Consider the following 144,179-nt stretch of genomic DNA (forward strand, 5'->3'; position numbering starts at 1 on the left):
TCGAAAAATGAGCAACGAACAAGAGAAAATCACCGAAAACGAAGACTCTATTCCGAAAAGAAAAGCAACTTCAGTTATCTGGAATTATTTCAGCTACAAGACGGATGATACTGAAACATGTGTTCTGTGTCAACCCTTTCATGCACAAATTATTATTATTAGTCAAGATTTTTTTTATTGAATGTTTTTATTCCTTCTTAGACATGAAAAAAAAGTTTTTTTTCCTCATGGAAATACAAAAATGTCCATGCATTTAATTTTTGAAGTAAAGAAACATAAACCAAATATCAGAAAATGAGATGAAAACAAATAAATAAAAACATTTTAATGCTGCTAATCTGATGTTTTCTCACATTTTAACGTATTCTAATACTAGTTATAACTCACATCATGGAGATAAGATGCAAAAGAAAAAAAAAAAAAGTCTAACAAATAACAATTGATTTACACTAAAACATGTTACTCCAGATCAGGTTTATCAAGAACAGCAAAGTTACAGTAATGGTGTGAATTGCAGTGTATGGGATGATGCATAAGTGTCCACTGTGTTGGCTGATATGGAACTAAAACAACAAAAGCCATGAATATACAAGAGAACAGCTGGAGAATAACTGTCCACTGGAGTGACCAGTATGCATGAAAGGGTTAATGCACCAGAGGAAACACAACTAATTTTTTTGACCCTTTACGTCGGCACCACACAGCTATTATATCTTCCTGAGTATTTTTTCATATCGCAATGTATATCGCAGGGTTAAAAAAACAAAAACAAAAAACAATCGCAATGTCAGTTTTTTCCAATATCATGCAGCCCTAAAGTAATGATTGCTTTGGGGTAGAAATTGCTCACGTTAATCCAATTTTTAAGGAAACTTTGTAGATGTAAACATTGTCATTCGAGCTGCAACCGATCAATCGATTACGTGCTTGAGGCGAATGCAAAAATTCACAATTCGATTAATCGACTCGAATTGATTGAAGGGAAATATTCTATTGCAGTTTTCCTGAATTGAAGCTTCTCTGTGCGTCACAATAAGCGTCGGTGTGAAACGCAACAGTGGAACCAATGTTTAACGGCAGAGAAATGAAGGAAACAAAGCTTTGATTCCAGAGAATTTTTTTTTTTTTTATATTCTTTTTTTTATTATTCATTTTCTTTTTTAATGGGCTCAGCTGGCTGCCAGGCAGCTGTCTGTACCAATAAGGCAGCAGCCGACACCAACTGTACTCCCAGTCATCATTGCCCATCTTTCTAACACCTTTGCTTGTGTATCCTCTTTTATTTGGACATTTTACCAGGGAGTATCTCACATTACTTTTTTTTTTTTTTTTCCCTGCTTGTCTTGTCCAGCGTTCTAACAGCAGAATGGTAGTCTGGTTCCTTTTGGTGCTGAACAAATTTGCTTTGCCAAGGGTAACTTCATAAAGTATATGAAGCGCCCTTTGATATTCTACTGTGTTTATTATGAGTTTTGTTGAACTACATTTCGATGCCGGACCTGACATGGGGATGGGGGTGGGGGGGTAGAAGATGGGGAGAGAACAAGAGAGAAGAAGGTGGCGAAGACCCTCACAAGATTCCAGAGAATTATGGTTGAATTATTACCTCCGCCAAGGAGGTTATGTTTTTGCCAGGGTTTGTTTGTCTGTCTGTTTGTCTGTCCGTTAGTGTGCAACATAACTCAAAAAGTTATGGACAGATTTTGATGAAATTTTCAGGGTTTGTTGGAAATGGGATAAGGAAGAAATGATTAACTTTTGGGGGTGATCCGGAAGAAATCCTGGATTCTGGATCACTTTGAAATTTTCGTTAACATTGTGGTAAATGGGGCCAAAATTTTCGTTTCCCAATATCTCGCTTAATTATTGACCAAAACTCATGAAATTTAAGTCAGGAATTGACAATGGGGTCCTCTATCACATTTCAAAGGCTGATCTGGATCTGATCCAGAAGGCGGATTTTATCTCAATTTATATAAAAAATGGGGGTGCCCTTACTTTTTGGCCTACTGTGCCTTTAATATTAAAGGTAGAAATTTCTGACAAGCGCCATCGTGTAGCTCAGTCAGTTCCGCATCGGGAGTATGCCACCGGATTTCATGTAGCTTTAATACTTAAGGAGCTAGATCCAGAAGAAAACCGCCATTACGAGAAATGTGATTTTCGTGAATAACTACTGAACTAATAAGGATATAATTATGAATCCAGTTGCTAATGGTATGTTTTCATGGTCAAGGAATCTTAAAATATAGGTCAAATAAATATGGGACTAATATTTATGGTGGAAATCACAATATGGGGGAATTGTGCAAATCTCATGCAATTTGACTCAGGGATTTACAATGGGGTGTTCTATCAAATGGCAAAGACTGATCCGGATCTTTCAAAAAGTTATGGACAGATTCGGATGAAAATTTCAGGAAATATTGATACTGGCACAAGGAACAAATGATTAAATTTTGGTGGTGATTGGGGCAGGGGGGGGCACTGATCTGCCTTGGCGGAGATCTGCGCTCTCAGAGTGCTTTTCTAGTTTGTCTGTCCGTTAGTGTGCAACATAACTCAAAAATTTATGGACAGATTTTGATGAAATTTTCAGGGTTTGTTGGAAATGGGATAAGGAAGAAATTATTAACTTTTGGGGGTGATCCGGAAGAAATCCTGGATTCTGGATCACTTTGAAATTTTCGTTAACATTGTGGTAAATGGGGCCAAAATTTTTGTTTCCCAATATCTCGCTTAATTATTGACCAAAACTCACCAAATTTAACTCAGGAATTGACAATGGGGTCCTCTATCACATTTCAAAGGCTGATCCGGATCTGATCCAGAAGGCGGATTTTATTTTAAAAAATAAATGTAGGATTTGTATCACCAATTATGTGGGGAATTTTTGCGCTTGGCGGAGGTCTGCGCTCTCCGAGTGCTTCTAGTAGGGTGAATGTGGCCCCAGTTGGACACCTCTGCATCAGACAGTGGAAACACTAAATCGGTTAATCCAGACAGTAATCCTGATCTGCAGCCTTTACCATACACATAGTGTCACTCTCCAAATTACTTGTCCGATACTTATTAAACTGCACTTTTCACACATCCAGAAGTCTGATCTAGATGCTCGACACAGCTCAAGAATTTTCTACAAAGCAAAATCTCCTGCTGCGGCTGCCTCTGCCGCTCCACAAATTTTATTAACATCTGACAGCACTTACAGGAGCGCTTACTGGGCAGGGCTGAGTCTAACTACGCCTCACCTCGGTCCGGGTAACACTGCTTTTGTTTAGCGTTTGGACACACATCTGAGCACCCGACAGTGGTACCAGAGAGATCATATTGTTGTAATTCTTGCTAATTAATGTTACAGGCGGTTTCTAAATGAGCTCTGATGTTTGGCAGCGTTGGTTTTCTATAACACTGTTTAACAAGAGTGGGCTGGGAACACACACCGGAGTACACACTTTCCCCCCAAAGCATGCTGACACCATCTGGTGAACTGCTGATAGATGCATGATAGTGGGTGTGGGATTATGGAGAGTTTCATGGAGACAGCTTTATATGGAGTGAGTGTGTGTGTGTGTGTGTGTGTGTGTTTATGTCCTCTAGATGGCAGTAGTGTCCTCTGGATTCACTTCACACAAACACAACATGAATTGAAATGTCAGTATTTTAACCCATAAAAACCCAAACAGCCACTGATCTAAAATGTTTAATAACTTCTGAACATCTAAACCTATGAACACAAGTAAATAATTGGTGTAAAATACAGTTTGTCATCTTTTCATGGTCATCAGATATGACCCATTCGGACGTTCAGAGGCTCCGTAGTTACCGTGAAAACACCGTCATCTTCTACAACATTGATTCACCAGTAAAACCCACGGAGTTGGATCAATGACAGTGGATGGAAACACTTATTTTATGATATACTTTATTGAAAAAGTCACTTTTTCTTCAGTTTTCTCTGTTTCTGATATAATAACCCCCCAATTTTAACCCATAAAGACCCAGCGCTACATTTATATCAGTTCCCAAATGACATTTTTTTTCTATATCTAACCTGTCTTAAGTGAATTATCACTATTTATTTATAATATTATCCTCTGTATTTTGTCTTTTATCAGTATAAATCAGATATTTCCAGTATTAAATTCACTGATCATGTAGATGTTCATAAAAGCTCACAGTAAAGTTGATAATTATTATATCAGAAACACAGAAAACTGAGGAAAAAGTGACTTTTTCAGTGAAATATATCATAAAATAAGTGTTTCCATCCACTCTCATTGATCCAACTCCACGGGTTTTACTGGAGAATCAATGTTGTAGAAGATGACAGTGTTTTCACGGTAACTACGGAGCCTCTGAACGTCCGAATGGGTCATATCTGATGACCATGAAAAGATGACAAACTATATTTTACACCAATTATTTACTCGTGTTCATAGGTTTAGATGTTCAGAAGTTATTCCGTTTTCTCTGTATCTGATATAATAACCCCCCAATTTTAACCCATAAAGACCCAGCGCTACATTTATGTCAGTTCCCAAATGACTTTTTTTTTCTATATCTAACCTGTCTTAAGTGAATTATCACCATTTATTTATAATATTATCTTCTGTATTTTGTCTTTTATCAGTATAAATCAGATATTTCCAGTATTAAATTCACTGACCATGTAGATCAGGGGTGTCAAACTCATTTTCTTCCAGGGGCCACATTTTGCCCAATTTAATCTTAAGTGGGCTGGACCAGTAAAATAATAGCATGATAGCCAATAAATAATGACAACTCCAAATTGTTTTAGCGCTAAAAATAACATTCAATTATGCCAATATTTACATTTACAAACTATCCAAACAAAAAGGATTGAATAACCTAAAAAAAAAAAAAAAAAGAAATTTGTTAAGAAATATAAGTGCAATTTTCTCAATATTCTGCCTCGACTTATCATTTCTACATTGGCACTCCAGATCAGATCTACAAAGGCACAAAACATTTAGTAACAGGCAAAATATTGTTAAAATTGCACTTATTTTTCTTTAGACATTTCAGGTTGTTCATATTTGTTCAGGTTATTCACATTTTATTGTAAAAAGATAGTTTGTTAATGTAAACATTTTCATAATTTAATGTTTTTTGCACAAAATCAAAGAGAAAAAATTGGTGTTGTCATTATTTATAGGTTATTATGATATTATTTTTGAGTTTGATGCCCTAACTTGCACTTTGCAAATTCATCACACGGGCCAGATTGGAACCTTTGGCGGGCCGGTTTTGGCCCCCGGGCCGCATGTTTGACGCCTGTGATGTAGATGTTCATAAAAGCTCACAGTAACGTTGATATTTATTATATCAGAAACAGAGAAAACTGAAGAAAAAGTGACTTTTTCAGTGAAATATATCATTAACTGAACATAAACCCAGTGTGTCCATTCACTGTCATTGATCCAGCTCCATGGGTTTTACTGGTGAATCAATGTTGTTGAGGATGACGGTGTTTCCATGGTAACTACGAAGCCTCTGAACGTCCAAATGGTTCATATCTGATGACCATGAAAAGATGACAAACTTCATTTTTCACCAATTATTTACATGTATCGATAGAATTAGTGGATCAACAGTTACTTAACACTTTAGATCAGTAGATGGTGTTGTTGGCGATGGCTGTTTGGGTCTTTATGGGTTAATCTGAGCTAATCTGTGAATTAAATATAGGAAAATACAGGATTTACACCGAAAAATGCAAAATACAGACAATAATATTACAATAAATGGTGATAAATCGCTTAAGAAAGGTTAAATATAGAGAAAAGTATATTTGGGAACTGGCACAAAAGTAGCACTGGGTCTTGAACGGGTTAATGCAGTACAACTTTAAAGGTTCAATATGTAAACTTTAGGATGATTTAACTGCATATATTAAATATGATATACAGCTGCACGATATATTGTTCGTGTATATGTACGTGTGCACAATAGTAACATTGCAGGTTCTGCAATGTTGGAGGCAAATGAACTCAACATGTTCGCATGTAATTTCAAGGGTATCTGAGACACACTGCGCACAGCAACCAATCCACCAATCATATTCACTCCTAATCAATTTGCTGCAGCAGTGCACAACCTGGAGGGGGCGGGGCATGAAGTGGCTCATGTGCATTTAAAGGGCCAGCGCTCCAAACCACCTTTCTGGTGTCATTACTCAGAAATAGGGTAGAAGATGGACCTGTGGAGTTGAATTAATGAAGAATTCAGACCCAAGCAGAGCATTTACAGTTTATGATAGAGCACAGGGAAATGTTTGAAAATGCATAATTCCATTTTTAAAAAAGCAAAATATCACTCCTTTAAGTTCCAGGGTTGTTTCACTGAATATGCTCACATGTGCTTTCACAGGAATGCGCTACATTGTGGTTTTGGGATCAGGCATCCAAAACCATCCTACACATGAGGTTTTTTAACCAGACTCACCTCATGCTGTGGTTTATGTGGATTTAATTGCGTTTTATTAACATCTGATAACACTTGACTTTCTGAGTCACTCTGACAGTAATATTACATACAGGGTGGGGAAGCAAAATTTACAATATTTTGAGGCAGGGATTGAAAGACAGTGTATGACCAATTAGTTTATTGAAAGTCATGAGAATTTATTTGCCACAAGAAAATGTACATAATAGAAAATGTTTTTATTCTATGTGTCCTCCTTCTTTCTCAATAACTGCCTTCACACGCTTCCTGAAACTTGCGCAAGTGTTCCTCAAATATTCGGGTGACGACTTCTCCCATTCTTCTTTAATAGTATCTTCCAGACTTCCTCGTAATAGTTTTGCTCATAGTCATTCTCTTCTTTACATTATAAACAGTCTTTATGGACACTCCAACTATTTTTGAAATCTCCTTTGGTGTGACGAGTGCATTCAGGAAATCACACACTCTTTGACGTTTGCTTTCCTGATTACTCATATGGGCAAAAGTTTCTGAAAAGGTATGGATAATAGTGTTAGGTATGATTACAACATCAATATATGTTTGGTTTCAAAACAATTGACAAAGTGCCTGCTGAGAAAAAACAACTAAATGTTCATTGTAAATTTTGCTTCCCCACCCTGTACATTTAATACACTGAATGAAAACATGTAGGCAACTTCCTTCATGCAATAATTAGATTGAATGTGCAATAACTGGATACCACAGTGCTGTACTTTAGTGTTCATATTTCCAATACACTCCAGAAATTTTTTTTTGTTTTTATATTCTATTTATTTTTGTATTTATGTTGTTTTATTCTCACTTGTGTGTTATTCTGTAAATGGTTTTTGTGATGTACCAGTTGGAGCAGCTCTAATTTCGTTGTATGACAGTAAAGGCTTTTGACTTTGACTTTCTGACTTAACCCATCAAGACCCAGTGTTACTTTTGTGGCAATTCCAAAATATTTTTCCTCTATGTTTAAGTTTTCTTAAGTGATTTATCACAATTTATTATGACATAAACCTCTGTATTTTTTTTTTTTTTTTTCAGTGAATATCAAGTATTTTCCTGTATTTAATTCTGTGATCATAGATGTTCATTAAAGCTCAGATTAAAGTTGAGGGTTATTATATCAGAAACAGAGAAAACTGAACAAAAATGGACTTTTTCTGTAAAATTTCTCATTAATTGAACATAAACCCAGTGTGTCCATCCACTGTCATTGATCCAACTCCATGGGTTTTACTGGTGAATCAGTGTTGAAGAAGATGACAGTGTTTCCACGGTAACTACAAAGCCTCTGAACGTCCAAATAGGTCATATGTGATGACCACGAAAAGATGTCAAACTGTATTTTACACCAATTATTGACATGGATTGATAGAATTAGTGGATCAGAAGTTATTAAATAACAATATTAACCCATACAGACCCAGTGCTACTTTTGTGTCAGTTCCCAAATGATTTTTTTTCTCTCTATTTAAAATTTCTAAAGTGATTTATCACCATTTATCATAAAATAATCCTCCACATTTGGCCTTTTTCCAGTGAAAATCTGATATTTTCCTGTATTTAATTCACTGATCATGGAGGTGTTCATAAAAGCTCAGATTAAAGTTGAGAGTTATTATATCAGAAATCGAGAAAACTCAAGAAAAAGTGACTTTTTCAGCAAATCTATCATAAAACAAGTGTCTCCATCCATTGTCATTGATACAACTCCATGGGTTTTACTGGTGAATCAATGTTGTAGAAGAGGACGGTGTTTCCATGGTAACTACAGAGCCTCTGAATATCCAAATGGGTCATATCTGATGACCATGAAAAGACGACAAACTGTATTTTAGAACAATTATTTACATGTATTGATAGAATTAGTGGATCAACAGGTATTAAATATTTTAAATCAGTAGATGCTTTGGGTTGATGTTTAGGGTTTTAGGGGTTAAACCAACAACAATGCTATTAAATTTGCAAGAGGTACAGTTGCTTCTGTACAAATATATATATTAAAAAAAAAAATCAACTGTTTATATGGAAGAAAGGTGTGATTTAATATTGAAAGAATCTGCAAAAGCCACTAAACTACTTTTCTAAGAAACATTTAATCAGATTATGGCTTCACTTCAAACTCGACTATATGCAAATCACAAAAAAGCTAAATATTGATACACATATTGATAGAATTAGTGGTTCAGAAGTGATCAGTGTTGTAGAAGATGACTGTTTCCATGTTCACTATGGAGTCTTTGAACGTCCAAATAGGTCATATCTGATGACAATGAAAAGATGAATAACTGTATTTTACACCAATTATTGACATGGATTGATAGAATTAGTGGATCAGAAGTTATTAAATAACAATATTAACCCATACAGACCCAGTGCTGCTTTTGTGTCAGTTCCCAAATGATTTTTTTTCTCTCTATTTAAAATTTCTAAAGTGATTTATCACCATTTATCATAAAATAATCCTCCACATTTGGCATTTTTCCAGTGAAAATCTGATATTTTCCTGTATTTAATTCACTGATCATGGAGGTGTTCATAAAAGCTCAGATTAAAGTTGAGAGTTATTATATCAGAAATCGAGAAAACTCAAGAAAAAGTGACTTTTTCAGCAAATCTATCATAAAACAAGTGTCTCCATCCATTGTCATTGATGCAACTCCATGGGTTTTACTGGTGAATCAATGTTGTAGAAGATGACGGTGTTTCCATGGTAACTACAGAGCCTCTGAATATCCAAATGGGTCATATCTGATGACCATGAAAAGACGACAAACTGTATTTTAGAACAATTATTTACATGTATTGATAGAATTAGTGGATCAACAGGTATTAAATATTTTAAATCAGTAGATGCTTTGGGTTGATGTTTAGGGTTTTAGGGGTTAAACCAACAACAATGCTATTAAATTTGCAAGAGGTACAGTTGCTTCTGTACAAATATATATATTAAACAAAAAAAATCAACTGTTTATATGGAAGAAAGGTGTGATTTAATATTGAAAGAATCTGCAAAAGCCACTAAACTACTTTTCTAAGAAACATTTAATCAGATTATGGCTTCACTTCAAACTCGACTATATGCAAATCACAAAAAAGCTAAATATTGATACACATATTGATAGAATTAGTGGTTCAGAAGTGATCAATGTTGTAGAAGATGACTGTTTCCATGTTCAATATGGAGCCTTTGAACGTCCAAATAGGTCATATCTGATGACAATGAAAAGATGAATAACTGTATTTTACACCAATTATTGACATGGATTGATAGAATTAGTGGATCAAAAGTTATTAAATAACAATATTAACCCATACAGACCCAGTGCTACTTTTGTGTCAGTTCCCAAATGATTTTTTTTCTCTCTATTTAAAATTTCTAAAGTGATTTATCACCATTTATCATAAAATAATCCTCCACATTTGGCATTTTTCCAGTGAAAATCTGATATTTTCCTGTATTTAATTCACTGATCATGGAGGTGTTCATAAAAGCTCAGATTAAAGTTGAGAGTTATTATATCAGAAATCGAGAAAACTCAAGAAAAAGTGACTTTTTCAGCAAATCTATCATAAAACAAGTGTCTCCATCCATTGTCATTGATGCAACTCCATGGGTTTTACTGGTGAATCAATGTTGTAGAAGATGACGGTGTTTCCATGGTAACTACAGAGCCTCTGAATATCCAAATGGGTCATATCTGATGACCATGAAAAGACGACAAACTGTATTTTAGAACAATTATTTACATGTATTGATAGAATTAGTGGATCAACAGGTATTAAATATTTTAAATCAGTAGATGCTTTGGGTTGATGTTTAGGGTTTTAGGGGTTAAACCAACAACAATGCTATTAAATTTGCAAGAGGTACAGTTGCTTCTGTACAAATATATATATAAAAAAAAAAAAATCAACTGTTTATATGGAAGAAAGGTGTGATTTAATATTGAAAGAATCTGCAAAAGCCACTAAACTACTTTTCTAAGAAACATTTAATCAGATTATGGCTTCACTTCAAACTCGACTATATGCAAATCACAAAAAAGCTAAATATTGATACACATATTGATAGAATTAGTGGTTCAGAAGTGATCAATGTTGTAGAAGATGACTGTTTCCATGTTCACTATGGAGTCTTTGAACGTCCAAATAGGTCATATCTGATGACAATGAAAAGATGAATAACTGTATTTTACACCAATTATTGACATTGATTGATTGAATTAGTGGATCAGAAGTTATTAAATGACAATATTAACCCATACAGACCCAGTGCTACTTTTGTGTCAGTTCCCAAATGATTTTTTTTCTCTCTATTTAAAATTTCTAAAGTGATTTATCACCATTTATCATAAAATAATCCTCCACATTTGGCCTTTTTCCAGTGAAAATCTGATATTTTCCTGTATTTAATTCACTGATCATGGAGGTGTTCATAAAAGCTCAGATTAAAGTTGAGAGTTATTATATCAGAAATCGAGAAAACTCAAGAAAAAGTGACTTTTTCAGCAAATCTATCATAAAACAAGTGTCTCCATCCATTGTCATTGATGCAACTCCATGGGTTTTACTGGTGAATCAATGTTGTAGAAGATGACGGTGTTTCCATGGTAACTACAGAGCCTCTGAATATCCAAATGGGTCATATCTGATGACCATGAAAAGACGACAAACTGTATTTTAGAACAATTATTTACATGTATTGATAGAATTAGTGGATCAACAGGTATTAAATATTTTAAATCAGTAGATGCTTTGGGTTGATGTTTAGGGTTTTAGGGGTTAAACCAACAACAATGCTATTAAATTTGCAAGAGGTACAGTTGCTTCTGTACAAATATATATATAAAAAAAAAAAAATCAACTGTTTATATGGAAGAAAGGTGTGATTTAATATTGAAAGAATCTGCAAAAGCCACTAAACTACTTTTCTAAGAAACATTTAATCAGATTATGGCTTCACTTCAAACTCGACTATATGCAAATCACAAAAAAGCTAAATATTGATACACATATTGATAGAATTAGTGGTTCAGAAGTGATCAATGTTGTAGAAGATGACTGTTTCCATGTTCAATATGGAGCCTTTGAACGTCCAAATGGGTCATATCTGATGACAATGAAAAGATGAATAACTGTATTTTACACCAATTATTGACATGGATTGATAGAATTAGTGGATCAGAAGTTATTAAATAACAATATTAACCCATAAAGACCCAGTGCTACTTTTGTGTCAGTTCCCAAATGATTTTTTTTCTCTCTATTTAAAATTTCTAAAGTGATTTATCACCATTTATCATAAAATAATCCTCCACATTTGGCATTTTTCCAGTGAAAATCTGATATTTTCCTGTATTTAATTCACTGATCATGGAGGTGTTCATAAAAGCTCAGATTAAAGTTGAGAGTTATTATATCAGAAATCGAGAAAACTCAAGAAAAAGTGACTTTTTCAGCAAATCTATCATAAAACAAGTGTCTCCATCCATTGTCATTGATACAACTCCATGGGTTTTACTGGTGTATCAATGTTTTTTTTTTGTTTTTTTTTTGGGTGAATCAGTGTTGTAGAAGATGACTGTTTCCATGTTCACTATGGAGCCTTTGAACATCCAAATAGGTCATATCTGACGACAATGAAAAGATGAATAACCGTATTTTACACCAATTATTGACATGGATTGATAGAATTAGTGGATCAGAAGTTATTAACCCTTTCATGCACGAATTATGAGAACCTTAATGAAAATTTTTTCCTGAGTGGCTTTATTCCTCTTTAGGCATGAAAAAAACAATGCGATTGAAAATTTTCCTCTGAAAAATAAATAAAAATAAATAAATACAATTAAAATAATAATAAAAAAAAAAAAAAAAAAAAATGCATAAAAAACAATAATGAAAAAAAAAAAAAATTCTTATGAACCTATTTTTCATGAAGTTGCAAAAATGTCCACTCAGCTGGACACCATGTTTTTAATTTTTGACGCACAGAAACATGTATTTACTGATAAATTGTGTGAAAAACTATGGGGAGGGCTTATGATTCTGGGGGTTTATGCTCAGGAGAGATCTACATAATGTTACCAATTCATGTCAGAAAAGATATGTAGTGTCTTAAAACTTAACCCTTTCATGCATATTGGTCACTATAGTGGACTATGTGGCTATTCTCCAGCTGTTCTTTTGTATTTTCATGGGTTTTGCTGTTTTAGTTCCATATCAGCCAACACAGTGAACGCTTTTGCACCATCCCATATACTGACATTCATACCATTACAATAACTTTGCTGTTCTTGATAAACCTGATCTGCAGTGACATGTTTGAGTGTAAATCAATTGCTAATAAAAATTGGGAATATGGTAAAAACATCAGACTAGCTGCATTAAAAATGTTTTGATATTGTATATCACTTTCTGATATTCAAAAATTACACACATGGTGTCCAGCGGAGTGGACATTTTTGGAACTCCACAAAAAAATTATGAAGGTAGATTTGTTTCTTTATTGCTTTAATTAAAAAAAAAAAAAATCATACAAATAAATAAATAAATATTTAAAAATTAACTTCAATCAAGGAAAAAAAGTGGTCAAATGCAATTTTTTGGATTGTAATTTTTTTTTCTTTCCAACACTTTTTTTTTTAATTTAAAAAAAATTTAAAAAAATTAATTAAAACAATAAAGAAACAAATCTACCTTCATAAACAAAACCGGCTTATTAAAAAAAAAAAAAAGAAAAAAAAAAAAGAAAAAATCAATTGCATTGTTTTTTCATGCCTAAAGAGGAATAAAAACACTCAGGAAAAAAATCTTGACTAAGGTTCTCATATTTCATGCATGAAAGGGTTAATAAAGATACGTGTACAACAAAACAAAACAAAAAACAAAAATAAATAAATAAAAATACAAAAATAGAGGTATAATCTCAGATCTATATAAAGGGCTTGTTAACATGAAAACACATTCCACTTTATATATAAAAACAAAATGGGAAATAGAGGGAGGATTGGATCTGACAGAAGAAGAGTGGATAAGAGTCTGGGAATATCAATGGAAGTGTAGTAGTTCACAGAGCTGGAAAGAGTTTGGCTGGAAAAGCTTGATTAGATATTTCATTACACCACATCAAAAGTCCCACTATAGAGATAACTCCCCAATTTGCTGGAGAAAATGTGGTAATACAAATGCAAATCATTGTCATCTCTTCTGGAATTGTTCTGTTATCGAAAATTACTGGAAGGAAATACATAAGGAAACACAAGAAATTATCAGGAGCCACTTATCCTTTGAATGTAAATCTTTATTTTTTGGACTTATACCAGAAGGATGGCCAAAGAGAGACAAATATTTATTTAATATCCTGCTAATAGCAGCCAAAAAAGCCATCACAAGAAAATGGCTTTCATCGGAAAGCCCAACGCTGAGTATGTGGATGGACATTACAGTGGACATATATAAGATGGAGAGACTTACTGCAGAGGTGAACTATATAAGAAGAACTTGTTTGTTACGCGGTGGAAGAAATGGATGGAATACATCATGCCACGCAGACCAGACTTTGATACTTTTATTTTTGAATAGAAGATTAGATATAGTAAACGCAATAACTGCAATTCACTCCCTATTTGTTTATGTTCTTTTTGTTTGTTTCATTGTTAAAAAATGGGACATTCGGATTAACATAATGTTGATGACATTTTAAATTAATATCTTTGTCAACATTGATACAGAATGTCAATAAAAAGTGAATTAAAAAAAACAAAAACAAAAACGATCGATGGTTGTTTGGGTCTTTATGGGTTAAATATTTCACTTTATCTAACCAGACTTTTTCTTATCTACTGGACTATCCTAAACTTTTTGCATTTTACATTTTATCTGTTGTCATTTTTGTCATGGTGTTGTGATTTGGCTTGTCATTCTTACACTTTTCCATGTCGTGTCTCAGTTTGTTGGCTTCACCTGGATCCAGACTCGCTCCTCTGTGTCAGACTGCAACACAAACACACGGAGAACTCATGTGGCCTAAGGCTGCCCGGAGGAGTTTGACCAAAGACACTAAAAATGATGTTTATATCGAGTGTTACACACCGAAACACACACACACATACGGCTGCCGGGTATCCTTCACGTGTATCCAAACAGGATGTGCGCATGTTCCCTGTCCTATATTACGCATCCTGACGCATTAGCGCCACCAACTGTCAAAAAATAGAAGAGGCGAGACCCCTAAAATAATAATAAATAAATAAATTCAAGTAAATAAAAAAAAAAAAAAAAAAAAGTTGATATATTTATGTGGGAAATATTATCCTGTGCGTAAAACTGTGGCAACAAATTATGGTCCTGTGCGTAAAAGACGGCAAATGTGGCTAAATGATGATCTCGTGCGCACCAGAGAGAAAATAACACTGGGTTATTAAAAAAAAAAAAAAAAAAAAAATGTTTTTTGCAAGTTGTCTAGGTTTTTTCAACTGAATTAGGACCATTTTGCACTGCTAAATCCAAAAATGACATCTTTTTTTCTCAATCAGGTCAGTTGTTTTTTTTTGCTAATTTGATTTTTATTTTATTTTATTGAATTTTTATCTTGGTCACCAAGTTTAATACCAAAATAAGATTGGTAAGCACACTTTATGAAACTTGTGACTTAATTCCTGTTAGGTACAATGGTGTATTCACCGCAGATGTAGCAGAATACATCAGGCTTATTTTTGCAAGATCTTCTAGTCGAAGCCATTTCATTCACCTGTAATATTAAAAAAAAAAAAAAAAATCATAAATTGGCAAAAGTAAAATCTTCAGAACTCGTTTATTGCAAGAAATATGAAAGAATTTTGTATCATATGATGTGAAAATGCCCATAAATGTAAGCAAAAATGTTAAAAAGCCAATATAGTCCAGCCATAGTTCAGAAAACTGACCTGATTGAGCAAAATTAATGTGATTTTTGGATTCAGCACAGCAAAATGATCCTAAATCAGCTCAAAAAACTTAAAATAATCCTCCACATTTGGCATTTTTCCAGTGAAAATCTGATATTTTCCTGTATTTAATTCACTGATCATGGAGGTGTTCAGAAAAGCTCAGATTAAAGTTGAGAGTTATTATATCAAAAATTGAGAAAACTGAAGAAAAAGTGACTTTTTCAGCAAATATATCATAAAAGAAGTGTGTCCATCCACTGTCACTGATCCAACTCCATGGGTTTTACTGGTGAATCAATGTTTTTTTTGGGTGAATCAATGTTGTAGAAGATGACTGTTTCCATGTTCAATATGGAGCCTTTGAACGTCCAAATGGGTCATATCTGATGACAATGAAAAGATGAATAACTGTATTTTACACCAATTATTGACATGGATTGATAGAACTAGTGGATCAAAAGTTAAAATTTCTTAAGTGATTTATCACCATTTATCATAAAATAATCCTCCACATTTGGCATTTTTCCAGTGATGTAGATGTAGCAGAATACGTCAGGCTTATTTTTGCAAGATCTTCTAGTCGAAGCTGTTTCATTCACCTGTAATATTAAAAAAAAAAAAAAACATTAATCATAAATTGGCAAAAGTAAAATCTTCAGAACTCGTTTATTGCAAGAAATATGAAAGAATTTTGTATCATATGATGTGACAATGCCCATAAATGAAAGCAAGAATGTTAAAAAGCCAATATAGTTCAGCCATAGTTCAGAAAGTTGACCTGATTGAGCAAAATTAATGTGATTTTTGGATTCAGCACAGCAAAATGATCCTAAATCAGCTCAAAAAACTTAAACAATAAATTTGTTGTTGACCAGTGTAATGAATAAAAGTTGCGTTAGGTGCACGTGCAGTCCACTCTGACTGACAATAATCATAACCCATAAGGACCCAGTGTGACTTGTGACAATTCAGAAACGATTTTTTTCCTCTTTGTTTAATCTTTCTTAAATGATTTATCACAATTTATTACAGATTTATTTAATTTATTATTATTTTTCCAGTGAAAATCATCTATTTTCCTGTTTTTTATTGACTGATTATGTAGATGTCCATGTTATATTTATCTTTACTCATGTTTGCTGTGGTTTTATATTGTTTCTGAATGTGTGTCATGCTATCTATCTATCTATCTATCTATCTATCTATCTATCTATCTATCTATCTATCTATCTATCTATCTATCTATCTATCTATCTATCTATCTATCTATCTATCTATCTATCTATCTATCTATCTATCTATCTATCTATCTATCTATCTATCTATCTATCTATCTATCTATCTATCTATCTATCTCAAACATCCACCACAAACTAAAACCATCTGCTGATCCAAACTGTTTCATATCCGTTGATCCACTAATTCTATCAATCCATGTCAATAATTGGTATAAAATACAGTTTGTCGTCTTTTCATGGTCATCAGATATGACCCAGTTTGGACGTTCAGAGGCCCCGTAGTTACCATGGAAACACTGTCATCTTCTACAACATTGATTCACCAGTAAAACCCATGGAGTTGGATCAATGACAGTGGATGGACACACTTGTTTTATGATATATTTGCTGAAAAAAAGTCACTTTTTCTTGAGTTTTCTCGATTTCTGATAAAATAACCATCAACTTTAATCTGAGTTTTTATGAACATCTACATGATCAGTGAATTAAATACTGGAAAATACCTGGTTTTCACTGGAAAATTGCAAAATTTGGAGGATTATTTCATGATAAATGGTGAAAAATCACTTGAGAATTTTTAAATATAGAGGAAAAAATCATTTGGGAACTGACACAAAAGCAGCACCGGGTCTTTATGGGTTAATACTGTTATTTATTCATAATTGGTTGCTATTAGTTTTTTTGTTGTTGTTTTTTTACTATGGTTGCACCCCCAAATTATGTTGTACAACCTCATGCAATGACAATAAAAGACTATTCTATTCTATTCTATTCTATTCTATTCTATTCTATTCTATTCTATTCTATTTTATTGGAGGGGTGCCGTGGCTCAGAGGGCTGTAGAGTCAGCTTGTGATCAAAAGGTTGTCAGTTTGATTCCACGGACTGGCAGCAAAAGTTGTTGGCTGATGTGCCCTTGAGCAAGGCACGTCCGCTGCTCCTAGTTTGAAGACGTGTTCCTGCACGTTCTAGAGATGGGTTAAAAGCAGAGGTTGAATTTCAGCGAGTGGTAAAAAATGTTCTATATACTGACAATAAAGGAGAGAAGAAATGATTCATTCTATCCAAGTACATGTTGATTTCTATTAAAAATGTAAATAGATAAATAAATGAAAACAAAGAAATGTTCTCACAAGGTTTTGGTTTACTTATCTGTAAAGCTCAGGGTTTTTTTGGGGGTTTTTTTGCTTTTAACTTGATGGTCTCCAAAAGATGAGGCTGTGTTCGACTTGCAGAAACCAGACACTTGGCAGCAGTTTTCATTTAGCTGTTCTAACTCTCCTTAAAAACCTTTGTTTACTATTAAGAAAACTGCTTTATTACACTAGACTACTTCATTTTTCAGGTATCCCAGTAACCTTTAAAAGCAGCATTAGGATTATTATTTATTTACAGCATTAATGGGAACACAATAAAACATGCTCATGGTTGCGGAGAGAACTTTGAAGCAGAATTCCTAAAACCGCTGCACTAGTTGGCATTGGTAGCAATAAGGGGAATAGAAAACAAACCAAAATGGGGGTAATTGAGATTTACAATCATTTAATTAATGTCAAATGTAGTTTACAAACGGGAAAGACATGTATGTACCATTTCCAAGAATATACAAGACACAAATTAGTTCCGACACAATCCTCTTGTGCAATTTGTCATCTTTGGGGGAGGTTCGAATCACCGCAGGGTTTGAGGAATAACAACATGATCCGACAGCGATAGAGTCACATCCGTGTTTTTTTTTCTTTTCCGTCGTGTTTGTAACTTACATGGATGTATAACTACAAGACGAGTAAAAGCTAAAGGCGATAAAGGTTCATGAAAATAAGGGCGACTATAGCTGATCAACTCATGCTTTAATTCTTTCATAATGAGTCTGTATAAAGCAGGATCCCAGACCCCATTTATTCCTCCCTCGAAACAAAGTGTTTAACCCTTTATCGGGCAAATGGCCATTTTTGGTAATTTTCGCATATATTACAAGATAGTGACGGCAACAGTTACAGTGAGGGAACAATCTCAGGTCCAATGTGGTCTCCAGGGTCTGTAAGGTCCACCTCTGCATGAACAGTGAGTGTACCCGCTTTGTTAGGTACCATGAAGTAATGGTACTAATGTAAGGAATAATGTTCAAAGGGATAATGTGGGTGTTCTAAAATACATTTTCCTTTCACCTTACACACATTTTCCTTGTATTTTTTTAATACACTAGTCAACATTTGCTAGGGATCAGGACTATAACTTTGCTATATTTCGGGGTGTAATTCTGGAAACTTGACAGTTTATTTTCCCAGTGGAGTACAGCCTGCGGATGCGGATGGTGGCCATACACATTATTGACATCACACCGTATGTGTTTCAGAACATTCTGAGTGGTTTTAGTGAAAACAAAATTGGAAGAGTAATTGTTGTGAACTCTAATTTCTAGGGTTGTATCACCCTTTTGCCTGAAAGTGCAATAAAAATTTCTGTTTTTTTACCTTTTGGTCCATTTTTCTTTACATGACTAACCAAAGTACACACATAATATATGAAGTCACCCAAAATATTATACAACATCAATTATTGTGCAAATAAAAAAGTGATCCCTAGCAAATGTTGACTAGTATATTTACAGGAAGGAACCAAATATGGTAACTTCCCTGACTTTAATTTTCAACATAACAACGAAAATTTTTGCAAAGTTTCACAAAAATAATAAATTCTTACGTCCTCCAGTAACAAACTTGGGTTGAAATTTGGAATTTCAGAGTATTTCTATGTACCTTGGCCAACCATCCGTCTTTCTCAATAAGAAATCCGTCTAGAATCACGGGGCTTGAATCCAAATGAAGGCGGGACTAACAGGTACCGAGTAAACCAATCGCAGATGAGATGGATGTGATGCTTTTGTAAGAGAAATTTGAGAATAATGAGTGTAATGTGTAATTTAAATCAAGTAAAGAGATTTGCGGACTTGGAACTGACTTTAACTTGCGATAAAAAGAAGTCAGTGTGTTTGATGGATTGCGAAACATCCGCCCCCCAGACGTGTGATTGGTCGGTATAGAATAGATCGTGCATATTTCACAGTGTTCGGCCCAATTCCAGACTTCTTTCTCAGTATTGAATACACTGAGAAACCCGGATGGCTGGCTAGGCTAATTTTTATGACTGCCTTATAAAGGGTTAAACCGTGGGTCATGGACATTATTTCACAGTGGATGAAAATGAGAAACTTCAGATGCAAAAAAGTCCCTTTGAGAGAGCGAACATTACTGACACTGAAGTGTTACAATCTATTCAAAATGCACATGGACATAGGTGTGTCTTCTGCATTAAGGCCATCATCTTCCTCACCTTTTTTTCTTCACTATTGCCACGTTTCCACTATGAGGCACTGGCTCAACTTGACTTGGGTACCAGGTACTATTCCTGGAGACCGTTTCCATTAGAGCACAGGTGTCAAACATGCGGCCCGGGGGCCAAATCCGGCCCGCCAAAGGGTCCAGTCCGGCCCTTGGGATGAATTTGTGAAATACAAAAATTACACTAAGATATTAACAATCCTTTTAGTTCAGGTTCCACATTCAGACCAATTCAATCTCAAGTGGGTCAGACCAGTAAAATACCATCATAATAACCTAGAAATAATGACAACTCCAAACTTTCCTCTTTGTAAATGGAAATATTTTCATGTATTTACACTAAAAAAAACTGATAATTTCACAAAAAATGTGAATAACCTGAACAAATATGAACAACCTGAAATGTCTTAAGAGAAGTACGATATTATATAATATTCTGTCTGTTATTAAATGTTTTGTGTGTTTGTAGATCCACTGTGATTTGTAAGTTATAATGTACATGTGAAAATGATAAACTCAGGTATAATATTGTTAAAATTACACTTATTTTTTCAGTTTGTTCATGTTATTCACATCTTTTGAAAGGATAATTTGTAGATGTAAACCTTTTCATCATGTAAATTAACTTTTTTCGCTCTAAAACATAGAGAAAAGTTTGGAGTTGACCTTACTTTTATATTATTATATTATTATTTTACTGGTTCGGCCCACTTCAGATTAAATTTAGCAGAATATGGCCCCTGAACTAAAATGAGTTTGACACCCCTGCATTAGAGGATACAACCGACTATATATTGTACCTGGTCGTCATAGCGACACTTGGCATAACTTTCGTAACTCACTGATTGCGTGTTGCCCCATCAAGCTCACGCTGAATCGTTTTTGTTGGCTACCAAGGACAGAAATGTCTGAACCTCCTCGACCGACCACGGTGTCATTATGGATTACCCTACCGGTATATTTACTGTAAACTTCCGAATCCAGATTTTAAATGGCAGGTCATGCATTGATGATGCAATGACGCAGTAACAACTCTCTGACCAATCAGTGGTCTGCAGTGTTTACATGTCACATTTTAGTATCTCTTCACCCGTTTTGGAATCCCGGTCAAGCAAGTACTAAAAAACATAGTCCCGGGTACCAGATTCCAGGTTCTTTTATATAATGGAAACGCAAAAAGGCCAAGTCGAGTCGAGTCGGTACCATGTAATGGAAACGCGACATTAGTCTTTAGTTCTTTTTCAACACCCGGGTTTCGTGAACAGACCACTCGTGGTATTTGAGAAGTTTTATTTTTTCATTTTTTTTCAGCATTTCTTACAACAATACAGACGTCACAGAATACAATTTTACAAACACAAAGCACACCACCACCTTGGCTGCTGCTGCTGCTGTTGTCATAAGAGGAAAACTGGGGAAATTCTGCAGGTCTGGAGGTTGCCAGTTCAGCTTTGGCCATCCTTCTTTACCAGAGACTTCCCTCATCCATTTTTAGCTAGAAAGAAGCTGCCCTTCGGGTTGCCATTTTAGGACGATTTTGCAGCATTTGCAGTATAAGAACTATGGAGAAAGTTTTCTCTTGAGACATGTAGGGGTAAAACAAAAGCATCTAGACTATGATCTGATTCTCCAACAGAGAGGAAGCAGAAATGGAGGTTAAAAGAAAAGGCTCAGTTGGATTTTGTTGCAACTAATGAGCAGTTCCATCATTCTGCTTGTTTTGCGATAAATCTTGGGCGATAGGAATCTTTCTAGTCAACAAAAAAAGAATCAAAGACTTTTCCTTGCTTCATGTTCTGAACTACAGCTCTTTAGGATACTCGGCAGAAAAAGTACTCCACCTAAATCGTCACCATCTATTTGAGTAGGTCATTACTTTTTTTATATTCCTGTACAGTGAAATAAAACTTAGATGGATCTTCAAATTATCTTTTTTTTTTAAAAATACAGAAGGCTTCTTTTTTTTCTTATTATTCTTCCAGCCATTTTTTTCCCCCCAAACATCTTTCCCATACCCTTCCAACTCAAAACTGGACTCTGATATTATATACTTCTGTGTGTGTCTGATGATGGCGACATGTGCGTATGCATTTACGTCTGAATGTGTGTGTTTTTTGTGTGTGTGTGTGTGTGAACTCTATGTCATTTACACCCAACATTGTAAACATACATAGAACTATATTACATGTGCTTGCACTGCATTTCAGAGGGGAAAAAAATTTGGTTTACTTCACTAGAACACCACAAAATATGGGGGAAAAGAGGGGAGGAAAGGGGTTGTAGGAAGAAGAGGTGGATAGAAGGAGGAGTGTCAAACTCCTGTTCAAGGTTGTGAGGTTATCGTCAGTCTTTTTTCTTTTTCTTTAGAACGGGAAGGCCCTTTGTAAATTCTTTGAAGCAACAGAGGCGAAGATTTGAAGAGTTTCTCGAAAAAAAAAAAACAAACAAAAAGGCTTTCTGTCAAGTTACTAGTCCGCGGTCCAGCACCACTGACATATCGAAGAGGAGCTAGAGGCGAAGAAAAAGAGTTTTTTTTTAGATTCCAGATTAAGTTCCGTTAAGTCCAGCTCCAGCAGAGTGAAGCTATTTGGAAAAGCGAGAGATGACCGTGTGGAGGTTTCAGCCGGGGTTTGGGATCGTTAGGTATCAAGATCTCCATTCGCTATCAGTCTTTCAGCGGGTGATACCGTTCATGTAAATGGAGCCCAGAGGGAACAAGGCCCTCCACCAGTTGGATTGCACGTCTGAGAGTTGTCTTTTTTTTTTGTTGTTTTTTTAGTTGGTGGTGGTTGCCAGGCAGCGAGTCGGGCAGAGTCAGTAGCTACCACCAGTCAGTCATTCAAGCCGGTTTCAACGTCCTTAAAGAGCCGGCGGAGTCTCAAAGACGGCCGTCCTGTCTCTGTGTGCTCCTGAGGGGGTCTTCAGCAACCAACGCAGGCCGGGTAGAAGGGGGGTTGGGGGTGGAAGGTGGGAGGTGGGGGGGGGGGTCAAACAAATGAAGATCGACTGGAAGGGTGGTGAAATCCAAGATGGAAGGCGGAATGGATCAGAAGGACCGGAAGGCGGGGGTGTGCTCTTTACAAATAGACGCGCCTCAGGTCGCCAGGTGAGGTGATGGTGTTGCACTGTGGGCAGAGCTTCTTGTTCCCCTGAAAGGATGGAGAACACAAATACGATGAGTTAAGGTCAGAACACAGGAATAAATACAGCAAAATATTAAAGCTTTGGCATTATATGCAATCAGTATAAAATGCAATTACTACAATATAATGTGTAATAATCTGTTTACATGTCAGTCACTCCTCCCCTTCTATGTTGATTTATCTGTATGCATGTGTTCTCTGTTGGTTTCTATTTTCCGTTTTTTTTTTTTTTTTTTGTTTTTTTTCTATTTCGCATGTGTTTTTAAATGTTCATTTCACTATTGATTCTGTGGATTGTAATTTCATTCATCATACGACTTATTGAATGACAATAAAGGATTCTGAATCTTGAATTAACACATTGTGGTCTTCATTTAAGTCTCAGTTTCAATTTCACAAGTGCAACGGTTTATGTTTTTGCATGGATTGAAAGACTTAAAGTTAATTTTCACATAGTTTTAGTGGTATTTTCAGTTTCACGTGAATTATGAGAGAAGCCTTTAATGTATAGATGCTAAAATACGATGGAATGAAAGAGTTGGCTCCAGGATTTTTGCAACTATTTGAAGTTTGAGGTGCAGGATCCTCAGCCAAATTATGTTGTGCAGAGAATGAAAATGAACCAAGATGTTCTTTTTACAGAATTAATTATTGAATGATTGTCTTGGTTGAGGTGTTTAATAGTAAAAATGACCAAAAAGGATGCTATGTCACATATTTTTATTGAAAAAAGTAACATTTTCTTGTGAAAGGATCTACAGACTCTACAACCATGTCCATTAGTCTTCCACAAACTTAGCGAAAATGCAAAACCCTAATAAAACGTACACCCTCTGAAAACCCTGATCTTAAACATGATTCATATGACTGCATTAAAAGGTCTTGTATTGTGCAAAGCCAGTTTACTGTTGCACTGACTTTAAGGGGGGGGAAAAAAAAAAAGGTGATTTTACCAGAAAGCCGGGAAAACTGGCCAATTTATTTATTTCTCAGGAAACTGCCCTTTCACTTCTTGATGTGGAAACTTAGATTTACTTAAAAACTCAAACTTCTCATACAGCCATAGGTTTAACATGAGCCTAGAGACCAACATTACTGACAGGTGAGAGAAAACCTGCTCATAAATCTAGTCCTGCCTCCTCAAATCCTTAACCTGTCTGTCTGACTACCACCTCACAGAGTTCCCATCAGCCCTCTTCCTCTACGCGCCTTTGATAGCGTTCCATCTGCAGTAAAGCAGCAGGTGATAATATGCAACACACGGCAAACTGGGTGGTCCCTCCCACTGTCCTCCACCTCTGTCTCTTTTCCGTCTGTGTCTTAGTCAGCTTCTTGTGCTGGCTGCTAACGTCTAACTGTGGGTACGTCCTTTATGCCGCTTCTGCATTGGATGCAGATGTATGGCACGTATAAATGCCAAACAGCGCTACATCTGGAGTTCACAAAGAGAGGAAGATGGTGCAACTGGTTACAGCTGCAAGGAAAGAATACTTCAATGAGTCTTTTCCTTCCCGTATACATCTTGACAATACAGGGTGGGGAAGCAAAATTTACAATATTTTGAGGCAGGGATTGAAAGACAGTGTATGACCAGTTAGTTTATTGAAAGTCATGAGAATTTATTTGCCACAAGAAAATTGACAAAATAGAAAATGTTTTTATTCTATGTGTCCTCCTTCTTTCTCAATAACTGCCTTCACACGCTTCCTGAAACTTGCGCAAGTGTTCCTCAAATATTCGGGTGACGACTTCTCCCATTCTTCTTTAATAGTATCTTCCAGACTTTCTCGTAATAGTTTTGCTCATAGTCATTCTCTTCTTTCCATTATAAACAGTCTTTATGGACACTCCAACTATTTTTGAAATCTCCTTTGGTGTGACGAGTGCATTCAGCAAATCACACACTCTTTGACGTTTGTTTTCCTGATTACTCATATGGGCAAAAGTTTCTGAAAAGGTATGGATAATAGTGTTAGGTATGATTATGACATCAATATATGTTTGGTTTCAAAACAATTGACGTAGTGCCTGCTGAGAAAAAACAACTAAATGTTCATTGTAAATTTTGCTTCCCCGCCCTGTAGACGCTTCTCAATATCAAGTTCGCCAAGCTCGGACTTGGGGACTTAGCAAGTACCCCAGAGAACGGACTTCCTAAGAACACAAGCCTCTGTAACTGGAACAGTTGTGCACTTGTGATCTTTCCTCCCTGGCTCTGACATATTTCCACCATTGGCTCCTAACGTCCGACATTGGCTCCTAATGTATTTCCGCAATATGTACGAGACCACAATATGTCACTCATATTATGGTGGACATGTTAGAAGTTTTGGAGAAAAAGTCAGAGAGGCCAGACTGACATGGTTTGGACATGTGCAGAGGAGAGATAGTGAATATATTGTGTTGTGACTTTCTGGTCCTTTTAAAGTCACTAGAGAGGTACAGATTAGGTCCTGTATATTTGTGACACGCTACAACTCTTTCTAGGAAGCACGCTGAGTCCAGGTAAGTTTCATGTCATTTAATGCGAACAGACAGCTACTACAACGACCTCTGATTACACACGTACATAAGATGGTAAAGGTGCACTGTTTGTGAATGTGTAAAGGAAATTAAACTGAACAAAGGCGATCAACAAAAATTATGGCTACCTAAACTCGCCTCTCTCCGCTCCGTGTAGGTGATTTACCTACTTATATAACCTATGGGTGTCATCCCAGTGCCCAGGTGATCCAAACCCTGCACATCACCGTGGCAACCAGACCAAACAAATAAAAAAAAAACAAAAAAAACGAATAATCCACCAGTGACACAATATACAGCTCCTGCATATTGGTAGGAGGATGATGAGGTTGGAACCGCCAGGCAGGAGGTCTAGAGGAAGATCCAAGACCAGATATAAAGATGTACTGAAATGTGACATGAAGGTAGTTTGTGTAAGAGAAGAGGATGCAGAGGATAGGGTTAAATGGAGGAAGATGAGTCGTTGTGCTGACCCCTGAAAGGAACAGCCGAAAGAAAGAAGACCACAAAATGTCCCTTGATTTGATTTCAATACAGTACTACTATTTATATGTCATTTATATGTTTTATATGCTTTGTATATTCTTCAAAACTGGATAAACAAATGTCGTTGAATCCCGTATCATGATAATAAAGACGTATTTTCTCATTATTCTGCATCTCGTGCGTTCTAACTTTGTATCACACCATCTCATGACGGTCATCTACTCCATAAAACATGTCTGAATTAAGTTGTCACAGAAGCCGTTGTTACCACCAAGAGTAGCACGAAATGCATCTTGGGATATTTGCCAGCCAAGTCTACACTAGTGCATCCTTGGTTTAACCCATAAGGATCCAGTGTGACTTTTGTGTCAGTTCCCCAATGAATTTTTCTCTCTATTTAACCTTTCCTCGGTGATTTATCACCATTTATTATAATATTATCCTCTGCATCCTATTTCCTATGTTTAATTGACTAATCATGTAGATGTTCATAACAACTCAAAAAAAGTCAAAGGTTATTACATCAAAACAGAAAAAACTGACTTTTTCAGTAAAATACATCATTAACTAAACATAAAATAAGTGTTTCCATCCACTGTCATTGATCCAACTCCATGGGTTTTACTGGTGAATCAATGTTGTAGAAGATGACAATGTTTCCACTGTAACTACGGAGCCTCTAATGACAATGAAAAGAGGACAAACTGCATTTTACACCAATTATTTACATGTATCCCACTATATAATGCACGTTCTGTGTCCGTCCATCCAATTGATGTACCGATGTTGCAGCACAGGAGGGTGTTTGTATGGGTTTTTCTCAGCCTTCACAGGCCTGATCGCTGCCAAACTCGCCAAATCAATAGAAACATTACCTGACTATCTACTAGGCACAATTTTATGTCCGTATTCAAATGTTGTGAGGTATGCTAGGCGATTTTAACAGGGTCCCAGCTCGCCACAGACCAGGTCCCAGCTCACCTTGGATCAAGTCCGAGCTCACCACAGACCTTCACAGGCCCGATCGCAGCCAAACTCGCCAAATGAATATAAACATTACCTGACTATTTACTAGGCACAATTTTATGTCCTTATTCAAATGTTGTGAGGTATGCTGGACGATTTTAGCCTCTCATGTTATCGTACAATAGCACCAGGGGTACAATGCTGCTAGATAACAGAATTAGTGGATCAAAAGCTTAGATTAGTAGACAGTTTTGGCTGATGGCGGATGTTTAGGTTTTTATGGGTTAAGCTAGCAGACAAGACCAACATCCGAGATTTCCATCCGATCTTGGCTTGTGCAAACTTTTAAATGGAACAGTACTTGGGCCGTGGCTGATGACGTTTCATCAGACTGCGAGAACAGAAGAACAGACAAGAACGCCCAAGGTTTCGGGCTACGAAACTCACAATCATCCATCACAAGCATTTTGGCATGTGAGGAATTTCATTAGTTACCTGTAACATGTGTAGAACGTGTGTCAAACTTGCTGTGAGCGCCTGTTAAGTGTGATATTTAACACAGCTACAGCAGAATTCAGAGTGCTGTAGGGCCCGATGTTTCTTAATCCGCACTGACCGGTACGAATACACAGGCTCGTTCGACCCCTGAGAGATTTATGGGCTTCTTTTCCGGTAAAGACACTGAATAAAGTGTTTGGAGTGGGTGCATGGGCTACAGGCTCTACATGCACACATTAAACAGAAGTGAATGTGGTGGAAGAGTTTGACAGATCTCACATACACCTGCTAAGAGGATTTGTGGCTCCACCAGACGCAAAACCGTTTCTTCAGGTCTCAAAGGAGAGCAAGAAGATTGAATGAAAGGCGCAAAGAGGAGAAAGAGAGGGAAGAGGATGGGAGTGATTCTGCATGAACTGAAATAAATGCACAAAGTAGGGTTGGGAAAAGGCTCTGTTCTAGTGGGAATATGAAGGTAAAGAAGCTATAATCACAATATTGTACTCCTGTAATCTTAGGACGTTCCTTCAAAGAATCCCGAACCACCATAAAGAGAAAATAATCAGTTTGTTCTCTATTTTTTTAACCCATAAAGACCCAAATAACTACTGGCGACCAAAACCATCTACTGGTCTTAAATGTTTAATAACTGCTAATCCACTAATTCTATCAATACATGCAAATAATTGGGGTAAAATACAGTTTGTCATCTTTTCATGGTCATTATGACCCATTTGGACATTCAGAGGCTCCATAGTGAAAGCGGAAACACCCTCATCTTCTACAATTTATGGAGCTGGATCAATGACAGTGGATGGAGACACTTGGTTTATGTTCAGTTAAAGACATATTTTATTGAAGAAGTCAGTTTTTCTTCAGTTTTCTCTGTTTTTGATATAATAACCCTCAACTTTAATCTGAGCGTTTATAAACATTTACATGATCAAAAATTCTGGAAAATACCTGATTTTCAATGAAAAAATGCAAAATATGGAGCATTTTAAAATAAATGGTGATAAATCACTTGGGAAATGTCATATGGAGAAAAAATGTTATGAGCTGAAAATACAAAGTTCAGCAGCTACAGAAAGTGGAGAAGTGGCTGTAATTATCTGAAATATGAGCTTGCCATTACTCTATACATTTCCTTAATCCACAAATCTCTCAACTGTAATCTGAGTTTTTATGAACATCTATGTGACCAGTGAATTATATAATGGAAAATACCCGATTTTGACTGAAAAAAAGCAAAATATAGAAGATAATATTGTAATAAATCACTTCAGAAAGGTTCAATTTAGAAGAAAAATTCATTTGGGACCTGCCACAAAAGTAGCACTGGGTCTTTATGGGTTAATGAGTAAAACTCTTCCCGACAGGATTGGAGGCCTTTCATTTTCAGCCGTGAAAGTGAATGCGACTTCACGTGTTTTCAGTCGTTCGCTGTGTGTAGGAGCACTCCTGTTGTTTGTTTGCGCGCCTGTATGTGATCAAGTCTACGCTCTGCACTCCTGTTTGGTGTGGGTGTTAAGTGTGTGTGGGTGTGTGCCCGTCACGCTGCGCTCCAGCTGCCTCGCTCATTAAAGCGGTGAGGGGCTGGGCTGACGTTAACTAGATTCCCAGGCATTTACTTTGATCAGCCTGGCTCTCCTGCTTTAATAGCTGTCTCCAGGCTATGAGTTTAATGCCCCGTACATTAAATCGGTGACGGAAGCATGCGCTGTGCACACACACACAGACAAACACACAGCAATCAGAAGCAATATTTTATTACTGAGCTAATGCTATACTGTCTAATATCAAGTGAAGGTAATGATTATTTGGGTGTGTTTGTTACTGTTGTCAAATGATGGTGTTTAAGAAATTACCCCAAAGTGCACAGGCTGAGAGGGGAAGAAAAGGTAAGAATGGAGGGATGAGACGAAATAAAGAATAACAAAGGGCAAGTGCAAATAAGGTGATAAGAGCCACAAAAAGCCAACGAGGAGACTGTTTATCCTCCCAGCAGCAGAAACACAGTTTCCTCTGCGCTCCATTTACTACATTAGCACCAGCTAATTACACACCACTGAATGTATTAGACTAACTAATAACCAACAAGGTCCCTCGGTGTGTGTGCGTGTGTGTGTGTGTGTGTGTGCAGACCCGAGGCACTTTGCAGAACTCATTGGAGGTTAGAGTTGACCACTTTATTCCAACATTTTAACAAGCCTTTTGGGGACTATTTCATCTAAGCCTTTCCTCTATTGAGAAGTGGAAGTGTTTGCATTGCCTGGATTGTGTGTGAACTGTGTGTGTGTGTGCATTGAGGGAACAGGTCATTTGGGGAATATTGCATTTTAGTTCCTCCCTATGGGGCACAGCTACAGAGAGAAACTCACTGAGTATGAAATGAGGCTGCAATAACTGCATGTCATAAGGAGTTGCCCTGCAGCACAGAGGGATAGGTGTGTGTGTGTGTGTAGATGAAGAGTGTGTACATACCAGAGTCCTGAGCCAGCATTCTTCACAATGGACGTGCCAGCACTGGATGGAGGTGAGCGGCATCGTGTAGGAGTCCTGCAAAAGAGAGTGAAAAGAAGAGGGGGATTAAAAAAAAACAAATTACAACAAATGTGAGGGAAACACAAATACAAAACCACTAAGTGAACAACCACCATATCAACACTGTACACTCCCTGACCAAACACCAGCATCAAACACTAACCATGGAACAACACAGCCAGCAGCCACAGAATCACTGAGCAAGGCAGCATGAGGGGGGGGATTGAACCGGCAACCTGCAGGCTATATACACATACGCACACACACATAAGAACACAATATCTGGCAGGCAACGAGCACGAAGACGAAGGGAGGCAGGCAGAGGGGGGGTAGGGGTGGGGGGAGAGAGCGATGGCTGCACCCAAACCGATGGGCGCTCTTTTCTTTTCCTCTCGAAAAAGAACGGAGAGATGAGGGGAAGGTGGAAGGGAGGAGGAGGAGGAGCGGAGGAGGGAGTGCCTTACCCTCCGTAGGGGCTGTGGGAGGAGCCTCTTTATGCCGCTGCCGTAGCCACCAATCACAAGGCCCCTGTACAGGCAGTACAGGCCGAGGGGGAGGGACTTAGGCTGCCTCTCTCCGACCTCATTGGCCAGTGGCCGGGGCCCTGGCCACACCCCTAGGCTCTTGATCTCCGCACCTGACTGGATAGCAGGTTTTCTCTGCGGAAGGAGGGGTGAGGGTGGGAGAGGAGAGGGGGCTAAAGGTGGCAGCTAATCATAACGGCCGGCCTGTACCGATCGCGCACAAACAGAACCACAGAGCAATGTGAAGACACGTGGACACAAAGACACACAGACACAGATGGGAGGCCGTGCGGCAACAACAGCCAGGCAGCCAATGAGCAAACAGCTATGACAACGACTTCAGCACCAGCACGTTTATGACAAAGATGATGAACTCCACTAAGGACACCAAATGTTCCTGCATTTCAGGGCATTCATTAACAAATCACAAATATGCATCAGCTCCTTCGTACACAGTTAAATGAAGGCGCGAGTTACAGTTATTGTTGTCAGCGATGACTCCGATATCCATGATGACATGTTTCAGTAGAAAGAGTCTAACGTAAAAACTAAAAAGGCCCCTCCAAAGTTCTTGTTTTCAGCCCTTTCACTGACTCAGTTTGGGCAACAAAGGAGCAGTTTGTCTCATTTGAGGAGGAGCCAGCAAATGAAAACTACTGAAAATCGATCCATTATCCACTACTGCTGACGGATTTCTATCTTTCTCAGAGTTGTAAACTAAATGGAAACATTTTACTGTCAAAAAAAGAGACTACAGCACACACAACAAGGCTGCATTACCTCTGACTTCTGTTCTCCCATACTTAAATAACTCCCTTTTATTGTTTTTGTTGTTTTTTATATAATCTCCTCTCGAGACCCAGCAATAAATTTTTGTCCTTTGTGGGAGACAAGGGTTTCACAGCTTTACTCAAAACATGCTGTCAACCACAAAAGACATTCCAGAAAACAAACAAAAAACTGTTGCATAATGCTGTTTCCAAAAAGCCAAAACTTTTACTTTCCTGGGTCTCAGAAGGGCATTAAATGTACCTCTTTTGACAGTTAAGTGCTTTCATTTATTTTACGGCTTGGAAAAAGATAGAATCATGTCAAAAAATAAAAGGAAAAGGAAAATTCTTTCAGTATTTGAGAGGTCATACATCGATGTTGTGTTCACAATAGTATTTCATTGCTTTTACAAAGACTGTCTTCAGTACTGCTATTAATAAATGCAGTTTAAAAGATGAACTTTTAATTATATAAATCATAATAATTGAACGATCACATCTTCTGGAAATCTCATCTCCTAAACTGACCAGTAGATGGGGGTAAAAACCCACTTATGATTCATCATTTGGTCCGGCAGAGACTCAAGGACGACTTGATCCAACTTGGCTGCAGCAGTAAAACACTTGTTTTCCACTAACAAATAACTACCAGAGCTTTGGAAGGTTATGACCCATAAAAAAAATTTCTGAAATAAACTGGTGTACAGATGGGACGTCGGCAGAACACGTCCCAGGTGGTGATTCACACACAACTCTGCTAAAAACACTTCTTTGTCTTCTTCAAAGTGCTGATAGAAACGTCCAGCTTCTCTACAATGCATCACACCTGCCGAACAGCGAGAGTAGTCGGATTGGACACGAGGTGACGAGGTAACAACGCTGTCACCGTACGAGTTGTGTGTGCGTTCGCGAGATGAGGGACAGTGACGGATGAGCGGAGATGAGCTGTGTGTCCACGGGGCAGTGAGTGATCGATCGCTGTGCCTTGCCCTCCATGTCACCTCAGGAGCCTGGCGACCTTTAGGAAGCGCAGGCGTCGGTAATTACCCGCACACAAAAACGCACACACACAAGCAGAGGATGCCGACTCTGCACTCAGGAAGTTTGAAGGGTGATGGGATGGGTGCTTGACACAAAGTGTGGAACACAAACACTGGTGGGAGTGGAGATGAATCGGAACCATGTTGAAGTCCATGAATATTGACCGTGTCCCTCATCCTGTCTCATGTCAAGGATGAGCACGTGGCTTATATTATTGATCTGTATGTCCAATCAATCGTCAATACAAGCTGCGAGGCCTCGGTTTCACCTTCACATGTGCTGTGTGGTCGTGAACGTCCCGCCTGTTTAGCATCTTTCTGCATTCCTCACATGAAGCCGTTATTTTAGATTAACCAGTAAAACATAATGACAGTAGCCCTTAAGTTTTACTGCACAGTGGAGCCTCTAATGCCAGCAGACAACCCTGTTTAGTTTAGTTTTTTTTTTTTTTGCAAAGCCATGCAAAAGCAATAAGCACCACATCACAAAAGCAACACAGCAGCAGAACCACTGACACCGACATCCAGAACTGAAGAACGTGACAGATGCATTACAGTTCCTGGTGTACATGCAGTCTAAAAAGGATTCCCCAGCATACAACACAACACCATTAACATTTATGTGTCTGAAATCTGGCCTCGGTAACTGGATTCTATGTGTAACCAATGTGACTATGGGTGATTTGTGTCTCTGCTATAACTACATGACATCATAGTGGCAGTCCCTGGCTGGTGTACAGTATATACATCAGTTTGTCTCCTCCTCGCAGTACTGATGCTTCGATTTCATGTCTGGTTTCTCTCTAAATCACGGCAGTTATTAAGTACGAGATGGCTTCAAAAGGTTTGCGGAAAAAGGACGGTTGGAAAAAACGGTTCACAGGGTTCCTACAGGTTTCTACAAGTTAAATTTAAGACTTCTTAAGATGATGTTAAGACTATTTAGGGTGTGAAATGACCATTAAATTCTGTTCTATTTCAAAGCCATACTGGCAAAAACTCCAAGAATTTAGGAAAACGTGTTTATTTACACCAGCCGAAATTGATCATTTCTCACAGGGGGATGCAACGTTACCAATAATTGGTTCCTATTTTCAACATAAGTTGTCAAGTTGGAACAGGTGGAACTGACTGACGTTACATTCTTTGCAGCTTGGACATTTAATAGACACATTAAAAGCTGTGTATAACTTGCGTCACAAATTTTTCATCAAATCTGTAAAACCCAAGTCATTGCCTAAGTATCACGAATCCATTAGTCTTTCTGTGATTACGCACATAAATCTCTTCGCTCACAGTGAACAATTTCGAAGTGTACTCCACCATTAACAATTCATTTGTTTACAAACAGAGCCGATAGGTCCCTTGGGCATTTTTGGAAATTTGTCACGATGTGCACTGTAGTAGCAAGAGGCAAATAAGCCGTTTTCGTGTTTGGTACCACTGCGGCCATAATGCGGCTGTGGCTTCAAAACACTGTCTGCACATTACGATACATTCACTTTACAGGGCCTATCTAGTGGAAAACTTATAAATCTACTGTATAAACCTATATATATATATATATATATATATATATATATATATATATATATATATATATATATATATATGTGTGTGTGTGTGTGTGTGTGTGTGTGTGTGTAATAACACTATCATATACCTTGAAAACATCAGCGAACCAGCACTTTTGTCATTTGTTTTCCAATTAATCTTATTAAAATACGTCACATTTAGTACATTTAATCTCTGAGGCAGAACATTTCTAAAAAATTGTTGACCAGTGTAATCGGTTGACTTAAACTTAGCCTCAATTGTTTGTATTTTCTGTATTATGGATGATGACTAAATAAACCTGAATCTGAGTGGATATATCATAACTTGACCAGAAATATGACTTTTTACGCAATTACGCTATGAGGCTAATGATAAGCTCCATCTAGGTCAATAAACTTCTGCAATCGTTGATACCAGCCTTTAAGTCCATGTGTGTAAAACTGAGGCCATGTGATTAAAACCATGTCAAAGCTATGTTCTTTTTCCATTAACTTTTTGAAGCCTCCTCGTGGATGGTTTTGTCGGTCACAATAATCCCATCATATCCCATTGTTGGTTCTAGACCAGTAATGTGTTAGTGTCACTTTGGATTCTTGAAACAGTTTTCAGACACAAGGGGCCAGCTCTGAACAAATAACTATATAATAACTAAGTATTTTACAGTTTTACATATGAGCTGTGACAATGACATATCCATTTTGATAAAACTTGGCTAGCATGAGTGTGTTGAAATGCTACGTGAGGCTCTTTATGACAGAACTAAAATGATGGTGTTTGTCCAGAGATAACGGATAAGACTCTGTAGCACTTTTCATCCTCACCATGCAGATCAGACACTTGTATCTGTCTCCTCGCAGTATCTGCTTCTCCAGCTCTCGGATTCGAGCCTTCAGAGCCTCCATAGTGGTAGCCGTGGACTCCTCCTCTGTTACCCTGCAGGAGAAAATGAGATAAAAATAATAGTTGGCTAGTTTTGACATTGAGGTTCTTACTTCTTTTTCTCAGCTTACTTCAATAGATGTGGAAACTTCTCGATTTTAAGATGCATTGCGATGTGGACTTCTGCATTAATGGTTTTTGCTCTTCAGGTTCATGAATAAGTTGTAAAGGTAGGTCCTCTTGCACTGAATAGTCGCTAATTTCTACCACATTTCTGTGTTGCGATGTAGCGGAGGGTAGCTAGCATGCTGCAAATAAACATCTGGGCACATTATGGATTTTATGAACCTGCTGTGAAGTACGACCTGGACATGCACTGTTAGTAAAATCTGCTTCACAAAACTGCCATACCTTGGGAATCAGACGAAGTATATTAACAATTTTCACCCTAATGTCTGTAAAAACAAACACACTGAACCCAGCTAAGAAGTGAGGAGGTGTTGTTAACCTTTCCAACCAACTTCGAGAGGAAAAAGAAAAATCTCCCTATGCCCTGCGTCTGTGAAAGCCTTCATAGATGAGGATTTATGGCCTTATTCGGTCGTAGAAAAACCGGAGTTCCACCACCTGTTGAGCCACAGTATAAGCTCCCATCAAAAAGCCACTTTACAGAAATGGAAAGCATTAAATTTGCGCTCGATGATGAAACCAAAGCCCAGGTACTGCAATGTAACTTGAAATGTTTTATTTTAGGAAGCGATGTGCCTTTTCTCAGAGCTGCAATGAGAAAACAAACCGTATTTTTATTGTCAGCTCTATGTGTCATGTACTGTCTGCAGATGGATGTTGGTTTTGTTTTGTCACGGTTACAGACTGAGGTGGCTCACACAGATACTGTTAAGGGAAAATACAGCTTTTTAAGTCCCTTTCTGAATAAAACAGACTTAGTATTTACCCGTTTCACTCACATATATGCAGTACTATAAACAATCAAGGATGCGACCATTAGGATGCATCTTGAATCAATGAAAACTCCTATTGAATCTTGATGATGTCTGTAAGTTCTCATTTGCCCAGGTCATCGTTTTTCTTGGTAGTTCTTTTCGGTTCAACTGGACTGATTTAGTTCTTTTTTTTTTTCTTCCTTTTTTTTCAAACGTTTCATCTCTTATCCAAGAGACTTCTTCAGTTCTAATAACTGGTGGGGGATACATAATAACATTGGGCAAATAGGTTTGTTTCTTTAAATACAATTAATGTGTGGTTTGTCTCATAGTCCCGTGAAGTGCTATATAAACTGTTGCTCTAAAAATTTAATTAATTGGGTAACTTGATTGCCATTTCAGAACTGTAATCTAAATTATCATTACTATTAGACTGTAACTATTATATGTTGCCAATTGATGTTTGTTATGTTCTGTATGACAAAATGATAAATAATTAATAAAAACTAAGTGTCAGAAAAGAAAAAAAAAAAAGGTGGGGGAAACTGGAAACATCTTGAGGTTTCACATCCCTACCAATCATGTTTTAAATATTAATGTCAGTGCTTGAGTGACAGTATTTTTGTGTTTTGGGCTTAGTCAGAATTTAGTCTGATATGTGTAGGATTTTTGAGTTACTTATGGGATCTGACAGGAATTTAGGGTTGGTAGAAGGATGGGTTAAGGGGGCGAAAGATTATAATTCAAACTTCATCCTTTTCCTTTCTTTTTATATAAATCGTTTTGTTTGGTTTTAATGTTATATTCGAAATAAACAAACAAACATACAGTCGAGTTGGATGTGTGAAGACTTCGGAATACTGCTCATTTGTCTTGGACGTTGATGTCGACACTAAGAGTTGGACACTGGCAAATTATGATGTGAATGCAGTTTGCCTTTACCTTTTACCATTCTGCACTTTAATAGGCTGGTTTTCTTAAAGCTCCAACCCTGTGTCCAATGCATAATATGACTTTGTTCTGTTTAACACAGCTGTATTCTCAAAGGCACAATCTCCCATCAGATTTACAGCAGCCACCCTACCTTTAATTTCACCTGACTCCACCTTTCTATCCATTCCATCTTCCATTCTTGGAAGATGGCTTGTCTTTTTCTGCCCACTTGTGTTTACCTTTCATTTTCTGCACCTCTGTTGTTGTTATTTCCTATATTCATCTATCTCAGACTTATTTATTTCCCCGCCTCTCCACCTCTCCATCTCCCCTCAGCTTTTCTTCATCTCCCTCTCTCATTCTATTCTCCGTTCTCCTTTTCTTCCTGCCTCTAAGCAGCTTCTGATTAATGTGGAGCATGATAACAGAAAATGTGCGTTTAACACTGTCCGACAGCATATGAAGCAGCCATAACTAAATCAATACAGCCAGCGCGCAGGCCGCAACGCTGCTGCTGATGATTTGGCGCGGGGAGACGAGGCCTGACGAGCCAGCCAGTGTTTATTATGGCCATCCACTCGTTCTCTGGCAAGACGCAACAGCAGCGTCTGTGTGTGTGTGTGTGTAGAAAAGGGACTATGTGTGTATGTGTGTTTATGGTGATGTGGTCATTTTGCAGCCTGATAGCTAGCTGATCTATGGTATTGATCTGGATGGGGAAGGACAAGTGGAAAAAGGGGAGGGAGAGTGAGGGCAAAAGGAACGATAAGTGCCTGTGTATGGGTTTGTGGCCTAGGATGTGGCTTTATCTGCTGCATCCTTAAACAGCAGGAGCTAGAGGGGAAAGAAAACAAGGACGAACTTTCTCCATTTTTTGGCTCGATGCAATACTTCACTGCACTTCCAATGCTCCTGTGTTCAAACACCCTCATTAAAATAAATTGGAGATTGAGACGACATTAAAGATTAAAATTAAAATTAAACATTTCAGGGTTGCGTGAACAGTCCAGTGTTAAGTAGCAGAGCCTGGGGCCAAAGTGTTCTGTAGTACTGTATTATAATTCTGGTTTAAGTGGTTTTGGCAGCTCCGAGTCTTGAGGAACACCACTACAGAAGAAACTGATGACAACTGAAATCTACTAAAATCATCAAGATTTTTTCAGCTGCATGAAGAGTAATATATCAAATTAGTTCCATTAATTGTGGTTTTGCTTTCTGAAAATTATTTTAAAAAAGCCTAAAACTGACATTATTCCTCAGCATATTTGCTACTTGATATGAATACTTTGAATATACTCAGCAAATGGTTAAGTGTCTTTCATTGGATATTTACTGCAGTAAATAATGTTTCATCTGCAACACATTCTTTAAAGGTATTTTGCCTTTTTTTTTTTAAATGGAATTATGCATTTTCAAACATTTCCCTGTGGTCTACATAAACTGTAAATGCTATACTTGGGTCTGAATTCTTCATTAATTCAACTCCACAGGTCCATCTTCAACCCTATTTCTGAGTAACGACACCAAAAAGGTGGTTTTGAGTGCTGGCCCTTTAAATGCACATGAGCCACTTCAGGCCCCGCCCCCTCCAGGTTGTTGGCTGTGCTGCTCTGTCCCGTCCCAACAACTGAACATTTTACGGAATCGGCTCAAAGTTTGGGCATATTTTCAGTTTTTACTACAACCACTGCTGCTGATAAACAACTGTCATACTCTGAGAAATGTTTGTTGGAATTCTTGACTTTATATGCGCAAATGTTGTGACGTAACTAGTTATAGACGTAACAAATTAAGCAGGAATTAAAACGGGTTGTAGAAATCCACTCGATTTTTGCCAAAATGAATATAAAGATAGCTTTGCAGCACCTGGAGGGCTCAAATTCAAACTATTTGAACTATTAGGGTCCAAATACACAAATAAATGAACCAAAGACTAATAAAAGTGGGTTTAGATAAATATGACCCCTTTAACTCCAACTCATGGAGTGAGTGAAATCTCATTCATTAAATTACCATCAGTTTGATAGGGAAGAGGGAAGAGTCCAGACTGACCCTGTTCCAGAAAGATGGTCCATCAGGGTGAGAAGAGAGGTGGATTCAGTGATTACCCATCATGCCTAGTGCCTACAGTACAAGTGTGTGGGGGCAGGGTTATGATCTGGGGTTGCTTCAGTTGGTCAGGTTGAGGATTAGTAATGTTACGTGTCCACGAAATGATGGAAATAAAAAGTGTGATAGGTTGATTGGAACAATGCCACAGCGGATAAACGCAATAATCAAATCTAACGCTGATCCATCAAAATATTACAATGTGGGACTTTTTGTTGGTCAGACTGTCTATGTCTTTCCAATCACATTATGTCCTGAGGATGTCATGGGGATGGAAAAGATAAACTGATTAAAATCAATATTAACACTGAAAAAAGAAATAAAACAAAAACAAAAGATCAGCATTTATGTCGCACAATCCCACTCCTGCTCAAGGCATACGCAGAGATCTACCAAACCAAAAACCCAAGGCTGATGTCATTGGTCGTCTCCCTGGAGAACACTGGCACTTTCACAGGGTTTTAAGAGTCCTTTATTTGAAGGACAGCCCCCCTACCTCCACAAACTGCAGCGGGAGGTTCAGGTCTGTGGGAAAAGTCGCCCCGCTCTAGTTCCTCCCTGTAACCCCATCATCATCCCCTGTCTATAAAGACCTAGTTGGGACTCCTACCCTGACTCTATGCCCTATAAATGTCTTTACCCTCTCCTCTTATTAGTTCTGAGCTTGTAAAAAGCCATTTAGCCTTGATTAGCCTCCTAGCTTATAAAGCAGCACTGGACCCTGGGCTGGACAAAACTGGACGGGACTGTGACTCAACAAGGCTGTCTCTTTCTTTTAACAGGTCCAATAAATCCCTCTGTCGCTCACTTGACCACTAAACTCTGCAAACGGGTTCTCTTTCTTTGTCCGACGCCTTTTAAGGAAGGAGACAGAAAAAAGTTAAACACTTTGAGCGTGTTTTCAGCCAAGACATTCCCCCTTTTTCCCTGTACCAACCTTTTATTTCCTACAAATGAATATTCATTTATCATGGCTGATTTATATAAAATCACTTACAAAAAGTTGTCACTGCTATAAAAAATGACATCTTTATGTGGCTGTGTCCATCTGAAAACTATTTCGGGAGGAAGTAGAGATGATGTTGGAGGTGCTGAGATTTAATGGAGGAACAGGATCATCTCTCAAGGCCAAGGAAAACAAAAGAAACTATCTAGCGCTAAATGTGACACAGACCAAAAGTTTGTCATCTGGCAACAAACAAGAAAAATCCTTGAGTTTTCGCTACTTTAACCTGACTCATAGTTTTCGGGCCTTTTGAGTGGTGTGGTCAAATATAGCTCCATTTACAATATATCACTGTGGGACTCACAAAAACAAACTTACAGCTCCATTCTTGCTGCAACTTAAAATTTAAGGTATACCCGAGCCGGGAAGTGTACTTGTATATCTGACTTGGCTCCGGCTCAGTGTAGCAATATGTTTTCGTGAAGGTGGGTCCCTGGAGGAAGCTAAATGTCTCTACACTTTTAGGGGAAGCGGCTTTAAAATAAATATATACGAGTAAGTTTAGGCAGCGAGTGCTCGGTCTGATTTGTGAGGTTGTATGAATGTCGGCATTAGTCATGTTACAACTACAGTATATGGCTGTGATAAAAGTCGACTACCTAGAGTGAAAGTGGGTTTAAAAACAGCTGGTTATCAAATCTGATCCTGCACAATCTGAATATAATCAGCAGGGTTGACTTGATACAACATAATATAACGACCGTCATGCATCTGTGATCTCGCAAATGTCAGCACAGCTTTGTCCTACTTTGCTAGACATATCAGTATGGTTTGTTTTGCGGTTCTTCTCATGCAAAGGCCTCCAGTCAATTAGATATCAGTGTGTGTTTCTGTCTGTTTGTGAGCATACTGGGACGACACTTTGGCCTGATGGGTTACAGCACTAAAGTTGTGGCCTTGATCTGAATGCCTGGGATCATAAAAACCGAGGCAGCAACACGGAAATACACATCCATTCATATGCTGGGCTACTACTCCAACTTACTTACTGCCCCACAGGGCTTTTAGGATTGCGCGTTCATGTGTGTAAGTGAAAGCAAGCGAAATTGCAGTGCGTTTCCATCTCCAGTCATCCCTATGGCGAACGGCGAGTGAAGAAGCTAGACGGAGACAGATAGATGGCTCTGCCTCCCCCTCTATTTAGCGCCGTGTCCCCAATGTGTACGGGGCTATTTCTCATTTCATTAGTGTGTGTCTGTGTGTGTATACGTGGCTGAAGACCTCTGCCATCCATCTCAATCAGCCCTGTGTCTTAATCTACTGTCTACCTACATTTCTGCCTCGCTCTGCTTCTCTCTCAACACAAAATTACACATCAATTAATTTAAAAAAAACTCCTCTCGTGCTATTTCCTGCAAATGTTTCATCTACCGGCAAAGGTAATAAATCTCTGGCATGTATGTGCAAAAGAAAAAAAAAAAGTAGTGGTAAATCCCTTTAAAGCATCGTTCTGTGCTGCACCCTGTTAACCGAGGCCTTAACTACACTGACACACCATGATAAAACATTTAAGTCACTATTGATTTCCCCTGCCTCTCCTAGATGTGTGTGTGTGGAGGTCTCAGATGGCCAAAAAAAAAAAAAAAAAAAAGGAAGGGGAGGGGGGCATCTTGTAAGTGCCTGCGAAAAATTGAGACAGAGGACTTGGAAGAAACAAGCAAGAGGAATGGGAAAGAGAAAGAAGAGGGAAAAAGAGAGGAATGTGACTTAGGAACGCTGGAAGAGAAGGCTGATATACTGGACGGGGTGTGTGTGTGTTTGGGGTGGGGGGTGTTTGTGTGTGTGAGTGTGTGGTTGGGTAGAAATCTAGCTTCATCACTTCCAAATTGAGGACAGATTCAATTATTTGCAGAAACCACATGGAAATCTCTCTGCATTGTTCCAGCTGGAGCACCAAATTTGGCAGCAATCGCATTGGCGGCATTGGAGGGGCCATTTATCTTGGAGGGGAAAGAGCATCTCAGGCGTTGTACAAGCATATGTGTGTGTATGTGTGTGTGTGTGTGTGAGCTCATTTATCTTGCAGGGGAATGAGCAGGGGAACGAGGATGCCCCGGGAGGCGACCAGATCATTACCCATCTGGGATCAGAGACAGAGAGAGAGAAAGAGGGAGGGAGAGATTTCACTAAGGTTGCCTCGCGCAAAAGCCGCACACACACAATGTATCAATGTAACGAAAGGAGACAAATCTCATTTTCATTTGGGGACGGAGGGGCACAGAAGCTCCACAAATGCATGCATTTATCGCAAGCAGAGAGGAGTGAGGCAGGGAATTGTTGGAGCCAGCCGGGCCTGCTGACTGCTTGTTCCAATGCAATCATTCAGCTTCTTCTCGGCTGCCTTTAAATGGATGTTTAGAATAAGGTGTGTTCTGCTCAGGGTGGCCACTAAGACCTCATGTTCACACATCTACACTGAAATTCAACCCTATGACCTGCATAGATAAAAGCAACATGCTGATATCAACAACTTGCTCTGTCCAACACTTTCCACAATGCCTGTGTAATGTATAATGTAATATTTAGACTAAATGACAGACTCTGTCATCTCGTTCCAATCTATTTACCTACTCATGTACACGACACGAGAGAAAAACATCACATAAGGGGAAAGAAACGGAAACTGAAATGCTCAAGTCTTAGTTCAAGTGACAGTTAAAGGTCCACAGATTGGGAATGAGATTGAGAGCACCATAAAAGAGTCAGCATCCCTGTCCATATTTAAAAAGCAATTAAAACAAAAACTGCATCTCAAATATGTTTAATTTAAGTCTGTGCTATTGTATCTTTTTGCCTCATGTGCTTGATGTGCTGATACTGTCTAAATTCTACACTGTCTGTATCTATGGAATTACCTTAGGTCATTCTTAGAGCAAGGGTTAGGTTTTAGCTTAGGTAGAAATAGGGATTGTTTTCATAATAAATTGTACTGTTTTGCTTTTAATGTCTTGGGCCGTTTATAAGCTATGGATAGCTTCTGGGGTTACCCTTTTTACAAAATCATATCTTTCTGGAAATTACGGGGTGGGGAAGCAAAATTTACAATGAACATTTAGTTGTTTTTTCTCAGCAGGCACTACGTCAATTGTTTTGAAACCAAACATATATTGATGTCATAATCATACCTAACACTATTATCCATACCTTTTCAGAAGCTTTTGCCCATATGAGTAATCAGGAAAGCAAACGTCAAAGAGTGTGTGATTTGCTGAATGCACTCGTCACACCAAAGGAGATTTCAAAAATAGTTGGAGTGTCCATAAAGACTGTTTATAATGGAAAGAAGAGAATGACTATGAGCAAAACTATTACGAGAAAGTCTGGAAGATACTATTAAAGAAGAATGGGAGAAGTCGTCACCCGAATATTTGAGGAACACTTGTGCAAGTTTCAGGAAGTGTGTGAAGGCAGTTATTGAGAAAGAAGGAGGACACACAGAATAAAAACATTTTCTATTATGTACATTTTCTTTTGGCAAATAAATTCTCATGACTTTCAATAAACTAATTGGTCATACACTGTCTTTCAATCTCTGCCTCAAAATATTGTAAATTTTGCTTCCCCACCCTGTATGAATATAACTTGTATACGCACTTTAAATGATATGTAAATAAAATGTGAACTGAACTGATATATAGGCCAGACATTGATATCGGCCAGTATTTGCTGATATCGGCCAATATTGGTATCGCATATAAGATACCAAACCTTAAATATATGACAGAGTATCTGTGTTCATTCAAAGATAATGTGACTGAAAAACGACACTGTATGGACAAAAGTATTGGGACACATTGAATTCCAGGATACAAAACAATAATTACAAACGTCATAATATAGTTTTATATCGTGACACATAAGATTAGTTTGATTAAATTGTCAACTTTGCTTCCAAAATGCCTCAGACATGTTTTTTTTTACTGAATTTCTCTCAATATTGATTTAGTTTTGTCTTATCCATGACTATGATTTGAAATGTTCTACCTCTACATTTCTACAAATATTTTTTGTGCTCTGACTGTAAATAATAAGTTTCCACCACAGCTTATCATCTAGTTTCTTAGGAGGAAAAATCTCCAATTCAACAGAAATATTGATGTTTTTATCTCAAATCAGCATGAACTGCTGCAGCCATGATGTGTCCCAATATTTTTGTCCATATACTTTCTAAACATCAATACTGTATCGATATCAGCCAAGAATTTTGCAATCTGTGCGTCTGACAGCGGCGTCATTATTATTACCAACGATTCCTCAGTGGCGTGAACAATCTGCCAGTAATTCAAACCAGCTGTAGGAAATCAATCCCACTGTTGAGCTGCCACCTTTCTGACATAAATACATATGTACAAAGTAAAACTCACCACACACACAGCTTATTGAATGCATCCTCTCACTGCAAACATACAAACACAAACAGCTCTCACCTTGCACTGATGTTTCTGATCAATACACTTCAAACTGCCTGGCTTAGTCGCGTTATCTCTTGTGCAGAGATTTAATATGTGGAACACAAAACAGCTGGGGAATCCTTATTAAGATAAAATCAACACTATACTCACGTTATTTTAGTAGGAACATATGACTATGTATGTACAGTATATGCATTGTAGTAACCTCCTAATCTAATTCTAGTTTGAGCTGGCCACTCAGATAAATGCTGCAGTTCAATCAGGTACCCAATGAGGAAGAAAAGGTTCAAATCTCCAATCAATTCCCTGGATGTAACAGTCTTACAAAAGTTGGCAATAGAGATCGGTGATATTTACATTTTGAGTTTTGTAACATATTTTTTATATTGTGATATCTGTAACTTCTTTAGAGTTATTTTCAGCTAACATAAAATGTTTCAATCTTGTTTTCCTTAATATGACTGGGTTATACACTGCAAAAATCAAAATCTTACTGAGTGTATTTTTCTTATTTCTAGTCTAAATATCTCATCACACTCAAAATAAGACATAATCACCTAAAGATTAACTTTTCAGTGAGCTATAAGAACTTATTTTTAGACAATAGATATTGAAAATCTTTTTTCAAGAAATCTTACCAAGATAATTTTCACTTGTTCCATTGGAATTGCTTAATTCAAGATTTTTTTTGGTTTTTTTGCCGCCAATATTATATGCTTATTTTGACATTTTTTTTGCCTAATTTGTCCTGAACCTGTCTGTATTTTATTTGTCTAAAAATTGAACCTAGATGCTTTAACTGTTGTGGTCTGTTTTTTGTTTACTTGTTTGTTCTGTATACTGTACAATTTGTATATAGTATAGTAAGTATAAAAAAAGGAGGTATTGTAAACAGCTCTTTGGGCAGACAAAGAAAATCACTTTAAGAAACAGGGGCTGCAATGGAAGGCGGCTGACCCCAGATCAGTCTTTGTGTGTTTGTGAGTATGTGTGACTGCACGGGGCAAAAGGACATGACGATATGCCAGACATGCAGAAGCAACCAATCAACCAAATCCCTCTTTCTCTTTGCTCGCTTGCCCACAGATGTTCCTCTCGTGCAGTGAGCTGACCTCTATTACCCATGCAGCGGGACATGGTTTGTGTGTGTGTGTGTGTATGTGCATATGTGTGATTGTTTACTTGTGGCAGAATATGGATGAGGAAATGGAAATGAGGGAATTTCACAGAGCTGGCCTTTCACACACAGGGGTTCTAATGGATAGGGCAGCGTGTCTGACTGTGTATGTGTTAAACACAGCTAGGTGAGGGAAATGTGTCTAATCCAGCAGCCCTCCGATGTCATGCACAGGCCAATTCATCAAAAACTGTGTGCAATGAGGCGAACTTATTAATCAGGCAGGACAAATAAACACCAAAAGCTTTAAAAGTGCTAAAAATAGCAGCTAGTTCAGGCTCATCTGCCCAATGTAGAACAAATTTACTCTATAAATTAGCTATTTCCCATGCATCGTGTGTCATTAGATGAAAGCATGTGTTTAGTGTTGAGTATCTGCTGATGTCTCTGCACCCCCATTACTGATTCTAAGGTGGCTCTCTGCTGTGAGAAAACAGGACTGCACAAAAAAAAAAAAAAAAAAAATCAATACCTGAAAAGCCCCTTCCCTGTCTCACACACACACACACACACACACACACACACACACACACTGACAGCAAAAACTTAATCCACACAAAATGCATCATTTATGACCCTCCACCAGTCGAATCTCCCACAAGCAAGAAAACTCATCAGAAAGTCATACATTCACTATGAGAGCGCGTGTGATCCTTCCAATACTGCAGAGGGAAACACAGCAGAGTGATTTCTCTCTTTTTACAGCTAAATCATGATGTGTGAGAATGCGGGTGCATGTTTTTGCGTAACTTACTTTTCGATCTCGCTGTTTTTACAGGTACGAGGGACACAGGAGGAAGAGGAGGAGGAAGAGGGGGTACTGGGGTCTGTCTTGCTGCTCTCTCCGTTGCTTGTTGAAGGCATTTCTATACATACAGGCAACAAGATTTTTTTTTTACATATTCAAGATTAACTGGCTGTTGGCTGACTAAGACAGTTCAGTGAATCATTAACCCATAAAGACCCAAACCGACCACCAAAATCATTTACTGATCTAAAATGTTTAATATCTGTTGATCCACTACTCCAATCAAAATATGTAAATAATTGGTGTAAAATGTAGTTTGACATCTTTTCATGATTATCAGATATGACCCATTTGGATGTTCAGAGGCTCCGTAGTTACCATGGAAACACCGTCATCTTCTATAACATTGATTCACCTGTAAAACCCATGGAGTTGGATCAATGCCAGTGGATGGAGACACTGGGTTTATGTTCAGTTAATGATATATTTCGCTGAAAAGTCACTTTTTCTAAAGTTTTCTCTGTTCTGATACAATAATATCTGAATTACCTCTGAGCTTTTTTGAACATCTATATAATAATGAGAGGATAATATGATTGTAAATGCAAATAAGTCACTGAGGAAATGTTAAATATAGAGGAAAAATTCATTTGTAGGTCACCGCAAAAATAGTTGAAGGTCTTTAGGGATGAAGGAGCAGAACTGCTGACAGTAAATGACAGTGGATGGTAACACTTGGATTATGTTCAGTTAAGGATATACTGTGCTGAAAAAGTCACTACTTGGTGGATTTTCTCTGTTTTTGATATAACAACCTACAACTTTAATCTGTGCTTTTATGAACATTATGTGATAAATATATATTAAATATAATAAAATAGGTAATTTTCACTTAAAAATGCAAAATAGAGAGCATAATATTAGAATAAATGGTGATACATCACTTAAGGAAGGTTAAAAAAAGAGAAAAATTCACTTGGGAACTACCACAAAAGTAGCACTGGGTCTTTATGGGTTAAGATCTTAAAAACACTTTTTAACACATTAAACTTACCATCACTGGCCCATTTGGAGAACTCTGGTGTTATTCTATTGGAGGGCATTCCACCGCTGCAACACAGACATACAAACACACGGATGCATTAGTACAATAAAAGCAGTATTGTTAAGTATCCTGGTAGATTCACTGTCTGGTAATGAGGCTTCGTACTTGAGCACGGCTCCCCGTAGCGCCTCCCTCTCCCTGGCCTCTCCTTGGTCCTCTCCGGCGCCAGAGCAGGGGATGATGTCAGCCTCGGTGTACTGGGCCTTTCCATACTCTAAGGTGTCGTCTCCGTCCACGTCTAGGTCGGCGTCGCTGTCGGCTGCGCTCTCTTTGATACTACACGTGGCAAAGCCTGTTCCTGTGGAGATGAGACCGATTTCCATCAGCTTCGACACAACATAAAAAAAAGACATGGATGCACTCCTTCCACCTGTGTTTTTAAATAAAGGTTGAACACATTTTTATTCTCTGGTCTGTCATCATAACTATAAGCTTGTATTCATCCCTTGTTGTTTCCTGTTCTTCTTGTATTTTTTACTACTTGACACTGTGTTTTAATGTCTTCACACAGATTTTTTTTTAAACCTTTATCTAACCAGGTAGAGTCCTGTTGAGATCGAGACCTGTTTTACAAGGGTGACCTGGCCAAGAGGTCAGCAGCATATAGGCTACCATGAAAGAACTTCTCAGTTACACTGGAAGAAATCTAAATCTTACCAAGAGTATTTTTCTCATTTCTTGTCAAAATATCTCATCACACTTAAAATAAGACATAATCACCTAAAGAGTAACTTTTCAGTGAGATATAAAAACTTATTTTTAAACAATAGATCTGGAAAATCTTAATTATTACAAAGACAATTTTCCCTTGTTCCACTGGCAGATTTTTTTGCTTGAATTAAGCAAAAAATCTTGAATTAAGCCAAAAAAATCTGCCAATGGAACAAGTGAAAATGATCTTGGTAAGATTTCTTGAAATAAGATTTTCCAGATCTATTCTCTAAAAATCAGTTCTTATATCTCACTGAAAAGTTACTCTTTACGTGACTGTCTTATTTTAAGTGCGATGAGATATTTTGACTAGAAATGAGAAAAATACACTTGGTAAGATTTAGATTTTTTCCAGTGTAGTAATAACAGAAAAGTTTGACAGTTTTTAAACTGCAAATTTAGAGGTCACAGTACTTTCAAAACACAGGCACTGCCCAATTGACTCATACTGTCTTGTCCATAAGACGGAACAAAAAGCTTGGAATGAAACAAGTTCTGATATATTCAGCTCCACGTGAAGTGTACTTCAGACAGAGGGGGCAGAAAAGTTGTTCCCCTGTTCAGTCCAAACTCTTGGAATGTTCAAATAATACATTTCAGAAGACTGTAAAGAACATTGACTAGCAGTTCTTTGGAGGACAGGTATGACAGAACCATACCTGGAAGAGCTTTGTGGATTAAGGTCAACCAGTGGGTAAACCTTCTGAAGCTCAAAGACGTCCACTCAGCTTTAGCGTGTAGTTCACAGTGATGATTAAGGTGATTACAACCAGTAATAAAACGTAGTGCACAATAGTAAACACTGTTCAAGGCTTGTAAACATTTGGCTAAGACACTCATTGCCATAGTCTAACATTGGTAGATAGTAACGGTAGATAGTGAATAACTCTTAAATTTGAGCACAGATATGTAGAAATCAAAACTTTAACTCAGCTGAAGCCATCAACAATCCAGGACCAAATTAAAAATGCGCAGATAAGTTGAAGCGAGGCAAGAAACGCATTTGGTCAGAGACCGAATTTAGACTTGAGGTGAGCAGATGAAGACTGACATTTTACCCATCAATCTCCTAGTGGCAGAGAGAGAGAGAGCGAGCACGAGGGAGAGTGCAGAGAGTGTGGTGTGTGTGTGTGAGTGTGTGTGAGTGGCACTTCTATAAACCCAGTGATGAACGCTCAGACAAACCCTTACCGCAGCCTGACTGCTCCCTTCAGCTCCACTTAGCCGCCGAGCCGCCTGTGTGTGTGTCCGACACTTAGAGGCGTCTCTTCAGTGTTTGTTTGAGACTGTCTGTCCCTCTGTCACTTAGGCCCTGTCTCTCCAACCCCTTGAAGGTATGTGTGTGTGTGCGTGAGTGTGCGAGTCTGCCTACCTGTCACTTACACCATGTCTATCCAACCACGCAAAGGCAGGTAGGTGTGTGTGCGTGCATGACACTTAAAGGTGGATAGATATGTGTGTATGTGTTTCACTTAAGACTCTGAAGCTGTCTCTGTGTGTCTACCCGTGACAGGCCTGACAGCCATCTTATTTACACCTATCCCAATTTCTACAAGCTCTCAGCTGGACTAGTGTGCTCAGTGTGTGTGTGTGTGTGTGTGTGTGTGTGTGTGTGTGTGGGACCAGATGCAAGCCCGACAGAGCTGACAGCCATCTTATTTAACCCCCCTGTCCCAGTGTGTGTGTGAGTCTTCATACTAGACTTCCTATAACAGTAGGTCTCAGTGCACTACTCGCTGCACTATAGTGTCTGTGTCAAATTGCAAATCAGCTGCAAGGGCCCGTCTCCAAGGATCTTCTGGGATTTAAACATCCGCTGCTGCTGCTGCTGCTTCTCGTCCTACCTAACTCTGTAATTCATTTCACCCATACTCTGGGAAAAAATAAAAAAAATTATTGCAGAGAAGAGAGAATGCAAGCGTGGAAGGGCTAAAAGCTGCTGCGATAAAATGCACCACCAGTGCTAAGCCCTTTTACAGCGGGCCCATGGTTTTTAGTGATCAAATAAAAAGGACCTTTTAACTTTTATTTGGTCTCGGCAGCTGAGGGGAGCATATGGGCACAATGGCCATGCAGTGTAAATCTAGTAGCCCGCTGGCTCAACTCGACTACTGATGGTATAGATTTTCAGAGAATGGCAGAAGGAAAAAAAGAGCAAGTTATGCAGTGAAAAAGTATGATATTTTCATGCAACTTCATCGTGACTTAGATCGCTAGTGCTTCTTTTTCATACTTCTGACTAGGGATGTACCGATGCCGATACCAGTATCAGGTATTGGTCCGATACTGAGTGCGTGTACTTCTACTTGTACTCGTAAAAGTACTCCGATACAAACATACCAATACCACTTTACAGCAGTGTGACGTTCACAGTTAAGTAAAGCAGGTGCGCGGTGGAGGAGTAATGTCAGCAGTGTTGAGACAAAAGTAACGGTGACTGAAAGTTACGTTTAAGACACATACGGATACAGATGGAGCGTTCTATCCATCCTCTGCCTACACTCTGTACATAATTCTGTCCATTTTCCCGGTGCTCGCAGATATGTACCCAGATGGAGAAATCAGAGCGGTATCACCAGGAACTGTGGAGGTAGCGGATCTTTTCAAAGAGCGACTGTGTGAGTTGGTGAAAAACTACTGACATATTTATGACAACTACCCCCATCAGTATCAATATTAGTATCCACATTAACGTTATCTCCTGTCATCGCCACGTTTGCTATTATTGACCATCTTCTTTTTTGTCTCAAAAAACATTACTCTTCTTCATGATATTTGGCAAGTATGGTTAATTAAGAGCAGCGCCCCCTGGTGGATTAATTGAGAAATGCTCATTCCAACGTATTAAATGTCAGTAACAGCACTTTGTTCCAGTCAGACTAATGACAACAACAATAAAGAACATTTTCAAAAGGAACTAAGAACTGTAATGGAATTATTAAGTACTCATTTTGGTACTCGGTATTTTCAAGTACTCAAATGTAAGTACTTGTACTTGTACTCAGTCTGGAAAAAAGTGGTATCAGTGCATCCCTACTTCTTACCATATACCAACCACTGGACGCAAATGAAATAGCATTAACAAGTAGTGCTTAATAGATTTTTTTCTGGTTTTATTACCCTCTGCCCTCACTGCAGGGTATTGTCATCAGTTTGTCATCCGTCTGTCCATATATGCAAAAACTTTGGTGTGGACTAAAGGCAGAGGGTTTTCAAGTGTTCACATTATGTTTTTTTTAGTTCACTAAACTATTTATCAGGAAAAATTCTCAGCAAATTAATCAATAATGACCATAATCATTAGCTGCAGCCCCAGTGTTAAAGGTGACTTGTACCAAGTTTATACTTGGTTCAGAGTAAGTTGAATGTGAGGACCAGTATCACCATATTCTGATGAAAAAATGTCTGAAATTGAATAGATCTTTATTGTCGCTGTCACAAGAACAATGAAAATCTGTTAAGCGGCTCTCTTCTGTTGAGCAGCGAAAACAGTGCAAAAAAAGACAATAAAAATATTACAATGAATTCTAAAAAAATGTAGACAATGTTCAAAAGCTACAGGATAAAATATTAAAAATAGCTACATATACTACTAAAAGCTACTGAAATATATAAAAACCTAACTCTATACCAGTTAGCTTTTTGAGATCAGAATAAACGTACAAGTGTATCATATTCCCACATACCCTTAAAGGTGGATAGGATGAGGCACGTGTATCTGTGTTTACTTAAAAACTAGATTTCAGGTGGTTTGATGTGTGCGTGTCCACACTAAGAGTTTGTGCTGCGTTCATTGGGAATATACGTGTGGTGTGTTTGCTCTATGTGTGTGCATGTCTCTTCCCACTGCTTCTATCTGTCCCTCTAAGCAGTCTTGGCAGGCCAATCTAATCTGGCCAGGGAAAGGTCAGACCCACTCTAACTGCCTTTCACTCACATTATGCACCGACACCCCTCCCCCCCCCCTCCTTTTTTACCTTTTCTTCTTCTCACTCTTTCTCTGTATTATAACTCCATCTGTATTTTTTTTTGCCCTTCCCTGGGTTTTCCAAGCATACTACTACTCTTCTTGCCTTCATCACTCTTTTATTCCCTTTCATCCTCTGTCTTCTCTGTCCTTAGTCCTGCTCAGCAAACTGTTTCACCACCTTTCAGGTAGATAAGCAGTAGCAGTAGAGGATAAATACGCACATACCAACTCTCGCAGTGTATTCATCTTACACCTCCTGAATATTGTTGACTCTTACACAGTAATGACGACACATCTGCATACTGTACATGTGTTCGTGGCTGGGCTACGAGTACAGATCTGAAGAACCAGGCGACATCAGAAGGCTCATCGGCCTGACTGACAGCCCGGATCAACCAATCGACCGACCTTGGCGACATCCTGTTACCATAGCAATTATCGGGACTCCCTAAGAAGGAGAGAGGAGGGGTGTCAAAGGTCATCGCAATATCTTTCTGCCATTTACAGGTCAGATAGCGAGGGGGAGATGGGGAAAGGGACACAGACACAAAGACTTGAGACGCCATCTTTGAAGTCCGTTTACAAAGCAGAGATTTCTCCTCTTGCTCCTCTTCTCAATCCCCCCTGGGCCATCTCAACCTGCAATAATCCCCTCCTTTTGCTCCTCTGTCTCTGAGGACGGCCTGATATCAAACCTATGGATCTGTCTGCCTGCCTGTCTGTCTGTAGCAGCCTGATGGAGATGTACTAGTTTGCTGTAAACTCTGACTACATGGTGCATTTTGCAGCTAGGTGTAAAAAAAATGACCCAAAAATTGAAGGAAAAACAAAGAGGAAAGAATACGAGCAGCAATATTAACTCAGAAAACTTAAGTTTGCAACTACTGTCATTAAGTGCATCATTTTTGGTTAACTGACTTCAATTATTGTTTACTAGTCACTTTGATTGGTTTTGGAATGCTAAATGCTAGTTTGATGTGGGATCTTTTTATAATGCACTTCTGCAACTGAAATGAAGTCACAATATTGTGAGGAGCAACATAACTGAACAGCTTTTTGACATCTTGGTATGAAAATTGATCATAAAAAAACAAAAAACAAAACTAAGGTGCCTAAATGGTTAAAAAACAAACACTACAAAACCTGTAAAACATTTCAGACAGTTAGCCAGTAAAGCACTAGGCATAAAAATACATGCATAATAGTTAGAAATGCTACTAAATGTCACTAAAGTTAAAGAACGGGATGAATGTGGCAGAAAAAAAATTTGTGTCAGAATGCTGATCCACTGATGGAAGAAACATTGTCTAGTTAGTAAACTAATTGAAACTATGAATAAAAAATAAACAATGTGAGAAAAATGGAAAGTAAGAACTAAGTTGCAGTGACTTAGAGCCTCCTGCAAAGTTATGTATTAAAATCTACTAACTTTCCACTTCATGAAACAGACAGACGGACGGACAGACAGTCCACTTGACAGATAAAGAAAACTGTCTGTGCTATGAGGGTCCTTTCAACCTGGCTAAGCTGGTGCGAGACACAGGGAAGTCTTCCACACACAGAGTTGAATCATAAACTGATCTTGTTCGATTTTTTCCTCCCTGCCCCCTCCCCTCTCTCCCTTGAAAGAGTCCCCCCCCCCCCCCCCGCCTTTCTTCCTCACACTCTCAAAAGGGAGAGAAGGATGGTGGCACTTCACAGAGGGATAGGCCCTCTCTTCATCCCGCCAGCTGAGGAGACCCCCCTGCAACATCTCTATATCCGTCTAGCTGCTCGCCGGCTCTCGAAAGCCTGCTGGATTCAGCGGCGTCTGTTAGAACCACCGAGGAGCTTTCAAGGCAAAATCCACCTTCTGAGCCTTGTGTTGAGTGTGTGCAGCTTTGTCTCTGTATGTGTGTTTCATGTTGCTCTCCCCAGGCCACCTCAGTTATCTATGTCACATCACAAGGCGCCCTATTAGAGCGTGGCAGAAGGGTCCTATGTCTGCTCGTTTAACAACGTTAAAGAGAGATGGAAGGATGGGGGGAGGGGGGGGGGCAGCACTGGGGAGACGGACAGGTGGGGAAGCCACCTCCCACCAATGGTCTTTGGCTAGGTTTAGTTGAGATTTCAGCATTGATCTGTCTTGTCTCCTCTCTCCCTCGCTGGCTTGTAGAGAGGGAAGGAGGGAGGCCGGTGAGGCTCAGCGTGAGTGTTTTTAACAATGGATCGAACAGGAACGAAAAAAAGAAAGGAGGAAGAAGGAGACATGAAGGCGAAGGCAGAGCCAAGACAATCTGGAACCTTCTTACACTTCATTTACCAGAGTTTCTGCAGGATTTAACAGGTTGAAAAACCAGTATGACCACGTTATTAAACTGTTATGGATGTGATTTAGAAATCCTTGCAAAAATGTACAAGAAAAGGAGAGAAAATCTGTTTTTAGTGATGGTCACAAGGTGAAAGCAGAACAGCTGGGTGAAACCAGGTGTTTATTGAGTCTCTAATGTCTTTATCACCTTAGGTTTCTGTTACAGGTTTCACTCCAACAATGGACTATAATATTTAGAATGAAAGTTGTTTTATACTACAAGTGTTGCTGGAATTCTTAACCTGCAAGTTTTCTCCTTCTCCATACACCTTGGAAGTAGGTGAAGCTGTGCCAAAACCTTCTGCTTTGTACCTTTCTATCTTCTAGTTTCCACTACTGTCACATTTTGAACTCTTTCAGGACTCACTGAAACCCTTTTGTGCCTACATGTTCATGGAACTTAGAAAATTATGACATAGAAACTGCAAAACTTGTCGGCAATTTGCACTTACTTTGAAAATATGTTGATTTTAACAAAAACAGTTTGGGTCTAACTCAAGAAAACACATTTTTAAAAAGGAATGCAAATGGACCCAATGATGGATGAACATCAAATTACGAATCTTGGATATGCTCAGGGAAATGAGGTCACCTGAATGAAACTATAAGTTTGAAGAATTTCCGAGCTAAGACCTGAAACAGACAGTGACAGAGAGCTAAGTGGGAGCTCTGTAGGTGTGCTGTGTCAGAGCAGCCGCTGTGTTCCCCTGTGACCAGCTCCCCCATCCAGTTCTATAATTGCATTTCTGGGTGCACACACACATACACACACACACATATACACATAGTGGTGACCAGTGGGTCAATTGCCCAACTAAATGTGTTTTCCTTCCCCTTGCTAAGAGGGTTGTGGAGGGCCGAGCCAAAGCTGAGCTGGGCTGACCCCGGGCCAACCCACGCTGCCACCAGACCACTGGCACCATTACAGCTCCCTGGTTGCATTCAGTGGTGGTATCACACAGCTAACACTGCTCACACTGGACAGCAGGAGAGTGAAAGACAGATGAGCAGAGGGACAAAGGAAGGAGGGGAAGCGGCGCTGATGTGATCGACAACACAGCAAACTGTTTTACCTCAACGCAACCAAGGACGTGACAGGACAGGTGTGAAATACAACCAGTGTGGCATTGTGTGTTAGTACCTCTGAAGCCTCCCTCCAGTAAGGCTGTAGCTCTGATCCTCTTCTGCCCCGCCCACTCGTACTCTTCAAAGCCCCGCCCATTCTCGCCATCCATGTCTGCGGAGTCGTCATCGCCTAATGCGCCCTCACGCTGAGACACAAACAGTAACATGAGTTTATCAGAAGAAACTTGAGTACAGTTTATCAATTACGCTATGTAAAATATTGTATATATACAATACTGTGTACAAGGCTTAGGCCACAATTTATTTATGTTGTTTTAGCAGAGTCGAAATGAGCATACATATCTATTTCTCATTCTCTTTTCTTTAGATATGAGAAAAAACAAAAAATAGGTGCACAGCCATGAAAGACACATAAAAAAAAACTGAAGTAAATGTGTTGTAAAGGTTAAAGTCACTATTTAGTATGACCTTTGACCCTGTGGCTAGAAGGAGCACATACAATTAGGAAATTTTGATGTGTTTTAAATGAAACCTGATACAAAAAAAATCTGACAATTATATATTGCTTGAACAAAAGTGACAAAGACATGTTAAGTGCAAAGGGAAGTCACACTAAATATGACCACTTCGGTTTGACGTTTACTAAAACCAACAAACCTAATTTTGGCTCATTTGCACAGCCCTTTATTGGCATATATTAATTCATTTTCAGATTTTACACTAGATTGAAGTTTCTGGCTTACAAGACTATTTTAATATTTTCAGAAATGGTAAAAGATATGCCAGATTTATGCAACATGCTCTACTTGTGCCATACCATAAGTAGGATAAAAGTGTAGGTAACGCAGACACAAAGTCATTACTTTAAGCCCGGGTTTAAATTTTGGTCATTTACAAAACAAATACAGTTACATCTCACATTGCACAGTACAATCCTGCAACAACTAAATCATGCAACTACAAGAGAAGTACTAGTATCTCTACAACTAGTGATGGAAACAGAGGAGGAGTCATGATTAGTAGTGATGATTTTATTGTGCTTTTTTTCTACACTGCAAAAAAAGTGTGCGCATGTGTAAGAAAGAAGACCAATGGCAAACAGCGACAGGAGAGTCTGCCGCTGGGCTGGCCATCATCAAACTAAATCTACAACTGTTATGCTCATTATCGAGCTACATGCCAGTGAGTGGGGTGCAACCACTTCATATGGGATAAACTGTAGGTATGTGCGTTAAAATATCGTTTAGAGATGTTTTGCAGTCGCTAAATGCATTTGATCAGTAAACACAGGGTTAAAATAAAGAATACATGCAGTATTTCATTATTGGGCGAGGTCGAGGTTGTCACAGATGGACAGCCCACTACTTTCTGATTCATAACTTTTGGCCCAGAAAAATTAAAGACAAATATTACTCGTAATTGGAAAGGTCTAAATGCCATCTTAAACATACTCAAAGGGCAAACGTTAGTTTCAAAAATTTTTTAATGAAAAATATCAAACACTAAAATTAACGGCTATTTTTTGCAAGAACTACAAAGTTCTCAAAAGTGAAGTTCCTCTGACATTTTCATCCTAAAATGTACTCAGTGTATACCTTCAACCCTGTATTTTACTACCTAATAATTGGTTAGAGGAAAAAATATTTTATCATACCTAAGCAGCAAGAGTTTTGACAAATGGCAGCGTCACGGATAGATAACAAAAGTAAATGTCAAATTAAACATTTTTTTATTTCAACTATCAATATTGTATACATTTTTAATAATATTTACAACATACAAATAATATTAACATTACATTCAAATGTACTTTACATAGATATATCAAATATCAAATTATTTGGAATAAATTTAGTTTATTTATAAGAGTTTATAAAATGAACCCAGAATGACAACACAAAACTTTGTCACTTTCCAAACATTCACACTCATAAAATGCCTCCAATTTTTTTTCACACTTTTTTTCTCATTTCAAAATACATTCTCCTGAAAATATAAGTTTGGTATGGATTATTGTAATTAAATTTTTTTGACCAGATGTTAACCTTCCCTTGACCTCGCCCAATTAAAGATCTATAATATAGGCAAAAGCAGTGCTCTTTTCAATGCTGTACAGCACATGCAGGGTATGCGGTCATAAACACACTCAATGCTGTGTGTACAACTGAAAGTGGAACAAGTATCAAGGTTAAACCAGGTCCCACAAACGTCATAATGTCTACACTTAATTATCTATAACAAGTTGGAGCCTGGGAGTCCTTGAATCCCAGTGCTTTTTACAGTTTTCCCATATGCTGTGAAGGCATTCCTGCTATTTAAAAGAATCAGAGATGTGGTCAGTATCTACAGTCGCTACTGGTTGAAATCTGCACAGTTGTACAGAGGTGATGGTGTAGACAGCATCTACAGGAAGTAAAGAGCTGCCGGGTCAGTATCTACAAGAAGAAGAGGACTTAAGAGGCTGTCCGACTGGCAGTAGGCGGGGTCCAGGCCCAGATTGTACTACCTGGATCAGGCATTGTTCCACATGTCTACTCATCTCCTCCTCGCTCCCAGCCAATGGGGCGCTGCACAGCGGACATACCTGGCCCCCCTCCTCAGGCTTCCTCCTCTTCATCTTTCCTATACGGGCTGAGAGAGACAAACACATTCATGTAGTTTTGCTGTGATTTTAAGAGTTTCTATACCTAATATCACAAAATGTAACAAGACAAAGTACCCCACCCCCCCACTCCCTTGCAGACTACACCCAGGGTATAATCTGTAGCGAGGTTATGCTAGTCTTAGAACTTAAAGTTTCAGGATATTATAACTTTTATTATATTATGAACAATCAAATTAATTGAACATTAAGTTACAATAGCATTTTAATGTTTTGTATTTAATGTGTTTTTATTTTAATGTGTAAACACGAATGAGAAATGTGGTAATAATCTTTGATCTTTGAAGAAGTCTAATATTTTTACTGACTGAAGTTTTTCTAGTTGAAGCAATAAAAGTAATAATTGCTTACAGTTTTAGATTTCAGTGAGTTTGCTTTTTCATATCGTAGTTGACAAAGCAGTACCCCTAATAAAATGCTGAAAAATTAAGTAAATCTTGTGTATATCCCTCAACACTACTGATATCATGGGGGTATAATCTGGCCTAGGTCTCTTTAACTCTGGGTATAGTCTGGATGGGGGTATACTTTGGCCTGTTTCACCGAGGCACACTCTGAAGAAGACTTGACGGTTATTTAAGTCATATTAATGTTCGCAGATTTAGCCAAAATGCAGTGAAATGTGGCTCTGCCCCCTCAGCTAATGGCTCTAAAGTTGGCTCTTTCAAAAAGACGAAAACCCAACATGACACAACCATCTTTCCCTTCACTATTCTACCCATTCTCTGCATCCACGCCACGCCTCTCCCTCTGTTCCCTCCTTCCTGTCTCAGCCTCCCCCTCCAACACACACACACACATTTAATTAGAAATTTAACAGAGCAGAACAGCCGTCACTGCGCCCCGAGTCTCTGTCGTTTTTTCTTAACTGCAAATGGCGCATGGGGACATTAATTTTTAGCTGGCTGGAAAAGCATGGGAGGCCGTAAGGGACCATGGCGAAACATTTTAGAGGGGGGGGCACATGAGGCGATAAGCTATAACTGCAAAAGAAGAAGATGGAGGGAGTGAAGCTGGGAGAGTTAAAAAGAGAAGTGGCCTCTTCCTCCTTGCCAATTCTCCCCTGACGCTAATCGACGGGAGCGTTGTTAAATAGGGAAGAGAAAGGGCTGCTAATTAGCTCCGGCAGGGATTCCCCCCCACCCCCCCCTCAGCCATTATACACCACAAGAGGATGAGTCCTGGTTCCTCATGAGGGCAGGCAGAAAGTAATGGAGGGTCAAGTTTAAACTAAGGGCGGTTTCTCATCTCGTCTGGTGTAAACTTTAAGACATCTCAGTTTGATCCGATCCATATTTCCAAGTGCGAGCCCTCCTTTATAACACGCCATGAACCTATCAACTGGGTTTGGTTCCCCACAAAACAAGAGGCAGCCTCAATCGAGGTCCAACGGAACTACAGCTACACTCATTTATAGTGAGTTTGTTTAGACTTTCAGGCCAATTAGAGGAAGTTATGCAAGGTTATCATCCCAAATAAAGAAGATAAATAAATAAAAGACCATCAGACATGAATTATATTCACAATCCCAGCCTATGAACCAATCAGTGATAAGAACAGGGAGAAGATACTGATAGATGACAATAGCAGAACGTTCCTAAAGCAACTGGAGTATCTAATCATGAACCTTGGTTTAAAGCTGTATATGACTTTCATCACCAATTTTTCATCAAATCTGTAAAACCTGAAAGTCATAGCCTAACTATCACAAAACCGTAAGTCTTTCCGTAATTATGCACTTGAGTTTCTTCCGTCATGGTGAACAATTTCGAACTGTACTCCACCATAAACAATCCATTTGTTTACAAAGAGAGCCAGTACATCACACGGGCATTTTCAGAAATCTGTCGTGATGTGCATTGTGGGAAGCGGTGCCCCACACAGCCACATTATGGCCGCAGTGGCAACAAACACAGAAATGGCTTCATTGCCTCTTGTTACTGTAGCTGTGCGGAGCTCTGCTTCCCACAATGCACGTCGTGAAAAATTTCCGAAAATGCTCGAGCGACCTACCAGCTCTGTTTGTGCATTGTTTATGGTGATGTACACTACGAAATTGTTCACCGTAAAGAAAGAGATTCAGGTGCGTAATCACAGAAAGACTTATGGATTTGTGATACTTAGACTATGACTCAGGTTTTACAGATTTGATGAAAACTTGGTGATTAAAGTCATACGCAGCTTTAAGCTTTCAGGAGTGAAAAGGCCCCAAGTTACCAATATCTGCTTCATGGGCTCTGGCTCAAAAAGGTGAATTTAAAATTGTTTCAAGACTTATATGTTGATATATATATATATATATATATATATATATATGTTGATGTTTAATAAGGGATCAGTGCAATAACAGAATGTAAACTTGTGCGTAAGTGATGCGTTTCCGCTTGTTTTATATCAGCTTTTTTTTTGTTGCTGTTTTTATTTGTATGTTTTATATTGGATTTTATGTATGACGTACAGATTGGATGGTACTTTTAAATATCATTGTACTTATTACAACGACAATAAAGATATTCTATTCTATAGTACAAGTTGCCACTGTTACAAATTCCTTGAGACGGACATGACACTGATGTGAAATAGACAGGGGCCTAACTGTGACACTGGCTCTGATCTCAGAACTGTGGACCCTGGTTCATTAAATATTCAGTATCTTCCTTTAGGAACAATAACAGTACACTATGAGAGGCTATAAAAAAAACTCAGATATGACATTCTTACAATCACTGAGGGGGACAGGGACTGATGACGGCTGATACAAGACAATTAAAGGTACATGCTATATTTTATACACTTGTTTGAGCAGCTCATCATTAAATAGTGAGACATACAGCCGTTTTCACAGCAAATACTAATTTGTCACATGAGGACGTACTTTATTACCTATAGCGACAACATCATCAAAGCATCAGGCCCTGTGTAATGACTTTAATTTACATGTCAGAGAGCCTCGGACTTGTTTCTGCCTATTGTATTTATGCACATCTAACTGTCTGAACACTGGTGATTCATCCTTTTTGCTCTTTAATTCTTCATGCATCCCACTCCTGTCCTAGATGAGCACCTGATTCCTTCATACACACTTAAATTTAGTGTTTTTGGACCTAGTGAAGGAGCTACTGCAACTTTCTTTTCTTTGTGAATGTTTGATATTAACACCTGCGCCACAGATGGATGCCCATTGGTTCTCCAAATTTACTATACAGGGTGGGGAAGCAAAATTTACAATGAACATTTAGTTGTTTTTTCTCAGCAGGCACTATGTCAGTTGTTTTGAAACCAAACATATATTGATGTCATAATCATACCTAACACTATTATCCATACCTTTTCAGAAACTTTTGCCCATATGAGTAATCAGGAAAGCAAACATCAAAGAGTGTGTGATTTGCTGAATGCACTCGTCACACCAAAGGAGATTTTGCGATAAATCTGTCATTTCTGCAGTTCAGAACAGCATCGACAGTGAAGATCTTTTCATCTGAAAAGATCGTTACAAAGGAGGACTTTTTCTTGAACCATGTAGTAATTTTCTTGCACCTTTCCAATCTCTTTTCCTTCATAGCTGTTGTCAACAAGTGTTTTCGTGTTCTTGTGTAAGATTTTAACTTCAAGTCATATTTTACTGCATTTCTAACGGTCTTGTTGTCTACCTCAAGCTCAGTTGCCATTTTTCTCATGGATTTGGTTGGATCCTTTAGGATTTTGGATTTGAGAGCTTTAATAAAAGCTTTGGTACGTTTTTTGTTGCTTCCTCCACTTCCAGACTTTCTTGCAATAGTTTTGCTCATAGTCATTTTCTTCTTTACATTATAAACAGTCTTTATGGACACTCCAACTATTTTTGAAATCTCCTTTGGTGTGACGAGTGCATTCAGCAAATCACACACTCTTTGACGTTTGCTTTCCTGATTACTCATATGGGCAAAAGTTTCTGAAAAGGTATGGATAATAGTGTTAGGTATGATTATGACATCAATATATGTTTGGTTTCAAAACAATTGACGTAGTGCCTGCTGAGAAAAAACAACTAAATGTTCATTGTAAATTTTGCTTCCCCACCCTGTAATGTCTCAGGGAGCAGTCTTGTTGAGTTCATTTGTATTGTTCAATCAAAAATCTATGTTATTTTTAATTTGCACAACAAATTACTCAAGCAAAAAGTATTCTTATGATACTGATGTTTCTTTTAATAAAAGTAATAATTGCACCACAGGTACAATGTTGTTGGGGTTGAGGGGGGCTTGGAGATTTTTTGTGCTCCAAAGGGGGGCCCGACAGAAAAAGACTGAGAACCACTGGGATAAGCAAACATGATGTTGATGCATTTTTTTTTGTCACAACCTGTGATATTCAGGGCCTAAAACCCTCTTTCCCCAAAGAGTTTTCCAGAAGGAATTTTTTTTCAGTAACTTTTACTGAACTTTTCATGTGGATGAAAGACAAAGATACAGGAGAAAATATTCTTTTTTTTTTTTTTTTTTAAACAAATATCATACGACGCTATTCTTCACTGAGGGAAAATACTACATATAAGGTGACAAAAAAAAGTATATGTAGATAAGCAACTTTCACAAAATAGCAGATAAAAAGCTCCTAAATGAGCTCTATTTGCATAATTTACAATAAATGATAAGTATATACAACACATTATATAATATTACCAATAGCAATGTTGCTTTCTCTTATTTACCACCAGAACTTTTATTTTTTCATTCATGGCCAATTAAGAACCTGGACAATGCAATCATCACCTTTAACCATTTTAACCCTTTCATGCATGAATTATGAGAACCTTAATCAAGATTTTTTTTTTCCTGAGTGTTTTATTCCTCTTTAGGCATGAAAAAAAACAAAACAATGTGATTGAATTTTTTTTTGTTTTTAAATCAACCTGTTTTTCATGGAGTTACAAAAATGTCAACTCAGCTACACCATGAATTTTATTCTTGAAGCAAAGAAACATGTCTTTAAAACCCAATATCATAAAGTGATATAAAAACAGTGAAATGAAACCATGTTTAATGCAGCTAATCTGATGTTTTCTCACATTTTAACATATTCTAATACTAGTTATTACTCACTTCATGGAGATAATATGCAAAAAATAAATATTAACAATTGATTTCCACTCAAGAACAGCAAAGTTACAATAATGGTATGAATTGCAGTTTATGAAATGACGCATAAGTGTCCACTGTGCTGGTTGATATGGAACTAAAACAACAAAACTCATGAATATACAAGAGAACAGCTGTAGAGTAACTGTCCCCTGTAGTGACCACTATGTATGAAAGGGTTAAAATAATTTTCATAATATCATCCTCCTCTTATCGACATTATTTAACACGTAAAAGATAAAAATACCTGCGTACATACCATTCAATCTTGTTTGTCTGTTTGCCCGGACCCGTAAAAATGTCTGCAAGAACAAGGGGAAAAAACAAACAAGAAACATTCATTAGATTATAAATAATCATTATATTGTGCATACATGAAGGAAATTAATATATTAGGCTAAGATTACTTTGGATAGTGAAAGTCTGTGTGCACAGGCTGAAGCAATGTACAGAAAAAAAAACCCTACTTCTCTCTTGTTTTCGACTTCCTCCATAACACTTTGACTTTCACTCACTGCTGCTTCAACAGCAAAACTCTCTGCCGCACATTGAAATAATGCGCCTCCGGATATCGAACATAACTGCAAACACTAGCTTGTATCTACATTTTTGTATGGATGGAAAAGGATTGAAAGTGGCGCCCGTATCGGCAAAAACCACTCATGTCCGGCGCCATGTTGGCTTGTTTTGATCATGTGACCGCGCTGGAAACCGGAAGTGGGGCGACGTAAGATGCTGTTACGCACGTCGTCCACTAGGGGGAAGCAGCGAGTTTCAGTAGACTGTCTGCTCTTAGAAATGAGGGTACATAACAGGAAAAGTACTACAATGAAAACTTGTTTTATACTTTATCAACTAATGAATGAAATAGACTTAAAAAGAAGTCTGAAACTAATAAAATACAGCCTATTATTTATGATCAGTGGATTAATTATTAGTTTAATTGTAGTCTAGTGGTTGTAGTTTGAGACACACTGTCACCCATGAAGTTGGAATCAAATGTTTTTACCTCTTATTATGAAATGATTGTGACAATTTGATTAATTTTTGATAGATAAAATGTAACTAGACTCAGTCTGTAATCATTGCACCTGGTCAAAGGTGGTTACTGATGTGTATAAATAGGAATAAAGTAAATAGTTGATTTTATTATTACTATTGTTTCCCCTATTCTTATTTATTTTGAATGTGTTGTGTTTTTAGGGAGATGAACAGAATAAGAATTTCATTGCGTAGTATAACTACCTGTTTTGCTGTGCATATGACAGTAAAAAACTCTTGAACTCTTGAACTAAAAAATAGGAATGTGTCTGAAAACAAAATTATTCCAACTTTATGGGCAATAATGTAGTCTTTAGCTGGTTTAAAGTCAGCCTACATTCTGATGCAGCCTAGAATAGTATGTTTAATTTATACTGTATACGGTCACAAGATACGATAAAATAATCCTTTATTAGTCCCACAACTGGGGATTTTTGCAACGTTACAGCAGCAGAGGGATAATAATATTAAAAATGGGTCAAGTCATGCGCCCGTTGACTTTGAATCAAAAAATTTGAATTGAGATACTGATTTCAAACTTTTTGTAGTTCAGTAGTATAACATCTTAAGTTTCTAAATTCATTAAAATTTTTGCCAAAAAAGGATTTTCAAGAAAATTATGGAACTTTTTATACAAACTAAATTCAGTCCCTCGGAAAGTTCTCTAAGAATGAATAATAACATAACTTATCACTGCTATAATTTGAAATCTCAATCATATATTTCTGTTTTCAATATAGTTTTATGACCTTTTACACACCCTTTTATCATTGTAAAAATCATTTTGTCTGAAAAATTGGTGCAAGTTGCTTTTTTAAGTATTTTAATAGCGGATGGTGCTGGTTATGTAGGGAATTTCACTTTTCTCAAAAAACGTTTTTTTTTTTTAAATTACTCATTAATCAAATGAGCTAAACCAATGGAAATTTCTGAAAGAAAGCATTTAACCCTCTGCTTAAGCATGGCTTCACTGGAATTTAAGATTATTTTGTCACTAATCGAAAAAAAAAAGATTTATTTTTTTTCTCTACATAACCAAAAATCGGTCTCGACATGAAATAGCTAGCTTGTGAAGGATTTTTTTCTTTCACTTTCGATAGATTTAACTTTTCAAATCAATAATTATGATTTTCTATTGTCTTCATATGGATTTGGTATACATGAATATTACATTCTCTGGAAAATATTTCCTCTTAATAGAGATCAAAGGGTAGTTATCCATCTGTATTTATACAGATTGAAGTAAGAAATATCAGAAGTATAAAAAAATAGCCTCACAATAAACCTTAAAACCTTTTAAATCACTGTGTAATCAAACAATAAAAGTTTGGTAAAATGGAAAACTATGATACAGGCTATTTAGGTTTAAAGGATTCATAAATTATTCAAACGTAGAGCATATTACTAAATGTCTACATGGTCAGGTTTCTTTACTAAATTAAAAATTGTTTGACAAAATCAGCAGCTCAGGCCTCAGTAAATGGTAACTGCTGCAAGGTATGAAACCTCATTTGTCCAATCAGCCTTCACTGTTAACCCTCAAAGGCCTAAACAGCAGAACTGACCAGAACCATCTACTGATCTGTAATGTTTTACGACTTCTGAACCACAAATCCTATAATACATGTAAATAATTCAGGGAAAAATGCAGTTTGTCGTCTTTTCATGGTCATCAGAAATGACCCATTTGAACGTTCAGAGGCTCCGTAGTGAATGTGGAAACACCGCCATCTTCTACAACACTGATTCACCAGTAAAACCCATGGAGTTGGATCAATGGCCGTTGTTGTAGACACTTGTTTTTAGGTTCAGTTAATGAGATATTTTGCTAAAAAGTCAATTTTTCTTGAGCTTTCTCTGTTCTGATATAATAATATTTGAATTTACGCTGAGCTTTTTTGAACATCTACATATCTGTAAATCAAATATGGGAAAAGACCTGACTTTCACCTGAAAATGCAAAATACAGAGGATAATATTTCTGTAAAAAAAAGGCTAATAAATCACCTAGGAAATGTTAAATGTAAAGAAAAATTCATTTGTAGGGTGGCATTTTGGTGGCTTATAACATGGAAATGGTTTGAGATATCAATATAGTTACTTTTGAGCACTGATAGGAAATCATATATGGACTTTCTAGTGGGGCCGTGACCTTTGACCTTGACCATGAAGGGTCAAACTCAAGGTCACCAATGTTTAGATTTTAACAATCTTCTCCTTAGAAACTAGTGGTTGGATTCATTAAAAAAAAAAAAAAAGTAGCTTCCTTGGGACAATTTCAACGAAATTTGTTCACAGTTTTGTCAAATTTAGATTTTTTACAAATTTTTGACAAATTACAAATTCGTCTTTACTTATAACAGGCCATATTTTTATGGTTCATAACAAATAAAAGGTTAGAGATATCAATATAGTTAGGAAGTCATACAGTCACAAAAAATATTAGACTATCAAAAGTCATCAAAAACAATGGTTATGCAATCACGTACTAACTCCTGTGTGTATCATGTGACTAAAACAGACAGAAAAGAAAACATAGACTGCCTAAAAGCACTGTTTTTGTCAGTACAATGCCATAGATATTGATGTAAGAACTGAAGTGATTATGGTTATTATCAAGAAAACCATGGAAAATGGATAGATATCAGCTCTGAAATTAAACTACTATGAGCTATTTTTGTTGTTCTCATTATATTAGTCCAAACAAATGTACCTTTAGATGTACCAGGCATTAAAATGAACAAGAAATTGAAGAAAACAAGGGATGGTCTAATAATTTTTTCCCGTGACTCTATATGGACTTTCATTGAATTAGTTGATTTCTCCTCCAGTGAAAGTACCACCCACATCATTTGGGATAATGATCTCCTGCATCAAAACCACAGGACTCTTAACATAGCAACAGAACCTGACAACCTTGCAAATTCAACTTACTGAGTCTTAATAGAACATGTCGGTGAGATACACGGCCACTGGTCCCACTTCTATAGGTCAGGATGCCAGGGATAAAACAACGTTAGAGTTCCACATCTTCTCCACTTGTTTTGTGTTTTTTTAGAGGGAAACAAACCAAGAGTTGAGTACATATCCAGCCAGTTGCTGACTAAAGCACCCACACCACCACCACCACCACCCTTTGCTCTCTCTTTGACACAGTCGACATCAGTTGAGTCCTCTTTCCATGTAAGCCGTCGTCCATCAGGCCTCCCCCTCCTTCTATTTCCAGCCTTTCTTTCCTCTCCCCCTCCCTTTACTGTGTGCTCTTGAGTTATAGGCCCACTTCCCGTGCATCGCCACCGCTACCGTATCATTATGATACACTCACTGAGCGGCTACAGACAGGTCAGGTTTGTAGAAGATGTTGTAGAGAAGAAAAGAGCACCGACTGGCAAGGGACGACGGAGGCACGAGACAGCCTTTATGCTTCATTTTTCGGGTGGTAAAAAGAGTCACCATTGACTTAATCATTTGTATAATATAAGGTGATTTCAGCAGTTTCACTTAATGAGAAAATCTACTTTATTGCTATAAGGCTTTTATGAGCTGTGTCATCTTGAACGTATGGATGTAATGTCTGCATGGACTTAATAGTTCCTATTTTATGGTGTAAGGGGGGAAACCCACTTAACCCGGAGATACATCACAGCCAGAAGAATTACCCCGAACAAACTTTGATGAATATAGAAGATAAAAGCAGTCAGGGTTTCAGGAGATTGGTCGTTTGGTCAACTTAACTATAGACTTCAGGACATCCATCATCACTTTAAAGAAAAGCATTTGATGAATCTTCATTTTGTAACAATACAGCGCACAGGTCTTCTAGCTGAGATTTACCTTACGCCAGTGTTTTTCAACCTTGGGGTCGCCTAGAATTCAAATGGGGTCACCTGAAATTCCTAGTAATAGATAAAAGAATTTTTAAAAAGGCTGCAGCGACGTGTGCAGGCTCAGCTGTCCCATTAAATATGTTGAATTGAGAGACAATCCCAATACATAAAAGACTTTAACTTAAATTAAACTAACTTTATTACCTCTGCCAAGGAGGTTATGTTTTTGCCAGGGTTTGTTTGTTTGTTTGTCTGTCTGTTTGTTTGTTTGTCTGTCCGTTAGTGTGCAACATAACTCAAAAAGTTATGGACAGATTTGGATGAAATTTTCAGGGTTTGTTGGAAATGGGATAAGGAAGAAATGATTAAATTTTGGTGGTGATCGGGGGTGGGGGGGCCCACGGGGGGGGGGCACTGATCGTTAGTGTGCAACATAACTCAAAAAGTTATGGACAGATTTGGATGAAATTTTCAGGGTTTGTTGGAAATGGGATAAGGAAGAAATGATTAAATTTTGGTGGTGATCGGGGGTGGGGGGGCCCACAGGGGGGGGCCACTCATCAGCCTTGGCGGAGGTCTGCGCTCTCCGAGTGCTTCTAGTTCTCAATGATCACAATAGAAACACTGGATTTCTATGCAGTACATGTGATTATAAAGCTACACAGGCAGATTAAATCACTAAACTACTATATCTAAAGATAACATTTAATATATCGAGTGTACTTACTCTGTAGGGTGTTTCAAGCAACCTGACTATTAGTTTCACTATAGTGGTCTTTTGATTGAATATTTGGTGGTTTTAACCAAATAATTCATTGCATAATTAAAATTTTACTCAAAAAAACTGTTGACAATATAACTCAAAGTATGTATTTTTTTTTTAACCCTGCACTGAAGTTACATCCTGCAGCTTGTGTTGCTAGTGCAGTGTTTTTCAACCTTGGGGTCGCAACCCCACATGGGGTCGCCTGGAATGTTTAGTAATTGATAAAAAAAAAACAAAACAAAACATAAAAAAACCCCAAAAAAGTACTAATAAAAAATATATGGTGAGTTGACAGAGACAATCCCAGTACATGAAAGTCATGACAAACTGAAGCTGAAACTGAAGCACTGTGGTTCTGTTTATCTGTCAAATGTTCATTGTGGTCAGTTTCAGATGCTGCAGCTCCTTCATAATTCATAGTTTGAGTTCTTGTTTGTTCAGTATTAATTGTCAGCCTTGTAAATCCAAGCTGGACTGACTGTACATATCCTGACCAAGGAAAATAAAATTCTCACTTTGTGCAGTAATCTACACCTGGCTTTTCTGCCTCCGTCCATAATAATATACAGTATATAGACTAAATGTCATCTAAAATTGATATTTATTTGCAACATAGTATAGCAAACTATTACATGATCAAAGACAAATTAATTTTAGCAAAAAAATGTCTGGGGTCGCTAGAAATTTGTGATGTTAAAATGGCGTCACAAGCCAAAAAAGGTTGGGAAACACTGCCTTACGCGATTAAGCAAACACAAAAAAAAATCAAAATTTAAGGGTTTCCAGACTGACTATAATGCATTGTTTTTGTGTTTGTGTCCGTGTATATGACCTGGTATCTGTCGGAGTGGTGGGCGTCTTCAGAGGACAAAGGCGACACCACAGGAGACTCTCCTTCACGCTTGATATGCACCGACAACAGCATCGACTAAAGACAAAAGCAAAAGCAGAAAGCAGGTGAATAACATACTTTCTATACGCAGGTACGGATGTTATATTATCACCTGTAGGGAATGAATATGACATGGGGTTATCAAACAGCTGAATGACCAATAAAACACAGACAAGAACAGAGGATGGAATCCATTCAGATACCATTTCACTGTGGGCATCATCTACCTAGAGCAGGAAATTCAAGTATATTTTGTGAAATAATGAATTGTATTAAGGAATCCTAGTCAACATTTTGGTCCTTTTGACCTGTAGAGATCACAAAAGATTACAATAGATGAAGAATACCAGTCAAAAGTTGAGACACAACTTGTCATTCAGTGTTTTTTCTTCGTTTCTATCACTTTCTGTTTGTAGATTAATGCTCAAGACATCAAAACTAGTATGAAAAGGTAGCTACTCTAAGGAATCTAATACTTAAAACATATCTTGGGTTAACACTTTTTGTTAATACATGATTCTGTATGCAGGGTGTTTGCTCTTTATTCAAATACATATTCCAGACTTTTTCAAAACTGATATTTTTTCCCCAAGACTTTGACTTTAGGTACTTTTAAATACTTTTGCATGCCTACTTTTTTGGTTCATTTTAATAAATGTATGAATGAATGAATGCATAATTCACAGTAAATTATATTTTACTGATAGAAACGTTTTCAAAACATAATAAAAATCACAAAAGTGCATGGATATCACAAACAATAGAGTACTGACTGGTTAGAGTCAGTTTTTTTATATGCTTTTCTCATCTTACATTTTACAAGATTATGCGCATTTGAGCAGACTCTAAAATTCAACTATAAAAAAAGAAACTTTTTTCCGTACTTTATTAAGACTTTCACATCAAATTCCAGACTTTTCAAAGTCTGAAAACCAATGTTTCAATATTCCATAGTTTTTAAGACTTTCAAGACCTGCACAAGCACCCTGTATATGTGCTCTCCTAGTTTTATTTTCTGTAACATTAATCAACAACTTAGAAAATAATACATAAAAATAAGGAAAGACCAATGAATCAGACTTTCAACTATGAGCAGCTTTTCCAAAAACTCAAAAAATCAATCTTATGTGACATCATAGCATGTTTATCACAGTATCATCCAAGTATTCTAAAAGATAATACAAAATAAAACAAAGAAAATAAAAGGTGATACAAAAATTAATGATTATAATAGTAATAACAATGAACTGACAAGAAGAAATTAATAAATGAAGAAAAAAAAGTAAAAAAAAATTGACTTTTCCAAAAGAAAATATGGGGGAAAAAAAGTGACCAGCTGACTTAAAAAATTGTATATCTCCCCTAATACTCTCCAGTTTATTTCCATTTTACAGTAAACTTCGGACATAAACTGGACTGTTACCCTTGGAGGATTCCAACAGTGTTATTGCCACAGATGCAGAGAGCAACACGTCATTGATGATGACTGTAACCTGCCTGACTTTGTCTATAAAATCCCTTCCACTGATTAGAGTTAATGTTTATGGGACGTTAAGAGGAGTTAGGGATAGAAAAGAGAGGGAGAAGGAGAGGAAGGGTAAACATGTGAAACGGAGGAGAGTAAGTGTCTGACATTACGGGACACTGTCTGTCCATAAATCTGTCTTACAACGCTTGGCGCCTGCACACGCGTTCATAAGCAGCGTCCACGTATATAACAACATCCTCTTACAACCGTGTGACAAAGACAATTTAGGGGGATTTCTCAAGGGAACAAAAGGGGAAAAATAAGAAGAAAAACGCTGGATTATCACTTTTTTTTTTCTCATAAGGCTCAGTTTTGTTTAGTTGTGCTTCCGCTGCTGCTTTTTTTTTTTTTTTTTTACAAGGCAGCTATGAAATATTTGTATTTACAGTCGTCTCCTATTAATCAAGTGGAAAGGGGCAGAGCAGAGGCTTAAGTGCTCGACAGCAGTAATCTAATAATAATATGTGAGAAATGACCAACCTCCAGTGCTGCCACAGTAAATTGGACATTATGCATGGTGCTTTTATGCCCGTGTGTATGTGTGTAACTGTGTATGTAAGTGTCTGTGTGGTCTTTTTTTTTTTTTTTTTTTCTTTTTTCTTTCACCCAGGTTTTAAAAGGTCAGGAATCATTTACCTCGGGCGTTCTGGGAATATGCTTAAGTTTTATCATTAGAATTTGACATTTAACGGGTATTCTATTATACAGATTATGAATAAAGATCTTCTTTTGAAATTTTGTACTTTTAAACCAACCAATCAGGGCCAACACTGACCTGCATGTACACACTACTTTTACGCATTTGTTCCTTGAAGTTGTATTCAGTTACTAGCGTGTTGACCCTTGGGGTTCCGGTTCATTCCTTTACTTTCTTGGTAAATTCCACTGATATTTTCAGTTGAATAACCTCTCAGCTGGCATGTCTGTTTCTGCACGTGAAATTTGGCACCATAGTAACATGGCCCTGTTGTTTATCTGTTGCTAGATAACCCACTTCAATGATGATTCTATGATTCTGGACATAGCAACGTGATTGGCCATCGGGAGGCCATTGTATTAAAAAATGACTAATATCTCCTAAAATATTGGTCCTGTCAACTTGACGTTTTTGCTAGTCTGTTTCTCCAATGAATATATCAATACTGATATCTAGGGACTGAAGTTAGTAAACGCATCGTTTCTGTTTTTAACTTCATTTCCCGTCTTGCAGCGTGGTACTGCGCTTCCCGTCAACTGTCATGGGCATAGCAACCTGATTGTAAGGCTATTGGATTCCAAAATTACTAATATTTCCCAAAATATTGGTTCTATCAGCTTGCTGTTTTTGTTAGTCTGTTCCTTGACCAAAAATACATAAGTATGCCAAACTGCAGCAGTCAGGTCTTTCCAGATTTTGTGTGATACCCAAGACACACAAACACACACAAACAGTCTACTTCCCTATTTTAATATAGATAGTTATTGTTTTACTATTTTCTTGTAGTATTTTTTGTGTGAAGTTACTGACTTCTTCATGTGTTGAGCTGGACAATCGTGGGTTTGCTAGTATTCAGCCTAATGTATTCTGCGGTAATGGAGAATGTCGTGTTATTCAGAGGCAGCAAATGCGTTACTCTGAAGGGGGACGACAGGACAACTGAAAAAATTGGCAGGACCTTCCAGGTATTGTTGTTTTGTCTAATACAGTGCGTCCATGGTAGACAATCTAAGTAGACGCCACTTCGTGTAACACACGAAGAAGTCAGTAATTTCCAGGTCATACCAAATCGGATATCAAAAATGTCAACATGAAACCCGACTTCTGGTCCATTTGATTATTTCCAATTTTTAATTTGTGCGTATGATCGAAAGAATGAAAAACAACTTGTTTTTTTTATTTTTGATTTGTGCATGAATAATGAAATAAGTCAGTTTTTCGTTTTCCGATGGTGGATTCTCAGTTGAATATGAAAAGAAAGAATGATATGCAAATTCTATCACTGTAACTTATTATATCAACATACGAAAGGACCAATTTAGCTGTGTTTGACTACTCCAAATCAATCCTAAATTCAGCTTGCAGTGAGGAATCCTGCAGATATCACCTGTTTTTCCTCTTCCCCATTCATCTGAGCATAGTGGGGCATATGCAAAATGCCCCAGAGACTTTGTGAGGAGGTGCGTTGAGGTTAATCACCAGCTCTAACGGGGACTGCGCGGCGCAAACTGTGGTGGAGACAACGACAACAGGCCCGTGCACTTCACACTGGCCCTCTCCTTTCCCCATGGCCTGCCGCTGAATACTAAACAACAGCGCTAACATGCACAGTCACGGCCAGAGACGAAGGCCAGCGTTCACCCCCTAGACCCTGCCATGTCTGTCTCGCTCAAGTACAAGCCCACCCACAGAGCAATGAGTGCTGCTCTAAGCCCGGGTCAGCCCCCACAGGTGTCAGGGAATGAAAATTTATCCCCTGCACTATTCTAGAGCTCTTATGTTGCATTCATGTGCATGTCAAATGTACTTTATGCTGTGAAAGGGCATCTCACTTTCACATGCTCTTTGGTTAAAAATGAACAAATGTATATTGTGCAAACTTTAGTTCCCTAAAGTTCTCAACAGGAGTTTGCTTTCCTGATTTACAAAGCCCTAAAATACAATATAAGGAAGTAGATATTAACCCTGTAAAGCCTGAATTATTAAATAATTGAAAGAAAATTCCGGTTCTTTGAAACTGGAGCCTTTATTGCTCCTTCTGAACAATTGTCATGTATCATTTTCAGTTTTGCATCATATTTTTTAACTTTTTTTTTTTTTTTAAGTTTAGTTTAGTTTATTTCGAATATGCAACAAGACAACGTAATCTTACTTAGTCGTTACAAATAAAATAGGTATTAAGAAGTCATGGAAGAAAACAATAAAAACAAAAACAAAACTTAAACATGACTTAATTTGCACATTTGAAAAGGAGTGGAAGGAAGTAAAACTTATTTAATCCCACCCCTTCTACACACAACAGTCTATCCTTTAGCTTCCTATCAGCATAATAATTTGATCCATCAGGTCTCAATGCTCAACTATTATTATTTCTGAACGAACAAAAACATAATATAACACAAACATGTCTAACAAATTGGTAATTCCTTTTCAAAATTGGCAAAGTTCTTCCTCCTTCTTCATTAATGACAGTCTTATAGTGTCACTGGAAAGGCCTCTAGTGAACAAATTCCTCCCCCCTGGTGGATTATCTGTGTATTGCATGTATCTAATTGTATACATTAGGTTTTTCAAGACAAAAAATATCACACTGATCATGTAGAGGGCTTCAAAACTCATGTATCAAATATGATATGTTCAGCATTATAGGGTTAAAGCTTTAAATAGTTTAAAATTTTTGTCAGTTTTCTGCTCCTGCATTATGTTCTTTTAGATTTACTAGAACTCTCACGCTGAAAACTATAAGTGGAAGCAGATAATATTAAAAAAACAGATGAATCTGTATCCCTGAAATGTGACGGTATCTCTCTTTTCTGTTCTTTTTTTTTTCTTGCTTTTCTGTCCGTCTGCCTCTTTCTCTGTCTCTATAATTGGAACAAGCACAGTACAGTGCCTCTTGGCCTTGCTGGCTGTTGGACCACAGGAGACTGGTACATCTGTATATACGTGTCTATATAAAATGTATGACAGAGGCCGACAGAGCAGCTGATTTTCCCCTCAGTGCAGCAGAGAGGAACAGCTCTGATAGCTGGATAGAAAAAAACTGCACCACACATCACATAAAGTCCTCACTTCTCTTTCAGCCTGAAGAAAAAAAACAAACGGTAAAATCGCAAATATAATGTGGCTGTTATAATATAAATGGTGCTTTAGAAATTGGAATTTGTCTCACCTTAGGGGTTCCTGGAGTAGCACCACCATCCTTGGGTGAAGGGTTCTTACTGCAGTGGAGGAAGGAAGATAAAAGAGACATGTGAGAAACTACACCAGTGTGTTTTTGCTTCTTTTTGGAAAACACAGGAAGGGGTTGCAGTATTTACATACGATGAATACTCGACATCTTTGTCACACATTCAACTGGAGACGCACAATGTAAAGTTAACCCTAACTGCTCCTAACTTCTGCTTTAATGTGTTTGGTTTCTGTTTTCATCTGCTGTATGTAAAGTGTCTTTGAGTTCAATGAAAAACGCAATACGAATAAAATGTATTATTATTATTATTATTATTATTATTAACCCTTTATTTCCGCACACATTACAAGACAGTGACAGCAACAGTTACAGTGAGGAGAACGAGTCAACAATCTCAGGTCCAATGTGGTCTCCAGTGTCTGTAAGGTCCACCTCTGTATGAACAGTGAGTGTACCTGCTTTGTTAAGTACCATGAAGTAATGGTACTAATGTAAGGAATGATGTTCAAAGGGATCATGTGGATGTGGACAGGTGTATGGATCAGCACTTATGTCGGTCTAATGTTATAAAAGTCATGTTCTAATGTTCTAAAATACATGTTCCTTTCACCTTACGTGTGTTTTTGTTGATTTTTTTTATATTTACTTCATGTATTTTTATTTATTTTTTTGCCACTTGCGGATAGGAAACTAAATATAGTAATGTCATTGACCTTGATTTTCTACATAACAATTCGAGCTGCACAATATATCGTTTGAGCATCGTCAATGCAATGTATTTGTGTGCATTAGTCTCATTGCAGGTCCTGCAATGTAGGTGGCAAATGAACTTGATGTGTTCTCATGTAATTTCAACCTGGGTACCTGGCACACACTGCGCACAGTGATCCACCAATCACAATCGTTCTTAATCAGTTTGGAGTGAGTCGCTGGTAACGACATTGAAAAATGAGCAACGAACAAGAGAAAATCACTGAAAACGAAGACTTGGTGCCAAAAAGAAAAGCAACATCAGTTATCTGGAATTATTTCAGCTACAAGAAAGATGATACTGAAACATGTGTTCTGTGTCGATAGTGCCTTAATGCACCTGTTGCCACAATGACAGGAAACACAACTAATTTGTTTGACCATTTACATCGGCGCCACACAGATATTATATCCTCTTGAGTATTTTTTCATATCGCAATATATAGGTTAAAAAAATCACAATGTCAGTTTTTTCCAAAATTATACAGCCCTAAGAATACAATTTTTTGAAAAATTTCACAAAAGTAATAAAGTCTTCCAATAACACACTAAGATTGCTGTTTTTCAGTATTTCTATGGAGTGTCCAATAAAGGGTTAATCTGTCAGCTTCACATCTAATCCAACACAAATGTGACTTTATTTCTGATCTCTTTATCTGTGACACTGTCTGATTTATGTGTCCCATTCCTCATTTTACTATCCCTCCCTCTCTCTTCTGCTCTTTGTCAGAAGACCCTTCCTCCCTCCAACACAGAGATAAATTTCTCCGAGCTTTTTGAAGCGTTGCAACAGGCCTGACGTTGACAAAGCGAGACGGGGGTTGTCATGTTTGCTCTGAGACCCTGTTAGCACTCCAGACCCTTTGGACACACATATACACACAGTGGAGAAGGAAAGGGCCAGAAACTGAACTGAGCTCTACCTCTAATCTGACAGCATGCCTTGGTAGACAAGGGATTTCCTTTTTCAATGGATGGATGGATGGATAATAAGAATAAGAGGCCTTATTTATGTTTCAGTTATCTGAAAGAAGAATCTCCAAAGTGGTGTACAAGAAAGACCGGGAATGTATAGAAAGACAAAAAAAAATTAAAAATAAAAAAAAGTGCATGAGATATTTCATATGATAACTGGACTCTGAAGGATAAAAAACTGTTGTTAATGCTTTTGGCAGCGAGTAAAAAGACTATCATTAGAAAATGGTTAAAGCCTGAAGCACCCACAACGGAAGAATGGATCAACATCGTACAGGACATCTTCATTCTGGAGAAACTGACATTTTGTTTGAAGGGTCAAAGGGAATCTTTTTTCACTATTTGATCAAAATGGACAAACTATGTTAACCCTTTCATGCATAGGTCACTACAGTGGACAGTTCTTCTCCAGCTGTTCTCTTGTATATTAATGGGTTTTGTTGTTTTAGTTCCATATCAGCCAAAACAGTGGACACTTATGCACCATCTCATACTCTGACATTCATACCATTACTGTAACTTTGCTGTTCTTGATAAGCCTGATCTGCAGTAACATTTTTTAGTGTAAATCAATTGTTATTTGTTAGACAAGAAGGTGTTTTGTTTTTTTGTTTTTTTTGCATATTATCTCCATGAAGTGAGTAATTACTAGCATTAGAATATGTTACAATGTCAGAAGACATCAGACTAGCAGCATTAAAAATGTTTTTATTTCATTGGTTTCAAATCACTTTCTGATACTGGGTTTTAAACACATGTTTCTTCACTTCAATAATTAAATGCATGGATATTTTTGGACCTCCTTAGAAAAAAAACCTCAATCACATTGTTTTTTTCATGCCTAAGGAGGAATAAAAACACAGAAGAAAAAAAAAATTGGCTAAGGTTCTCACAATTAATGCATGAAAGGGTTAAATTTGTCATGGATGTGAATTGAATACATTGGTTGTGTCAAAACAGTTATATGACTGATGATATTTTGCATCTTCTGACATATTTGTTTACTTATTTTGGTCTAGTATCGTAATTGTTTTGTGTCATTTTGTCAGGTATATATTTATCTACGTATGTTTTGTTTGTCTTGTACTTCCTGGATATGCAGTTTTGCACTTGGTTTTATATTCATTTTGTATTATCTTTGGATGTATTTTGTTTGGTTTGTCTGACTTTATACAGTATGACTTTTTAGCTGGTTGTGTGTCGCTAACCATTAAGGCTATTATTATTTGGACGGGGGCAGGAAATGTAAGATTTTCTTCATCCTGCTCCTTTTTGAGCATGGGTGTGTAAATGTTTGTTTACCTGATGATTATTGAATGTCTGCTGATGAAACGCTCAACCATGAATGAAATAAATGAAATGAAATGATATACATTTTTTGTTTAGGTTAATGTGAACATACACACATTAATGTGTTTTATCTTGTTGATGAAGTAGTGGAGTAAACCCCCTCCTCCAGCTCACTTTTCTTTCTTTATTTTATTTGTTCTATATTTGACTAAAAATCTTAGAAAAGCATCTGCTTTCAAATTTGATGTGTGGAAATTGAATTGTACCTGAAAGGGAAGTTTTGTACAACATGCTTTTCCAAATAAACAAAGAGAGGGGAAAAAGAAAAGAAATGAAAAAGTGCACCGTGATTAGGGATGGGAATCGATAAGAATTTAACGATTCCGATTCCATTATCGATTTTGCTTATTGATCTGATTCCATTATCAATTCTCTTATTGATTCTCATTGGGTGAGGGAATAAAAGAGTACAAACGGGTTTGTTTGCATTAACTGTCTTTTAAATTTCCATCTGTGCACAGAAAATATAACATTTACAGTATACACAAATAATAATAACAGATGATGGGGGGGGGGTGAAAGTGAAACGTAAGATGCTTTACTAATTCCTCTATGTCTTCCGTTGTTGTGCACCTCATTTCCTTTCCCCTACCTTCGGAAACTTTTATTTGAGGGGGCAGGACGTTTGTTGTCTGCACCAGAACCGGGCTCAGATGATGCCCTGGTGTTTGCTCTGCCTCTAGATTCACAAGCGTCACTAAGTTGCATATCAAATACATGACATTCCTGTAAATGAATCACAAATGTTTGAGCATATTGGAGGGATTTCACTCTTTTGCAGAAACGGAAGCTTTGACAGTGTTACAAGTGGTCCTGGTGTTGTCTTTTTGGACTGTTTCTGCCTCAACACCTTGTTGGCTATGTTCTGACCAAAACAATGCAGCGTGCGTGTGACGTTATCACACAACGAAGGCAGAATCGATAAGCAGAATCGTTAAGCAGAATCGTTAAGCAGGCAGGCAAATAATTCCAAGGAACTGAGCTACTGGGAACCAGTTCTCAAAAGCAGCACTGCCCCACCCGCCGCCTCAGATCAGCCAAACCTAACCTCCTCACTCCGACCACTAGGACAAAGCACCAGACCTTGGGGAACTGAGCCTTTGCTGCAGCCACTCCCACCCTATGGAACTCACTCCCACAAAACATCTGGAACTCGGACTCAATACAAAACTTCAAATCACTACTCAAAACTCACCTGTTCAAACCTGCATTTTCTTGAGCCTCTTTTTTTTTTTTCTCTCTCTGTTCTTTTTGTTTGTTTGTTTGTGAAGTGTCATTGAGTGTCCAAAATAACGCTATATAAGTGTGACGTATTATTATTATTATTATTATTATTATTATTATTAATAATAATAAAAAGAACCGGTTCTCAAAAAGAACCGGTTCTTGATTCCCATCCCTAACAGTGATCCAGGGAATGTAGATGAAATGAATGAAAAGTAGTATGGAAACTATTGTAGAGAGAGAGATATTGTGGCGTGTTTTTTAATCTTAACACATCGTGGCAGTCAAATGCGAGGGCGTTGGTGCAAGTCTTTGTGAAAACATTTGTCATTACCTTTTTTCCCGCTGTGGATGAATGAGGATATGCACATGAATCTATTGAATCTATTTATTGCCTTGCTACTGTGTGTGTTTTGTGCGTGCACGCCTTGTCTGTACCACGGGCCTCACCTCCACCAACAAAGAGAATAAACATGGGTGACACAGTCAAGCTGCCGTGTAATGCAAGGGGGAACCTGCCAACACTCCCCTCCCTCGCACCTCTCTCACCCCCTCTTCTATCTCTGTCTCTGTCATCTCTGTCTCCTTCTCCCTCTATCTCTCTTTTATTCATTACCTGGAACCTCTGCAGAGGCATCAACAATAACAGCCACCTCTACCTGCTTGTTGACAGTGTCAAACAGCGACAAGAGAAGGAGGGAGAGCAGGAGAGGAAGAGAAAGTGAGAGAGGACGGCGGTTGCATGCCTGCCACGGTGGGAGAAAATTGCCACAATGACAGAGGGGGTGATAGAGAGATGAAAAGGGAGTAAAAAAGGGGGGAAAGAAGTTAGAAAGAGATGAAATGCGAGGTGTGTGAAAAAGAGAGAGAGAGAGAGAAAGAGAGAGAGAGAGAGAGAGCAGTGTTGAGGGATGAAGACCAGGCAACATAAAGAGATAGACAGAGCGAGAGGAAGATGAAAGAAGATGCTTCTTCTCGCCGCTTCACATGTCTGTTTGCCCGGTTCTATGAATTTTTGATGGCGAGGGTTATGGGGCTGGAAATTCCGGCTGCCTGCCACGTCAAAGCACGGAGAAGAGAGTGGAAATGAGCAGCACAGCAAAGTGAAACAAACACACAGACAGACTGTAGGGGGAAAAAAAATTCAAAATAAATAAAATAAATAAAAATAAGAGGAGGGAGAGGAATGAAAGACGGGACATGAAGCAATTTAAAATGTGCTGTGGTAATGAGGCATGTGTGTGAACGGGAAGGGAGGGAGGTGAGGCTGTGTCGGAACGTCATGTTAGTCGTGTTGTGCCACCGCGTCAAACAGGGAAGTTGTACACAGAGTATGGAAGCTTAACCTGGGGTAAGAACATGGGATATTAGAAACAGGAAGCAGGTACATGAGGACAGATGGCAGGGAAATGTCAGGGTACAGTTCTGAGTAAGAGAAAAAAAAAAAGAATAATAACTAGTAAGGGCATATTTTATTATTTTACCTCGACGCCACCTTGCTTCTTCTTGTTTTTTTTTTTTTTTTGGTTTTTTTATTTAACTTAATTTTTATTTGGTTTTGCTCATACAAATATACAAGACGTTTTACATACATTTACATATCTAATCAAACATCCCCATATGGCACACATAAAAAAGTATATCTGCAGAAGATATTGATTACAATTAATCACAAATGAAACATGAAAGACAAAAAAAAACAAACAAACACATATGCATACAACCACTTCTGAATGCTTATTGCATTAAAAGCTTAATCATGGGACTCAATCGCTTTGGAAATACCCCTCCCTGAATTCTAAGTATATAAGTAATTTGCGCCATCTGATAGATTTCCTTCACTTTCTCAATCCAAATGTTATATGTAGGAGGTTCAGGTTTCAACCACTTGATAGTGATGCATTTAATGGCTGCCACTAGTAAAATTTGCAAGCGGTATTTTCAGTTATTTCTCTCTAAACTTTCTGGGATTACACCTAAAATACCTTGCTTCTTTTTGCGGTAGCCTATTAATTCCTTTCATTAAATAACAGCCCAATAGGAAATCACATATTTAATGTAACTGTCAAAGTGTTTCAGATCTATTTATTCTGTTTTTCTTTCATTTTATATCAGTTGTCTTCATTTTGAAGAACTCAAAGTTTCATGTGGTTACTTCAAAGTCCAGATTTGACATTTTCTGAAAAAAAATAATTTTACTAAAATTAAAACTAAAAATTATGCTTTTTTTAAATTTTTTTATTTTATTTTTTTTACTGTGAACACTAAACAAAGTCGCTGGTTTCACCTTCTGGACGATTGTTTTTCTCTATATCTAATCTTTACTAAGCAGGTTAAGGCCCTTTATTTTAATATTGTCATGGGTAATTAATTATATTTCACTAATTGACGATGTACACATATATATAAAAAGAGTTATAGTATCAGCTCAACCAATGCAAACAGTTCAATATGTCATTGATATGATTAGAGGTTCAGTAGTTATTTTATGGTGATAAATATGTTCTTTTGAGGTTAAAGCATCATATAAACAACAGACAAACGATCTTGTACTTTGGGATTAAAGTATCTGGTATAAACAGAAGAAAAATGAAAGAAGTAAAAGGTTCAGCAATGCTTTTCATGCACAGCATCACCATAATATTAGGCTTTTTTATAAGTTGTTTAAAGACATTTTTTGTGTTTTTAACCGACAAAGAACCAGTTATACTTTTGTGGCAGTTCGCAAATGGATTCTTCTCTCTTTTTAACCTTTCTTAAGTTATTTTTTCATCATATATTATATTATTCTCCTCTGTATTTGATTTTTTTTCCAGTGAAAATCAGGTATTTTCCTATATTTAATTCACTGATCATGTAGATGTTCATAAAAATTCAGATTAAAGTTGTGGGATAATATATCAGAAACGGAGAAAACTGAAGAAAAGACTACTTTTTCAGTAAAATATGTCCTTAACTGAACATAAACCAAGTGTCTCCACCTAGTGGCATTTATCAAACTCCATAGGTTTTACTGGTGAATCATTGTTGTAGAAGATGATGGTGTTTCCACGGTAACCATGGAGCCTCTGAATGTCCAAATAAGACACATCTGATGCCACTGAAAAGCTAATAAACTGTATTTTATTTGAATTAATTTAATGTATTAACCCATAAAGACCCAGTGGTACTTTTGTGGCAGCTCTCAATTAATTTTGTCTTTATATTTAACCTTTCTTAAGTGATTTATCACCATTTATTCTAATATTGTCCTCTTTATTTTGTGTTTTTGCACTATAAACCATGTATTTTCCTATATTTAATTCATTGATCATGTAGATGTTCATAACGCTCAGAGTAAATTCAGTTTATGTACCAAAACAGAAAAAACTGAACAAGAAGTGATTTTTTTCAGCAAAATATATCATTAACTGAACATAAAGTAATTGTTTCCATCCACTGTCGCTGATCCAACTCCATGGGTTTTACTGATAAAATTAATGTTGTAGAAGATGACAGTGTTTCCACGGTAACTACAGAGCCTCTGAACATCCAAATAAGACACATTTAATGCCACTGAAAAGCTGATAAACTGCCTTTTACCAGAATTAATTCAATGTATTAATAGGATTATTGGTTCAAAAGTTATTCAACATTTTACAACAGTAAATGAGGGTTAAAATGCTTTGATAAATCATGAACTCAAGATGACTTTTGCAGTAAAATCTATTGAATCAACACTGCTTGCTTGTCAAAATTCACCAAATACAGTGTAGGAATGGAAGGATAGTGTTAAGATTCATATTGCTTTTTGCCTTTTTTATCATCTGTGTGAGATGCGGAGCTCAGAAGTGGAGGCAAATTGATTACGGTGGAGTAGAAAGTGATAGAGGAGTAGGAAAGGAGGGGTCTGTGGGGTATGTAGATTACTTTGCCCCCACAAGCCACCTGAGGTGTAAAAGGCCATGATAGATTTCCATTTGCTCAACTGTGTGTGTGATTTCCACGTCCGTACATGCGAATCTGTGGCCCATGAAGGCAGGTGTAATCGAACACATACACATTCACATGCAACTGATAAGAGAAAAAACGGCGAGAGGAGAAGAGATTGAAAACACACACTGTAAAAAAGGGTTTTGGGGGTTGGTAAATACAAACTATGGAAATCAGTTACATTTTAATCAACAGTAATATTTAGCCAGTGAAATCTATTAGGACTGGTTAAATTCTACATATTTGTTAACAGTAACAATTGCTACTTAAAATAATGTAATAAAATCTACTCCGTAATATTGTGATGTGTTGGAGGAGCAGCAGGGGGGAGTTTCCCAGCATGCATTGGGACAAACTAGTTGGGACAGTTTTTATGTGTTTAACAGTGTTCTAAGTTGATAAGTGTTTTTTGTTTGTTTGTTTGTTTGTTTGTTTGTTTGTTTTTTTAAATATATAGCGCAGTTATGGTGTGTTTTACTGTTTTGATTTGTTTTTTTTTTGCTAAATTAATATTTCTGTTGAGTTGCATATTCTTGCACCATGAGCTAACATGCTCCTTTGTTTCATTATTTTCTGTAATGGTGTTCCATATAGGGCTGGGTAAAAATTAAATACAAGATTGAAGTCCTCATCTGTCATTCTTCACATGCTTCTTAGGGCTGGTGTTGAATAATGAATACCTCCTGTGACTGGCAGCTTTTCAAGTAAAACTAACCTTCCTTGAATAAGCAATTGTTAGGGTTAGGGTTAGGGTTAGGAAAAAAGAAAAAGAAAAAGAAAAAGAAAAAAAAAAGAAAAAGCAATTGTTAAATTGTTATACTGATTAGTTGTTAATAGTGATAGTACTTTTGGCTCTTTGAAGGGAGCCGTTCAATCAGGAGCCATTCAAAACACTGGCTCTTTTATGGTTTTTGCATTATTTTGAAACACCAATGCTTTAGTGACTAAATAGGCTACATGTGATAATTGACATTACATTTTTAAGGTGTTTAATTGGCGCGGCAGTAAATATCATCTTATCCATTATTATTATTATTATTATTATTATTATTATTATTATTATTATTATTGTTATTATTATTATTATTATTATTATTATTATTATTATTATTATTATTATTTTACCGTAAAAAAGAATAGTTAGTTAAAATGTGTGGGCTACATACATGACATGAGAGGTGACATTAAGCAAATGCTGGAATTTGACCAAAAACATCACAGTACATTATGTGGACTAGTCTGTAGCCTAAAAATGAAGAAGAAAATAAAACATTTTCTTATGAAATAACATTTGTCTTTGGCTCATTACTCACAGGTGGTCACTCACTCTCAAACTTTTCTCTGGTTTCGACCAGTCTTCCAGCTCCGCCTCCACCAGTATGCTCACCTCACGCTTCAAACTGTTGTTTTTTTGCTAACTTCTTGCCATGAGACATGTGCAGTGCACAAGCACTCTTTTTTCTGCTCGAACATTCTCCTCCTGCCCAATGCCTCCCCAGTGATGCTAAACTGACAGGCAATCGGACACTCCCTCCTTAAAAAAAAATGAACGGCTCTTTACAAAGACTTGGTTCCCATCGTTCATTTCAAAGAGCCGTTCAAAAGATTTGATTCGTTCGTGAATGTCACATCACTAGTTGTTAATAATAACAATTAAATTAAGGGTGGGCGATACTGGGAATTTTGCTATCGATCCGATACCAATACACACACGCACCTTAGTACTGATGCTATCAATATTTAGATTGATACTCCCTGCCCTAAATTAAGCAGAAGAACATATTTCTATTAACAATTGAGAGTTAATATTACTCACTTTTTATGAGCAATTTGTTGTGTCATCTATTGGGATATGAAAGGTGGATTTTACCTAATTCCTTTTAGCGTGTTATAGCTGTTAATTTTAATCATATTTTACTCAAAATACGGGGTAAAATCCACTCAACCAAAATGAGTGCAAATTGTTTCCTCACTTTTATTGAGTAGATTCTAAAGGTTTGTTTTTACAGTGCACAGAGAAGGGAGAGGTATTTTCAGAAGGCTTACGCACATGCAGGTATGGCACAAACTTGTGGAAAACTCACACTTTTCACGTTAAAGCACTCGAGCGCACACACGTCTTCGTTTCCATACCCACAGCTCTTTTATTCAGCGAGCGTTGGTCGTCATTAAAGGCAGATTTACTACAAATTGGACCAAATTCCCACTGTCACTTTCAATGATGGTTGCTTCCATGCAGAGAGTGAAAGAGAGGGAGAGACAGAAGAGGTGTGTGCGTGTGCATGTGTGATATAGAATGAGCTCGGGCTTGTGATATAACGCAGACTTTGTACCTTTTGTGCCGTGAGACTTTTTTTTGTTTGTTTGTGGCGTCTAACATCCATCTACTCTTCTTCCTGTCTTATCTTTTCTTTTTGTTACATCAAAGTGCATGTATTTCTAAGTGTCTATGTACTTTTTTTGTATGCGTAGGTGGCCAGAGGGAGGAAGGGAGGGGGGGAGGGGGACTTAAGGGTGAGTAGCTAAGTCAGGCAGCCGTGACGTTAACCACCATCCCATCTCACCTCAGGATGACGCTTTTTCCTTAAATAACCGTATGCATGATATGTGGGTTTGTGAGGCTTCAGAGTACCACAGACTCTCAGAGGGAAGGGCAGACTACTAACCTCTATTAATTATTGAAACACATAAACACTCACCTCACCATATCACACACACCGATGGATGGATGACCCTCATCTGGCTCGCTCATCAATCCTGTTCTATTCTATTGACACTGACTAAATTTTCTCTGTGGTGGCATTTAAACTGAATGTGAATACGAAGCACCTTGTTAGATTTTTTAATCTCATTGCAGCTTTTTCTGTTCTGTAACATTTGGGAAAACAAAGTCTCCTCAGCTGTAAAACACAACTTTATTTAAAGGAGTGGTGATATTTTGCTTTTTTTTTTTTTTTTTTTTTTTTTTTACATGGAATTATTTGTTATTGACACATTATTCACAGCCGTCATAATTATTAAAGCTCAAAAACCATCATGTCTTTCTTTTTTTTTTTAACCATTTAGGTACATTTTTAACATTTCAAAGTACACATAATATATGGAGCCCCCGTAAATAGTTAAAATTGAACTTGCTGAAACTTGCAGACATGTATATTGACATATACAAACAAAAAGTACCAGCACATATCGGAGTACATTCATTTTTCCGTTTCATCACTTTGTATTAAAATCGAGATCCATTTATCAAATATCAGTAGTAATCTTTAAGTCTGTCATATTTACACTGGACAAGATATTGCAATTTTTCCCATGGGACGCTTCAGAAACACTGCACTTGATGTCATCCCTTAACGGAGTGATATTTTGCTTTTTTTTAAAAATGGAATTATTAATTTTAAAACATTTCCCTGTGGTCTACATAAACTGTAAATGCTCTGCTTGGGTCTGAATTCTTCATTAATTCAACTCCACAGGTCCATCTTCAACACTATTTCTGAGTAATGACACCAGAAAGGTGGTTTTGAGCGCTGGCCCTTTAAATGCACATGAGCCACTTCATGCTCCGCCCCCTCCAGGTTATTGGCTGTGCTGCTGTATCCCATTCAACCAACAACTGAACATTTTAGGTAATCAATTTGAAGTTTGGACATTTGTTTGTCAGAAGTCTTCACCTTATATGTGCAAATATTGTGACGTAATTGGCTATGAAACGTAACAAATTGAGAAGGAATTAAAAAAAGTTGTAGAAATCCACTCGATCTTTGCCAGAATGAATATAAAGATAGCTTTGCAGCACGTGGAGGGTTCAAATTCAAACTTTATGAACTATTAGGGTCCAAATACACAAATAAATGAACCAAAGACTAATAAAAGTGGGTTTGGTTAAATATGAGCCCTTTAACAAAGATGCTCATTCAAACATGAACTCTTATTTATTGATTATTGTAGTTGAATTTCCTGTAACAGCTAAAATCATCACTAAATGTTTGGCCACATACTCATTTATCAAAAATCATCTTTTGTCAGCGGTAAACGTATCGTGTTAAATGTGTCCTTTCACTGTCATTGATCCAACTCCATGGGTTTTACTGGTGAATCAATGCTGTAGAAGATGACAGTGTTTCCATGGTAACTACGGAGCCTCTGAACGTCCAAATGGGTCATGAAAAGACGACAAACTGCATTTTACACCAATTATTTGAAAGTGCTCATAGGTTTAGTTGTTCAGGAGTTATTAAACATTTTAGATCAGTAGATGGTTTGGTTGCCAGTGGCTGTCAAGGTTCTAATAGTTTTGGATTTTTCATTATAGTTTAGTTTTATTTAGTTTTGACTTTTTTTTTTCTCTAATTCAGTTAGTTTTAATTTGTTTTTAGAGCAGGTTTGCTAGTTTTTATTAGTTTTTGTTAATTTCTAAATGCTTAGTTTTAGTTTAGTTATAGTTTCTTTTACATCTTTTATCTTCTTCTCCGTCGTATTCAAATAAATCCCAGGCAGGACTCTGCTGCTTTCTCCCAACTTTAGTCTCCATGTTTCCAGGTAGAGTGGGGACCAGAAGACGACTATAAACCACAAGTGACGAGAAGTGACGGACCGTTAAATATCATATGGCACCACCAGCTAAAATTCCTTGAGGGAAATAAATCGATTTCATATCTATCCGACATTGACAAAGACGAAAACGAAGGGAATTTTATCAAGAATTTTTATGCGTTTTACTAAGTTTTTAAAGTTTTTAAACACACAATACAGTTTCAGTTAGTTATCATTTTTTTCTTTTAAATTATAGTTTTTGCTTATTTCAGTTAACAAAAATGTTTTTACAATTCTAGTTTTCGTCATTTCGTTAGTTTTCGTTAACGATAATAGCCTTGGTGGCTGTTTGGGTCTTTATGGGTTAATACGAGAGAGACCAACGAGCATCTGAAATAAGGAAAGAAAATGATGCATTTGTCGGAAAACAAGAAGAGAAGAATCAGGGTGGAGGAATGGAGGCTAGCAAAAGGAGGAGGAAGAGTGTAGGAGGTGTGAACGGGGGTAAATGAAGTGTGATTTCCACGTGGGGTGACGCTATCTGTTGCCCCGTCCCTCCAGGTTAATGGGGACTATCATAAAGCTGGGCCGCTTAGGTGGACAGCAGGTCACACACAAACACATCCATGATCCGTCCACACACAAACACACACATCCAGACGGGCGGTCAAGGTGAAATATGGATCCTAATGGTTGTGTCCCATCGTTAAAAGGGCTTGGAGTTGATTTATCCATCATAAAACAGCTCGTGCGACTGCCGCGAGGAGAAGAAGAAGGGGGGGTGTGGCAGTGAACTTGAGGTCACAGGTTTGAATCCTAATCCCTGTAGGAAACACTTAACGTTACGTTGACAGCATGCCTCTGCCTTTTATGCAGATTTATGGCGCCAAAATCTCTGCCCAAGAAAAATATTAGTCAGTGAGCTGACAGAGAGTTGAGTTAAAGCTTAGCCTATGCCCTCCGCCTAAAGTATCCATCTTTGTTAGCCAATAAAGTTGTTTACATCATTACGTTTATATTTAGGCTGAAATGCTCTGTGTAGTTCACATCAGCAGATTTATTATTTAACATCATTTCATCTCCATTTTAGTAAAATTACATACAAGTCACCAGCGACCCTCATGAGGATTAAATAGTTTAGAAAAATGAATGAATGTATATACAGTCGAAGAAAAAAATTACTAGACCACCCTTGTTTTCTTCAATTTCTTGTTCATTTTAAAGCCTTAAAGTGCATTTGTTTGGGCAAATATAATGATAACAACAAAAATAGCTCATAAGAGTTTAATTTCAGAGCTGATATCTATCCATTTTCCATGTTTTCTTGATAATAACCAAAATCACTTCAGTTCTTACATCAATATCTATGGCATTGTACTGACAAAAACAGTGCTTTTAGACATTCCATGTTTCTTCTCTGGCTGTTTTAGTCACATGATACACACAGGAGTTAGTACTTGATTGCATTACCATTGTTTTTGATGACTTTTGATGGTCTAATAATTTTTTGCCACAACTGTAAGTCATGTAAAGTTTTGTATTCTTATGCATTTAACTGTGCAAATATTGACCGATTATGTCAAAATCATCTTCTGTATTCAACACAAACAGGTCAAATGAATATTAAGCATCTCAGTTATCCTACAGTATCCATCTTTGTTAGCCGATAAGTTGTTTACATCATTACATTTATATTGAGGCTGAAATACTCTGTATAAAACTCATCAGTGGATTGCTTATTTAACATCATTTCATTTCCATTTCAATAAAATTACATATAAATCACCAGCGACCCTCATGAGGATTAAATAGTTTAGAAAAATGAATGAATGTATATACAGTCGCGGAAAAAATGATTAGATCACCCCTTGTTTTCTTCAATTTCTTGTTCATTTTAAAGCCTTAAAGTACATTTGTTTGGACAAATAAAGTGATAACAACAAAAATAGCTCAAAGTAGTTTAATTTCAGAGCTGATATCTATCCATTTTCCATGTTTTCTTGATAATAACTAAAATCACTTCAGTTCTTACATCAGTATCAATGGCATTGTACTGACAAAAATAGTGCTTTTAGGCATTCCATGTTTTCTTTTCTGTCTGTTTTAGTCACATGATACACACAGGAGTTAGTACTTGATTGCATTACCATTGTTTTTGATGACTTTTGATGGTCTAATAATTTTTTGCCGCGACTGTAAGTCATGTAAACTGTTGTGTTCTTCTGCATTTAATTGTGCAAACATTGACTGATTGTCATATCAACATAAACAGGTCAAATGAATATTAAGCATCTCAGTTATCCTAAAGTATTCATCTTTGTTAGCCGATAAGTTGTTTACATAATTACATTTATACTGAGGCTGAAATACTCTGTATAGAACTCATCAGTGGATTGCTTATTTAACATCATTTCATTTCCATTTCAATAAAATTACATATAAATCACCAGCGACCCTCATGAGGATTAAATAGTTTGGAAAATGAATAAATACCTTGTATTCTTATGCATTTAATTGTACAAACATTGACCAATTACGTCAAAATCACCCTCTGTATTTAACATATAAAGGTCAAATGAATACTAACCATCTCATCTAACTCGAAAGTTTTTCAGTTAGGTCTCCTTATAGATGAGAGGTTTCAAACATGTGGTCCGGGGGCCAAATCCAGCCCTCCAAAGGGTCCAGTCTGGCCCGTGGGATGAATTTGTGAAATGCAAAAATTACACTGAAGATATTAATCATTGTAGTTCAGGTTCCACATACAGACCAATTTAATCTCAGTGGGGTTAGATCAGTAAAATACTATCATAATAACTTATATATACTCACAACTGCAAATTATTCTCTTTGTAAATGTAAACATTTTCATGTCATTTTACACTAATACAAACTATCATTTCACAAATATGCAAATAACCTGAACAAATATGATAATTTTGAAATGTCTGAAGTGCAACTTTACCAATATTCTGCCTGTTATTAAATGTTTTACATATTTGTAGATCCACTTTGATCTATAAGTTGTAATGTCCATGTGTTAATGATAAACTGAGACACAATATTGTTAAAATTGCACTCAGTTTTCTTAAGAAATTTCAGTTTGTTCATGTTATTCATATTGTTTTAAAGGACAGTTGGAGGAAGTAAACAGTTTCATCACATAATTTAACTTTTTTTCACTCTAAAACATAAAGGAAAGTTTGGAGTTGACATTATTTATATATTATTATGTTATTATTTCACTGGTTCGGCCCACTTCAGATCAAATTTGGCTTAATGTGGCCCCTGAACTAAAATGAGTTTGACACCCCTGTTTTCGATCATTATTAAGACCAGTGACTGAGGTATACAGTATGTAAACACCTCTACAGTTGACCTTTAACAGGAAGTGTTTTAACATATGTCCTACCTGAGGCAGATGGCGGCTAGCCTCTCTATCTCCGTCTCCATGTGTTCCTGTAGTTCTCCAGGCCTGAGCAGAACCTGACAGATGGGACAAACTGGAGCCTGGCTGTCGTACAGGGACATCTTCTTTTTACCTGCAGAAGGAAACACAAACATCAGACAGGAACGTTTAGTGGGTGGTTGCAGTAGAGGTCAAAAACTCAACTGGTTTTGTGTAGGTCAAAGGGACATGGGTAAAAACAGCGTCAATACTTATTTATCCCAAAGGTGATTTCTGTCTTTTAAGGTAGACTTCAGATTAATTTGTGTTTTCTGATGATATACAGAGAGTATAAACATTTATTTGCTTTACATAAGCGACATGGTAACTCCTGTAACCATTACTTTTCTTTCATCATCCGCCATTTTTTATTATTTATATGTAAATCCCTTTTCCCGATGCACCTTAAACATCACATTTTGTTTTCCTTTCGAACTTTGAGGTTAAGTGAGGCAGCTGGCAGAGCTATACGCCACAAAATAAACTCATGTTTACTCTCAGTTACTGCAAAATTCTACACTAAGATAGGGATTGTTTCTATGAGCAGGTGTGGAAAGACACTGGAGGCTCTCTGGATGTATGACACAGGAAACATTTAATGGAAGGAGTGCAGGAGAACAGAGATAGTTCAATACAGGACATTGAACAATCTGGTTTTGAATGCACTTTCCATTGTAAAAGTTCATTAGTTTGTTTATTTATTTATTTATTATTTGTATTTATTTTATTTAATCTTTTTTTATAAAGGAATAAAAACTTATATAGTCATACTGATCTCCCAATCCTTCATACACTGCAAAAAAGGGGTGTCTAAAAACAAGACAAAAACACTAAATCTGAGGAAAAAGGTACTCAAAACAAGTGAAATATTTGTCCATGCAGCAAGATTATTTGATTTGACAAGATTTCTTGAAATAAGATTGTTAAATCTAGAAATAAGCTCGTCTACAGATGTATGAACACTTAAAATAAGAAATTAACTCTTAAAAAGAGATAAATAAATAAATAAAAATTAAAAATAAAATAAATAAATAAAAATAAGATTTGTTTTGCTTGAATTAAGCAAAAAAAAAAAATCAAGTGAAAATTATTTTAAAAAGATTTTCAAGCTCTATTATCTAAAGATAAGTTCTTGTCAAGAAATCTTACCAAGATAATTTTCACTTGTTCTATTGGCAGATTTTTTGCTTGAACAGAGCAAAAAAAAAAAAAAATAAATAAAAATCTTGAATTAAGCTAAAAATAAAAAATCTTGAATTAAGCAAAAGAAATCTAGAATTAAGCAAAAAAAAAAAAAAAATCTTGAATTAAGCAAAAAAATCTAGAAATAAGCAAAAAAATCTTGAATTAAGCAAAAATATCTTGAATTAAGCAAAAACAAATCTTGAATTTAGCAAAAAAATCTTGACTAAAGCAAAAAAAAAAAACTTGAATTAAGCAAAAAAAAAAACCCAAAACAAAACATGAATTAAGCAAAAAAAAATCTGGAATTAAGACAAAAAAAAATATCTTGAATTAAGCAAAAAATCTTGAATTAAGGAAAAAAAATAAAAAATAAAAAAATCTGCCAATGGAGCAAGTGAAAATTATCTTGGTAAGATTTCTTGAAATAAGATTCTCAAGATCTATTGTCTAAAAATCAGTTCTTATATCTCACTGAAAAGTTACTCTTCAGGTGATTATGTCTTATTTAAGTGTGATGATATATTTGGACTAGAAATGAGAAAAATACACTTGGTAAGATTTAGATTGTTTCTAGTGTCAGGAGGACAGAAGCAACTTTCTAGTGTAAAGGTAGAAGTAGAAACTTACATACTCCTATTCTCAATCTCTACTTATGACCATCCTATCATAATCATATCATAATAGTCCTTTAACGTGTCCTTGAATGCATCACTTGTGTTGATATGAAACTATCAACCTGATCCCATGACTTCACCGCACTCTTTGAGGTGATCACACCTTCATTTACTCCTGCACACGTATGGTCAGATTACCCCTTTTTTTTTTTTTTTTTTTCAGTGCAACGTGTGATGGCGCTTGAGTGTTTGCGTCTCCATTGTGTAATGTTCCTCAGGTCAAACCAGAGAGAGGAGGGATTTAAAGAAGTGTCCGCTGTGGATGAGATAATGCTGTATAGAGTCTGCCAACACTACCTCACTTCATTGTCCTTGATCAGCAGGGCACAGGGTGGGGGCCCACCTGTAAGTGTATGAGCGTGTGCACTGTTTTGGGTGTCGTGCATGTACGTATCATTGTGTTTGCATCCATGCGCCTTTGTGTTTGCGTGTGCGTGAGCGCGCGCGAGGTCTTACACATCCTACCTTTCATGTTTACCTCTCAATATGAAACTAAAAATAAGATCTCCACACAGTGTCATGGCGCTTATTGCTAGAGGACACTTCCTGATTTCCTGTATTTCGCCAATCTAATAGGCTTTTTTTAAACCCGGGAACAATAGGCTCCTCCTCGGCCAGGATATCCCGTTTAGACTGCTTGTCACCACGGCAACAAGAGGACCAGGTATGGGGGGGACTCCCGGTGTCAGTGTTGTCTACATTGAGCGCGTAAACACACACATGAACACCCTGTAACCCTCTGGGGACACATATCCTTGCTCACATATTGGTCTGTCAGAGCGGTTTCCTGCAAGAGGACTTATCAAGAGACAACTACTAGAGAATACAAACACACTCCGTCCATCCATCCATCCATCCATCCGTCCATCCATCCGTCTCTCCCTCCCTTTCTCAGAACGTGTGTGCGCATACCGGCCTCCCATTCCAATGCACCGCTACTTAACCGAGCCCACAGCACCAGGCATGTTAAGTGACTTTGAGAAATAGGTAATCGATTACTCCCTATCTCTCTTTCTCCCCCTCCTCTCTCTCTCTCTCTCTTTTTTTTTTCTTTTTCCAAACCTCTCATGCTTTTTTTATCCATTTCGAATTTTCCCCCCTCCGTACCATCCATTTATTTCTTTCATCTTTCTGGCATCTCTTTTATTATTTTCTTGTTTTCAACCTGTTTTATTATTTCTCTTCCCTCTTATTCCTTCCTATTGTCTCCCCACGCCGTCCACCTTACATCTCCATCTCTCTTTTTTTTTTTTTTTTAACTCTCTCTCTCTCTCTCCCCATCCCTCTTCCCCTTTATTGCTTTGACAAGATAATTTGAGTCATGCTGAAGCCGTCGCCATCCGCCACGGCAAACAAAGAAAGATCCAATCCCTGTCTGCAGCTGATGGGGCTTCTTTCTATCTAGCAGACAAATACACACCTGGAGGATGTGGACACGGCCACACAAACACACACACACACAAAAAAAAAAAAAAAAACATTCTGTATTTTTAGGCCAAGATCCAGATGTTTATTTTGATGTTTTTTTGCATTTGATTTTCTTTTGAATAGTATAGGGGAGACTTTCCATTTGTACTGATGATGAGAAAAGTGTCAATATGTGCTGGGTGAGGTATTTGAGCATGCTCAGAATCAACAGTGAAAGATTTCCCCTTCTAAAATCCATGTTTTTTTTGTTTTTTTTTTTGTCAGCTTGTTTGCTGTCACTCCTTTTCATCCTGTCCTGTCACTCTCAACCCTGATGCTTTTTTTTTTTTTCTTTCTTTCCATCCATTTCTCTATTTTTACCTCTCTGTCAAACGCTCCCTGAGGGAAGTGAGTGATAGGGAGAAGCACATGGACACATAAATCCAGGAACGGAGGAGAAGAAGAAGAAGGAGAAGAAGAAGAGAAGGGGAAAGGGTGGAGGTGGGGGAGTCGGGGCGTGAGGAGGGGTGTTGATGTGATGTGATGTCGCACACCGGGCTTGTCAGCGCCTTAAAGATGATTAATGTTGGGGTAACACGTACACACACACACACACACACACACACACACACACACACAACTAAGCACTTCCCATGTGTCCTGGCTTGGACCTCACAGCTCAAATGCGCACACACACACACACACCCTGCGGCGCAACAAGGGTGCGTTTAATCTCAGGGAGGACCCGACTCAAGGGAGGGTGGGAGGAAAAGAGGAGGAGGTGGAGGAGGAGGAGGAGGAGGGGGGTGGACAATAACAAGGAAATAGGCCTGACAGGACTTTTTAGTGTTGAGATTCCTCAGTGAAATGCCGGCTGGCGGCGCGAACAAGGGATGGATGGATGCACGGACGGATGGACGGAGGAGAGAAACGAGGAGGTGTGCATGTGTCTGACAGACGTGATGGAGTGTAGGCCTGATCCTCCCTAATGTGCCAAGATGGATCGTCTCATCTCTTCTTCTCTGACTCTCTTCTCTTCCTCTCAATCCTTTCATTTGTCTTCTTATTTTTCGCTCCTTACATTTTACACTTTCCTGATTTCATCCCTTCGTTTCTTTCTTTCTCCAGATCTGTACATCTCACTTTTTCTCTCTCTCTCTCTCTCTCTCTCTCTCTCTCTCTCTCTCTGCCCTCGTCTCCTTTTGTCACCGACTCCTCTTTCACCGCTCATCCCTCTCTTTTCATCTCTGTCACTTGATCCACTTAATGGCACCCACTGGTTTTTGTTCATGTCACAAAGCAATATGTCACATAACTGCCAGGGAGAATATCTACTGACGTTTTGTATCTTCTGTCTGATTTATTTACTCTCTGCTTGTATTGATACAGACACTTTGGCTGAACTAATAAAATCCACTGTGTCATACTTGTTCTATGTGCATTTATAACAAAGTTGGATGAACTTTCTGCTAAAAATACAATTAAATAATGTAACTTGAGGCCACAATGTTATTAAAGTTGCAAGATTTAGCAAACTTACCTAAGAAATGTTAATAAATTATAATCAGTCAACATAAATGGCAACAAATACACAAAAAGCCCCCCCGCCCCGAAAAAAAAAAAACAGAACAACAGTTTGTTATGCTCTAATTAGCCAGATTTAACATCAGAAAGATGAGGTGACAGACAGATCATATATCAGAGCGGAAAGTGATCATATCGACTGACTTTTTGTATCTTCTGTCTGATTTATTTACTCTCTGCTCGTATTGATACAGACACTTTGGCTGAACTAATACAATCCACTGTCATACATGTTCTATGTGCATTTATAACAAAGTTGGTTGAACTTTCTGCTAAAAATACAATTAAATAATACAATATGAGGTCACAATGCTATTAAAGTTGCAAGATTTAGCAAACTTACCTAAGAAATGTCAATAAATTACAATCAGTCAACATAAATGGCAACAAATACACAAAAAGCCCCCCCCCCCCCCCGAAAAAAACAAACAACAACAGTTTGTTATGGTCTAATTAGCCAGATTTAACATCAGAAAGATGAGGTGACAGACAGATCATATATCAGAGCGGAAAGTGATCATATCGACTCACTTTTTGTATCTTCTGTCTGATTTATTTACTCTTTGTTTGCATTGATATAGTCACTTGGGCTGAACTAATACAATCCACTGTGTCATACTTGTTCTATGTGCATTTATAACAAAGTTGGTTGAACTTTCTGCTAAAAAATACAATTAAATGATGCAACTTGAGGGCACCGAGCTGTTAAAGTTGCAAGATTTATCAAATTTACCTAAGAAATGTCAATAAATTACAATCAGTCAACATGAATAGCAAAAAACAGATGAAAAAACAGATTTTTATGCTCTAATTAGCCAGATTTAACATCAGAAAGATGAGGTGACAGACAGATCATATATCAGAGCGGAAAGTGATCATATCGACTGACTTTTTGTATCTTCTGTCTGATTTATTTACTCTCTGCTTGTATTGATATAGACACTTTGGCCGGACTACTAAAATCTACTGTGCCCTACTTGTTCTATGTGCATTTATAACAAAGTTGGGCGAACTTTCTACAAAAAAATACAATTAAATAATGCAACCTGAGGCCACAAGTTGCAAGACTTATCAAACTTACCGAAGCGATGTCAATAAATTGCAATCAGTCAACATGAATAGAAAAAAAAAAAGATGAAATAACATATTTTTATGCTCTAATTAGCCAGATTAAACATCAGAAAGATGAGGTGACAGACAGACCATATATCAGTGCAGAAAGTGATCATATCTACTGACTTTTTGTATCTTCTGTCTGATCTATTTGCTCTCTGCTTGTATTGATATAGCCACTTTGGCTGGACCACTAAAAGCTACTGTGTCCCTCGTTTGTTCGTTTGTTCGTTCGCTCGTTCTATCTATCTATCTATCTATCTATCTATCTATCTATCTATCTATCTATCTATCTATCTATCTATCTATCTATCTATCTATCTATCTATCTATCTATCTATCTATCTATCTATCTATCTATCTATCTATCTATCTATGATTATTTATATAGCCCTTTACAGCAGCATAAAGAAGACCAAAGTGCTTTACACCTAAAAGCATGATTAAATGATAAGATAGAAACAGTTTAATCCAAATAAAATAAATATGCATCAAACAATAAGACACAACGCAGTGATAAAAAAAGATTTAAAACCTGATAGTGTTTCAATGCTTTGTGCATTTCTACCAAAGTTGGATGAACTTTCTCCTAAAAAATACAATAAAATGATGCAACTTGAGACCACCGAGCTCTTAAAGTTGCAAGAATGATCAAACTTTCCGAAGCAACGTCAATAAATTTACAATCAGTCAACATGAATAGCAAAAAACCCAATAGATTTCTATGCTCTAATTAGCCAGATTTAAGATCATGATGAGGTGACAGTCTGATCATACATCAGAGTACAAAGCAAATCTTTCATCTGTTTGGATGGTTTTACTTTCACTCTTCCTTGCATCTTAATGCTGTTCCTTATAACCCCTTCCTTTTTTTTTTTTTTCTATTCTCTCCTTCTTAGTTTTATCCTTCAGTCCTTCTTCGTATGTGATAATTTTTACAGTGCATGTTTTGGTAGCTTGTCAATCATCAGCAGATCAGAATATGTCTTTCTTTTCCGTCATCATACGTCAACTCTAATCCTTTTAAACACTTGAAGAGGCATCCTTCATCTTTTTCTCCTCTGCTGCACACATACACCTCCACTCACTCTCTGTTTCTCCCAGTCTCTTTCCCTTCTGTGTTGCTTTGGTCCAGATGAAGTGGGAATCAATAGATGCTAGATAGCACCGGCTCCCAGTCACAGACTACAATGAGCTGAGGTAAAAAGGCCACCTCCAGAGAGGACAGGGATTGTCAGCTCAATACTGGCTCTCAATGGGACCAGAGATAAAAAACCATTTGGGGTGTCCTCATGGCTCAATGGGCTAAGAGGCAAACCATGTACTCACAGCACTGTGGGTCCAAATCCCATTTAATGACCTGTATTGCGTGTCATCGCTTCACTTTTATCTCTCCCATCATGCCTGCCTCTGAGGAAACAGGAGATTGCAGCAGCTGAAACCAAAAACCCTACAACGCTTTCATGTTCTCTCTTTAGGTTGAACTGAATTTAATGTGAAACTATTTAATGTACTTGCGGTTTAACTGTAATGTCGTAGGAACTTTTTTCCTGTGGTTGCCGTGAAGATTATTTGACTTTTCTTTCCTGGTTTCGGTGTAGATCAGCCTGTTTCAGCTCAAGTCCCATTACTGAAAAGCTCTCTTTTGATTGGCCAGCTTACAGGAAGTCTACTTTTTTTTTTTTTTTTCTTTTAAACTTAGTTTTTATTTAGTTTTGCAAGACATTTTACAAACATTAACATATCCAATCAAACATCCCCATATGGCACACATGAAAGAGAAAAAAAAAAGAAAAAAACATCTGCAGTAGATATTAATTACAACAAATCACAATGAAACGTGAATGACAAAAAACACACATGTATACGACCACTTTGGAATGCTTATTGCGTTAAAATCTTAATCATGGGACTCCATCTCTTTGTAAATATCTCTCCCTGAATTCTAAGTGTATATGTAATTTACTCCATCTGATAGATTTCTCTCACTTTCACAATCCAAATATTATATATGGGAGGTTCAGGTTTCAACCACTTAATAGTGACGCATTTAATGGCTGCCGTTAGTAAAATTTCTAAGAGGTATTTTCGGTTATTTCCCTGTAAGCTTTCTGGGATTACACCTAAAAATAGCAAACTTTAAATCTTTAGAAAATGTTTGGTTGAAAACTGTGTTCACAGGAAGTCTACTTTTGAGCACTATCCCTTTTTATTTGCTTTATAAACAAAAACAGCATCCAAATGTCGCTAAAATTCTAACTTTTCACACTACCATATTTGTGTTTCATCCTGAATCTGATCCAGAATATGAGACCAGACATCAGAGACTACAACAGGATGCCTCACTTTGACAAATGCTTCTTATTTACCTGCATATTGTGAGACAGAATGTTGGATTTAGCCATTTGAATACAACCTGTAAGTAAATTTACTTTGCTAAGATGCAAATGTGCTAATTTGGAGCTTGTGTTGAGCAATGCTGATGTCTTGTAAATGTCTTGTAATGAAATCAGAAACAAAAGATTCAAGATTCAAAAAGTTTATAATCATACACACAGCAGTACTGAGCTATGAAATTCTAACTTCGCAAGTTCCCTTCCACGACTAACGTAAATAATTGAACTAAACTATAATGAGACAAAGGAAATAAACTGTACAATTAGAACGATTTAAACGAAACTATAATGAAATGACGGAAATAAACTGTACAACTAGAATGATTTCAACTAAACTAAAAGGAAATAAAGGAATTTAACTGTACAATTAGAACAATTTAAACTAAACTGAAAGGAAATGAAGGAAATGAACTGTACATTTAGAGCAATTTCAACTAAACTAAAAGGAAATAAAGGAAATAAATTGTGCAATTAAAACAATTTAAAATAAACTAAAAGGAAATAAAGGACACACTAAGTAAAATAAAATAAAGCAAGTACTCAAGTACTGCAAAGAGTAAGTGTATCAAAGTGCAAAAAAATAAAGATTGATCATGCAAGATACAAAATACTGTCACAGTGGTAAGACATTAGGTGCATATGTTATTACTGTTGTGCAAATATGCGAGGATATGTTCAAATATTGGAAGGGAAGCATTCAGAGCAACATTTTAACCCCGTAAAGCCTGAACCATTAAATCATTGACAGAAAATTCCAGTTCTTTGAAAATGGAGCCTTTATTGGTCCTTCTGAACCCTTTTTTTTTTTTTTTTTTTTCAAATATCAATTTCCATGTATGAGTTTCAATTTTGTATCATATTTGATGCATCAGGTCTCAATGCTCAAATATTATTATTATTGAACAAACAAAAACATAATATAACACAAACATGTCTAATAAATTGGTGATTCCTTTTCAAAATTGTCAAAGTTCTGTCTCCTCCCTCATTAATGACAGTCTTGTAGTGTCACTGGAAAGGCCTCTGGTGAACGAATTCCTCCGTCTGGTGGATTATCTGTGTATTGCATGTATCTAATTGTATATATCAGGTTTTTTAAGAAAAAAAATACCACACTGATCATGTAGAAGGCTTCAAAACTCATGTATCAAATATGATACGTTTGGTCTTATAGGGTTAAAAACAGACCAGGGGGAATATGACACTAAAATTCAGTTTAGCTGTTTTTGTAATGAGAATTTCTTTGTTTCCCTGGTGTATAAGTGGGGATAAATGATGAAAACACAAAAAAATAGAGTGTCAAGGTGTTGGGTCACCATATGCCATTAGATCAGCTACAATTTTCCATGGCACTGATTCTTCAGGTGTGAACTTCCAACGGTATTCCTCCATTTAATGCTGTAATTTTGATGATGCGGGTAGACCACTCATGTACCAAATATCATACGTTTGGCGTTATAGGGTTAACACACAGGGACTTTCAGTACTTGAAATGCGTCCCACGTCCCCTTTAACTCCACTGTTTGTCCTCTTTTTAGAAGATGCCGGCAGCTGGATTGAACATTTCGAAAGAATGAAACCAAAATGTTTGACTCACCATGAAGTACATTTTTAAAGCCGCTGCGACGGATTGAATTAACTTGTAAATTATACACGCAATCAGCTAATGAGCTCTGAGCATGTAAACTGGATTTAAACACAACAATAAGAGTCAGAAAAGAGGAGAGGCAGATTTATGAGTTGGCACATGTACAGTATGTTGGTGGGCAGCGCAGACACGAGCACGTTTTCCCCAAATGGAATTACAAAGTGTGTACATGTAGAGGCTGTTTTTCTGTCCTTGAACAACTGTCTCCTTGTATGTGTGAGTCCAAACCCCCCCCCCCCCCCCCCCCCCCCAACACACACACACACTCGACTCCATTCCCCCTCCTTGTTGTTGCCCTAAATGAGTTTTCTGACATGCATCAAGTGTTTATGCCTGCTACCCCTCTTTTCTCGTTTTTTCCTCCTCCTCCTCCTCCTGCTTTTTCCCTCCCTTCGTCGCTCGCCCGGCCAGTTAGCTATAACACCCGCCAACATCGGTAAACAAGGAAATCTCTCAGCCGCGGCCCGGCGTGTAACCGCATTACCGCGCCCGATAACCTCTTCAAATAATGTGCGATAAGGGGAATTTGATTTGATTCACGGAAAGGGAAAGAGGGCCACTTGTGCTCCCCCTCTTCCACTCTCTCTCTCTCCAGTCTCTCTCTCTCTCTCTCTCTTTACCCCAACCATCTCCTCATCATCTTCTTTTCACTTAGCCTCAGGGTTTGGACCTCCTCCTCCTCCTCCTTCTGCCTCATCCCCCTTTATTCTCCCTCTCTCCAGAATGACACCGCCTCGCATCCACAATCAAATAAATCCAGCCCAGGTGTCAGCCTTCATTTCGACTCTCCCCTCTCTCGTCCCCGACCGGCGCTAGGTAAGGTGAGAGGCCCCCGTAAAGCCATCATCTCCATAATGGCAAATATGAGCCCTAAAGCCCAAAAAACCAGGAGCCGTATTAACACAAATGAGACTAGTAAGGTGAATGTGTGAATGTGTGTATGTGTGTGTGTGTGCGTCTCCCAGTGAGGTGATATGGTTTTTTTCTTAAGTGAGCTGTGATTTAAGCAGGCTAGACACTAGGCTGATCACTGCTTCTGACTGTGTGTGTGTGTGTGTGTGTGTGCAAAACAGATGAGACTGTGTGGCTCATTCAGAGGACATTTGATGAAATGGAACGGGGGTCAACTTCAGTTTGCCACCCAGTCCGCTTCGCCTCATGTGTGTGCGCTTCCCGTGTCTCTTCGCACGCATGTTACGGCCGTGAGTGTGAGCGTATTTGCGCGTTCTCACTCCCTGACAGTGATGCATGGCGCTTTTAAATAGCACTCCTCCACGCCCTGCTCTAAACTCATCACCGGGATCTTTCGCTATCCCTCCCACCCCTCTCGCTCCCTGGGGTTGTCACTTTTAGAAAAGCAAATGAAATGTCGGCGCTGTGCAGAGGAGGGATGAAGACATAGCCGGATGAGGGGATAGAGAAGGGGAAAGGTGTGTGTGGATGTGTGTGTTTGCTGTCGGTGTAAGTCAAGGTGCTCAAAATATTTCTATGTGTGAGTGCATGCACTGTGAAGAGGAGTGAAATATAAATTGGAAGATGCATTTATCCAACATGGACAGGACATCAGGGTGTGTGCAGGTCAGATTTGGTAACATGGGAACCAATGAACACTGGAAAAAATCTAAATCTTACCGAGTGTATTTTTCTCACTTCTAGTCCAAATATCCTGTCACACTTAAAATAAGACATAATCACCTAAAGAGTAACTTTTCAGTGAGATAGAAGAACTGATTTTTAGACAACAGATCTAGAAAATCTTATTTTAAGGGATCTTACCAAGATCATTTTCACTTGTTCCATTGAAAGATTTTTTTGCTTAATTCAAGGTTTTGTTTTGGTTTTTTTTTGCTTAATTCAAGATTTTTTTGGGCTTAATTCAGACAAAAAAATCTCCCAATGGAACAAGTTAAAATTATCTTGGTAAGATTTTGATTTTTTCCAGTCTGTTGGTGACATTACTGGGAAATTGTGTGCATTTTCAAGGCTTCTCATGTCTCTCAAGAAGTAAAACTCACATCAATGCGTAAAATTGCGGGGTACACTGCAAAAATCAAAATCTTACAGAGTGGATTTTTCTCATTTCTAGTCAAAATATCTCATCACACTTAAAATAAGACATAATCACCTAAAGAGGAACTTTTCAGTGAGAAATAAGAACTGATTTTTAGACAATAGATCTTGAAAATCTTATTTTAAGGAATCTTACCAAGATCATTTTCACTTGTTCCATTGAAAGATTTTTTTGCTTAATTCAAGGTTTTTTTGTTTTTTTTTGCTTAATTCAAGATTTTTTTGGGCTTAATTCAAGACAAAAAAATCTCCCAGTGGAACAAGTTAAAATTATCTTGGTAAGATTTTGATTTTTTCCAGTCTGTTGGTGACTTTACTGGGAAATTGTGTGCATTTTCAAGGCTTCTCATGTCTCTCAAGAAGTAAAACTCACATCAATGCGTAAAATTGCGGGGTACACTGCAAAAATCAAAATTTTACAGAGTGGATTTTTCTCATTTCTAGTCAAAATATCTCATCACACTTAAAATAAGACATAATCACCTAAAGAGTAACTTTTCAGTGAGAAATAAGAACTGATTTTTAGACAATAGATCTAGAAAATCTTATTTTAAGGAATCTTACCAAGATCATTTTCACTTGTTCCACTGAAAGATTTTTTTGCTTAATTCAAGGTTTTGTTTTTTTTTGCTTAATTCAAGATTTTTTTGGGCTTAATTCAGACAAAAAAATCTCCCAATGGAACAAGTTAAAATTATCTTGGTAAGATTTTGATTTTTTCCAGTCTGTTGGTGACATTACTGGGAAATTGTGTGCATTTTCAAGGCTTCTCATGTCTCTCAAGAAGTAAAAGTCACATCAATGCGTAAAATTGCGGGGTACACTGCAAAAATCAAAATCTTACAGAGTGGATTTTTCTCATTTCTAGTCAAAATATCTCATCACACTTAAAATAAGACATAATCACCTAAAGAGTAACTTTTCAGTGAGAAATAAGAACTTATTTTTAGACAATAGATCTTGAAAATCTTATTTCAAGAAATCTTACCGAGATAATTTTCACTTGCTCCGTTGGCAGATTTTTTTGTTTGAAGTAAGCAAAAAAATCTTGAATTAAGAAAAAAATATCTTGAATTAAGCAAAAAATATCTTGGATTAAGCAAAAAATATCTTGAATTAAGCAAAAAATATCTTGAATCAAGCAAAAATATCTTGAATCAAGCAAAAAAAAATCTTGAATTAAGCAAAAATATCTTGATCTGAGTATCTTTTTTGCTTAATTCAAGATTTCTTTTTGCTGAATTCACGATTTTTTTTTTTTTTTGGCATAAATCAAGATTTTTTTTTGCTCAATTCAAGCAAAAAATCTGCCAATGGAACAAGTGAAAATTATCTTGGAAAGACTTCTTGAAATAAGATTTTCAAGCGCTATTGTCTAAAAATGAGTTCTTATATCTCACTGGAACGTTACTCTTTAGGTGATTATGTCTCATTTTAAGTGTGATGAGATATTTTGATTAGAAATGAGAAAGATTGTGGTTTTTTTTCCAGTCTGTTGCTGACTTTACTGGGACATCGTGCGCATTTTCAAGGCTTCTCGAGACTCTCAAGAAGCAAAATTCACATCAACGCGTAAAATTGCGGGGTACACTGCAAAAATCAAAATCTTACAGAGTGGATTTTTCTCATTTCTAGTCAAAATATCTCATCACACTTAAAATAAGACATAATCACCTAAAGAGTAACTTTTCAGTGAGAAATAAGAACTTATTTTTAGACAATAGATCTTGAAAATCTTATTTCAAGAAATCTTACCGAGATAATTTTCACTTGCTCCGTTGGCAGATTTTTTTGTTTGAAGTAAGCAAAAAAATCTTGAATTAAGAAAAAAATATCTTGAATTAAGCAAAAAATATCTTGGATTAAGCAAAAAATATCTTGAATTAAGCAAAAAATATCTTGAATCAAGCAAAAATATCTTGAATCAAGCAAAAAAAATCTTGAATTAAGCAAAAATATCTTGATCTGAATATCTTTTTTGCTTAATTCAAGATTTCTTTTTGCTGAATTCAAGATTTTTTTATATTTTTTTTAACAAGTGAAAATTATCTTGGAAAGACTTCTTGAAATAAGATTTTCAAGAGCTATTGTCTAAAAATAAGTTCTTGTATCTCACTGGAACGTTACTCTTTAGGTGATTATGTCTCATTTTAAGTGTGATGAGATGTTTTGATTAGAAATGAGAAAGATTGTGTTTTTTTTTCCAGTCTGTTGCTGACTTTACTGGGACATCGTGCGCATTTTCAAGGCTTCTCGAGACTCTCAAGAAGCAAAACTCACATCAACGCGTAAAAATCGCGGGGTATAGAAAAGCAAACAGGAAAGACAGAAAGATCAGCACATCATAAATCATCAACTGCCCGGTTCGGAACATGCGCTGATAAATGGTGATCTGATGAGACGCATGTGTGTGTGTGTGTGTGTGTGTGTGTCAGCATGTGTAATGTCGGTTTGCCTCCAGGGACCCTGCAGCGTGTGCCCGTCTAAAAGAAAGACAGCAGTGTGATGCTACTGAGGTTATCTTCGACTACTGACAGCTGTTTATTCAATCAATCACCTTGTCAGCGTGTGCGAGTGTGTGCGTGAAAGAGAGAGAAAGAGAAGGAGAGGGCGAGCGGGTGGAGAAGGAGATAGAAGTAAATTAATGGAGCATTAACCAAGCACTGACCCAGAGAGCAGAGGCAAAACCAGACGCTATAGGCCGCATCTCAGTTCCTGACCCTCATCACACAAACACACATACACACACACACATCTCCTGCCTATAACCCAGGAAGTTGAAAGTTATTCACGGTGCATGAAAGTTTCGAAAAGAGTAACAAATGCCAAAAAAGTATTGATTTATGGAAAGGGTGAGTTCACGGTTATTGATAGCAACTGGAGAGAAAAGTAGGTAAAATAAACTTGACTTTTCTATTCAGTTCTTCTAAATACAACAAACAAAATGTAATGTTAATTTGTTTATTAACCCTTTATCAGGCAAGTGACTATTTTTGGTCATTTCCACACACATTACAAGACAGTGACAGCAAGTTACAGTGAGGACAGTGAGTCAACCATCTCAGGTCCAATGTGGTCTACAAGGGTATGTAAGGCCCACCTCTGGATGAACAGAGAGGGTACCTGAAGACCCTGGTGTTAAAAGTACTGAAGTCCCATTTTTGGACATTTCAAGTCCAGCATATCCTCCTGACACCCAGGAAAGTAAAGTTTTTTTTTTTTGTTTTGTTTTTTGTTTTTTTTTACATTAAATAATTGTCTTGATTTGAGACAGTGTGATGCAACAGTTTTTTCAGATACTTTTTTTTCATGGAATTTTTTTTTTTACAGGAGACAGATTTTTTTTTTTTTTTTTTTAATAAAGGTATGAAACTCTTGTCCCCTACAGAGGACAAAATTGCATTGCTGGGTCTCAGGACGATATAAACGTGTTGTATTTGTTTAGCTAAGTCTAGCCTATAACTTGTTTTTTTTTTTTCTCTCCAGAATTTTTTTGTGACTTCAGTACTTTTAGCACCAGGGTCTTCAACTGCTTTGTTAGGTACCATGAAATAATGGTACTAATGTAAGGAATGATGTTCAAAGGGATCATGTGGATGGGGACAGGTGTCTGGATCTGTTGGAATGATCTCAAAGTGATGTTCTAATGTTCTAAAATACATGTTCCTTTCACCTTATATGTGTTTTTTTTGAATTTTTTTTACATTTACACTTACGAGTAAGGAACCAAATGATAACTTAATTTACCTTGATGTTCTACATAACAATAGAAAAACAAAACAAAACAGAAAAATGTCAAAGTCCTATTACGCCCTCCAATAACACACTGAGATTGAAACTTTGAATTTCTGAGTATTTCTTTAAGTGAACTATAAAAAGGTTAAGATTATATAACTTTGAAATGACAATAAATTAAGTTTTGATATGACTGATATAGATTACTGGTCTGCAAACTGATTCTTACATCCTAATTCTATATCGGGGTCAAATGCAGACGCAATAAAAGTGATAATTCTGCTTTTGCTGACCTATGCCCCCTTGCTCCTTCTCCTTCTGTCTACTTCTGCTTCTGCTGACTGACTCCATTTCATTTGTCCTTCCTCAGCTGTGCGAGGGATACCGAAACGCATCGGTGTGGGCGTGAGGCCTGTCGGCACTCATTTCCATCCCAAAGGGGCTTCATCACGCCAGGAACATGCCGTGTCAGTGGGCAAACAGAACAGGGACGTCAGCAAGTTTTAAATAGACATCCTGAGTCAGCCCTTCGAACGAGATTAAACGGAGTATTTTCATCGCAAAAATTAGGAAAAATATGAAAATACACAACATTTACATCATATACGCATATCTTCATCTCACATCCTTTGTAATTTTTTTCATATTCTTCCATCTTTCCTCCCCTCGTCTCCTTTATTTCCATTTCTTTCTGCCTCTCCCTCCCTCTCATTATCGCTCTCCCTGCTGCTTTCATATGGTCTAGCAGCTGAATTAATTACCAAAGCCAATTAACGGTAGATTGGCTGATGTTTTAACTAATTAGCTTTAATGAGGGTGCCGTGGCTGCCTGCACTGTGTTAATTGAATCCTAACAGCGGAGGAGGCAGTCTGTGGAGGCGAAATGAGAGGGATGGATGGCTCGATGGATGGATGCATCCAGGCATGCGCTCACACACACACACACACACACACACACACACACTCATGTTGTTATTGATAATATTTAGAGCGCATCCTAGTAACACCCACCCCGTTGTTGCGTCTGATTTATCACTAACATCCTTGGCTTTTCCTCTCACATACGTACAAAAGACACACAGAAGGATATAACAGTAAAATAACACAAAAAATGTGAATAAAATTACATCAGGTTTTGTTAATAGTGCTCATATGTTCAGTATACCTCCCGCTTAAAGGTAGCTGTGCCGCCGCAGCAGCTGATTTGTTATTAGAAAACGTGTCTGGCAAAGAAAAGCAGCAGATTAAAATCTTAGATCAATGTCATGCTGTCCTCTTAGTGCTGGATTACCTGCTGCGTACCTGATCTTCATTTTTCGCCTGCGTAGAGATGGTAGGATGATCAGAGAGGAGATATAAAGCGAATGTAATGATTTGAAAGGTCCTATGGATAAAACTACATTTCACATTATAGCATTTAGAGACACAAATATGTCCTTTTTTTGAGGTGCATCTTATCTGTTAACAAGTGTATCTAACATTCCGGTGTCTATTAATCAAATTTTTTCACTGTCTTTAACCCTATAACGCCTAACGTGTCATATTTGATACATGAGTTTTGAAGCCCTCTACATGATCAGTGTCATATTTTTTGTCTTGAAAAACCTGATGTATACAATTACATACATGCAATACACAGATAATCCACCAGGGGGGAGGAATTCATTCACCAGAGGCCTTTCCAGTGAGACTACAAGACTGTCATTAATGAGGAAGGAGGAAGAACTTTGCCAATTTTGAAAAGGAATTACCAATTTTTTTGAGAAATTTGCTTTATATTTACCTCCGCCAAGGAGGTTATGTTTTTGCCAGAGTTTGTTTGTTTGTTTGTTTGTTTGTTTGTTTGTTTGTTTGTCTGTCCGTTAGTGTGCAACATAACTCAAAAAGTTATGGACAGATTTTGATGAAATTTTCAGGGTTTTTTGGAAATGGGATAAGGAAGAAATGATTAAATTTTGGTGGTGATCGGGGGTGGGGGGGGCCCACGGGGGGGCCCATTTCCAACAAACCCTGAAAATTTCATCAAAATCTGTCCGTAACTTTTTGAGTTATGTTGCACACTTACGGACAGACAAACAGACAAACAAACAAACAAACAAACAAACAAACAAACCCTGGCAAAAACATAACCTCCTTGGCGTGGGGGGGGGGGGGAGGGGGGCACAGGGGGGGCCACTGATCAGCCTTGGCGGAGGTCTGCGCTCTCCGAGTGCTTCTAGTATGTTTTTGTTTGTTCAAAAATAATGATCATTGAGCATTGAGACCCGATGCATCAAATATGATACAAAATTGAAACTTTTTTTTTTGATTGTTCAGAAGGACTAATAAAGGCTCTAGTATCAAAGAACTCAAAATTTCTGTCAATGATTTAATGGTTCAGGCTTTACAGGTTAATATATGTGCTTATGTGTCTCTACATCATTTTATTTTTTTTTTTAAACTTTTTTTTTTTTTTTTTTTTTTTAGAAAAGTTCAGAAAACAGAGGAATGCAGGCCATATTTTGTTGACCCATGGGGAAGTGAAGCATTCAGAGCAACATTTTATCCCTGTAAAGCCTGAACCATTAAATCATTGACAGAAAATTCCAGTTCTTTGAAGCTGGTGCCTTTATTGTTACTTCTGAACAACCCAAAAAAGTTTCTATCAAATATCAATTTCCATGTATGAGTTTGTATGATATTTGATACATTGGGTCTTAATGCTTAAATATTATTATTTTTGAACAAACAAAGTTCTTCCTCCTTCCTCATTAATGACAGTCTTGTAGTGTCACTGGAAAGGCCTCTGGTGAACGAAGTGTATTGCATGTATCTAATTGTATACATCAGGTTTTTAGAGAAAAGAAATATCACACCGATCATGTAGAGGGCTTCAAAACTCATGTACCAAATATGATATGTTTGGTGTTATAGGGTTAAAGACAGACAAGGGGGAATAAAACACTAAAATAATTCAGTTTAGCTGTTTTTGTAATGAGAATTTCTTTGTTTCCCTGGTGTATAAGTGGGGATAAAAGATGAAAACACAAAAATTAGAGTGATAAGGTGTTGGGTCTCCATATGCCATTAGATCATTAGATTCCATGGTATTGCTTCTACAGGTCTGAACTTCAAACAATATTCCTTCATTTAATCTTTTGATGATGCAGGTAAACCAATGTCACCCAGGTGTTCTGTTGGGTTCTGATCTGTGAAATGCAAAGCCCATTGAATGCGATCTCAAAGTCAAACCTCTTCCGTCAGGTTTGTCTTTTAATTTGGCATTTGCGACTACGCTTTAACTAAATCCCACAGTTTCCGAGTGACTATAAAATGAAAAAAAAAAGACGCCGTGACATTATCCGTGTCCTCCCTCTGAGCGTCTCCTCCCATCCTGCTGATCTAAAGACATGAATAGCGGCAGATTGTCTGAGGTGGCTATAAAAATCTGCATGGCCGTGTAAAAGGCTTAATGATTTTAAAGTTACAAGAGAAAAGAGCCTGCAGTTTGTCTCATCCATCAAGTCTAGCACCGCCGCCTTCGCCAAATGGCCCTGCCACCTAACCTGGCTCTACACATAGCGGGGCCAAACACACCCTCCCACTCCTTTCCACTTCCTTTCCACATTTTATCTTTGTCCCACTTAGACTAAATTATTTCCGTTCTTTCACCTTCTCTGCATCACCTTCTATTTTTCATCAGTTTGAACATAGTATTGATGTCTTTCACTTGACTGGGAGTGTGTACGTATTGGGCTCCCTATGTGTGTGTGTGTGTGTGTGTGTGTATGTATCGGTGTTATATCACATTAACCCTTTATCTGGCAAGTGACTATTTTTGGTCATTTTCAAATACATTACAAGACAGTGACAGCAACAGTTACAGTGAGGGCAGTGAGTCAACAATCTCAGGTCCAATGTGGTCTACAGGGTCTGTAAGGTCCACCTCTGCATGAACAGTGAGTGGACCTGCTTTGTTAGGTACCATGAAGTAATGGTACTAATGTAAGGAATGATGTTCAAAGGGATAATGTGGATGATGACAGGGTCTGGATCAGCACTGATGTTGTTAGAATGTTCTAAAAGTCATGTTCTAATGTTCTAAAATACACATTCCTTTCACCTTATATGTGTTTTTCTTGTATTTTTATAGATAGATAGATAGATAGATAGATAGATAGATAGATAGATAGATAGATAGATAGATAGATAGATAGATAGATAGATAGATAGATAGATAGATAGATAGATAGATAGATAGATAGCATGACACACATTCAGTAACAATATAAAACCACAGCAAACATGAGTAAAGATAAATATAACATGGACATCTACATGATCAGTCAATAAAAAACAGGAAAATAGATGATTTTCACTGAAAAAAATGCAAAATTCTGAGGATAATGTTGTAGATAGATAGATAGATAGATAGATAGATAGATAGATAGATAGATAGATAGATAGATAGATAGATTGATAGATTGATTTACTTTATTAATCCCCAAGGGGAAATTCAAAATATGGTCACCGCTCTACAGAAACAATCACACCACAGCAACAATAAATACAGAATGTAAATAGCTACAAAGAAGTTAGATTAAAAAGAAAAGTAGAATTAAAAAAGATATATATATATATATATATATACACACACACTTGTATATACACACTTATATATACACTTCTTAGATTTAAAAAAAAAAAAAAAAAGCCACATATGGGTAAGGAACCAAATATGGTAACTTCACTGACATTGATTTTTTACAACAATAAAAAAAATCAAAACATTTCACAAAAGTAATAAAGTCTTCTTATGTCCTCCAATAATACAATAACACTACATTCAGACAGCAGGTTTTCATGCGTAATTTGGATTTCTTTGGTGAAATCCGACTTTTTTGTGTGCTCGTTCATATTACACATTAAATGTGACTTCTATCAGTTTTGAGTATGAACTGAATGCGACCCTGAAGTGACCTGCATGTGCAAAAGAGGTCCTGATGTAATACGTGACCACGCAGACACACACTGTGTTTATGTAAGTAAATAAGAAAGGAATCTCATCTTGGAGCAGAATTGTGGCGTTTGTCGCATTTCAATGACGCAAAGGTCGGATAAATGCCTTTATGTAATGGTAATTAGCATTGGCTGGTGAGTCGACTTGTGACCAAAGGGTCGCCGGTTAGATTCCACAGACTGGCAGAAAAAGTTGCTGGCTGATGTGCCCTTGAGCAAGACACTTAACCCCTCATTTGCTCCCTGGGCGCCTGCTATGGCAAGCCCGCTGCTCCTAGTTTGCAGTGTGTGGTGTGTTCCTGCATGTTCTACAGAAGGGTTAAAAGCAGGTGGTAAAATGTACCATATATCTTAATGCCTTCAGATAAATGTCAGATAATTCAGACTGAAGTCGCATTGCAAAATATCAGATACCTATCGGATTTAGGACCACATATGAAAGTGGCCTGGGTCGTATTTGAAAAAATCGGATTTGTGCTAATCAAACTGTCTTTAACAGATCGGATACAGGTCACATATGGGCGAAAAAAATCGGATTTGGGCCACATTTGCCTGCAGTCTGAACATAGCCTAAGGTTGAAATTTAGAATTTGAGTATTTCTATGAGTGCTCTATAAAGGGTTAAAGCCCCCTGTGGACCCTCGGGCTCCTCCTTAACCACTTCCCGCTGTAGCCCCCCACCACCACCACACACACACCTTGCAATAAGGTTCCTCTAACACAGGTTAACCCTTTGACCTGTTGTTGCAAACTGTAATCAATAGTAGCACTCACAACTGCCTGTTTTTCTCACACACTTAGATATCAGTGCAAAGGTCCTAAACCTGATTACAGCAAGACAAATGAACCAAACCGTTTACAATCCGTCTTTGAGCTTTTATATACTGTTTCTTTCAACTTCTCTCTGTTTTGCTCTCAAGTTACAGCCTCGCTCCATACATGACACACACACACACACACACACACACACACACACACAAGCCTTTCTCTCAGCACTGCGACGGCCTCATGGGGGAACACACACACACACATGTAGTAAATCCTTGCTAACGTTCTCGAGCCGCACACACTCGTACACATCTCCCACTAGAGATGTGGTCATGTTGAGAAGTTGGAGCAGGGATTTTCATGTTCCTGTCTTCTGCTCATCTGTCAAACTGAGCGATATGGGGTGACTACCTCCAGTCAAGCACGCCAACACATGCACACACACACACACACACACACTGATGCAGCAAATATCGTTGCGCTTGCACCAATGAAACCAAGGACAGAGGAACTTGCTGATAAACTGCAGTACAGCCTAGTGGATTTTTACTACTGTTGATGCTATTATTATACTTTTCTTATTAAATTACACTCATCTTTTGACGTAAAGTGACATTTTTCTGAGAGTAATAAATGCATTTACACTAATAGTTGTAATCAGTATTAACCCATAAAGACCCAAACACCCACTGGTGACCACAAGCATCTATTGATATACATTTTTTAATAACTGTTGCTCGTTTAATCCTATGAATACATGTGTAAAATGCATTTTATCACCTTTTCGTGGTCATCAGATATGACCCATTTGGACGTTAAGAGGCTCCGTCGTGAACATCTTCTACAACACTGATTCACCAGTTAAACCAATAGAGTTTGATCAGTGACAGTGGATGGAGACACTTGATTTATGTTCAGTTGTTGATATACTTGTTGAAAAAGTCACTTTTTTTTTTTTCATTTTTCTGGTTTGAATTAATAACCTTTGAATTCACTCTGAGTTTTCATGAACAGCTAAATTAAATATAGGAAAAAATTATTAGACCACCCCTTGTTTTCTTCAATTTCTTGTTCATTTTAATGCCTGGTACAACTAAAGGTACATTTGTTTGGTCAAATATAATGATAACAACAAAAATAGCTCATAGTAGTTTAATTTCAGAGTTGATATCGATCAATTTTCTATGTTTTCTTGATAATAACCAACATCACTTCAGTTCTTACATCAATATCTATGGCATTGTACTGACAAAAACAGTACTTTTAGGCATTCCATGTTTTCTTTTCTGTCTGTTTTAGTCACATGACACATACAGGACTTAGTACTTGATTACATAACCATTGTTTTTAATGACTTTTGTTGGTCTAATAATTTTTTTCGCGACCATATGTTGGTCTAATGTTCTAAAATATACATACCTTTCACCTTACATGTGTTTTTCTTGCATTTTTTATATATACACTTCTTAGATTTTTATTTATTTTTTTGCCACTTATGCGTTAGGAACCAAATATGGTAACTTCATTTACCATAAAAGAAATTTAAAAATCTCACAAAAACAGTGCTTTTAGGCATTCCATGTTTTCTTTTCTGTTTGTTTTAGTCACATGATACACACGGGAGTTAGTACATGATTGTTTTTGATGACTTTTGATGGTCTAATAATTTTTTCCCGCGACGACACATGAGTCACAGTGAAAAATGAAAAATGCAGTGGATAATATTATAATAAATGGTGATATTCACTAGGTCTTTATGGGTTAAAATCACCTCATAGATACATAGAAACATAGATTCATAGATTGTAATACCTAACACTAGAAATTTAGATTTATGTTTTTTTTTTTTTTATTAGTGACACAATAAACCCATACACACGCGGCAACAATGTCCAAATGTAAATCAGATAAACAGATGAAATTGAACAGCCCTATTCAACTCTGAAGCCTCATGACTCTTTTGTATAGCAGATGCTATTGTAGGGGTGTGTGTCTGTTTGTGTGTGCGCGTTTGGATGTTGGCAATTGAGAAGAACCTATTTCCTCTTGCTGAATCCCTGGCTCTAAATGATGGATTGATATCTCTCTCGCTGTGGATTATATGCGCATAAGTGTGTGTGTGTGTGTGTGTGTGTGTGTGTGTGTCAGTATGTGTTTTGTGTGTGTCACTAGCCCTCTCAGCCTCTTGCTGCCTGTCCTCTCAGGCCCTTATCAGCTCTTGTCACAAACAGAGGATAGGGGATAATCCTTCATACAAGGGGAGCAGTCTGGCCTTCCATCTATCTAGCTGTCTGTCTAGCTGTCTCCCATATTACCCCTCTCGCCGGAGTGTCACCGGAATAGAAATCAAACAGACACACGGCAAACGGATTTGATGGCCGTTTATACGAGTTTGATTAGCACAGAGTTTGCGAAAAGTTTTACAAAGCTCCCTGTAATGTGTTGTATTTATCAGAATACAGATTTTCCCTTGGGTGTCTGGCAAAAAAAACGCACCACGGGACCCTTCGGAAAATGATCGCAACACAGATAATGAGAACTTTCCTAAGTTACGAGTCAGGACTACGCCTCAGGGTGCTGTGTTGTGGTTCTGGTCGCTTGCCACGTCTTCATGACAGTGGGTGTTGCGGGTCACCCTGGGTTCCAGGAATCGGAGCATTCTCTGGCACCGAAGTGGACCAGACTACAAGAATTTGCTTGTGAAAACACACTTTATAATGTCAAGGACAATCATTTATACAGCATTAAAAATAATTTAGACGTGAATTTATGTAAGCACTTTTTGTTCTAAATTGAGATTTTAGAGGGCAGTAAAAATAAAAATAAAACAGCATTGAAACATTAGAACAAATTGGTGACCACAATGACTTTTAAGAGGCATACACCACTTGAGACGAGATGGAAAAATCATGTTGTGTTATTATTTTTGGTCTAGCTTAAAATACATGCAATTCTGTTTACCCACGTTACATTCTTTGTATTGTCTGTATTGTATTTGTCTGTCTGTCTCACTTATTCCCAGGATATTAAAAGCTAAACATATAAAACATATAGATGTATCTGGGTGAAAACACTTGATAAAGGCAGACTACAGATGTCTATCTGCTGGAGTGGGGGTATTGCACAGGTCACACCTGAGGCTATTTTGTGTATGTGTATGCAATCACACACAACGCGATTGTATCACACAGCTGCAATTGGACATCATTGTGATCCTTATCAAACCGCTATCTCTCCACTCAACAGGAGTTGGCCTATCATCTCTTCCTCCATCCCTCCCTCATTTCCTTTCCACTTTTTGCCCTCTGTCTCTGCCGCTTCCTCTGCATGATTATTTCACATTGTCCAATAGAGGGGGATGTTTCACTACACTTTGCACTTGAGGAGCCTTTGCTATTTTTCTCTGAGGATATAACTTGTCATTTAATGTTTAGTCTCATACTTCGTAATTTATATTTACAGCAACAGCAGCAAATACATTAAATTATTCCATTTTTTTTATATATATATATATATTTGAGATTTTTTTTTTTCTTTTTCTTTTCTTTTAAATTATACATTTACATAAACATGTACTTAGACATAAGGGACCACAGAGACACAATTTAAAAAAAAAAAAAAAGAAATTATACAACAAACCTACAGACCTATTAAACACAAAAAAGAGAAAAAAAAACAAGAATAACAAAATAAATAATATTACCAGCTCCTCTTTACAATGCTCAGGGCTGATCGAGAGTTAATGTAACGTATACTAACAACAAATTTCTCCATCAAGAGGACATAGCAGACAGCAGGACACTCTTGTTGACAGTAGAGAAAAAATATATTTGATATTTTCTGATAAAAATTGACCATAAGAGAAGCTTTCACTTCTCTTATCTTTTCAGAAAAAAAAAAAAGTGCTCAGTTTTGTCCTCGCAGCAGTATTTTGTAACAAAAATTTGGGAGATTTAGGAAACACTCTGTTCACTTTTGAGAATTTGTAAACCACCGAAGCTGCAGATCTGTAGTTTTCCACTCAACGACAGTCTCTCCCGTGGCTGTCTCTCCTTTGTTTACTCTCAGGTATTCTCAAATTCTGTGTGGAGCCAGCTTGGAGGCTTTCAAGTCCCAACACACATGCACACACTCGAACCGACACAGGGTTAAAGGGACAGGTCTGCAGCTCAGATCAATAGAAAATTAAAGACACCGAAATGGTTTCTGCTCACATATTAACCTTCCTTCTCTTCTCTGGTTGCCTTTTTTTTTTTTTTTTTTGTCTCCCCTCCTTTTCTTTTCCATCCTTTTCTCTCTGTGTCTACGGTCTTCTCCTAATAGCCGGTGCCGCTGACGACAACAGTGTTTCAAACAAGTTGAGTATAGGTTTTGGTGACAGAGAAGAGAGATGGATGTGTGTGTGTGTATGAGTGTGTGAGTGTATGTGTGTGTGTGTTTTGAGCTTTGGAAATTGTAGGAGAAGAGAGGGTGAGATGGTCGGATGAAGGGATGGGTGGAAGGACGGGGGCAGTAATAGCACCGAGGCGACAGGGGCTTTGGATACTCTCCGGATGCACACGCACATGCTGACACACACACACGCCGTCTGGGGACTCAAATCTCAGAGCAATTTTCGGGCCGGATGATTGGCAGCTTGATGCGTATTCTTCCCCTACAAGACCCGCTGATAACTCCAGCTATCCCATTCCACGCCAACACCCCTCCCTCTCTTCTCTCTTTTTCCCCACTTTCACTATCTTTTTTTTTTTTTTTTTTTGTCACTGTGACTCTCTCAACACCCTGACCCCCTCCCACTCGCTCTCTCATCCCTCTCCACATCCTTCTTACCCCCTCTCCCTCTCTCTCTCTCTCCCTCTCTCTCTCTCTGGGCCTGTTGTGGAGCTATTACAATGACAGAGGCGATAAGGGACATTTATCACATGTGCGGCAGGGTGAGCGAGAGAAAGCCCTCAACAGGTCTAGGGGGAGGAACACACACACACACACACACATGTACACACACATGCACACACACACGCACACATATATATCCAGATGCACACACACTCAGCATTAAGACGTGAAAACTCATACACACTGCATGCAAATGTGCAAGAACCCATGCACATTTATGACCACACATAAACAGAGAAATAAATAAACAGTCAGAGGTTGCACATGCTTGAACACAAGAGCATAAACACACACATCCATTTACACACACACACACACACACACACACACACACACACAGAGTGAGACGGTGAATCATCCGCCTTTTCCCCATTTTGTATTTTGCAGTTGACTGAGGCCAATTCCCCATAATTCAATACAGTTGAAAAATGAAACCCTGGTAAATCGCTACAGCGATTTTACAGATCCCCGCTTATCCTCATAATTCATTATTTCCAAACTGTAACAACATTACATTTCATTTGTAATGCTTTGCCTGCCTCAGCCATTTGCCAATTGTTATATCTTATTGTTTTCCCTCTCCAAGGGGGAGAAAAGTGAGTTACTGGGGGAGAAATGGCGACTGGCTGGGTGGCTGTGGTGCTCCTTCGATGCCTATTACCTGTCTGTTTCTATGTCTGTCCATTTATTCTCCTTACTGTCTCTGCATCTGTCTGTCTGTTTGTCTGTCTGTCTTCTAGACTGTCCCGCAGTGGTGGAGACGCTCAGGCAATGCCACCAAATACACGACTCTAAAGGGGAAAAGGGTCTTCATTGTGGTCGAGTCATAATGAAGAGATTGTTGAGCAGCCTGATGGAGACACACGCCGTGACACAAGATGACTGGACTATTGTTTTTTGGCGTCATGGTACAGTTGGATCCACAGCTGGATCGGTGCAAGGCGGAGACTGGGACAGGGACGGGGTGACAGACAGGAAGAGGCAGGAGGAGGCGCTAAGAGAGGAGGAAACTGGGAAGGGAGGGGACTAGAATACACTGGATGTAAAGAAATACAGGTGAGATTAAGAGATAGAACAGATGCTAAAAAAGGTTGACCAATATTTTAGTTTAGTTTATTTCAGACGCAAACAAAATACAAAACATAGGAAAAAACTAAACACTACAAAATAAAATAGAATAAAAAATAATAACTTAATAATATATGTAGGCCATCATAATAATGGGAATTTGGAGAAGGAAAAAACTACCTTTGAATCTTTTAGGAATTATAAGAAACTTTTTAACTCAACATTTAATCAAAGTAATAAATACTTAAATCTGGATCACTGAGCATCAATCTCAACCTTTATCGGTGTAAGACAAAAGTGTTATTTTTATCTCTTAAGTTAATTCTAGTAGATACTGATAGTGTCTAAAATGTCCTATCGACACCAGTTAATTGACCAAAGCATTTAATCTTAACCCATAAACACCCAATGCTACTTTTGTGGCAGTTCCAACATGTTTTTCTTTTTATATTTAACTTTTCTTAAGTGATTTATCATAATATTATCTTCTGTATTTTGTGTTTTTTCAGTAAACATCAGGTATTTTCCTATATTTAATTTAATGATCATGTACATGTTCATAAAAGGTCAGATTAAAGTTGACGGTTATTAGAGAAAACTAAAGAAAAAGGGACTTTGTTTTGGTTAAAATATATCATTAACTGAACATAAACCAAGTGTGTCCGTCCACTGTCACTGATCCAACTCGATGGGTTTTACTTGTGAATCAATATTGTAGAAGATGACAGTGTTTCCACGGTAACTACAGAGTCTCTGAACATCCAACTGGGTCATATCTGATGATAATAATCAGTAATGCTCTGACCCTTAGCCTTGTGTTCATGTGTTGCTGCCGCTTAGATTAACCCATAAAGACCCAGTGCTACTTTTGTGTCACTTCCCAAATGAATCTTTCTCCACATTTAACCTTTCTAAGTAAATTTATCACCATTTTTTATGATATTATCCTCTGTATTTTGCATTTTTCAGTGTAAACCATGAATATTCTTATATCTAATTCACTGATCATGTAGATGTTCATAAAAGTTCAGGGTAATTAAACACAAAAAAATGAAGAAAAAAGTGAATTTTCTGCAAAATATATCATTAAGTAAACATAAAAACAAGTCTTTCCATCCAATCTCATTGATCCAACTCCATGGGTTTCGCTTGTGAATTAATGTTGTAGAAGATAACGGTGTTTCCATGGTAACTACGGAGCCTCTGAACGTCTAAAAGGGTCATATCTGTTGACCATGAAAAGATGAATAACTATATTTTACACCAATTATTTACATGTGTCGATAGGATTAATGGATCAGCAGGTATTAAACAGTTTAGATCAGTAGATGGTTTTGGTCGTCGGTGGCTGTTTGGGTCTTTATGGGTTCAACTTTCTTTATAAAATTCCTCAGGAGATCATTCGTGTTGCATTTGTGTGTCATACAAATAAAACTGAATCGTACTTTCACTGTGGTCTTGCGTCATAAAGACACTGTCGAACAATGTAACTACGCATCTGCATGATCGCTCTCCACATGCAAAGACGCAATAAACTCATGGATAGAAAAGTCAATGTGCTATTTAAAACCGTACGAAACAGCCCCTAAGACAGGGGTCTCAAACATGCGGCCCGGGGGCCAAATGCAGCCCGCCAAAGGTTCCAATGCGGCCCGTGGGATGAATTTGCGAACTGCAAAAATTCCACAGTCATGGCTATGGAACTCATTTTAGTTCAGGTTCCACATACAGACCAATATGATCTACAGTCAAATAATAACAGCAGAATAACCGACAAAATATAATGACTCCATATTTTGTTCTCGGTCTGATGTGAAAAAAAAAAAAAAAAAACATTATGCCTATAAATAATGACAACTTCAAATTTTTGTCTTGTTTTAGTGCAAAAAATAACATTAAATTATGAAAATATTTGCATTTACAAACTATCCTGAAACAATAAAATGTGAATAACTTGAACAAATATGAACAACCTGAAATGTGTAAAGAAAATTAAGCACAATTTTAACAATTTTCTGCCTGTTAGTAAGTGTTTAGTGTCTTTGTAGACCTGATCCATAATGCACATGTAGAAATGATAAGTTGAGGCATAATATCGTTAAAATTGCACTTATTTTCCTGAAGAAATTTCAGTTTTTTTCAGGTTAATCACATCTTTTTTGTTCGGATAGTTGATAAAAAATAAGTATTTTCATAATTCAATGGGTTTTTTGCACTATAACAAAGACAAAAATTTGGAGTCGTCATTATTTATTGGTTATTACCTCCGCCAAGGAGGTTATGTTTTTGCCAGGGTTTGTTTGTTTGTTTGTCTGTTTGTTTGTTTGTCTGTCTGTCCGTTAGTGTGCAACATAACTCAAAAAGTTATGGACAGATTTGGATGAAATTTTCAGGGTTTGTTGGAAATGGGATAAGGAAGAAATGATTAAATTTTGGTGGTGATCGGGGGTGGGGGGGCCCACGGAGGGGGCCACTGATCAGCCTTGGCGGAGGTCTGCGCTCTCCGAGTGCTTCTAGTTATGTTATTATTTTACTTGTCCGGCTCACTGGAGATCAAATCAGGCTGAATGTGGCCCCTGAAAGAAAATGAGTTTGAAACCCCTGCCCTAAGATTTCCGCAGTACTATAGAGGAAATATAATTCCACAGCAGGTACTGCGAAATGACTGGAGGAGGAGGGCGTTTTTCAGTATTTACAGCTTCAAAAACAGATTTTTCACACAAGAAAAAAAAAAAAAAAAAAATCACTTAGATCCAATACTGGAATAGCTATTAATCTGAGAGCTAAAAACATGCTTTGATGCCTCTTTTTCTCTCTCACACACACACATCCACAGAGACTTAGACACCATCCTTCCTACAATCTCCCATTTATCACAGCTGTAGCCACTGGTCGGCCCTGCCCATGTTACTGTACGCTGTCACACTGCTGGCTAAACAAACTGCTCCTTGATGTATGAGGGCCTACACTGGCCATAAACTTATTCACTTTTAACTAGCATGCTACCGGCTTGGCACGGCCAGACATCACCTTTAGCACTCCTATACGTGTGTGTGTGTGTGTGTGTGTGTGTGGCGTAAAAACCGCCGGTGAGAAATTAACCCCCTGGGTACCGCTTCATAACTCACTCCTCTTTTTTTCTTTCCTCTTTCCCTCCCTCCCCTTCCATCCATCTCTATTCCTCAACTGAGGGATTAGTCCTGTATCTATTACCCATTAGAGTGTGTATGTGTCTTTGACAATAAGGGGAAATGGCTCAGTGATACAAGAAGAAGAAGAAGAATTGCAGGTCTTATATGTCTCGCCGGACGACAAGTGGTTTCCTGTTAGCGAACGAATGGGGAGAGAAAGAGTTAAGTGTGTGCATCAGTCTTAATCCTCCCTCTTCTTCTCTTCCTCTACTTTAATTGAGTACAACCAGATAAGACAAGAAGAGTGTAAAGTCATATAACCAACATCAGGTTTATGGTTAAGCTTGTGATGTTGGCACCTTGGCCATCTCCCCGTCCTCCCAGGATGCTTTGCTGTTTTATTGACTATATGTATTTATTGTCTCCAGTCAGTCTGGAGTCTATCGGATGACGTGCTAATCTTGCAGAACGCGATTAACGATTAATTGATGGCCGGAGCATTATCAAAAAGCATTGCCTCCTTTGCATGAATTTGTGCAAATATAACCCAGCGGGCAGACGAACGAGCACAAATGTGAGCGTGCACACACATACACACACACACACACACACGGACAACACCACACTGCAGCACCCATGCACACACACACACACACACACACACACACACACACAGACACTAAAGGTTAATTATGTAGTTTTTTCCAGTATTTTATGACTTTGGTAAGTTGTAGCTGCATGGACCCCCCTTCCCTTCTTATCAAGCTATAAATTCATTAGTGGCTAACACACCTCGCTGGGGCAGCTCATTTAGTTCTGACAAACAAGATTAGAGGACAGAAGTGCAGGAGGGTGGGTGTGGACACAGGGAACATAAGGAGAAATCCTAGGAGAGGACGTGGATAAAGAGACGAGGGAAGACGCTGTGTTTTAAGTGGAGTCAATGTGCCACTTGAGTTGGGGAAAATACATTTGAACAGGACCAGATAAATAATTTGAGCATGTAATAAGGCTTATTTAACCCATAAAGGAGTTCCCAAATGAATTTTTCTGTCTATTTTAACCTTTCTTAAGTGATTTATCACCATTTATTACAATATTATCCTCTTTATTTTATGTTTTTTTTTGGTTAAAACAATGTATTTTCCTGTTTAATTCACTGATCATGTAGATGTTCATAAAAAGTCAGTGAATTCAATGGTGATTATATCAAAAAAAAAATGAAAACTGACAAAAAAAAAGTCACTTTTTCAGCAATTAACTGAAAATAAAACAAGAGTATCCATTCACTAGTTGCTTTTCCATTAGACATCTGCACAAAACTTTACCGATATTTACTAAATGTCAAAAAAACAGAAGTGCATAATGTCAGTTTTTCCATGAAATCCCAAATGTGACAATTTGCTTATTTTTTATCGTGAGATGACGAGAAGTTATTCCATAAACATGGCGACAAACGTAAATACGGTGTTGATTTACAGATATATTCATTATTATTATATATTACCTCTCTATCTTGCACTAACTTCACAAATGATTGAGTTTCCTGGTGTGTCCACAAATACCGTGACACGTTTCTTCTTCTTCTTTGCTTGTTGTAACATACGTCAACATCCGTTTTTTTAAGTTGCGAAAAAAGGTCTTTCCATTGCAGTTTTGCATGATATACCATTTGCGCTATGCCTGAAAAACCACCTCTTGCCAGCGCAAAAACTTTTAATCGAAAAATGAGACTTTTGGCGAAATTGTCGTTATTCCATTAGGTAAATTTTTATGTGCAAGTTATATTTGCGCAATCTGAGCGTCAATGGAAAAGTGACTAGTGTTATTGAAACGCCATGGATTTTACTTGAAAATCAATGTTGCAGAAGACAACAAACTGTATTTTATGCCAATTATTTACATATATTTATAGGATTAGTGGCTGTAGGGTTATTAAACATTGTAGATCAGTAGATGCTTTTGGTCACTGGTGTATATTTGTTTTTTTTTATGGGTTAAACATGCACTTTTACACATAATACAACTCCATTCACTTCTTCTGTTGAGTTAAATTGGCAAATATCACCTGCTGTGTACAAAAGCACACAGGCTCCTCTACCTCCCAACATCCCCACCCTGTTTTTTTTTAATTTTTTTATTCATTTTTTTTTTTTTACCTCAGATAAAAAGGATGCCAGCGACAGAAGACGCCAGCAGACAAATGAAAAATTTAATCAGTCACAGGGTGTCGTCATTACGGTTTAGCGACATGACAGGTGTGTGTCTAGTGTTGGTGAGCGCAGACAAACACTTATAAACAGTATAAGCACAAAAATATGTATCCATGTTAAGTCAGATGAGCACACACTCAAAAAAGATGCAAATAGTATATGTGTAAATATTATACTTACTTACCCTCCCTCCCTTCCTCCCTTCCTCCCTTCCTCCCTTCCTCCCTCCCTCCCACCCACACAAACACACACACAGTTGTGGTGTAGTACTTTGCACACACTGCCACACCGATGGGACTTTCAACTGTGTCTCATTTCCATTACAGAGCGCACACATGCAAGCACAGAGGCTAACAAGCTGATCAGCTGTGTACGCTTTCATCTAACAATACACAAATAAGGGCACACTGTAGAGATCACTAGATATGAAAAGAATGCCTTAATTTCAGTGTAAGCCCTTTTATTAAATAAGTGATGTCTTGACATGTGGTTTTAACCCATAAAGACGCAGCGCTACTTTTATGTCAGATCCCAAATAACATTTTCTGTATATCTAACATTTCTTAAGCGATTTATCACCATCTATTTATAATAATATCCTCTGTATTTTATATTTTATCAGTGTAAATCATCTATTTTCCAATATTTAACCCTTTCATGCATAGTGGTCACTCCAGTGGACAGTTCTTCTCCAGATGTTCTTTTGTATATTCATGGGTTTTGTTGTTTTAGTTCCATATCAGCCAACACAGTGGACACTTACGCACCATCCCAAACACTGCAGTTCATACAATTATTGTAACTTTGCTGTTCTTGATAAACCTGATCTGCTCTAACATGTTTTAGTGTAAAGCAGTTGCTAATTGTTATTAGACTGTAATTAACAGTTTTCTGAAACAAAAAGTTTATTTATTTTATTTATTTATTTATTTTTGCATATCCTCCTGAGACCCAGCAATGTGTTTTGTCCTCTGTAGGGGACAAAAGTTTGACAGTTTTACTTAAAAAAATGCTGTACATTACAAAGGACATTCCATTAAAAAAATCAATCAATAAATTAAAATAATCTTAAAAATGTATCTGAAAAAACTGTTGCATTATGCAGTTTCCAATCAAGACATTTTTTCAATGTAAAAAAAAACCTAAAACTGTCAAATTCCTTGGTCTCAGAAGGATATTATCTCCATGGAATGAGTAGTAACTAATATTAGAGTATGATAAAATGTGAGAAAACATTAGTGATTTGGCAATTAAACTTGTTTGGCATTTATGTGGCATTAAAAATGTTTTTATTTCATAGTTTTCACACAGTTTATCACTTTCTGGTGATGAGTTTTAAATACATGTTTCTTTGCTTCAAAACTTAAATACATAGTGTCCAGCTGAGTGGACATTTTTGTGACTCCAAGAAAAATAGGTTCATTAAAAAAAAAAAATATATATATATATCATTTGCATTGTTTTTTTTTCATGTCTAAAGAGGAATAAAAACACTAAAGAAAAAAATATTGAGTAAGGTTCTCATAATTCATGCATGAAAGGGTTAATTCACTGATCACATAAATGTTGATAAAAGTTATGATTAAAGTTGAAGGTTATTATATCAAAAATGGAGAAAACTGCAGAAAAAGTGACTTTTTCAGTAAAACATATCATTAACTGAACAGAAAACAAGTGTTATTTATTAAAACTGCACGGGTTTTACTGGTGAATCAATGTTGTAAAAGATGTTGTGTTTCAGCGTTAACAATGTTGACCATAAAAAGCTCACAAACTGTATTTCACACCATTTTTTTTTTTACATGTATTGATAGCATTAGTAGATCAACACATACTAAACAGTTTAGATCAGTAGATGTTTTTGGTCGGTGATGGATGTTTGGGTCTTTATGGGTTAAATCAACCAAATAGACTGCACATATAAATGTATGCTGGGAACAGTGTCACACTGTAAAGTCTTATTCCCTTAGATATGTTTCTTTATGAGTTAATGTCACTGAGAATTCCACTGACAAAACTATCAATTATTACCCCGCCCCCCAAAGGAGAGGCAATGGGTATTGTTTTGGTTCAGTTTGTGTGTTTGTTAACACTCTAACAGCAAAACTATTGGTTGAATTCATACCAAATTGGGTTTATAGATTTCCAGTGACCCAGAATAGATCTTATTACATTTTAGGAAAAATAGGTCAAAGTTCAAATTTTTTTAGGAATTTTTAAAATCTTTTTCCCCCATTCATTCATAATTGGTAAAATTTCAAATGTCTGTAGCAGCAAAACTATTGGTTGAATTCATACCAAATTGGGTTTATAGATTGCCAGTCACCCAGAATAGATCTAATTACATTTTGGGAAAAACAGGTCAAAGTTAAAATTTTTTAGGATTTTTTAAAATCTTTTTTTTTTTCCCCATTCATTCATAATTGGTAAAATTTCAAATGTCTGTAGCAGCAAAACTATTGGTTGAAATCATACCAAATTTGGATTATCAATTGCCAGTGACCCATAATTGATCTCATTACATTTAGGGAAAAGTAGGTCAAAGTTCTAGTTTTTTATGAATTCTTAAATTCTTTTTCTTCTCCCATTGACTTATAATGAGCGAAATTTCAAATGTCTATAAAAACATCCATTTTGTTTCAATTTACTTCAGACTTGGCACATATATCAAGGCAATTGATAGGATGACATCACCACACACACAGACATGATGACATCAGATGGATTGATGCCAAAATAAGCTACAGTACGTGCAAGGGGCGGGGCTTGTTGTGCCTGGCACCACTTGTTACTGGATTATTAAACATGTACCAGTGCGTCAATACATAAAAAGTGCACTAGTGATTTTATTTTAATAAACTATTAATAACTAGATTCACATGTGTAGAGTAAGTCCATGATGGTAGTATTTTATGTTTTACTAATAGCTGTCATGTGCATGTATTTAAATAGTCCTTTAATGAACCTGATTAGGCCTACTAATAAGGAACTATGGTAGTCATATTAAGGTCTTCACAGGGATCCAGCGCAAAAAAGCCCAAAACATGATTACAGAGGCATAAAAAATAATTTAAGGTCATAATAATGCAATCCACTGCCTGCCAAGCGAGCCAAGAGTGGATACATGCCACCATGATTTGTAATGCAAAACAATTGGGAAAATAATAACAGTGCTTGTTATTGAAAAATGCCCATTTAGAGGAACATTTAAGGGAACATGTCATGCATTTAGGGAGCTGGGGAGTAATGTTTAGACCCAGTGTGATGAGCCAGGACAAACACGCAACAGTTAGGCTTATTTACAGACTGAAATGAGAGACGGATCAAGTGCTGTCGCTGCTTGAGGGGGATTGTCTTCAGCTTTAATACACACAAACACGAGAAAATGGTTCAACGCTGTAATACTTATTTAACCCATAAAGACCCAGAGCTACGTTTGTGTCAGTTCCTACATCAATTTTCCTCAAGATTTAACCTTTCTTAAATGATTTATCACCATCTATTCTAATATTATACTCTGTATTTTGCTTTTTTTTTTTTCCAGTGAAAATGATGTATTTTCTTTTATTTGATTATATTGATCATGTAGATGTTCATCAAAGCTCAGATTAAACTTGAATATTATTATGTTAAAAAACAAAGTGATCTTTCTTAAGCAAAGATATCAACAACTGAATAAAAAAAAAAAAAGCATCTACAGCCACTGCCATTGGTCAAACTCCATGGAATTTATAGTGAATCAATGCTGTTGTCGACATGGGTTTTACTGCGTTTTGCATTTTTCATTGAAAATCACAGATTTTCCTTTACTTAACTCACTGATCATGTAGTAAATTTGAATGTTATATGAAAACTGAGAAAACTGAACAGTAGAATGAATATACATTGGTAGCCAAAATAATTAGAACACTTATTATATTTAAGAGGTTTCATCTTTCATTTTCATTTTTTTTTTTAATTGGCCATTAAAGTACGCATGAAACAAATTGTACTCTATAAACCATAGAATAAAGGCATCATAAGGAGTATTAATTTACTGATAAGGTAGATATTCATAACATTTCAGACTAAATTCAAAGATTATTATATGGAATAAGAAGAAAAAGTGACTTTTCTACTAAATAAATGATCAGCTGAACATAAAAACAAGTGTCTCCATCCACTGTCATTTATCAAACTCCATGTGATTTACTGGTGAATCAATGTTGTTGTCTACATGGGTTTTACTGTGTTTTGCATTTTTCACTGAAAATCACATATTTTTATATATTTAATTTACTGATCATGTAGCAAATTTGAATGTTATATCAAAACTGACAAAACTGAACAGTAGAACGAATATACATTGGTGGCCAAAATAATAAGAACACTTATTACATTTAAGAGGTTTCATTTTTTTTTCTTTTTTTTAACTGGCCATTAAAGTACTTTTACTGATTTACTGATAAGGTAGATATTCAAAAAATTTCAGACTAAATTAAAAGATTATTATATGAAAACAGAAGAAAAAGTGACTTTTCTGTAAAATAAATAATCAACTGAACATAAAAACAAGTGTCTCCATCCACTGTCATTTATCAAACTCCATGGGTTTTACTGGTGAATCATGTTGTAGAAGATGACGGTGTTTCCATGGTAACCACGCAGCCTCTGAACGTCCAAATGGGTCATATCTGATGACCATGAAAAGATGACAAATTGTATTTTACACCAATTGTTTCCATGGATTGATAGGATTAATAGATGAAGAGGTATTAGACATGTTAGATCAGTAGATGATTGTGGTCACCAGTTGCTGTTTGGGTCTTTATGGGTTAACTCCGCCTCCTAGGAAGAGACAAAAACTGTACTGTGATTGTGAGTGATTTACAGTGAGTCACAAAAAAAACCCAGTTTGTGTTGTGTAATAGAAGGAAGAGGTTAACCCGAGTTGCCCGTCAATTTTTGCTGCAGTGTAGCTACAGTCTGTCCGTTAACCCTCCTGAAACCACACACACACACACACACACACACACACACCACATACTTCTTTTCTCCTGCTGCAACGGCTCGACAGGTGCTGGTCCTGTAACAGTGTGTAGTTACAGGAAGTGACCAGAGAGAGAGAGAGAGAGAGAGAGAGAGAGAGAGAGAAAGAGATGAGGGGATTAGCTAACACTGTGGCAGGAGGAAGGGAAGGAAAAGGGCTGATAGACGAGACAGAAAAGGCGAGGTTTAGAGGTGTGAAGATGTGTGTGTGTGTGTGTGTGTGTGTGTGTGAGAGAGGGAGAGAGACTGTAAATCAGACTAACATAACATAAACCGCAGGCCTACAGGGTCGTGTTACCCTGTTCTTACTGGAAACAAAGGCTGCAAATACACACACACACACTTGTTGGAGACAAATTAATTTTAGGCTGAAAACAGTAGTGGTTTTTCCATTGGACATCCGCGCAAAACTTTACCGATATTTACTAAATGTTGAAAAAACAGAAGTGCGTAATGTCGGTTTTTCCATGAAATCACAAATACGATGTTTTGTTTATTTTTTATTGTGAGATGACACAAGAAGTTATTCCATAAACATGGCGATGAACGTAAATATGGTGTTGATTTACAGAAATATTCATTATTATTATTATTATTATTATTATTATTACATATTACCCCTCTATCTCGTACTAAATTCAAAAATGATTCCACACATACCGTGCCATGTTTCTTTTAAAACTCTTCTTCTTCGCTTGTTGTAACGTCCGTCAACATAGTTTTTTTTTTGTTTTTTTTTAATTCACATGACTCTAGTTGCGGAAAAAATTCTTTCCATTGCCGTTTTGCATGATATACCAATTGCACTACAACTGAAAAACCACCTCTTGCCAGCGCAAAAACAGTTTTGGCGAAATTATCGTTTTTCCCATTAGGCAAATTTTTATGCCAAAGTTACATCCGCGCAACTTGAGGGTCAATGGAAAAGCGACTAGTGTTACTGTATTCTATGTGCACATCTCTGTTCTCAGCACAAACAGCTCTCATTACACTTCAATAAGCACCAGATGGCATTTGTTAACACACACACATACATGTAAAGGGCTTGGAGATCTCCCAGCCTATTATTCTTATGTCAGTAAACGTGGTCCAATATAAATCCTGGCCATCTTCCGCTCACTATAATATGGCCATCACCATTAGAATGCACACACACACACACACACACACACAAGCAGGCGTCTTCTCTATAATAAGGCCATCACCATTAAAGCTGTCAAGCCTGGAGTGTTGAGTATTACTGCTGAGAAATTACACCTCACTCACCCTGCATGACACGGCGTGACCTGCAAACACACACAAACCCTGTCCTCACACACCTACCTACGTGCATGTAATGTTGACTGAATTCATATCTGCATGTGTGTGTGTGTGTGTGTGTGTGTGTGTGTGTGTGTGTGTGTGTGTGTACTTTTCTTCCCTGTGAAGCGGTGAGTCTTTCCCACCATGCGTCACGAGAATGTATAATTTTCATCTAGGAGTCCTAAGACCACCTGAGATGAACACACACACATATACACACACTGACATGCATATAGTGATATTCTGGGAAAGGATGTTAGAAAAAACAAACAAAAAAACATGTATAGGGGCTGAAAAACTGAGGAGGGAGGTGGGCCTGTTTCAAGACCTTTAAGACGCAGTTGTCAGAAAAAAAAAACTGTAATTTGAAGTGGAAAGGACAGGGGATGGCAGGGCTGCCCCGCCCACCGCTAGCTGGAGAAATAAAAGGGGAGGGTTTGTCAACGTCAGAAGATTGAGGGAGAACAGAGAGGACGGGGATGGAGTGGAAGGGTGGAAAAGTGGAAGGACAGACGGACTGGGAGGTTGTGTCACAATGAGACACTGGAAATTACTCTGCAGAATATACATCATGATAAAACAGAAAACATTTAATTAGTACGCTATTATAAAACTATAAATTACTAGACCATCACAAGTCATCAAAAGCAACGGTTATGCAATCAAGTACTAACTCCTGTGTGTATCATGTGTTATGGAAATGTTCAACTGATAACCCACACACAAAGAGGAGGAGAGAAAGTTAAGAGTTAAAATAAATAAATGCATTTATTGAGAAGTCAGTCACAGAGAAACTGTAAGTGAAGTCTCCTTAAACAAGAGAAAACTAAAGATTATATAGAACCAAATCCAACCCCCTCAAACTATGATGTCATTCCTTACGTACATCGTACCACCCCATAATACTCCTTCTCTGCTCCGAGAAGAGGTCATGATGACCTCTTCACTCTAACCTTGCTTGGATCCTATCTGGAGTGCAGGTGCCATCCTCTATCTACACATTCAGACATTTAGGTGTTTGGGTTTTAACTAAAGGCAAGAACTCCGTTCCTGGGTTGGGGGTGTTACAGAGTGGTAAACATCACACACAATGAATAATGACTCAGCATTAAAAGAAGATGTACTAACAGTATAAAATATAAAGAGTATAAAATATAAAAAGTAAATTTTTCCACCATGCATGCGACTAAAAACAGACAGAAAAAGACAACATGGAATGCGTAAAAGCACTGTTTTTGTGAGACTTTTCAATGTCTTAGTTGTCGCATGTGTACGGATTTATTATGTCGCTAATAAAAAGCATAAATCTAAATTTCTAGTGTTAGGTATTATAATCTATGTTTCTCTGTATCTATGAGGTGATTTTAACCCATAAAGACCTAGTGAATATCACCATTTATTCTAATATTATCCACTGCATTTTGCATTTTTCACTGTGAATCGTGTATAGTCATGTATAGTCATCAAAAACAATAGTTATGCAATCCAGTACTAACTCCTGTGTGTATCATGTGACCAAAACAGACAGAAAAGAAAACATGGAATGCCTGAAAGCACTGTTTTTGTGAGATTTTTCCATTTCTTTTATTATTATGTAGAAAATCAAGATAAATAAAGTTACCATATTTGGTTCCTTACCCATAAAGTGGCAAAAAAATGAAAAAAAATCTAAGAAGCGTATGTGTAAAAAATACACAAAGAACACATTTAAGGTGAAAAGTATGTGTATTTCAGAACATCAGACCACCATACAGTGGCAGAAAAAATTACGAGACCATCAAAGTCATCAAAACAGTGGTTATGTAATTAAGTACTAACTCCTGTGTGTATTATGTGACTTCCTGTGTGTATCATGTGACTTCCTGTGTGTATCATGTGACTAAAAGAGACTTTTTTTTTTTTTTTTTTACTATTGTTGGTATGTAATTATTATAATGTAAGTTGACAGTTGTTACCTGTGGTAACAACACCAGGAATGTACTTTGTTTCAATTTTTCCACACACATTTTGGTTCTATAATGTAAATACTGTCAAATGAGTATTTAAAACATTTTGTTAAGTTATTTGCTGATGAGAATGGGGGTGGGATTAAATCAGTTTTTCTTCTTTCCACTCCGTTTTGAGTATAGATGAATGATTTTGGAATTTGGAATTTGCCTGTATTCTGTAAATCAGGGGTCTCAAACATGCATCCCGGGGACCAAATGCAGCCCACCAAAGGTTCCAATGAGGCCCCTGGGAATAATTTACAAAGTGCAAAAATTCCAGTCAAGGCTGTCGAACTCATTTCAGTTCAGATTTCACATACAGACCAATATGATTGAAAGTAAAATAATAGCATAAAAACCTACAAAAAATAATGACGTCATATGTTCTTCTCAGTTTGATGTGAAAAAAAAAAAAAAAATTACACTATGCCTATAAATAATGACAACTTCCAATTTTTGTCTTTGTTTTACTGCAAAAAATAACATTAAATTATGAAAATACTTAAATTTACAGACTATCCTGTAACAATAAAATGTGAATAATCTGAAGAAATATGAACAACCTGAAATGTCTAAAGAAAATTAAGCACAATTTTAACAATTTTCTGCCTGTTCCTCAGTGTTTAGTGTCTTTGCGGCAGACAAATCAAGGCCGTCATCGAGACTGATGGATGAACAACAGTGTCTTTGTAGATTTGATCCATAATGCGCATGTAGAAATGATAAGATGAGGCATAATATTGTTAAAATTACACTTATTTTTCTTAAGAAATGTCAGTTTTTTCAGGTTATTCCCATCTTTTTTGTTAGGATAGTTTATAAAAGGAAGTATTTTCATAATTTAATGGGGGTTTTTTTGCACTAAAACAAAGACAAAAATTTGGAGTTGTCGGTATTTATAGGTTATTATGCAATTATTTTACTGGTCCGGCCCACTTGAGATCAAATTGGGCTGAATGTGGCCCCTGAAAGAAAATGAGTTTGAGAGCCCTGCTGTCAGTGCTCGAAATAAACAAACAAATGAAAAATGAATGAATGAAACCATTAACCACCAACGAACCCTTACGTTACATTGATATGATTTGTTGTGAAGAATGGATTTATCTCTAATAATATATAATAGTTATCATACATTTAATAATTATGATGCACTCTCTGTTCATAAGACTAAAAACCAAGCTTTAACATTAAATATTTTACGATAGGCCTAAATAAGGTTGTATTCCTCCCACTCCTTTTTGAATGGGCAAGTGAAGTCATGTTTAATTTTTTAAAATTTATTTATTTGTATCAGACATGTAAATAGTTACAGTCCATAGAGTATAAAAATAATAAAAAGGGTTATAAATGTAAAAACGACACACATGCACACACCCTATCTTCAATAACAAGTATGAAGATGCTGGTGCCAGTATTTAACAAGTGTAGAATCAGTATAAAAGTCACAGTTAGCAATTGTAAAAATCACAACATTTCTAGGATGACTTAAGCGCAGTGTAAAATTCAAAATTGCTTTCCGTAACATCTCATAATAAGAGCGAACATTAATAAAAGAGAACATACCACTAGCACTACAGCTATGATAAAAACCATGTATAATACAGAATGCATTGTTAAAAGCAACTCTGACTGAATGAGCAGTACAATGTCTAAAATTAACCCATAAGTAACAGAGATAAATATTTGAGCAAAAAGAAATGAACAATTTATTCTTAACGGTAGTGGAGCAAAAATAAAACCTGCGAGAGATGAAATTACTCCTGCCATAAAGACTCCTAACCTTAGTTTGAATGTCATTATCATCACTAAGATTATCAGATACAATATGTCCACTATGTCCACGTATATGTATAAGTTTTGTTTTTGGTTTTTTTTTGTTTTCTACCATGACTTCTTACTACCTGTTTTATTTCTAAGGGCTAAGTAGATTATTTTGTCTGGTTGCATATTCAAAATAAATTAAATTAAAAAAAAAAAAAAAAATCTTGGTAAAAGTCTGGGGTTTTAAGGCTCAGTAGTTCATGCATCATAGAAGAACAGACACACATAATGTGCCTGGAGTGAGTGCTGACGTATTTATCACATTAGTATTAGTCCCTCTCTCTGTCACCACAATCCTCACAGCTGGTGTTGACATGCGGTCCCGGACCTCCTCAGCACCCCCGAGGCCATATGTGTGAGTGTGTGTGTCGCTGTAAGTGTGTGAAATCTTGTTTCATATTCCCTACAGTGACAATTTTCTCCTTGTTAACAAAAAAAAGCGTTTGCTCATCTGAACAACATGTGCCTGGGCCTGACAGGAAAAAGGGCAAGATGAAAAAATAAATAAATAAATAAATAAATAAATAAAGTAAAAGGAGGCAAGAAAAAGGAAGGAGGAGGATGTGAGAGAGGATAGGAGGGGCAGTGAGAGACAAAGATTGGTGATGCCAGTTTCCATATGACAAGTGGCGACGTTATGAAGATGGACGGGCGGCCAAGATGGAGCGCCTGACCTTTCCCAAAATGCCACATGTCATCATGCTTTTATGTCACTCCCCGCAAAACAATATGTCAGGGGCATAAAAAATCATTACGCCCTCCTTGAATTATGCTGTTATGGCATACCGCAAAAAAATAATCATTAAGATGACATTATTCCAGACTTAACTAGGAGGAGGACGGGGAAAGGAAAGGGGACGTCGGGAGGCTCTTTTGAATTTATGATTTGTCGTGATTTCATGAGTAACACAGCCGCAGTGAACCATTGTCTTTTTAGATGTATCGTTATGACTTTTATGCTTCGACGTAGGACTTTGGGGAAAAGCTTAAAGAGCAGCGACAAGTGCACGGAGAGATCGCGAGAAGGGAGGCGGCTTCTCACAACGGAGCCGTGCTTTCAGGTCTACTGTACATTATCCCTCTCAGAGTCTATTTAAAGTGAGCATCCGAGGCCGAGCGAGGAACATCAACTCAACAAAAACCCTGAGAGGAGAAATGGGACCTCCAATAAAGAATCTCTACCTGAGAATTGAGCCATGTAATTGTCACCTTACAGCTCCATAATGTGTCTATAGAATGTAGTGTTCATTTAAACGAGGCTTCTGGAGGGAAAATAAAAGTTCAGCGCCCATCGGAGATTATTAAAATAGATGGAGCATGCTGCAAAAGGTTTCACATGCCTAATAGCTGCTGTGTGGCATAAATCCATCTAATATTCAGCTTGTAACTCTTAATACACTAAAGAAACATACAGTATATTTATGAAAATGAATGAGTCACAGATTGAAAATTAAAATCAAATCTTGCATGTATCTGTATCTAAAGTGGAAATCTTCAAATCAGAACAATAATTAAACGATGTTTCATCACTTTTCATCTTAAATTTGCTTATTTTCTTCAGATTACTTGTTTGGCTCCGTTTCTCCTTAAGTACAGGATATATTTTTTCAATGCATTGTAGCTTAATATAAGTATCACTGAAGCTCTAGTACAAGAATCACTTAGAATGACACCAGATTATCATTTATTACTGATCTGTGTGGCATAAATCCAACCAACATTCAGCTACAAACTCTTAATATACTAAAGGAACGTGCAGTATATTATGAAAATGAATGAGTAACAGTCTAAACAGATCGCAAATTAAACTTTATGCTTAATTCAGAAGAATAATCAAATGATATTTCATCCCTTTTCACCTTAAATTGGCTTATTTTTTTTCATATTAGTTGATTGGCTCTGTTTCTCTTTAAGTACAGGATATATGTTTTCAATGCAATGTAGTTTAACATAAGTATCACTGAAGATTTAGTCGAAAAAAAAAAAACTGGTGTTAGAATTACACCAGATTATCATTTATTACTGATCTGTGTGTCATAAATCCACCCAACATTCAGCTTCTAAGTCTTAATATACTAAAGAAACATACAGTATATTTATGAAAATTAGTAACAGTCTAAACAGATTGAAAATTAAACTAAACTCTTGGATGTATCTGTATGCAAAACTGAATGATAATTCATCACTTTTCATCTTAAATTGGCTTATTTTCTTCACATTACTTGACTGGATCTGTGCAGTACATATTTTTTCAATACATCATAGCTTAACATAAGTATTACTGAAGCTCTGGTAGAAAAAAAAATAAATAAAAAATCATCTTAGAATTACTCCAGATTATCATTTGTTACTGATCTATACTTATATCTTTTACTATCACTGTAATCCTTCACATCAGAACTGTTGACCATAGGAAGAAGCTCATTTCCAATTCTCACCCCTTGGATTTGTTAGAAACAGAACAAAACCACCTGTGCTACTCAGGCCGTGAGAAATCTAAATGTTTCTAATGAAAAACTCCAGTTGGATAATTAAACATGGTGGAGCCGGAACCTTCCCATCCACCACCACTTGGTTTGCTTCCTTGGGGTTCCCTTTCATGTCCATCTGTTGTAAACTACTCATGTAGAATATATTTTTCTTTCTCGGTGCACAAATAAAATATCTGAATCTGAATAAACCTGTTGCATTCCGTGCCACAACTTCCTGCCCTCGTTATCTTCAATAAGACTCAAAAGAAAAACACATACAGACTATATAAATGTCAAAAAAACCATTAGCAAAAAAAGTGTGTTTAATAATTAACATCATTTCTTTGAGCTATCTTGCTTTATGACTTTGTTAATGGTTTATTTTATGATTTACTGCACCGGACTAGAGTCCTACCAACTATTTATCTCACTACAAACAAGTCTTAGTATAACCAGTATGAGTGGAGAACATCTTTTGCTATATTTCTACAAATTTGGCTACATTTGGATGGAAAACCTGACTTCAGACGTTCATAGAGGGCACGCAATTAGCTTGATTCTTTTGGTGTTAGATATTTCCCCAAAATTCCTATCACGTTCTTCATTTTACAGTATTTCTGGAGCTTAAAGCTACACCTGATACACGACATGTTAGCCCCAAGACTAAAACGATGCCTTGATGTCCAATTGAACTATTGATCTGAAGGATTGCGCAGTGGCACACTTTGACATTTCGCCTGGTATTTCAGCTGGGAGATGTTCCAGCTTCAGACATTTGACCTATATAACCCTAAACATGACTACACACACACACACCACCACACAGGAAGACACACACATTTACTGTACACACAAGCTCCCACTCACACCCGCTCCTCGTATGTGTGCATGCGCATGTCGTCAGTTGTAATAGCTCCTGACATCAGCAGAATTGAGTTTGGAGTCAATGTGGACGTCCTCTATAAGCCAATCATCCAATCAGTGCTCTTCTGACTACATGGGTCAAAGGGCAGGGTGATGTCATACTTTCTGACAACATGACAAAAAGCCTGAGAGCGAGACAGAGAGGAGGAATTTCCCATAGGTTCGGGGGCTGTGTGTGTGTGTGGGGGGGTGCTTGGCCTGTCATGACGAAGTGTTGCGCCGAACACACTCAGATATACACACTAAAGACCTTCTCCGTTTCTCCAAATCTGGCAGCCAACAATAAAGCACTCAGTGAAACATTTATGACTTTCATAAACAAGAGCCAGTGATTAATGTTAGCCCTCTTCTTTGGGATTTCTAATAAAGTATGACACATTTACACCCTCGGTCAATGCAGCCAAAGCCCTATTAAACATGTCTGAGACGATAGATGACTCCCACACAACACGCACGCACTCACACAAGAAGAAGGAAATTAACCAAACAATGCCTCGCTCATGTTTTTCCGTGCAAGTCATAACAACTAAAGGACCCTCATGTCCAATTTGCCATGATGACATTTAAAGCTGAGTCCTCTCTGATTGGAGCGCAAGACCTGGCATGTCCTTGCTTTCCTGTATAACTGTGATTGTTCTCAGATCGCCACCCACTTCTGCTTGTCTTTTTAGTCTCATTTAACAACTGGATCGCACAGGGAGGCTTGTAAAACCCTATGATTTATGACTGCGAAAAGGGAGGAAAAAAAACATCAACAACAACAACAACAACAACACTCTACTGGGTGAAGAGCCCTACGTCTTTATTTGCCTGTTTCCTTTGTGAAAATGGCTCCTCGCTCTGGTTTTCGAAGGGAAAACGATGTGGCGACTTCCCAGACTTTGCACCTTTGTGATATTAAAATGACGTGTTGGATTAAGTAACAAAAGAAAACTGACGTCGTATTCTTGAATGATTTCAGTTTTCCTTTGAATGTAAGCAGATCTTTATGTTGTAGGACCTTTAGCTTCAAACGCCTTTGAGTAAAAGTTTAAGGAAAGGGAAGGAAAGGAAAGGAAAGGAAAGGAAAGAAAAGGAAGGGCAGGAGAGGAAAGGAAAGGAAAGGAAAGGAAGAAAGGAAGGAAGGGAAGGGAAGGGCAGGAGGAAAGGAAAGGAAAGGAGAGGAAGAGAGGAGAGGAAAGGAAAGGAAAGAAGGAAAGGAAAGGAAGGGCAGGAGAGGAAAGGAAAGGAAAGGAAAGGAAAGGAAAGAAAAGGGAAGGGAAGGGAAGGGAAGGAAAGGCAGGAGAGGAAAGGAAGGGAAGGGAAGGGAAGGGAAGGAAAGGCAGGAGAGGAGAGGAAAGGAAAGGGAAGGGAAGGAGGAAGGGAAGAAAGGCAAGGAAGGAAAGGAAGGAAGGAAGGAAGGGCAGGAAGGAAAGGAAAAGAAAGGAAAGGAAAGGCAAGGAAAGAGGAAAGGAAAGGAAAGGAAAGGAAAGGAAAGGAAAGGAAAAGGAAAGGGCAGGGGAGGAAAGGAAAGGAAAGGAGAGAAAAGGAAAAGGAAAGGAAAGGAAAGGAAAGGAAAGGAAAGGAAGGAAAGGAAAAGAAAGAAAAGGACAGGAGAGGGAAGGAAAGGAAAGGAAAGCTAAAATTGCCTGTTGCAGAAAACGGTCTGAAATGTCTACTTCAGGCCTGAGTATTCTTTTCAGCAGGAGTCTGGCTTGCATATTTAACTCTCCTGCAACAGAGGTTTGACTCACGTTGAGATTCAAAAGGTCAAAAACAAACCAAACTGTCTGAGCTCAAATGTAATCTTCTTATTTGGACTACTCCTGTTGCTAAGTCCCACTGTGTCCTCTGGGCTATTTGGATGTGATCACACATTTATACGTGTGTGTGTGCATGGTAATAAACCATGCCATGACGCTGTCTCTCCATTATACTATAACCATCTAAAAGTAGAGAGACATTAAAGTGGGAATGAGTGCATTTTAAGAAGGGGAAAAACACGAGTGCCAATACCACAGTTTGAGTACCACACAAACTTGCTTTCACCTTTAGCCTCTATCCCAGTTACACTAAACTCACTTATATGTAATCATTTTGCCAGTTTCAGGGTTTCTGTTTTCTGTTCTGTCATTCACCACCTCAGAGTCATTGCATCAACTGCAATAGTCATTTATAGCTCAAGGCTCTCTATATGTGAATGTTATTAGTGATGGCATTGTAAATAATCAGCCTGAGTATGATTATTATACCAAATACAAGCTGAATAAAAATAGATTATGTAGTGTTTGTAGGAAAAGTTTTTTTCACTGGATTCACTGAGCTTGTGGTTGACGGAGTATGAGACATCTTTTTCACGCATGGATTGGACACCAGAACCAAATGTAAACCCCTTTGAGAATCTTTGGGATGTGATGGAGAAGACCTTATGCAGTATTCTGACTCTCCATCATCAATACAAGGTCCACTGGCGAAAAATTAATACAGCTATGGACAAAAAAATGTTGAGACATTTCCTGTAATATTGTGTATAACACTGAACATGTCCTGTAATTAAAACAAAAGCTCGTCTAAAGGCATACTGTGTATATGTTTTTAAATGTGGATAAAGCCCCTAAAGATGACTGTCTTATTTCACACCTCGGGTACAAGAGTTTACCTTTATGTTAGGGCGTTTTCAGACTGGGTATTCGAATCTGTGCTGTACCTGGATACGATCACACCTTTCGCACAGATGTTGCATTCACAAGCACGTACAGCAGCGTGTGCCCGAGAACGAGCAAGTGTTACAGGACTGAAACAGTAGGTGGTGGTGCGGAAGGAATTCTGTAGCTATCCAACAAACCATCAACTGAGCAACTGTTCTGTTCATTTGTTTACAATGGCGGCAATAGAGGGTATGCATGCTAGCGGAAGTCACTGCGGTTACGTCCACTGAGTGGCGGAAAGAGGGAGATGAGTAGCGGCTTTGGCTTGAATACTGCGAAAACTTTAGAACAATCTAAAAAATGGGGAAGAGCTGTTGTGCCACTGATTGCACAAATAGGTTTAAAAAGCACTCAGAACTATCGTTTTAGCGGCGACCTAAAGCCAAAGACAGAAGAAGCAGATGGATTGCTGCATTTCGTAGAAATAACTGGAATCCAGACAATGAAACCTGGATTTGTGGTTGCCATTTCGTGTCAGATAACGTTAATTTATGCTGTGTTCTTGCATAAAACCATACCTTAAATTACATATTGTTTTGGCTAACGTTACTTCTTAGTAAAGCTCTTAATGTTAGCATCTGTCATTTAGTTCTATGTTTCATAATTGAAATGTTTTTGTCTTCAGTTGTGTGATTCTGAACCTTGTGTTCTACATAAATTTGTAAACTAGCTTAAACTGAGGCTAACCTAGTTTTCCAAATAAGGGGGTACTATAGCACAAAGCTGTTGTAGCTGTGTTGTATCCAGTATTTGATGTGAGCTCTACTTAAATCTCCACAGTACCAGTAGATCATCCACTCACTTGGGTCAATACTAAGGGTTCAACTGCAGTAAATCAGTAGTGAACTGTGAGCACTACTGCTGGGCCTTTACCTTGGCTATCACCGCCAAGAAAATACGTCTGCACTGACATAAAACCTCAAAAACAATAGTATGTTGAATTGAAAGAACTCACCAGCTGTAATCCTCTAATTAACGATGACGAGGATGTCAACAACTCTTTGGCTTTTGTATGCTTTCAGGCTTTGCATTGGGTATTTTCCCAGCGTTGAAATCAGGTTCATATAAATGTCAGAGTACGTGATTTCTGTCCACATATCAATGTTCGTAGACCACTTGTTGTTTGGTAGCTTGTATGGATCCATGTTCTGTCCAAATGTCTTTAATTTCATGTTATATTCCACATTTTTCCCGGTCTCGCTGTTGTTACTGCTATGCTCCGCCATGTAGAGCTGGTTTGTTTTTGCCACTCAGTCTGACTTAGAGGGGTGTGGCCCAGGGGGGAAGTGACGTATCTGCATTCCCTCTATACTTTTCTATCTGTTAGCCTGTTTGAGGCAAAGTGAAAAAGAGCGATCTTTGTTATCCCTGATATATCACCAAGCGGTTTGGTCGATAACGGTACTTTCGTGCCATCTATGGTCTCATGGTGACTGGGTTGCTTCCATTGGTAGATTGATGGTTAGGTGACTTCCAGTCTCGGGTACAAATTGCTTTCACACGGCAACGTTCTGCACTAGAATCCACGTAGTCTGTAGCTGGGACTACCTTCTCAGCTGGACCCGGGTACGGTACTCGCGCATGGAACGTTTGCATTCACATTGATAAAATTAAGTGGACTTTGGGGTCCAACGTACTTAGATATGGACTCGGATACTCAGTCTGAAAACGGCCTTACTGTTTTCCTCCTTTCTCTAACCCACTCTCTTGTAAATGTGCAATCTTTGCAACAGGCATCTCGTGCAATATGGATAACACAATTGTGATGTCCTAGCATTATACCTGAAACATGATGTGGTGTTTCCAGCAGAGTCATTTGACCTGGGGAATGAATGCCAATTGTTGCTGACTGTCCACTTCCACCGTGAAGAAAAAAGCCAGAAGCTGTTGGCTCTTTTGTCCACAGTGAAAGACATGTCAAGTGTCAAAAAGGTGTGTAAACTGACTTTCTCCTCCAATATATCCCAGATTGCTGGCAGTTTGCCCTACAATATACCCACTTTCCCAGCACCGTTAGCACTCCTTACTGCGGTCCCACCCACTGTAACCATAGCAGCATTTTGTCTCAGACTTAACCAGGAATCCCATCTCCTTCAGTGCCTACAGTCCAACCCAGAGCCACCCACTGTTTTACTGCCAAGCGTTGTTCTTTGAAAGACTGAAATCCATCATTTCATGAGGTAAAATCAAACATGTGGCTCAAATGGGGAGAGACAGGGAAGTAATGTTTGCACTTTATGAAAATGACTTTGGTTTTGGAACTGTTACATATTGTTATAGATACTGACGGCTACCAATTGTGGCATTCTGCGTGCTATTAAACAAAGAACTGTATGTTTATGCTTTTGTTTTATTGCACAAAGGACTGGTTGTTTCTTTATTTCTCTTGCAAAGTTGTTTTTTGATCCCTGCATAAAAAGATGGAAGGAGTAAAAAGCAGTAAAGACAGGGGAATAAAGGAGGTAAGAGTGTATGTGCCTAAAGGGAGGGGTGGGTTTAGTAGTGCAGGCCTGCCAGGCTCCCTGCTGGGCCTCCATTCATTGAAGCTGGTCTTTTACAAGGGACCCTGCCTGGCAAAGAGGGGCAAACTTGCTAGGATAAAAAGAAAGGGGTGGGCAAGACCAGTTAAGGATGCAACTGTTGCTATGTGGGGAAAAAAATACATCAAGAGTGCTGTGGTCTCGATTAGTTTGGTTCGAGTCAGTTTGTTAATGCTATCAGTGGTAAATGAGTGTGAGCGAGTTCGGCCAATGCACATAAAATAATTCAATTTAAATCGTAAAAAATAATGGTGTATAACAATAAACACGTGTTCCTGTTCCATTATCTCCATGTTGCATGAGGGTGGGTGGCTCTTATTGTGACAGTGCGATCTGTGCAGACAACTAAGGGTGGTGTTTGTGGTGGTGTGAGGGGAGACTCTTATTGTGAAATCCCAGTGGAGGGTAATTGGAATTCAATAGGAGTTAGATCATGGCTGCTGCCTCAGTTCCTTTGAGGGAAAAGCTATGGGGGATTAGCAGTCGTTAGCCCATAGTGATGTGAAGTGGAAAGGAACAGCTGGCTCTCAGCTAGCCACATGGTGTGTGAGTGTGTGTGTGTGTGTGTTTTTTGTGTGCAAGGAAAGAGATAGCAGAAGTCAGTCTACTACGTCTACTGTGTGATTGTGTCTGTGACGAGTGCATGTGATAGCCTCCGAAATCCCTCAACTAAAGGTATAGCACTTAAATGAGTTGACCGGCTTGTGTCTACACCTAGCTTCCCTTTTTCTTCCCGTCTTCTCCTCTTGCTACCAACGCAATAGAAGTTTCTAGACTGCGGGGAGTCTGCTAAACTGTCAGTCCTGCAGTGTTTTACAAGCTCTGAACACTTTGTTATTTTATATAAAAGCAGGCAGGCAGGTTTGCTGAATACTTTTCCCATTTTATGTGGGAGGATGAAGGAGGGATGGAAAGAGGGAGGCTGTGAAAGAGCAGGGAAAGGAAAGGTGGAGTAAACAGGCCTATTTCACAACTAGGCGGAGAATTGGGCACGTGGCTCCATACTGCAGCAAGCGGCGACCACCAGCATAATAATGCAACACATCGTTGAAGCACGGCTCTGGATCTTTGATGTTTT

At 37.5% G+C, this 144,179-nt stretch overlaps 1 protein-coding gene across 3 annotated transcripts; it reads right to left on the reverse strand.

The window, feature by feature from the left end:
* Positions 1-21,265: 21,265 nt before the first annotated feature.
* LOC115437136 (E3 ubiquitin-protein ligase RNF220-like) lies at positions 21,266-63,944 on the reverse strand. 3 transcript variants are annotated; one of them, XM_030160275.1, is made up of 11 exons: positions 63,723-63,944; positions 63,515-63,557; positions 58,058-58,104; positions 55,529-55,658; positions 47,462-47,654; positions 47,306-47,361; positions 46,258-46,369; positions 34,865-34,976; positions 30,617-30,811; positions 30,093-30,167; positions 21,266-23,141 (listed from the first exon to the last, which is right to left on the reverse strand). In XM_030160275.1, exons 1-11 carry the CDS (start codon positions 63,747-63,749, stop codon positions 23,070-23,072), a joined length of 1,062 nt encoding a protein of 353 aa, XP_030016135.1. In that variant the 5' UTR covers positions 63,750-63,944; the 3' UTR covers positions 21,266-23,069. The 3 variants fall into 3 exon arrangements, with proteins under 3 accessions (XP_030016135.1, XP_030016134.1, XP_030016136.1); XM_030160274.1 differs by having other exon boundaries at positions 57,980-58,104; XM_030160276.1 differs by lacking the exon at positions 30,617-30,811 and having other exon boundaries at positions 57,980-58,104.
* Between the last annotated feature and the right edge of the window lie 80,235 nt (positions 63,945-144,179).

Source organism: Sphaeramia orbicularis, chromosome 17 (assembly GCF_902148855.1).
Source record: "Sphaeramia orbicularis chromosome 17, fSphaOr1.1, whole genome shotgun sequence".
Taxonomy (NCBI): domain Eukaryota; kingdom Metazoa; phylum Chordata; class Actinopteri; order Kurtiformes; family Apogonidae; genus Sphaeramia; species Sphaeramia orbicularis.

What these genes read in the sequence shown, in the direction of transcription:
- LOC115437136 (XM_030160274.1), bottom strand. Translation starts at nt 63,749, where the DNA reads ATGGAGGAAGTCGAAAACAAGAGAGAA. An exon ending in CAGACAAACAAGATTGAATG is followed by an intron (nt 58,105 to 63,514) that starts GTATGTACGCAG and finishes TGTCTCTCTCAG; the next exon opens with CCCGTATAGGAAAGATGAAG. An exon ending in CTACGGGGAGCCGTGCTCAA is followed by an intron (nt 47,362 to 47,461) that starts GTACGAAGCCTC and finishes TCTGTGTTGCAG; the next exon opens with CGGTGGAATGCCCTCCAATA.